Below are 144,179 nucleotides of genomic sequence, written 5' to 3'. Positions count from 1 at the left end.
GCATGAGCGGGGGGTGGGGGGAACAGGAGGGAGACACGGGGCATGAGCAGGGGGTGGGGGGAACAGGAGGAAGAAACGGGCCATCAGCGGGGGTTGGGGGGAACAGGAAAGAGACACGGAGCAAGAGCGGGGGGTGGGGGGAACAGGAAAGAGACACGGGGCATGACCGGGGGTGGGGAGAACAGGAGAGACACACAGGGCATGAGAGGGGGTTGGGGGAACAGGCGAGAGACACGGGGCATAAGCGGGGGTGGGGCGAACAGGAGAGAGACACAGGGCATGAACGGGGGTGGGGGGAACAGGAGGAAGACACGGGGCATCAGTGGGAGGTGGGGGGAACAGGAGGAAGACACGGGGCATGAGCTGGGCGTGGGTGGAACAGGAGGAAGACACGGGGCATGAGCGGAGGGTTGGGGGAACAGGAGAGAGACACGGGGCATGAGCGGGGGATGGGGGGAACAGGAGAGAGACACAGGGAAAGAGCGGGAGTGAGGGGAACAGAAGGAAGACACGGGCATGAGCGGGGGGTGGGGGAACAGGAGGAAGACATGGGCCATGAGCGGGGGGTGGGGGAACACGAGAGAGACACGGGGCATGAGCAGGTGGTGGGGGGAACATGAGGAAGACACAGGGCATGAGCGGGGTTGGGGGAACAGGAGGAAGACATGGGGCATAAGCAGGGGGTGGGGATAACAAGAGGTCAACAAAGGGCATCATAGGAGGGGGACAAGAGGAAGACACGGGGCATGAGCGGGGGGTGGGGGGAACAGGAGGGAGACACGGGGCATGTGGGGGGGTTGGGGGGAACAGGATAGAGACACGGGGCAAGAGTGGGGGGTGGGGGAACAGGAGGAAGACACTGGGCATGAGCGGGGGTGGGGGGAACAGGAGGAAGACATGGGGCATGAGTGGGGGTAGGGGGAACACGAGAGAGACACGGGGCATGAGCGGGGGTTGGGGGAACAGGAGGAAGTCACGGGGCATGAGCAGGGGGTGGGGAGGGGGGGAGGGAACAGGAGAGAGACATGGGGCATGAGTGGAGGGTGGGGGAACAGGAGGAATACACACGGCATGAGTGGGGGTGGGAGGAACAGGAGAGAGACACGGGGCATGAATGGGGGGTGGGTGGGAACAGGAGGGAGACACGGGGCATGAGCGGGGGGTGGGGGATCAGGAAAGAGACACGGAGCATGAGCGGGGGTGGGGGGAACAGGAAAGAGACACAGGGCATGAGTGGGGAGTGGGGGGAAAAGGAGAGGCACACAGGGCATGAGCGGGGGTTAGGGAAACAGGAGGAAAGCATGGGGCATGTGCGGGGGGTGGGGGGAACAGGAGGAAGACATGGGGCCTGAGCAGAGGGTGGGGGGAACAAAAGGTCAACAAGGAGCATCATAGGAGGGGGGACAAGAGGAAGATACGGGGCATGAGTGGGGGGTGGGTGGAACAAGAGTATGATAGGGGGTATGAGCCGGGTGTGGGGGGAACAGGAGGAAGACAGGGGGCATGAGCGGGGGTGGGGGGAACAGGAGGAAGACACAAGGCATGAGCGGGAGGTGGGGGGGAACAGGAAGTAGACACGGGGCATCAGCGGGGGTTTGGAGTACAGGAGGAAGACACATGGCATCAGCGGGGGGTGGGGGAAAAGGAGGAAGACATGGGGCATCAGCGGGGGTGGGGGGAACAGGAGAGAGAGACGGGGCATGAGTGGGGGTGGGTGGGAACAGGAGGGAGACACGGGGCATGAGTGGGGGTGGGGGAACAGGAAAGAGACATGGAGCATGAGCGGGGGTTGGGGGGAACAGGAAAGAGACACGGGGCATGAGCGGGGTGGGGGGAACAGGAGAGACACACAGGGCATGAGAGGGGATTGGGAGAACAGGAGGAAAGCACAGGGCATGTGCGGGGGGTGGGGGGAACAGGAGGAAGACACAGGGCATGAGCAGAGGGTGGGGGAACAAGAGATCAACAAGGAGCATCATAGGAGGGGGGACAAGAGGAAGATAGGGGGCATGAGTGGGGGGTAAGGGGAACACGAGAGAGACACGGGGCATGAGCGGGGGTTGGGGGAACAGGAGGAAGTCACGGGGCATGAGCAGGGAGTGGGGAGGGAACAGGAGAGAGACACGGGGCATGAGTGGAGGGTGGGGGAACAGGAGGAATACACAGGGCATGAGCGGGGGTGGGGGAATAGGAGAGAGACACGGGGCATGAGTGGGGGGTGGGAACAGGAGGGAGACACGGGGCATGCGCGGGGGGTGGGGGGAACAGGAAAAAGACACGGGGCATGAGCGGGGTGGGGGGAAAAGGAGAGGCACACAGGGCATGAGCAGGGGTTGGGGGAACAGGAAGAAGTCACGGGGCATGAGCAGGGGGTGGGGAGGGAACCGGAGAGAGACACGGGGCATGAGTGGAGGGTGGGGGAACAGGAGGATGACATGGGGCATGAGTGGGGGGTGGGAACAGGAGGGAGACACGGGGCATGAGCGTGGGGTTGGGGAACAGGAAAGAGACACGGAGCATGAGCGGGGGGTGGGGGGAACAGGAAAGTGACACTGGGCATGAGCAGGGGGTGGGTGGAAAAGGAGAGGCACACAGAGCATGAGCAGGGATTGGGGAAACAGGAGGAAAGCATGGGGCATGTGCGGGGGGTGGGGGAACAGGAGGAAGACATGGGCCATGAGCGGGGGGTGGGGGAACACGAGAGAGACACAGGGCATGAGCGGGTGGTGGGGGGAACATGAGGAAGACACAGGGCATGAGCGGGGTGGAGGGAACAGGAGGAAGACATGGGGCATAAGCAGGGGGTTGGGATAACACGAGGTCACCAAGGGGCATCATAGGAGGGGGGACAAGAGGAAGACACGGGGCATGAGCAGGGGTGGGGGGAACAGGAGAGAGACACGGGGCATGAGTGGGGGGTGGGTGGGAACAGGAGGGAGACACGGGGCATGAGCGGGGGGGTGGAGGATCAGGAAAGAGACCCGGAGCAGAAGCGGGGGTGGGGGGAACAGGAAAGAGACACAGGGCATGAGTGGGGAGTGGGGGGAAAAGGAGAGGCACACAGGGCATGAGCGGGGGTTGAGGAAACAGGAGGAAAGAATGGGGCATGTGCGGGGGGTGGGGGGAACAGGAGGAAGACATGGGGCCTGAGCGGAGGGTGGGGGGAACAAGAGGTCAACAAGGAGCATCATAGGAGGGGGGACAAGAGGAAGATACGGGGCATGAGTGGGGGGGACAAGAGTATGACAGGGGTTATGAGCCGGGTGTGGGGGGAACAGGAGGATGACAGGGGGCATGAGCGGGGGTGGGGGGAACAGGAGGAAGACACGTGGCATGAGCGGGAGGTGGGGGGGACAGGATGTAGACACGGGGCATCAGCAGGGGTTGGGAGTACAGGAGGAAGACACAGGGCATCAGCGGAGGGTGGGGGGAAAAGGAGGAAGACATGGGGCATCAGCGGGGAGTGGGGGGAACAGGAGAGAGATACGGGGCATGAGTGGGGGTGGGTGGGAACAGGAGGGAGACACGGGGCATGAGTGGGGGTGGGGGAACACGAAAGAGACACGGAGCATGAGCGGGGAATGGGGGGAACAGGAAAGAGACACGGGGCATGAGCGGGGTGGGGGAACAGGAGAGACACACAGGGCATGAGAGGGGGTTGGGAGAACAGGAGGAAAGCACGGGGCATGTGCGGGGGGTGGGGGGAAAAGGAGGAAGACACAGGGCATGAGCAGAGGGTGGGGGGAACAAGAGATCAACAAGGAGCATCATAGTAGGGGGGACAAGAGGAAGATAGGGGGCATGAGTGGGGGGTAGGGGGAACACGAGAGAGACACGGGGCATGAGCGGGGGTTGGGGGAACAGGAGGAAGTCACGGGGCATGAGCAGGGAGTTGGGAGGGAACAGGAGAGAGACACGGGGCATGAGTGGAGGGTGGGGGAACAGGAGGAATACACAGGGCATGAGCGGGGGTGGGGGAACAGGAGAGAGACACGGGGCATGAGCGGGGGTGGGGGAAAAGGAGAGGCACACAGGGCATGAGCAGGGGTTGGGGGAACAGGAGGAAGTCACGGGGCATGAGCAGGGGGTGGGGAGGGAACCGGAGAGAGACACGGGGCATGAGTGGAGGGTGGGGGAACAGGAGGAAGACACAGGGCATGAGCGGGGGTGGGGGGAACAGGAGAGAGACATGGGGCATGAGTGGGGGGGTGGGAACAGGAGGGAGACACGGGGCATGAGCGGGCGGTGGGGGAACAGGAAAGAGACACGGAGCATGAGCAGGGGGTGGGGGAACAGGAAAGAGACACTGGGCATGAGCAGGGGGTGGGGGGAAAAGGAGAGGCACACAGGGCATGAGCAGGGATTGGGGAAACAGGAGGAAAGCATGGGGCATGTGCGGGGGTGGGGGGAACAGGAGGAAGACATGGGGCATGAGCAGAGGGTGGGGGGAACAAGAGGTCAACAGGGAGCATCATAGGATGGGGGACAAGAGGAAGATACGGGGCATGAGTGGGGGGTGGGGGGAACAAGAGGATGACAGGGGGTGAGCGGGGTGTGTGGGGAACAGGAGGAAGACAGGGGGCATGAGCAGGGGTGGGGGGAACAAGAGGAAGACACGGGGCATAAGCAGGGGGTGGGGGGTACAGGAGGTAGACACAGGGCATCAGCGGGGGTTGGGGAAACAGGAGGAAGACACAGGGCATCAGCGGGGGGTGGGGGGAAAAGGAGGAAGACATGGGGCATGAGCGGTGGGTGGGGGGAACAGGAGAGAGACACGGGGTATAAGCGGGGGGTGGGTGGGAACAGGAGGGAGACACGGGGCATGAGCGGGGGTGGGGGAACAGGAAAGAGACAGGGAGCATAAGCGGGGGGTGGGGGGAACAGGAAAGAGACACGGGGCATGAGCGGGGGTGGGGGGAACAGGAGAGACACACAGGGCATGAGAGGGGGTTGGGAGAACAGGAGGAAAGCACGGGGCATGTGCGGGGCGTGGGGGGAACAGGAGGAAGACACCGGGCATGAGCAGAGGGTGGGGGGAACAAGAGATCAACAAGGAGCATCATAGGAGGGGGGACAAGAGGAGGATAGGGGGCATGAGTGGGGTCTGGGGGGAACAGGAGGAAGACAGGGGGCATGAGCGGGGGGTGGCGGGAACAAGAGGAAGACACGGGGCATGAGCAGAGGGTGGGGGGAACAGGAGGAAGACACAAGGAATGAGCGGGTGGTGTGTGGAACAGGAGAGAGACACGGGGCATGAGCGGAGTGTGGGGGCAACAGGCGGAAGACACGGGGCATGAGCAGGGGGTTGGGGGAACAGGAGAGAGACACGGGGCATGAGCGAGGTTGGGGGAAACAGGAGGTAGACATGGGGCATGAGTGGGGGGTGTGGGGAACAGGAGGAAGACACAAGGAATGAGCGGGTGGTGTGTGGAACAGGAGAGAGACATGGGGCATGAGCGGGGGGGTGGGGGGAAAAGGAGAGACACACAGGTCATGAGCGGGGGTTGGGAGAACAGGAGGAAAGCACGGGGCATGTGCCAGGGGTGGGGGGAACAGGAGGAAGACACGGGGCATGAGCAGAGGGTGGGGGAACAAGAGATCAACAAGGAGCATCATAGGAGGGGGGACAAGAGGAGTATAGGGGGCATGAGTGGGGTGTGGGGGGAACAGGAGGAAGACAGGGGGCATGAGCGGGGTGTGGGGGGAACAGGAGGAAGACACGGGGCATGAGCAGAGGGTGGGGGGAACAAGAGATCAACAAGGAGCATCATAGGAGGGGGAACAAGAGGATGACAGGGGGCATGAGCGGGGTGTGGGGGGAACAGGAGGAAGACAGGGGGCATGAGCATGGGGTGGGGGAACAGGAGGAAGACACGGAGCATGAGTGGGGGGTGGGGGAGAACAGGAGGAAGACACGGGGCATCAGCGTGGGTTGGGGGAACAGGAGGAAGACACGGGTCATCAGCGGGGGGTGCGGGGAAAAGGAGGAAGACATGGGGCATGAGCGGGGGTGGGGGAACAGGAAGAAGACACGGGGCATGAGCTGGGGTGGCGGGAACAGGAGAGAAATACGGGGCATGAGCAAGGGGTGGGGGAACAGGAGAGAGACACGGGGCATAAGCGGGTGGTGGGGGAACAGGAGAGAGACACAGGGCATGAACGGGGGGTGGGCGGAACAGGAGGAAGACATGGGGCATGAGTGGGGGGTGTGGGGAACAGGAGGAAGACACAAGGAATGAGCGGGTGGTGTGTGGAACAGGAGAGAGACACGGGGCATGAGCGGAGTGTGGGGGCAACAGGCGGAAGACACGGGGCATGAGCAGGGGGTTGGGGGAACAGGAGAGAGACACGGGGCATGAGCGGGGTTGGGGGAAACAGGAGGTAGACATGGGGCATGAGTGGGGGGTGTGGGGAACAGGAGGAAGACACAAGGAATGAGCGGGTGGTGTGTGGAACAGGAGAGAGACATGGGGCATGAGCGGGGGGTGGGGGGAAAAGGAGAGGCACACAGGGCATGAGCAGGGGTTGGGGAAACAGGAGGAAAGCATGGGGCATGTGCGGGGGTTGGGGGAACAGGAGGAAGACATGGGGCATGAGCGGAGGGTGGGAGGAACAAGAGGTCAACAAGGAGCATCATAGGATGGGGGACAAGAGGAAGATACGGGGCATGAGTGGGGGGTGGGGGGAACAAGAGGATGACAGGGGGCATGAGCGGGGTGTGGGGGGAACAGGAGGAAGACAGGGGGCATGAGCGGGGGTGGGGGGAACAAGAGGAAGACACGGGGTATAAGCGGGGGGTGGTGGGGTACAGGAGGTAGACACGGGGCATCAGCGGGGGTTGGGGGAACATGAGGAAGACACAGGGCATCAGCGGGGGGTGGGTGGAAAAGGGGGAAGACATGGGGCATGAGCGGTGGGTGGGGGGAACAGGAGAGCGACACGGGGCATGGGTGGGAACAGGAGGGAGACACGGGGCATGAGCGGTGTGGGGGAACAGGAAAGAGACAGGGAGCATGAGCAGGGGGTGGGGGGAACAGGAAAGAGACACGGGGCATGAGCGGGGGTGGGGGGAACAGGAGAGACACACAGGTCATGAGCGGGGGTTGGGAGAACAGGAGGAAAGCACGGGGCATGTGCCAGGGGTGGGGGGAACAGGAGGAAGACACGGGGCATGAGCAGAGGGTGGGGGAACAAGAGATCAACAAGGAGCATCATAGGAGGGGGGACAAGAGGAGTATAGGGGGCATGAGTGGGGTGTGGGGGGAACAGGAGGAAGACAGGGGGCATGAGCGGGGTGTGGGGGGAACAGGAGGAAGACACGGGGCATGAGCAGAGGGTGGGGGGAACAAGAGATCAACAAGGAGCATCATAGGAGGGGGAACAAGAGGATGACAGGGGGCATGAGCGGGGTGTGGGGGGAACAGGAGGAAGACAGGGGGCATGAGCATGGGGTGGGGGAACAGGAGGAAGACACGGAGCATGAGTGGGGGGTGGGGGAGAACAGGAGGAAGACACGGGGCATCAGCGTGGGTTGGGGGAACAGGAGGAAGACACGGGTCATCAGCAGGGGGTGGGGGGAAAAGGAGGAAGACATGCGGCATGAGCGGGGGTGGGGGGAACAGGAAGAAGACACGGGGCATGAGCTGGGGTGAGGGGAACAGGAGAGAAATACGGGGCATGAGCGGGGGGTGGGGAAACAGGAGAGAGACACGGGGCATAAGCGGGTGGTGGGGGGAACAGGAGAGAGACACAGGGCATGAACGGGGGGTGGGCGGAACAGGAGGAAGACATGGGGCATGAGTGGGGGGTGTGGGGAACAGGAGGAAGACACAAGGAATGAGCGGGTGGTGTGTGGAACAGGAGAGAGATACGGGACATGAGCGGAGCGTGGGGGCAACAGGCGGAAGACACAGGGCATGAGCAGGGGGTTGGGGGAACAGGAGAGAGACACAGGGCATGAGCGGGGGATGCGGGGTACAGGAGAGAAACACGGGGCATGAGCGGGGGTAGGGGAACAGGAGGGAGACATGGGGCATGAGCGGGGGGCAACATGAGAGAGACAAGGGGCATGAGCAGGGGTGGGGGGAACAGGTGGGAGACACGGGGCATGAGCGGGGTTGGGGGAAAAGGAGGGATAAACAGGGCATGAGCGGGGGGTGGGGGGGCAGGAGGAAGCCACGTGGCATGAGCGGGTGGTGGGGTGAACAGGAGAGAGACACGGGGCATGAGCAGGGGGTGGGGGGAACAGGAGGAAGACACGGGCCATCAGCAGGGGTTGGGGGGGAACAGGAGGAAGACACGGGGCATCAGTGGGGGATGGGGGAACAGGAGGAAGACACGGGGCATGAGCTGGGCGTGGGTGGAACAGGAGGAAGACACGGGGCATGAGCGGGGGGTCAGGAGAACAGGAGAGAGACACAGGGAAAAAGCAGGGAGTGGGGGAACAGAAGGAAGACACGGGCATGAGCGGGGGTTTGTGGGGGAATAGGAGGAAGACATGGGGAATGAGCGGGGGGTGGGGGAACACGAGAGAGACACGGGGCATGAGCGGGGGGTGGAGGGAACAGGATGAAGACACGGCGCTTGAGAGGGGGTGGGGGGAACAGGAGGAAGGCACGGGGCATGAGTAGGGAGTGGGTGGAACAGGAGAGAGACACGGCACATGAGCGGGGGGTGGGGGGAACAGGAGAGAGACACGGGGCATAGGCGGGGGGTGGGGGTACAAGAGAGAGACACGGGGCATGAGTGGGGCGTGGGGGTGGTCAGGAGGAAGAAACGGGGCATGAGCGGGGGTGGGGAAAAAGGAGAGAGACACGGGGCATTAGCGGCGGGTGGGGGGAACAGGAGGGAGAGACAGGGCATGAGCGGGGGGTGTGGGAACAGGAGAGAGACACGGGGCATGAGCAGGGGGTGGGGGGGAACCGGAGAGATACACTGGGCATGAGCCGAGGGTAGGGGGAACAGGAGGGAGACACAGGGCATGAGCGGGGGGTTGGGGAACAGGAGAGAGACACGGGACATGAGCGGGGATTGGGGGAACAGGAGGAAAACACGGGGCATGAGCGGGGGGTGGGGGAACAGGAGGAAGACACAGCGCTTGAGAGGGGTGTGTGGGGAACAGGAGAGAGACACAGGGCATGAGCGGGGGTGGGGGAACAGGAGGAAAACACAGGGCATGAGCGGGGGTGGGGGAACAGGAGGAAGATAGGGGGCATGACCGGGGCCTGTGTGGACAGGAGGGAGACACGGGGCATGAGTTGGGGGTGGGGGGAACAGGAAAGAGACACAAGGCAGGAGCGGGGGGATCAAGAGGTAGACACGGGGCATTAGTGGGGGCTAGGGGGAACAGGATGAAGACACAGTGCATGAGAGGGGGCTGGGGGGAACAGGAGGAAGACTCGGGGCATGAGCAGGGGGTGGGTGGAACAGGAGAGAGTCACGGCGCATGAGCAGAGGTGGGGGAACAGGAGAGAGACACGGGGCATAGGCAGGGGTTGGGGTACAAGAGAGAGACACACGGGGCATGAGCGGGGGGTGGGGGTGGACAGGAGGAAGACATGGGGCATGAGCAGGGGGTGGAGGAACAGGAGAGAGACACAGGGCGTGAGCAGCGGGTGGGGGGAACAGAAGGGAGACACGGGGCATGAGCGGGGGGTGGGGGAACAGGAGAGAGACACAGGGCAGGGGGTGGGGGCAACCGGAGAGATACACTGGGCATGAGCAGGGGGTAGGGGGAACAGGAGGGAGACACGGGGCATGAGCGGGGAGTTGGGGAACAGGAGAGAGACACAGGCATGAGAGGGGGTGGGGGAACAGGATAGAGACACGGGGCATAAGCAGGGGATGGGGGAACAGGAGAGAGACAAGGTGCATGAGGGGGGTAGGGGGAACAGGAGGGAGACACGGGGCATGAGCAGGAGGTGGGAGGATCAGGAAACAGACACAGGGCATGAGCGGGGAACAGGAAAGAGACACAGGGCATGAGCAGGGGGTTGGGGAACAGGAGAGACACACGGGCCATGAGTGGGGGGTGGAGGAAACAGATGGGAGACACAGGGCAAGAGCCTGGGTGGGGGGAAAAGGAGAGAGACACTGGGCATGAGCGGGCAGTGGGGGGAACAGGAGAGAGACACGGGGCATGAGCGGGGGGTGGGGGGAACAGGAGGGCGACACAGGGCATGAGTGGGGGCTAGGGGGAACAGAAGAGAGACACGTGGCATGAGTGGGGGGTGGGGGGAACAGGAGGAAAACACGGGGCATGAGCCTGGGGTGTGGGGAACAGGAGGAAGACACAGGGCATGAGTGGGGGGTGGGGGGAACAGGAGAGAGACATGGGGCATGAGCGGGGAGTGGAGGAACAGGAGGAAAACACAGGGCATGAGCTGGGGGCTGGGGGAACAGTAGGAAGACACGGGGCATGACCGGGGGTGTGGGGACAGGAGGGAGACACGGGGCATGAGTGGGGGGTGAGGGGAACAGGAGAGAGACACAGGGCATGAGCGAAGGGGTGTGGGGGAACAGGAGGAAAACACAGGGCATGAGCGGGGGTGTGGGGAACAGGATGAAGACACGGCGCATGAGAGGGGGCTGGGGGAACAGGAGGAAGACACGGGGCATGAGCAGGGGGTGTATGGATCAGGAGAAAGACACAGCGCATGAGCGGGGGGTGGGGGGAACAGGAGAGAGACACGGGGCATAGGCGGGGATTGGGGGGACAGGGTGAAAACATGGGCATGAGCGGGGGTGGGGGAAAAGGAGGAAGACACAGCGCTTGAGCGGGGGGTGGTGGGAACAGGAGAGAGACACGGGGCATGAGCGGAGGGTGGGGGGAACAGGAGAGAGACACTAGGCATAAGCGGGGGTAGGGGGAACAGGAGGGAGACATGGGGCATGAGCGGGGGGTGGCGGAACAGGAGAGAGACACGGGGCATGAGCGGGGATTGGGGGGACAGGAGGAAAACATGGCCATGAGCGGGGGGTGGGGGAAAAGGAGGAAGACACAGCGCTTGAGCAGGGGATGGTGGGAACATGAGTGAGACACGGGGCATGAGCGGAGGGTGGGGGGAACAGGAGAGAGACACTGGGCATAAGCAGGGGGTGGGTGGAACAGGAGGGAGACACGGCATGAGTGGGGGTTGGGGGAACAGGAGGGAGACACGGGGCATGAGCGGAGGGTGGGGGGAACAAGAGGTCAACAAGGAGCATCATAGGATGGGGGACAAGAGGAAGATAAGGGGCATGAGTGGGGGGTGGGGGGAACAAGAGGATGACAGGGGGCATGAGCGGGGTGTGGGGGGAACAGGAGGAAGACAGGGGGCATGAGCGGGGGTGGGGGGAACAAGAGGAAGACACGGGGCATGAGCGGGGGTGGGGGAGGTACAGGAGGTAGACACATAGCATCAACAGGGGATGGGGGAAAAGGAGGAAGACATGGGGCATGAGCGGTGGGTGGGGGGAACAGGAGAGAGACACGGGGCATGAGTGGGGGGTGGGTGGGAACAGGTGGGAGACACGGGGCATGAGCGGGGGTGGGGGAACAGGAAAGAGACAGGGAGCATGAGCAGGGGGTGGGGGGAACAGGAAAGAGACACGGGGCATGAGCGGGGGTGGGGGGAACAGGATGAAGACACGGGCGCATGAGAGGGGGCTGGGGGGAACAGGAGGAAGACACGGGGCATGAGCAGGGGGTCGATGGATCAGGAGAGAGACACAGCGCATGAGCGGGGGGTGGGGGGAACAGGAGAGAGAAACGGGGCATAGGCGGGGATTGGGGGACAGGGTGAAAACATGGGCATGAGCGGGGGGTGGGGGAAAAGGAGGAAGACACAGCGCTTGAGCGGGGGGGGTGGGAACAGGAGAGAGACACGGGGCATGAGCGGAGGGTGGGGGGAACAGGAGAGAGACACTGGGCATAAGCGGGGGGTAGGGTGAACAGGAGGGAGACATGGGGCATGAGCAGGGGGTGGCGGAACAGGAGAGAGACACGGGGCATGAGCGGGGATTGGGGGGACAGGAATAAAACATGGCCATGAGCGGGGGGTGGGGGAAAAGGAGGAAGACAGAGCGCTTGAGCAGGGGATGGTGGGAACATGAGAGAGACACGGGGCATGAGCGGAGGGTGGGGGGAACAGTAGAGAGACACTGGGCATAAGCAGGGGGTGGGTGGAACAGGAGGGGGACACGGCATGAGTGGGGGTTGGGGGAACAGGAGGGAGACACGGGGCATGAGCGGAGGGTGGGGGGAACAAGAGGTCAACAAGGAGCATCATAGGATGGGGGACAAGAGGAAGATATGGGGCATGAGTGGGGGGTGGGGGGAACAAGAGGATGACAGGGGGCATGAGCGGGGTGTGGGGGGAACAGGAGGAAGACAGGGGGCATGAGCGGGGTGGGGGGAACAAGAGGAAGACATGGGGCATGAGCGGGGGTGGGGGGGTACAGGAGGTAGACACAGGGCATCAGCGGGGGATGGGGGGAAAAGGAGGAAGACATGGGGCATGAGCGGTGGGTGGGGGGAACATGAGATAGACAAGGGGCATGAGTGGGGGGTGGGTGGGAACAGGTGGGAGACACGGGGCATGAGCGGGGGTGGGGGAACAGGAAAGAGACAGGGAGCATGAGCAGGGGGTGGGGGGAACAGGAAAGAGACACGGGGCTTGAGCGGGGGTGGGGGGATCAGGAGAGACACACAGGGCATGAGAGGGGGTTGGGAGAACAGGAGGGAAGCACGGGCATATGCGGGGGGTGGGGGGAATAGGAGGAAGACACGGGGCATGAGCAGAGGGTGGGGCGAACAAGAGATCAACAAGGAGCATCATAGGAGGGGGGACAAGAGGAGGATAGGGGGCATGAGTGGGGTGTGGGGGGAACAGGAGGAAGACAGGGGGCATGAGCGGGGGGTGGGAGGAACAGGAGGAAGACACGGGGCATGAGCAGAGGGTGGGGGGAACAAGAGATCAACAAGGAGCATCATAGGAGGAACAGGAGGAAGACACGGGGCATGAGCGGGGGGTGGGGGAACAGGAGGAAGACACGGGTCATCAGCGGGGGGTGGGGGGAAAAGGAGGAAGACATGGGGCATGAGCGGGGGTGGGGGGAACAGGAAGAAGACACTGGGCATGAGCTGGGGTGGGGGGAACAGGAGAGAAACACAGGGCATGAGCGGGGGGTGGGGGAACAGGAGAGAGGGCAGACAGAGACCCTTGTATTTGCGCTTCCGAAGGGGACCCAATACCACTATCTTTTTATGTTTCCGGGGAGGGTGTGTACTATCAGCACGATCTGAAGGCTCCTCACCCCTACAAACATGTAGACTTGGTAATATGAGACCCCAGGCAGACAAGACTAATGTCCTCTGATCTGCCCATATCCTAGCATGACACTCTAGTTTGCATGCAGATTTTTGATATATAATTGTCACCCTTCATTTACCCTTAGAACTTTGCATAACACTACTAGAGTTTATTTCTCTTTTTCCACCTAACTGGTTCTCCCCCTTTTTTTCACAATTACAGGGTCCTGCTACTTATTGCCCTGATGAAGGCGGAGTGTTCTTTTCAGATACGAAGATCATTATTCTTTGGAGTCTGTACCGCCGAAACGCAGTGCTAACCAGAGGGGACACAAGGTTCATCACCTCACAGTGCAACATTTAGGATCCCTTCCTTTCTGAAACAATTAATCAAAGGACAAGGACACCTTACCAATTAGCTTTCTCCCCTTTTTTTGCATTGTCTCCTTTACTTTGTCCCCCTGATGCGTAGGCAGACCCAATCCCAATACATAATAATTTTCGATTTTGGGATACGAAAAATAATTAACTTATTTGTTTCTTCACAATTGCCCCACAACAAGGGGCACGTGTTTTCCTCAATAAGGTTACAGCTTACGATGAATATTACTGTTTCTTTATTTCATTTTCTTCAATTTCATACTTTCACTTGTTAAGAGTTCATTTGTCAACCAACTGTGACTGTTAACTAACTTATGTTAAAAAAGTTTTTTTCATTACGTATTCTCAATTTTTTTAATGATTCTACACCTAATTCGTGTATGTACCATTTAAACCATTGTTTTTACATGCTGTTACATGTTAGACCTTACTTTTGTATATCATTTTCTGTTTCTTTGATATAAAGCTTTTAATTTGCAATTTCCATAATGTTTATGTCTCATTTTGAAGGAATGACTTTAATTTCTGACTGCATGCAATATCTATGAATTATACTAGATATAAAGGTTTTGGGACCGGATGAATAACTTTAATTTATTCACACCCCATACGGGCCAACCTTAGATACACCAGGACTTTGCTTTGTGGGAACATGAGATAGACAAGGGGCATGAGTGGGGGGTGGGTGGGAACAGGTGGGAGACACGGGGCATGAGCGGGGGTGGGGGAACAGGAAAGAGACAGGGAGCATGAGCAGGGGGTGGGGGGAACAGGAAAGAGACACGGGGCATGAGCGGGGGTGGGGGGATCAGGAGAGACACACAGGGCATGAGAGGGGGTTGGGAGAACAGGAGGGAAGCACGGGCATATGCGGGGGGTGGGGGGAATAGGAGGAAGACACGGGGCATGAGCAGAGGGTGGGGCGAACAAGAGATCAACAAGGAGCATCATAGGAGGGGGGACAAGAGGAGGATAGGGGGCATGAGTGGGGTGTGGGGGGAACAGGAGGAAGACAGGGGGCATGAGCGGGGGGTGGGAGGAACAGGAGGAAGACACGGGGCATGAGCAGAGGGTGGGGGGAACAAGAGATCAACAAGGAGCATCATAGGAGGAACAGGAGGAAGACACGGGGAATGAGCGGGGGGTGGGGGAACAGGAGGAAGACACGGGTCATCAGCGGGGGGTGGGGGGAAAAGGAGGAAGACATGGGGCATGAGCGGGGGTGGGGGGAACAGGAAGAAGACACTGGGCATGAGCTGGGGTGGGAGGAACAGGAGAGAAACACAGGGCATGAGCGGGGGGTGGGGGAACAGGAGAGAGACACGGGGCATAAGCGGGTGGTGGGGGGAACAGGAGAGAGACACAGGGCATGAACGGCGGGTGGGCGGAACAGGAGGAAGACATGGGGCATGAGTGGGGGGTGTGGGGAACAGGAGGAAGACACAAGGAATGAGCGGGTGGTGTGTGGAACAGGAGAGAGACAGGGGGCATGAGCGGAGCGTGGGAGCAACAGGCGGAAGACACGGGGCATGAGCAGGGGGTTGGGGGAACAGGAGAGAGACACGGGGCATGAGCGGGGGTTGGGGGGAACAGGAGGGAGAAACAGGGCATGAGCGGGGGATGCAGGGTACAGGAGAGAAACACGGGGCATGAGCAGGGGTGGGGGAACAGGAGGGAGACATGGGGCATGAGCGGGGGGCAACATGAGAGAGACACGGGGCATGAGCGGGGGTGGGGGGAGCAGGAGGGAGACACGGGGCATGAGCGGGGATGGGGGAAAAGGAGGGAGACACAGGGCATGAGGAGGGGGTGCGGGGGACAGGAGGAAGACACGGGGCATGAGCGGGGGGTGGGGGGAACAGGAGAGAGACATGGGGCATGAGCAGGGGGTGGGGGGAACAGGAGGAAGACATGGGCCATCAGCAGGGGTTGGGGGAAACAGGAGGAAGACCCGGGGCATCAGTGGGGGTTGGGGGAACAGGAGGAAGACACGGGGCATGAGCTGGACGTGGGTGGAACAGGAGGAAGACACGGGGCATGAGCGGGGGGTCGGGGGAACAGGAGAGAGACACGGGGCATGAGTGGGGGATGGCGGAACAGGAGAGAGACACAGGGAAAGAGCGGGGAGTGGGGGGAACAGAAGGAAGACACGGGCATGAGCGGCGGTGTGGGGGAATAGGAGGAAGACATGGGGAATGAGCGGGGGTGGGGGAACACGAGAGAGACACGGGGCATGAGCAGGGGGTCGAGGGAACAGGAGAGAGAAACGGGGCATGAGTGGAGGGTTAGGGGAACAGGAGGAAGACACAGGGCATGAGCAGGGTTTGGGGGGAAAAGGAGAGATACATGGGGCATGAGCGTTTGGTGGGGGGAACAGGAGAGAGACACGGGGCATGAGTGGGGGGCAGGGGGGAACAGGATGGAGACACGGGGCATGAGCGGGGGGTGAGGGAACAGGAAAGAGACATGGGGCATGTGCGGGGGGTGGGGGAACAGGAGAGACACACGGGGCATGAGCGGGGCTGGGGGAACAGGAGGGAGACATGGGGCATGAGCGGGTGGTTGGGGGAACAGGATGGTGACACGGGGCATGAGCGGGGGCTGGGGGAACAGAAGAGAGACACGTGGCATGAGCGGGGGGTCGGGGGAACAGGAGGAAAACAGGGGGCATGAGCAGGGGGGTGTGAGGAACAGGAGGAAGACACAGGGCATGAGTGGGGGGTGGGGGGAACAGGAGAGAGACACGGGGCATGAACAGAAGTGGGGGAACAGGAGGAAAACACAGGGCATGAGCTGGGGGGTGGGGGAACGGGAGGAAGACACGTGGCATGACAGGGGTTGGAGGGACAGGAGGGAGACACGGGGCATGAGTGGGGGGTGAGGGGAACAGGAGAGAGACACAGGGCATGAGCGGTGGGTGGGGGGAACAGGATGAAGACACGGCACATGAGAGGGGGGTGGGGGGAACAGGAGGAAGACACGGGGCATGAGCAGGGGGTGGGTGGAACAGGAGAGAGACACAGCACATGAGTGGGGGTGGGGGGAACAGGAGAGAGACACGGGGCATAGGCGGGGGGTGGGGGTACAAGAGAGAGACACGGGGCATGAGTGGGGGGTGGGGGTAGACAGGAGGAAGACACGGGGCATGAGCAGGGGGTGGGGGAACAGGAGAGAGACACGGGGCATTAGCGGCGGGTGGGGGGAACAGGAGGGAGACACGGGGCATGAGCGGGGGGTGTGGGAACAGCAGAGAGACACGGGGCATGAGCAGGGGGTGGGGGAGAACCGGAGAGATACACTGGGCATGAGCGGGGGTTGGGGGAACAGGAGGGAGACACGGGGCATGAGCGGGGGGTTGGGGAACAGGAGAGAGACACCGGACATGAGCGGGGATTGGGGGAACAGGAGGAAAACACGGGGAATGAGCGGGGGGTGGGGGAACAGGAGGAAGACACGGCGCTTGAGAGGGGTGTGGGGGGAACAGGAGAGAGACACGGGGCATGAGCAGGGGGTGGGGGAACAGGAGAGAGACACTGGGCATGAGCAGGGGGTGGGGGGAACTGGAGGGAGACATGGGGCATGAGCGGGGGATTGGGGGAACAGGAGGGTGACACGGGGCATTAGCGAGGGGTGGGGGGAACAGAAGAGAGACACGTGGCATGAGCGGGGGGTGGGGGAATAGGAGGAAAACATGGTGCATGAGCGGGGGGGTGTGGGGAACAGGAGGAAGACATGGGGCATGAGTGGGGGATGGGGGGAACAGGAGAGAGACACAGGGCATGAGCGGGGGTGGGGGAACAGGAGGAAAACACAGGGCATGAGCGGGGGGTGGGGGAACAGGAGGAAGACAGGGGGCATGAGTCGGGGGTGGGGGAACAGGAGAGAGACACAGGGCAGGAGCGGGGGATCAAGATGTAGACACGTGGCATTAGCGTGGGGTGGGGGGAACAGGATGAAGACACGGCGCATGAGAGGGGGGCGGGGGAACAGGAGGAAGACACGGGGCATGAGCAGGGGGTGGGTGGAACAGGAGAGAGTCACGGCGCATGAGCGGAGGTGGGGGGAACAGGAGAGAGACACGGGGCATAGGCGGGGACTGGGATACAAGAGAGAGACACAGGGCAGGTGGTGGGGGCAACCGGAGAGATACACTGGGCATGAGCGGGGGGTAGGGGGAACAGGAGGGAGACACGGGGCATGAACGGGGAGTTGGGGAACAGGAGAGAGACACGGAATGAGCGGGGGGTGGGGGGAACAGGATAGAGACACGGGGCATGAGCAGGGTATGGGGGAACAGGAGAGAGACAAGGGGCATGAGGGGGGTAGGGTGAACAGGAGGGAGACACGGGGCATGAGCAGGAGGTGGGGGGATCAGGAAAGAGACACAGGGCATGAGCGGGGAACAGGAAAGAGACACGGGGCATGAGCAGGGGGTTGGGGAACAGGAGAGACACACAGGCCATGAGTGGGGGGTGGGGGAAACTGATGGGAGACACAGGGCAAGAGCGGGGGGTGGGGGAAAAGGAGAGAGACACAGGGCATGAGCAGGGGGTGGGGGGAACAGGTGAGAGACATGGGGCATGAGCGAGGTTGGGGGGAACAGGAGGGAGACACGAGGGCATGAGCTGGGGGTGGGGGAAACAGGAGGAAAACACGGGGCATGAGCGGGGGCTGTGGGAAACAGGAGGAAGACACAGGGCATGACTGGGGGTTGGGGGCACAGGAAAGAGGCATGGGGCATGAGCGGGGAGTGGGGGGAACAGGCGAGAGACACTGGGCATAAGCGGGGGGTGGGTGGAACAGGAGGGAGATACGGCATGAGTGGGGGTTGGGGGAACAGGAGGCAGACACAGGGCATGAGCGGGGGTTGGGGGTACAAGAGAGAGACACCAGGCATGAGCAGGGGGTGGGGTGGACAATAGGAAGACACCGGGCATGAGCGGTGGGTGGGGGAACAGGAGAGAGACACAGAGCGTGAGCGGCGGGTGGGGGAACAGGAGGGAGACACGGGGCATGAGTGGGGGGTTGGGGAACAGGAGAGAGACACGGGCATGAGCGGGGGTGGGGGAACAGGACAGAGACACGGGGCGTGAGCGGGGGATGGGGATCAGGAGAGAGACACGGGGCATGAGCGGTGGGGTAGGGGGAACAGGAGGGAGACATGGGGCATAAGTGGGGGCTAGGGGGAACAGAAGAAAGACACATGGCAGGAGCAGGAGTGGGGGAACCGGAGGAAAACACGGGGCATGAGCGGGGGGTGTGGGGAACAGGAGGAAGACACGGGGCATGAGTGGGGGGTGGGGGGAACAGGAGAGAGACACAGGGCATGAGCGGGGAGTGGGGGAACAGGAGGAAAACACAGGGCATGAGCTGGGGGGTGGGGGAACAGGAGGAAGACACGGGGCATGACCAGGGGTGGGCGGACAGGAGGGAGACATGGGGCATGAGTGGGGGGTGAGGGGAACAGGAGAGAGACACAGGGCATGAACGAAGGGGTGTGGGGGGAACAGGAGGAAAACACGGGGCATGAGCGGGGGGTGTGGGGAACAGGATGAAGACACAGCGCATGAGAGGGGGCTGGGGGGAACAGGAGGAAGACATGGGGCATGAGCAGGGGGTGGATGGATCAGGAGAGAGACACGGCGCATGAGCGGAGGGTGGGGGGAACAGGAGAGAGACACGGGGCATAGGCGGGGGGTGGGGATACAAGAGAGAGACACGGGGCATGAGTGGGGCGTGGCGGTGGACAGGAGGAAGACACGGGGCATGAGCGGGGGGTGGGGGAACAGGAGAGAGACACGGCATGAGCGGCGGGTGGGGGGAACAGGAGGGAGACACGAGGCATGAGCAGGGGGTGGGGGAACAGTAGAGAGACACGGGGCATGAGCAGGGGGTGGGGGAGAACCGGAGAGATACACTGGGCATGAGCGGTGGGTAGGGGGAACAGGAGCGAGACACAGGGCATGAGCGGAGGTTGGGGGAACAGGAGGGAGACACGGGACATGAGCGGGGGTTGGGGGGAACAGAAGAGAGATACGTGCCATGAGTGGGGAGTGGGGGGTGGGGGGAACAGGAGGAAAACATGGGGCATGAGCGGGGGGTGAGGTGAACAGGAGGAAGACACGGGGCGTGAGCGGGGGGTGGGGAAGCAGGAGGAAAACACAGGGCATGAGCGGGGGGTGGGGGAACAGGAGGAAGACACGGGGCATGACCGGTGGGGTGGGGGACAGGAGGGAGACACAGGGCATGAGCGGGGGGTGGGGAAGCAGGAGGAAAACACAGGGCATGAGCGGGGGGTGGGGGAACAGGAGGAAGACACGGGGCATGACCGGTGGGGTGGGGGACAGGAGGGAGACACGGGGCATGAGTGGGGGGTGGGGGGAACAGGAGAGAGACACGGGGCATGAGCGGGGGGTGGGGGTGGACAGGAGGAAGACACGGGACATGAACGGGGGTTGGGGGAACAGGAGAGAGACATGGGGCATGAGCGGCGGGTGGGGGGAACATGCAGGAGACACGGGGCATAAGCGGGGGGTGGGGGAACAGTAGAGAGACACGGGGCATGAGCAGGGGGTGGGGGGGAACCGGAGAGATACACTGGGCATGAGCGGGGGGAACAGGAGGGAGACACGGGGCATGAGCGGGGGGTTGTGGAACAGTAGAGAGACACGGGGCATGAGCAGGGGGTGGGGGGGCAACAGGAGAGAGACACGGGGCATGAGCGGGGGATGGGGGTAATAGGGAGAGACACAGGGCATGAGTGCGGGGTGGGGGAACAGGAGGGAGACGGGGCATGAGCGGGTGGTGGGGGGATCAGGAAAGAGACACGGGGCATGAGCGGGGAGTGGGGGAAACAGGGGGGAGATACAGGGCAAGAGCGGGGGGTGGGGGGAAAAGGAGAGAGACACATGGCATGAGCGGGGGGTGGGGGAACAGGAGGAAGACACAGCGCTTGAGAGGGGTGTGGGGGGAACATGAGAGAGACACGGGGCATGAGTGGGGGTGGGGGAACAGGAGAGAGACACTGGGCATGAGCAGGGGGGGTGGGGGAACAGGAGAGAGACACGGGGCATGAGGGGGGGTGGGTGGAACAGGAGGGAGACACGGGGCATGAGCCGAGGGTGGGGGGAACCGGAGAGATACACTGGGCATGAGCGGGGGGTAGGGGGAACAGGAGGGAGACACGGGGCATGAGCAGGGGGTTGGGGAACAGGAGAGAGACATAGGACATGAGCGGGAATTGGAGGAACAGGAGGAAAACACGGGGAATGAGCGGGGGGTGGGGGAACAGGAGGAAGACACAGCGCTTGAGAGGGGTGTGGGGGGAACATGAGAGAGACACGGGGCATGAGCGGGGGTGGGGGAACAGGAAAGAGACACTGGGCATGAGCGGGGGTGGGGGGAAACGGGGGGATACATGGGGCATGAGCGGGGGGTTGGAGGAACTGGAGGGAGACACGGGGCATTAGCGAGGGGTGGGGGGAACAGAAGAGAGACACGTGGCATGAGCGTGGGGTGGGGGGAATAGGAGGAAAACATGGTGCATGAGCGGGGGTGTGGGGAACAGGATGAAGACACGGGGCATGAGTGGGGAACAGGAGAGAGACACAGGGCATGAGCGGGGGTGGGGGAACAGGAGGAAAACACAGGGGATGAGTGGGGGGTGGGGGAACAGGAGGAAGACAGAGGGCATGACCGGGGCGTGTGTGGACAGAAGGGAGACACGGGGCATGAGTCTGGGGTGGGGGGAACAGGAGAGAGACACAGGGCAGGAGCGGGGGGTGGGGGGATCAAGAGGTAGACACGGGGCATTAGCGGGGGGTGGGGGAACAGGAGGAAGACACGGGGCATGAGCAGGCGGTGGGTGGAACAGGAGAGAGTCACGGCGCATGAGCGGAGGTGGGGGGAACAGGAGAGAGACAAGGGGCATAGGCGGGGGTTGGGGGTACAAGAGAGAGACACACGGGGCATGCGCAGGGGGTGGGGGTGGACAGGAGGAAGACACGAGGCATGAGCGGGGGGTGGGGGAACAGGAGAGAGACACGGGGCGTGAGCGGCGGGTGGGGGGAACAGGAGGGAGACACGGGGCATGAGCGGGGGGTGGGGGAACAGGTTAGAGACACGGGGCAGGGGGTGAGGGCAACGGGAGAGATACACTGGGCATCAGCAGGGGGTAGGGGGAACAGGAGGGAGACACGGGGCATGAGTGGGGAGTTGGGGAACAGGAGAGAGACACGGGCATGAGCGGGGGGTGGGGGGAACAGGATAGAGACACTGGGCATGAGCAGGGGATGGGGAACAGGAGAGAGACAAGGGGCATGAGCGGGGGTAGGGGGAACAGGAGGGAGACACGCGGCATGAGCAGAGGGTGGCGGGATCAGGAAATAGACACAGGGCATGAGCAGGGAACAGGAAAGAGACACGGGGCATGAGCAGGGGGTTGGGGAACAGGAGAGACACACAGGCCATGAGTGGGGGTTGGGGGAAACAGATGGGAGACACAGGGCAAGAGCAGGGGGTGGGGGGAAAAAGGAGAGAGACACAGGGAATGAGCGGGGGGTGGGGGGAACAGGAGAGAGACATGGGGCATGAGCGGGGGGTGGGCGGAACAGGAGGGAGACACGGGGCATGAGCTGGGGTTGGGGGGAACAGGAGGGCGACACAGGTCATGAGTGGGGGCTAGGGGGAACAGAAGAGAGACACGTGGCATGAGCGGGGGGTGGGGGGAACAGGAGGAAAACACGGGGCATGAGCGGGGGTGTGGGGAACAGGAGGAAGACACAGGGCATGAGTGGGGGGTGGGGGGAACAGGAGAGAGACATGGGGCATGAGCGGGGAGTGGAGGAACAGGAGGAAAACACAGGGCATGAGCTGGGAGGTGGGGGAACAGTAGGAAGACACGGGGCATGACCGGGGGTGGGGGGACAGGAGGGAGACACGGGGCATGAGTGGGGGGTGAGGGAAACAGGAGAGAGACACAGGGCATGAGCGGAGGGGTGTGGGGGAACAAGTGAAAAAACGGGGTATGAGCGAGGGGTGTGGGGAACAGGATGAAGACACGGAGCATGAGAGGGGGCTGGGGGGAACAGGAGGAAGACACGGGGCATGAGCAGGGGGTGGATGGATCAGGAGAGAGACACAGCGCATGAGCGAGGGGTGGGGGGAACAGGATGAAGACACGGAGCATGAGAGGGGGCTGGGGGGAACAGGAGGAAGACACGGGGCATGAGCAGGGGGTGGATGGATCAGGAGAGAGACACAGCGCATGAGCGGGGGGTGTGGGGAACAGGAGGAAGACACCGGGTATGAGTGGGGAACAGGAGAGAGACACAGGGCATGAGCGGGGGTGGGGGAACAGGAGGAAAACACAGGGCATGAGCGGGGGGTGGGGGGAACAGGAGGAAGACAGAGGGCATGACCGGGGCGTGTGTGGACAGGAGGGAGACACGGGGCATGAGTCGGGGTGGGGGGAACAGGAGAGAGACACAGGGCAGGAGCGGGGGGTGGGGGGATCAAGAGGTAGACACGGGGCATTAGCAGGGGGTGGGGGGAACAGGAGGAAGACACGGGGCATGAGCAGGGGGTGGGTGGAACAGGAGAGAGTCACGGCGCATGAGCGGAGGTGGGGTGAACAGGAGATAGACAAGGGGCATAGGCGGGGGTTGGGGGTACAAGAGAGAGACACACGGGGCATGAGCAGGGGGTGGGGTGGACAGGAGGAAGACACGAGGCATGAGCGGGGGGTGGGGGAACAGGAGAGAGACACGGGGCGTGAGCGGCGGGTGGGGGGAACAGGAGGGAGACACGGGGCATGAGCGGGGGGTGGGGGAACAGGAGAGAGACACGGGGCAGGGGGTGGGGGCAACGGGAGAGATACACTGGGCATCAGCGGGGGGTAGGGGGAACGGGAGGGAGACACGGGGCATGAGTGGGGAGTTGGGGAACAGGAGAGAGACACGGGCATGAGCGGGGGGTGGGGGGAACAGGATAGAGACACTGGGCATGAGCAGGGGATGGGGAACAGGAGAGAGACAAGGGGCATGAGCGGGGGGTAGGGGGAACAGGAGGGAGACACGCGGCATGAGCAGGGGGTGGGGGGATCAGGAAAGAGACACAGGGCATGAGCGGGGAACAGGAAAGAGACATGGGGCATGAGCAGGGGGTTGGGGAACAGGAGAGACACACAGGCCATGAGCGGGGGGTGGGGGAAACAGATGGGAGTCACACGGCAAGAGCGGGGAGTGGGGGGAAAAGGAGAGAGACACAGGGAATGAGCGGGGGGTGGGGGGAACAGGAGAGAGACATGGGGCATGAGAGGGGGGTGGGGGAACAGGAGGGAGACACGGGGCATGAGCTGGGGTTGGAGGGAACAGGAGGGCGACACAGGGCATGAGTGGGGGCTAGGGGGAACAGAACAGAGACACGTGGCATGAGCGGGGGGTGGGGGGAACAGGAGGAAAACACGGGGCATGAGCGGGGGGTGTGGGGAACAGGAGGAAGACACAGGGCATGAGTGGGGGGTGGGGGGAACAGGAGAGAGACATGGGGCATGAGCGGGGAGTGGAGGAACAGGAGGAAAACACAGGGCATGAGCTGGGGGGTGGGGGAACAGTAGGAAGACACGGGGCATGACCGGGGGTGGGGGGACAGGAGGGAGACATGGGGCATGAGTGGGGGGTGAGGGGAACAGGAGAGAGACACAGGGCATGAGCGGAGGGGTGTGGGGGAACAAGTGAAAAAACGGGGCATGAGCGGGGGGTGTGGGGAACAGGATGAAGACACGGAGCATGAGAGGGGGCTGGGGGGAACAGGAGGAAGACACGGGGCATGACAGGGAGTGGATGGATCAGGAGAGAGACACAGCGCATGAGCGGGGGGTGGGGGGAACAGGAGAGAGACACGGGGCATGAGCGGGGGTGGGGGAACAGGAAAGAGACACTGGGCATGAGCGGGGGGTGGGGGGAAACGGGGGGAGACATGGGGCATGAGCGGGGGGTTGGGGGAACAGGAGGGAGACACGGGGCATTAGCGAGGGGTGGGGGGAACAGAAGAGAGACACGTGGCATGAGCGGGGGGTGGGGGGAATAGGAGGGAAAACATTGTGCATGAGCGGGGGTGTGGGGAACAGGAGGAAGACACGGGGCATGAGTGGGGAACAGGAGAGAGACACAGGGCATGAGCGGGGGTGGGGGAACAGGAGGAAAACACAGGGATGAGTGGGGGGTGGGGGAACAGGAGGAAGACAGAGGGCATGACCGGGGCGTGTGTGGACAGAAGGGAGACACGGGGCATGAGTCTGGGGTGGTGGGAACAGGAGAGAGACACAGGGCAGGAGCGGGGGTGGGGGGATCAAGAGGTAGACACGGGGCATTAGCGGGGGGTGGGGGGAACAGGAGGAAGACACGGGGCATGAGCAGGGGGTGGGTGGAACAGGAGAGAGTCACGGCGCATGAGCGGAGGTGGGGGGAACAGGAGAGAGACAAGGGGCATAGGCGGGGGTTGGGGGTACAAGAGAGAGACACACGGGGCATGAGCAGGGGGTGGGGGTGGACAGGAGGAAGACACGAGGCATGAGCGGGGGGTGGGGGAACAGGTTACAGTCACGGGGCAGGGGTGAGGGCAACGGGAGAGATACACTGGGCATCAGCAGGGGGTAGGGGGAACAGGAGGGAGACACGGGGCATGAGTGGGGAGTGGGGAACAGGAGAGAGACACTGGGCATGAGCAGGGGATGGGGGAACAGGAGAGAGACAAGGGGCATGAGCGGGGGGTAGGGGGAACAGGAGGTAAACACGCGGCATGAGCAGAGGGTGGGGGGATCAGGAAATAGACACAGGGCATGAGCGGGGAACAGGAAAGAGACACGGGGCATGAGCAGGGGGTTGGGGAACAGGAGAGACACACAGGCCATGAGCGGGGGGTGGGGGAAACAGATGGGAGACACAGGGCAAGAGCGGGGGTGGGGGGAAAAGGAGAGAGACACAGGGAATGAGCGGGGGTGGGGGGAACAGGAGAGAGACATGGGGCATGAGCGGGGGGTGGGCGGAACCGGAGGGAGACACGGGGCATGAGCGGGGGTTGGGGGGAACAGGAGGGCGACACAGGGCATGAGTGGGGGCTAGGGGGAACAGGAGAGAGACACGTGGCATGAGCGGGGGGTGGGGGGAACAGGAGGAAAACACGGGGCATGAGCGGGGGGTGTGGGGAACAGGAGGAAGACACAGGGCATGAGTGGGGGGTGGGGGGAACAGGAGAGAGACATGGGGCATGAGCGGGGAGTGGAGGAACAGGAGGAAAACACAGGGCAAGAGCTGGGGGGTGGGGGAACAGTAGGAAGACACAGGGCATGACCGGGGGTGGGGGACAGGAGGGAGACACGGGGCATGAGTGGGGGGTGAGGGGAACAGGAGAGAGACACAGGGCATGAGCGGAGGGGTGTGGGGGAACAAGTGAAAAAACGGGGTATGAGCGAGGGGTGTGGGGAACAGGATGAAGACACGGAGCATGAGAGGGGGCTGGGGGGAACAGGAGGAAGACAAGGGGCATGATCAGGGAGTGGATGGATCAGGAGAGAGACACAGCGCATGAGCGGGGGGTGGGGGGAACAGGATGAAGACACGGAGCATGAGAGGGGGCTGGGGGAACAGGAGGAAGACACGGGTCATGAGCAGGGGGTGGATGGATCAGGAGAGAGACACAGCGCATGAGCGGGGGGTGTGGGGAACAGGAGGAAGACACGGGGTATGAGTGGGGAACAGGAGAGAGACACAGGGCATGAGCGGGGGTGGGGGAACAGGAGGAAAACACAGGGCATGAGCGGGGGGTGGGGGAACAGGAGGAAGACAGAGGGCATGACCGGGGCGTGTGTGGACAGGAGGGAGACACGGGGCATGAGTCGGGGGTGGGGGGAACAGGAGAGAGACACAGGGCAGGAGCGGGGGGTGGGGGGATCAAGAGGTAGACACGGGGCATTAGCGGGGGGTGGGGGGAACAGGGAGGAAGACACGGGGCATGAGCAGGGGGTGGGTGGAACAGGAGAGAGTCACGGCGCATGAGCGGAGGTGGGGGTAACAGGAGAGAGACAAGGGGCATAGGCGGGGGTTGGGGGTACAAGAGAGAGACACACGGGGCATGAGCAGGGGGTGGGGGTGGACAGGAGGAAGACACGAGGCATGAGCAGGGGGTGGGGGAACAGGAGAGAGACACGGGGCGTGAGCGGCGGGTGGGGGAACAGGAGAGAGACACAGCGCATGAGCGGGGGGTGGGGGGAACAGGATGAAGACACGGAGCATGAGAGGGGGCTGGGGGGAACAGGAGGAAGACACGGGGCATGAGCAGGGGGTGGATGGATCAGGAGAGAGACACAGCGCATGAGCAGGGGGTGTGGGGAACAGGAGGAAGACACGGGGTATGAGTGGGGAACAGGAGAGAGACACAGGGTATGAGCGGGGGTGGGGGAACAGGAGGAAAACACAGGGCATGAGCGGGGGTGGGGGAACAGGAGGAAGACAGAGGGCATGACCGGGGCGTGTGTGGACAGGAGGGAGACACGGGGCATGAGTCGGGGGTGGGGGGAACAGGAGAGAGACACAGGGCAGGAGCGGGGGGTGGGGGGATCAAGAGGTAGACACGGGGCATTAGCGGGGGGTGGGGGGAACAGGAGGAAGACACGGGGCATGAGCAGGGGGTGGGTGGAACAGGAGAGAGTCACGGCGCATGAGCGGAGGTGGGGGGAACAGGAGAGAGACAAGGGGCATAGGCGGGGGTTGGGGGTACAAGAGAGAGACACACGGGGCATGAGCAGGGGGTGGGGGTGGACAGGAGGAAGACACGAGGCATGAGCGGGGGGGTGGGGGAACAGGAGAGAGACACGGGGCATGAGCGGCGGGTGGGGAACAGGAGGGAGACACGGGGCATGAGCGGGGGGTGGGAGAACAGGAGAGAGACACGGGGCAGGGGTGGGGGCAACGGGAGAGATACACTGGGCATCAGCGGGGGGTAGGGGGAACGGGAGGGAGACACGGGGCATGAGTGGAGAGTTGGGGAACAGGAGAGAGACACGGGCATGAGCGGGGGGTGGGGGGAACAGGATAGGAGACACTGGGCATGAGCAGGGGATAGGGGAACAGGAGAGAGACAAGGGGCATGAGCGGGGGGTAGGGGGAACAGGAGGGAGACACGCGGCATGAGCAGGGGGTGGGGGGATCAGGAAAGAGACACAGGGCATGAGCGGGGAACAGGAATGAGACACGGGGCATGAGCAGGGGGTTGGGGAACAGGAGAGACACACAGGCCATGAGCGGGGGGTGGGGGAAACAGATGGGAGACACACGGCAAGAGCGGGGAGTGGGGGGAAAAGGAGAGAGACACAGGGAATGAGCGGGGGGTGGGGGGAACAGGAGAGAGACATGGGGCATGAGCGGGGGGTGGGGGGAACAGGAGGGAGACACGGGGCATGAGCGGGGGTGGGGGAACAGGAGGGCAACACAGGGCATGAGTGGGGGTTAGGGGGAACAGAAGAGAGACACGTGGCATGAGCGGGGGGTGGGGGGAACAGGAGGAAAACACGGGGCATGAGCGGGGGGTGTGGGGAACAGGAGGAAGACACAGGGCATGAGTGGGGGGTGGGGGGAACAGGAGAGAGACATGGGGCATGAGCGGGGAGTGGAGGAACAGGAGGAAAACACAGGGCATGAGCTGGGGGGTGGGGGAACAGTAGGAAGACACGGGGCATGACCGGGGGTGGGGGGACAGGAGGGAGACACGGGGCATGAGTGGGGGGTGAGGGGAACAGGAGAGAGACACAGGGCATGAGCGGAGGGGGGTGGGGGAACAAGTGAAAAAACGGGGCATGAGCGGGGGGTGTGGGGAACAGGATATAGACACGGAGCATGAGAGGGGGCTGGGGGGAACAGAAGGAAGACACGGGGCATGAGCAGGGGGTGGATGGATCAGGAGAGAGACACAGCGTATGAGCGGGGGGTGGGGGGAACAGGAGAGAGACACGGGGCATAGGCAGGGATTGGGGGGACAGGAGGAAAACATGGGCATGAGCGGGGGGTGGGGGAAAAGGAGGAAGACACAGCGCTTGAGCGGGGGTGGTGGGAACAGGAGAGAGACACGGGGCATGAGCGGAGGGTGGGGGGAACAGGAGAGAGACACGTGGCATGAGCGGGGGGTGGGGGGAACAGGAGGAAAACACGGGGCATGAGCGGGGGGTGTGGGGAACGGGAGGAAGACACAGGACATGAGTGGGGGGTGGGGGGAACAGGAGAGAGACATGGGCCATGAGCGGGGAGTGGAGGAATAGGAGGAAAACACAGGACATGAGCTGGGGGATGGGGGAACAGTAGGAAGACACGGGGCATGACCGGGGGTGGGGGGACAGGAGGGAGACACGGGGCATGAGTGGGGGGTGAGGGGAACAGGAGAGAGACACAGGGCATGAGCGGAGGGGTGTGGGGGAACAGGAGGAAAACACAGGGCATGAGCGGGGGGTGTGGGGAACAGGATGAAGACACGGAGCATGAGAGGGGGCTGGGGGAACAGGAGGAAGACACGGTGCATAAGCAGGGGGTGGATGGATCAGGAGAGAGACACAGCGCATGAGCGGGGGGTGGGGGGAACAGGAGAGAGACACGGGGCATAAGCGGGGATTGGGGGGACAGATGGAAAACATGGGCATGAGCGGGGGGTGGGGGAAAAGGAGGAAGACACAGCGCTTGAACGGGGGTGGTGGGAACAGGAGAGAGACACGGGGCATGAGCGGAGGGTGGGGGGAACAGGAGAGAGACACTGGGCATAAGCGGGGGGTAGGGGGAACAGGAGGGAGACATGGGGCATGAGTGGGGGGTGGTGGAACAGGAGAGAGACACGGGGCATGAGCAGGGATTGGGGGGACAGGAGGAAAACATGGGCATTAGCGGGGGGTGGGGGAAAAGGAGGTAGACTCAGCGCTTGAGCAGGGGGTGGTGGGAACAGGAGAGAGACACGGGGCATGATCGGAGGGTGGGGGGAACAGGAGAGAGACACTGGGCATGAGTGGGGGGTTGGGGAACAGGAGAGAGACACGGGCATGAGCGGGGTGGGGGGAACAGGACAGAGACACGGGGCATGAGTGGGGGATGGGGGAACAGGAGAGAGACACGGGGCATGAGCGGGGGTTGGGGGTACAAGAGAGAGACACCAGGCATGAGCAGGGGGTGGCGGTGGACAATAGGAAGACACCGGGCATGAGCGGAGGGTGGGGGAACAGGAGAGAGACACAGAGCATGAGCGGAGGGTGGGGGGAACAGGAGGGAGACACGGGGCATGAGTGGGGGGTTGGGGAACAGGAGAGAGACACGGGCATGAGCGGGGTGGGGGGAACAGGACAGAGACACGGGGCATGAGTGGGGGATGGGGGAACAGGAGAGAGACACGGTGCATGAGCGGTGGGGTAGGGGGAACAGGAGGGAGACACGGGGCATGAGCGGGGGATGGGGGATCAGGAAAGAGACACGGGGCATGATCGGGTTACAGGAAAGAGACACGGGGCATGAGCAGGGGGTTGGGGAACAGGAGAGACACACGGGGCATGAGCGGGGGCTGGGCGAAACAGGAGGGAGACACAGGGCAAGAGCGGGGGTGGGGGGAAAAGGAGAGAGACACAGGGCATGAGCGGGGGGTGGGGGGAACAGGAGAGAGACATGGGGCATGAGCGGGGAGTGGAGGAACAGGAGGAAAACACGGGGCATGAGCGTGGGGTGTGGGGAAAAGGATGAAGACACGGCGCATGAGAGGGGGCTTGGGGGAACAGGAGGAAGACACGGGGCATGAGCAGGGGGTGGATGGATCAGGAGAGAGACACAGCGCATGAGCGGGGGTGGGGGGAACAGGAGAGAGACACGGGGCATAGGCGGGGATTGGGGGGACAGGAGGAAAACATGGGCATGAGCGGGGGGTGGGGGAAAAGGAGGAAGACACAGCGCTTGAGCGGGGGGTGGTGGGAACAGGAGAGAGACATGGGGCATGAGCGGAGGGTGGGGGGAACAGGAGAGAGACACTGGGCATGTGCGGGGGTAGGGGGATCAGGAGGGAGACATGGGGCATGAGCGGGTGGTGGCGGAACAGGAGAGAGACACGGGGCATGAGCAGGGATTGGGGGGACAGGAGGAAAACATGGGCATGAGCGGGGGGTGGGGGAAAAGGAGGAAGACACAGCGCTTGAGCAGGGGGTGGTGGGAACAGGAGAGAGACACGGGGCATGAGCGGAGGGTGAGGGGAACAGGAGAGAGACACTGGGCATAAGCGGGGGGTGGGTGGAACAGGAGGGAGACAGGGCATGAGTGGGGGTTGGGGGAACAGGAGGGAGACACGGGGCATGAGCGGGGGTTGGGGGTTCAAGAGAGGGACACCAGGCATGAGCAGGGGGTGGGGGTGGACAATAGGAAGACAAGGGGCATGAGCGGGGGGTGGGGGAACAGGAGAGAGACACAGAGCGTGAGCGGCGGGTGGGGAGAACAGGAGGGAGACACAGGGCATGAGTGGGGGGTTGGGGAACAGGAGAGAGACACAGGCATGAGCGGGGGTGGGGGGAACAGGACAGAGACACGGGGCGTGAGCGGGGGATGGGGGAACAGGAGAGAGACATGGGGCATGAGCGGTGGGGTAGTGGGAACAGGAGGGAGACACGGGGCATGAGCGGGGGTGGGGGGATCAGGAAAGAGACACGGGGCATGAGCGGGGAACAGGAAAGAGACACGGGGCATGAGCAGGGGGTTGGGGAACAGGAGAGACACACGGGGCATGAGCGGGGGCTGGGGGAAACAGGAGGGAGACACAGGGCAAGAGCGGGGGTGGGGGGAAAAGGAGAGAGACATGGGGCATGAGCGGGGGTTAGGGGAACAGGAGGGAGACACGGGGCATGAGCGGGGGGTGGGGGAACAGGAGGGAGACATGGGGCATGAGTGGGGGATAGGGGGAACAGAAGAGAGACACATGGCAGGAGCGAGGGGTGGGGGAACCGGAGGAAAACACAGGACATGAGCGGAGGGGTGGGGGAACAGGAGAGAGACAAAGGGCATAAGCGGGGGGTGGGTGGAACAGGAGGGAGACACGGCATGAGTGGGGGTTGGGGGAACAGGAGAGACACACGGGACATGAGCGGGCGCTGGGGGAAACAGGAGGGAGACACAGGGCAAGAGCGTGGGTGGGGGGAAAAGGAGAGAGACACAGGGCATGAGCAGGGGGTGGGGGGAACAGGAGAGAGACGTGGGGCATAAGCGGGGAGTGGAGGAACAGGAGGAAAACACCTGGCATGAGCGGGCGGTGGGGGGAACAGGAGGAAGACACGGGGCATGAGCGGGTGGTGGGGGGAACAGGAGAGAGACACGGGGCATGAGCGGGGGTGGGTGGGGGGAAACAGGAGGGAGACACAAGGGCAAGAGCGGAGGAGTGGGGGGAAAAGGAGAATGACACGGAGCATGAGCAGGGGTTGGGGGGAACATGAGAGAGCCACGGGGGCATGTGCGGGGGCAGGGGGAACAAGAGGGAGACACGGGGGCATGAGCGGGGGGTGGGGGAAACAGAGGGGAGACACAGGGCAAGAGCGGGTGGTGGGGGAAAAGGAGAGAGACACGGGGCATGAGCGGGGGTGGGGGAACAGGGGAGAGACACGGGGCATGAGCTGGGGCAGGGGGAACAGGAGGGAGACACGGGGCATGAGCGGGGTGTGGGGGAACAGGAGGGAGACACAGGGCATGAGCGGGGTGTGGGGGAACATGAGGAAGACACGGGGCATGAGCGGGGGTGGGGGGAACAGGAGGAAAACACGGGCATGAGGGGGGGTAGGGCAAACATGAGGAAGACACGGGGCATAAGCAGGGAGTAGGGGGAACAGGAAAGAGACACGGGGCATGAGCAGGGGGTGGGAGGAACAGGAGGAAGACACGGGGCATGAGCGGTGAGGTTGGGGGAACAGGAGGGAGACACGGGCATTAGCGGGGGGTGGGGGGAACAGGAGAGAGACATGGGGCATGAGCGGGGGGTGGGGAAACCAGGAGAGATACACGGGGCATGAGCAGGGGTGGGGAGAACAGGAGAGAGACATGGGGCATGAGCGGGGGGTGGGAGCGAAAGGAGGGAGACACGGGGCATGAGCGGGGGGTAGGGGAACAGGAAAGAGACACAGGGCATGAGCGGTTGTGGGGGAACAGGAAAGAGACACCGGGCATGAGCAGGGGTTGGGGGGAACAGGAGAGACACACGGGGCATGAGCAGTGGGTGGGGGAAACAGGAGAGAGACACGGGACATGAGCGGGGGTGGCGGGAACAGGAGGAAAACACGGGGCATGAGGGGGGGGGTAGGGCAAACATGAGGAAGACACGGGGCATAAGCAGGGAGTAGGGGGAACAGGAAAGAGACACGGGGCATGAGCAGGGGGTGGGAGAACAGGAGGAAGACACGGGGCATGAGCGGTGAGGTTGGGGGAACAGGAGGGATACACGGGCATTAGCGGGGGTGGGGGGAACAGGAGAGAGACATGGGGCATGAGCGGGGGTGGGGAAACAGGAGAGATACACGGGCATGAGCAGGGGTGGGGAGAACAGGAGAGAGACATGGGGCATGAGCGGGGGGTGGGAGCGAAAAGGAGGGAGACACGGGGCATGAGCGGGGGGTTAGGGGAACAGGAAAGAGACACAGGGCATGAGCGGTTGTGGGGGAACAGGAAAGAGACACCGGGCATGAGCAGGGGTTGGGGGGAACAGGAGAGACACACGGGGCATGAGCAGTGGGTGGGGGAAACAGGAGAGAGACACGGGACATGAGCGGGGGTGGCGGGAACAGAAGAGAGACAGGGGGCATGATCGGGGGATGGGGGGAACAGGAGGAAGACACGGGCATGATCGGGGGTAGGGGAACAGGAGAGAGACACGGTGCATGAGCGGGGGGTGGGGGGGAACAGGAGAGACACGGGGCATGAGCGGGGGGTTGGGGAACAGGAGGGAGACACGGGGCATGAGCGGGGGGTGGGTCATACGCAAGGCTGCTGGTGTCTTACTGTGCAGGTGGCAGATCCCGCTCCTCGGCGCTCCGCACACCACTGTGTGGTGATGGCGTCTCTCCTGGCAGTCTGCAGCAGCCCTGGACTGGTTGTATGCAGGGTCTCTGTTGACAAAGCCTCTTGATGCGAACGATAAACAAAGATGGCAGGCTTCTCTGAAAATATGACACACTGCACGCTTCACCGCAGCCAATGGGAGAGCGCGTAAAATGTACGCGGACATCATGCAAACCGCTTGCCCAATCACTGTCCTGTCCGCGGAGCGAACAGGGAAGTGTGTCCACGAAGCGGACATAGATATCACTAATCTTTTTCACTTATATTTTTGTCATTTTAAAAAAAACTACTGTACGGATTTACACTAAATAATTTCGGGACCAAGCCGCCGCTCCTGCCGCAAATTTGGTGTAAATCCATCCAGCGGTTTGGGCTGTAGGTATGACCAAAGTTTTTTCCCATTATGTCTATGGGAAAAAAAGAAGTTTTGGGACCCCCCTATAACTTTGCCCCCCCTGGACCAAACCTCACCAAACTTTGGAAAACAAATTCAGAGTAGGCCATATACTTTCTTTGCAAAGTTTGGTGAGGATTCATCCAGGGGGAGCGAAGTTATAAGCCGCCCAAAAAGGGCTCTTCCTATGGAAACAGCAACTTAACCATAACTACATGGCCACTGTCTTGGCCATGTAATATATATAATTTACATGACAGACTGTGGGTGCCCCTCTACTGAGGACAAACCTGGTTTAAATGACCTGTTCAATGGAATTTCTTCCACTCAGGAAGGTCTACAGCCATGTTCTAGGTCACTCTACCCTTCACAGAGGAGAAATAACCATTTGCATATGGGAGGATAGCTCAGGGGCAATGTTCTCGCCTTGGAAGAAAGACGACATGGAGCACCACAGGTTTGATCCCCGGGTATTAAGTGTGTTATATATAAACTATCATATCATATATCATATCATTTCAGTCTTTGTCCCACCCACAAGGGCAGTCTAGTTCCGAAATGCAAGACAACTTTCCTCTGTACAATAGTACCATCAGCAACTCCAGACACGAGTTTCAGACCTTTTGGGCCTCTTCAGTGAGGTGAAGCTGAGCCTCTCGAAAACACAGTGAGCAACGGGTAAATATAATGTTTGCCTTACACACAGCCTGCACATTGATTATGTGGAAACCTTAGGATTCAGAAGCATGTGTTCATCTGCCTTGGGGATATGAAGGCAACATGTGTTCCCTTTATTACATCTACAACATTGGGGAGGCCATCCACATCTTATTTCAGTGTTAATAGTGTTGATGATATGCTCCGCCACAAGTAAGATGGTGTCATCCAGCACCTGTGTGAGAATACCACTGAATGCTGGCTTCCCTGTACGGGGGGAGGGGGGTGGAATCAGGCACCACTGCCTGCCTCGACTATACTAAGAATATTGTTTTAAAGAGGGCCTGTGTGGCATTCATGTACGAGGCATGCTTTTCCGTTCTTCGAGTGATACACCAGTGTCACCCCCTGTGTCTCCCTACTTGCAAATACCACCCTCCAAGTGGCCCATCAGAGGTTGCAGGCCTCAAAATTCCTGCTTATCACTATTTCCTCGAGCAGAGTTTTTTAAACAATGAGCAATAATTTTGGCAAGACGTTTGTAACATTTCTGTGTTACGAAATGTAAATGAGCATTTTCATTCCACAAGCACACAAAGCACCAGTTACCTGCCTAATTAGATTCGCTCTTACAAAAAACTATTTTAAACTAGCAACATTATTTTCAGATGCTCATATTTAACACACCAAAAAGCATTTATTTTTGGTAGAATGTAATATTTTCATCACATCATATATCAACCCTGCATTTGACAAATACTAAAACACAAACAGGAATCCTTTTCAACATTACATTTTGTAATAAGTCTTGAAAGTACATCTTCAAACCATAAATGCAATTTTTTGGACTTTTGCTGAATTGCATTCTGGTATGTGGAGTCTGTCAATCAAGATGTGGGGGTAGGAGTGGTGGTGGATAATGCCACAATTGTACATTGCTTGCCTAACATATTTCTATAAGGATGTATATATTTGTGTGAGTACCTTACTATAGTTTGTGTTCTTTTCAAGTCACCTTTATAAAAATTGATTATTTTCGAAAGCCAAACAGGGTGTGGGGAGGGGATATGATGAAAGGGCAAGTGAATCATGAATATTTGCTGAGGATGTGGCAAGAGAGGTTGCAATGCTATATCCTGGAAAAGTTATTTTCACCTTAGTTTTGTCATGTGCTGCTTTTTAGGGTACAAGAAATGGATACATGAGGGCAGACACCGCCACTTTTTTTCAGAGGGTGGATGTAACACCTCTTAAGTATTTTTGAGGCCGCCAAGCTTGCTCAAGTGTTTGGCTACCAGGATTTCAGCCAGGTTTTCACGTTCCAAGGGGAGATGCTTACCCACAAGACCACATCAAATTTTCATCAAAGCACATGTCTCGTATTGGGATTTTGAGGAATATTTCACTATAGATTTCTGTGTTTAAAAGGTGAGCACCCTTTATACTTTTCCACCGTAGTTATTGGAAAATTACATCTCTCTTGTTATTTGTCTGCTGTTGATCACTTTTTTTGAAATGCTCTATTGTCTTGGGTACTTTCTTCTGAAAGATCAATTGAACAAAATGTGTATATTTGACTTTAAGGTATGTTTACTTACTGTGCGTATTCATGGGTGTTAGCTTTTGATTTTTGCTATGTGTGCAAAAGATATCACACCCAGTGAATTGAGACTTCAGTACCCATCCTCATGTCATAACAAGATATTGTATAGCACATATTCTAGCAGAATTATAATTTGTCTGAAGGTATATACATATAACATCTCAGCAACAGTCTCCTAACCTGCTGAGTTTCCTTTGCAATATTTTGCTATGTGATCCCTTGCTATTCCCATGTCGAGCAAACAGTTTTGTCCTACACACAACTTTTTGCAATATTCTGCCATGTGATCCCTTGCTATTCCCATGTCGAGCAAACAGTTTTGCCCTACACAGGACTTCCAATCAAGCCTCAGGGGGCACCATAATGAGGCCCTCTTCTCACTTTGTAATGAGCAGCACATAGTTATCTGCTTGGAGGTTATTTCTTTGACAGTCACAATAATCCTTATCTGTAGCTACTAAAATAAAAGCATATTGCTAATTTGGACTATATGACCAGATATACACGCCAAACATCTGCAAAAATAGCAGTTCGTTTTTTAGCAAAACAAATTCAGCATATGTTTGCAATGCCTTCCACAGTCAGATGGTGTTTTCAAACCAGAGTTTCAAAAAGACCTTTTGCAAATAATATTTCTACCAATTACATCTGGGAATAGATGTTCGAAATTGCCTGAATTGCAGACTGGTCTCAAATCCCGGATTTGCCACTTAAACTAAGTGAGTGCTCCGGAGCAAATTATTTTATCTGACTGTTAGGGAGAATTCTCTGTTTAGGCTGAATTTCCTAACCTAGTGAGTCCCCCAGCAGCTTTGCTGGATTTCTGGAGTTTGTTTTTTTCCATCCTGCCAAGAGTGTGACTCTTTTTCTCCCACTCTTGGACATGTATGTGTGTAATTCCTTTGACTGTCAATGTGTTCTATGGGCTCTTTTACTCCATAGGGTCTCATATGTTTTTCTATGTGTGTTACACCGCACCCTACGTGCCGTAACACTGGGGCGTCCTAGCAGACCCCCGTCCTAGACTCCATACCCGGGGACTGACTACTGTCTCCCCGAGCATGTAAAGTCACCATTGGCTTTACTAGACCTAAATTTACTAACAGAACTAGTACAAACCATCCTATTGTGGGCGTACTAGTAGGGGCAATTCGATTACTCCTGGATCTGTTATTCGAGGGGGCACTGTCCCGTCCCCCCTCGTCGAGTTTTGGCTGGTGGCAGTGGAAACTACTTGTTATGTTCGACCCCGAATATAACTCTATGGGATTCTTCCCATTGTTGGAGATTGATACCTTTTTCCTGTTAATCTCTAACGTACCACCAGTTTACTTTTCTTAAATAAGTCTATCGGATGGTATTTTCTGCCAGAACTCTGTTTTTAAAATGGCGTCTGTGTTCGTCTCTGTGACTCCTAAACCAAAGGTTGAGCCCTTTGTTACACTTTTGGCGGGCCTCTGTACAGAGACCCTCCAAAGTGGTGCCATTCTGTCTGGGTTACCACAAGGGTGTGGGAGGGGGTTTAGGCACCCTGGACCGAGTTGCCTTGCCAACTCCGGTCGCACTCTGATGTGATTGGCCCAAGTGGTGAGCCTCCCCGCTCACCACTTAGCGTGTGTTGATTGACAGCTAGGCTGAATGAATGGGGGTTTTCTGCATAAAAGCAGGGCTTTTGGCACTGGATCTTCAGAAGTCGCCAGAGGACCTAAGAATCCGACGAGGGTAAAGCTGAGCCGACCTGCAATGACGACACCTCCGGTGGAGCCCTGCTGAACCGACTCACCACTTCCCAACGACAGAGGAGATCTCCCTGCCGGAGAGTCTCTTCCCCTGACTGGTGGGAACAACCAGTCCCCTTTGCTTTTTCTTCGCCTCAGGACGCAGTGGTTGAATTGCCCGTGCAGAGCACCTCGGCAACCAGATAGCCACTACCCCTGTACCGCGACCAAAAGGTGGTGCCTTGTGACGGAGCTCTCCGCGGCTGGTCTCTTCCTTGGTGGTGCACCGGACTTCACTTTTCTTCGACAACGAGATCATCTCTACTCTTAGCAAAGACCCGACGTGCATCCACCACCAGGAACAACTGCCCCCGCCGGAGCTGCCCTCCACAATCAAGGTACTGTGTCCGCCTGGCTTCCCTTGTTGCCGGATAGAGTGAGGTGTCTTAATCCTCGCCTCTCCATAGGGTCGCCTCCAAGCTTTCTCTAGCGTGTTGTTCTGAACTGGTTCAATCTTCCAATAACAATTTGCCACACAGACTCGAACGCATCTCCACAAAGAGACTTTTTGGGACATATCGCCTTGCCTCTCTCCGAGTGGGCCTGGCCTCTGAACTTTATGATCTATTGTGGTTCTTGGCTTCTTGCCTTGCATTTTTCCCGTGAAGTATTGAACTGTGTTGATTTCGTAACCTACTTATTTTTCTCTCCCGTCCTAACGAATACTAGAGTGCCATCTAGGTGGCAGCATACACCTCTGTCTGCAAATAAGTGATGCTGGTAAAACCTAGACTTGTCGAACTATTGTTAGGGGGATTGATCTTTTGCTTCGTAGAGTAATTGTAATTGAATTGTTTGCCGTGATAGTACCAGAGTGTTTTTCGATAGATGTTCCGTTATAAATAAATACCTCTATATCTTTACACTGAAGCCTTGTTGCGTGTTTGCTTGTGTTACTGTGAAGAATTGCCCTAAATTGTATACTCCACATACTGCTTAACTCTTCTTGAGGGAAGTCTGACTGCTCAGCCACAGCTACCAAGTGAATCTGTGTGGTACAGATTGCTACCAAGTGGGTTTACTGCCAAACACCTGTAGTCCTAAATCTGTTGCAGTGGTCCCAGAGGGAACTGCACAGGTTTCCGCCTACCACTGGCTATGCCTTATCTGGCAAAATTAGAAGTCTCTACAAGTTATTCAGCTCACACTATCTGCTACTTTGACAAATCCTCACTCCTGATATTACCACATAGCTAAATATTAACAGTGACATTTCATATCTCCTGCCTTATTCGTGGCAGTGTGTTTTTTATTTACCTTCCCATGAAACCTTTGCATACTAAAGAAGCATTCTGTGCTATCATTGATTTATGCCACTATTTTTGCAAATTAGGGCGCCCACGCATCTTTTGACGGCCAGCTCCCCGCAAATCCTAGGGTGGGCCCCGTTCATATGGTTAGGGGCAGGAGACAGCTCAGCAGATAAAGCATTGCCAAAACCTTGATACACTACTGCTTTAATCACCCCTCTTCTTCGCATATACTCACAGCTATGAAAGTAACTCTCCAACCCAATATGGATTCTAATTTTACAATCCAGTCCACATAACCTGAATAATAGTATTGAGAATGTCCATGTGTGACGCAGTTGAACTTGTAGAAGTGGGGGTGATGGGAGTCAGTGGGGCCTGTAGGGTATTTTGTATAGACTTGGGGCCTAGCGGTATTTTCTTACCGCCAAAATGAAAATAATTCAGTAATAATCACTCTTTGCATTCAGATTAGATTTGGTATATAGTACTACAGTATACATACATTATTTCAGCACACTGATACATTTAGTGGTATACATTATGAGGCCGATTCATGGAATAATTAGCGCGGCGCAAGTGGGCAAAAACGTGCGAATCGCAGTGGAATAGCGAAAATCGCAGTGCAAGTGCGAAAATCGCACCAAAAGCAGCGCACATCGATTCATGGAAGGCCGTGCGCGAGAAAACCAGCGGATGTGCGATAAAACAGTGCGCGGCGCACGTTGGCGCACAGGCCATCTAACAGCGTGCGCCAGGTCACAGCGAAAATCGCACAGGCCACAGCGAAATTCGCACATAGCGCGGCGCACGCAACAAAAGTAGGCGGAACAGGGGCGTAACACTCGGAATGGGGAACAACTTGCCAAAACGTGGGCGTCACGGGGGAAGTACAGGGCACAAGTGCGCGGAACGCCCACACGCTCGCCTACAACACGTATTCATGGAATAGAATAGGTGAAAAAAGCGCACGCTCAAACCAGCGCACAGGCACAAACACGACCGCCACAAGAAAGCAGGCGGTAGCGTCTCTGCGGCTGTAAGAAATGTGCGCCAAAAGGTGCGCCAACAAATAGCACCTATATACTGCCATGATGAATGTCCTATACTGTGGCCCTGCAGGACAAATGACGTGCAAAGGGGTACCCACAAACACGGACACCCGCTGACAAAAAATACGTGTGCGTGTATACCGGGGTGCGCGGGAAGTCTCACACGCGATTTCAGCAGGGTACGTGTATTTCAGGGGTGCGCGGGAAGTTACACAGGCGATTCCAGCAAGGTATGTGTATTTCAGGGGTGCGCGGGAAGTTACACACGCGATTCCAGCAGGGTACGTGTATTTCAGGGGTGCGCGGGAAGTTCCACTCACGATTGGCCCAGTGCGAGCAGGGAACGTGCATTTCAGGGGTGCGCGGGAAGTTACACACGCGATTCCAGCAAGGTATGTGTATTTCAGAGGTGCGCGGGAAGTTCCACACACGATTGGCCCAGTGCGAGCAGGGTACGTGTATTTCAGGGTTGCGCGGGAAGTTCCACACACAATTGGCCCAGTGCGAGCAGGGTACGTGTATTTCAGGGGTGCGCGGGAAGTTCCACACACGATTGGCCCAGTGCGAGCAGGGTACGTGTATTTCAGGGGTGCGCGGGAAGTTACACACGCGATTTCAGCAGGGTACGTGTATTTCAGGGGTGCGCGGGCAGTTCCACACACGATTGGCCCAGTGCGAGCAGGGTACGTGTATTTCAGGGGTGCGCGGGAAGTTACACACGCGATTCCAGCAAGGTATGTGTATTTCAGGGGTGCCCGGGAAGTTACACACGCGATTTCAGCAGGGTACGTGTATTTCAGAGGTTCTGGGGAGTACCACACGTGAATTGGCCGTGTGGGCCCTCCCAGGTGTACGCTCCACAACCTCCACGGACCCTGCAGCCAGCCCACACCACGGGGGACTACCCTGCACCCCTGCCCATGTCCCGCAGGCAGCCCATTCACCATGGGCATGCCCCCCAGCCAACCCACATGTCACCTTGTACTACTGATCAACAATGCATGTCTACCACCACCCCCACCCCCCAGCAGTGCAGGGACAGCCTCCACCAGGCCCCCACTCATGTCCCCCTGCACCCCCACCCCCCAGCATCCAGGGTCACCCTACACCAGGCCCCCACTCATGTCTCCCACCACTCCCACCCCCCTGCCACCATAAGCAGCCTCCACCAGGCCCCCACTCATATCCCCCTGCACCCCCACCCCTCAGCAGTGCAGGGGCATCCTCCACCAGGCCCCCACTCATGTCCCCCTGCACCCCCACCCCCCTGCCACCATGGGCAGCCTCCACCAGACCCCCACTCATGACCCCCTGCACCCCCATCCCCCAGCAGTGCAGGGGCATCCTCCACCAGGCCCCCACTCATGTCCCCCTGCACCCCCACCCCCCAGCAGTGCAGGGGCAGCCTCCACCAGGCCCCCACTCATGTCCCCCTGCACCCCCACCCCCCAGCAGTGGAGGGGCAGCCTCCACCAGGCCCCCACTCATGTCCCCCTGCACCCCCACCCCCCAGCAGTGCAGGGGCAGCCTCCACCAGGCCCCCACTCATGTCTCCCACCACCCCCACCCCCCAGCCACCAGGGACAGCCTCCAGCAGGCCCCCCCTCATGTCCCCCTGCACCCCCACCCCCCAGCAGTGCAGGGCAGCCTCCACCAGGCCCCCACTCATGTCCCCCTGCACCCCCACCCCCCAGCAGTGCAGGGGCAGCCTCCACCAGGCCCCCACTCATGTCTCCCACCACCCCCACCCCCCAGCCACCAGGGGCAGCCTCCAGCAGGCCCCCACTCATGTCTCCCACCACCCCCACCCCCCTGCCACCATGGGCAGCCTCCACCAGGCCCCCACTCATATCCCCCTGCACCCCCACCCCTCAGCAGTGCAGGGGCATCCTCCACCAGGCCCCCACTCATGTCCCCCTGCACCCCCATCCCCCTGCCACCATGGGCAGCCTCCACCAGACCCCCACTCATGTCCCCCTGCACCCCCACCCCCCAGCAGTGCAGGGGCATCCTCCACCAGGCCCCCACTCATGTCCCCCTGCACCCCCACCCCCCAGCAGTGCAGGGGCAGCCTCCACCAGGCCCCCACTCATGTCCCCCTGCACCCCCACCCCCCAGCAGTGGAGGGGCAGCCTCCACCAGGCCCCCACTCATGTCCCCCTGCACCCCCACCCCCCAGCAGTGCAGGGGCAGCCTCCACCAGGCCCCCACTCATGTCTCCCACCACCCCCACCCCCCAGCCACCAGGGGCAGCCTCCAGCAGGCCCCCACTCATGTCCCCTGCACCCCCACCCCCCAGCAGTGCAGGGCAGCCTCCACCAGGCCCCCACTCATGTCCCCCTGCACCCCCACCCCCCAGCAGTGCAGGGGCAGCCTCCACCAGGCCCCCACTCATGTCTCCCACCACCCCCACCCCCCAGCCACCAGGGCAGCCTCCAGCAGGCCCCCACTCATGTCTCCCACCACCCCCACCCCCCTGCCACCATGGGCAGCCTCCACCAGGCCCCCACTTATGTCCCCCTGCACCCCCACCCCCCAGCAGTGCAGGGGCAGCCTCCACCAGGCCCCCACTCATGTCTCCCACCACCCCCACCCCCGGCAGTGCAGGGGCAGCCTCCACCAGGCCCCCACTCATGTCCCCCTGCACCCCCACCCCCCAGCAGTGCAGGGGCAGCCTCCACCAGGCCTCCACTCATGTCCCCCTGAACCCAACCCCCCAGCAGTGCAGGGGCAGCCTCCACCAGGCCCCCACTCATGTCCCCCTGCACCCCCACCCCCCTGCCACCATGGGCAGCCTCCACCAGGCCCCCACTCATGTCCCCCTGCACCCCCACCCCCCAGCAGTGCAGGGGCAGCCTCCACCAGGCCCCCACTCATGTCCCCCTGCACCCCCACCCCCCAGCAGTGCAGGGGCAGCCTCCACCAGGCCCCCACTCATGTCCCCCTGCACCCCCACCTCCCAGCAGTGCAGGGGCAGCCTCCACCAGGCCCCCACTCATGTCTCCCACCACCCCCACCCCCCAGCCACCAGGGGCAGCCTCCAGCAGGCCGCCACTCATGTCCCCCTGCACCCCCACCCCCCAGCAGTGCAGGGGCAGGCTCCACCAGGCCCCCACTCATGTCCCCCTGCACCCCCACCCCCCAGCAGTGCAGGGGCAGCCTCCACCAGGCCCCCACTCATGTCTCCCACCACCCCCACCCCCCAGCCACCAGGGGCAGCCTCCAGCAGGCCACCACTCATGTCTCCCACCACCCCCACCCCCCTGCCACCATGGGCAGCCTCCACCAGGCCCCCACTCATGTCCCCCTGCACCCCCACCCCCCAGCAGTGCAGGGGCAGCCTCCACCAGGCCCCCACTTATGTCTCCCACCACCCCCACCCCCCGGCAGTGCAGGGGCAGCCTCCACCAGGCCCCCACTCATGTCCCCCTGCACCCCCACCCCCCAGCAGTGCAGGGGCAGCCTCCACCAGGCGCCCACTCATGTCCCCCTGCACCCCCACCCCCCAGCAGTGCAGGGGCAGCCTCCACCAGGTGCTCACAATCCCCAATCATGTGCGTAATGGACAGCCTCCACAGCCAAAAAGCCCTACCAAGTAACCTATTCACCCACATGGAAATGGAAATCACATGTTACACCCCCAATGTTCATGAAGCTAATGAACCCATGTCCGTCACACACAATGGTTGCAATTGAATGGGAAAACACACAACATGACATGCATGAAACCAATGAGATGATACCACACAGTGAAGTATGCAAACAAAATTGTATTGAAAAAAACAAAGAATGCTAAAGAAAGAAAACAAACTACAATGTGAAAGAGAAAAAAAAACATGCATGTCCGTATAAAAAACTACCAAGGCTCCATGAGCCCAACTGAACAAAAGAAACCTACTAAAAAACATATCTAAAAATCAACTATATACAAAAAGTGGAGCAGTGTCCGTCGACTCCAAATCATAATAATAAAGAAAGGAAACCTAAAACTAAAGAACTATATACAAAGGCGGCGGGCTAGTCCAGCGGCTCACTCCGTGGTGTCCCGGGCCAGGGCATCATCGAACTCCTGTTCGATGTCCCGGAGGCGGTCCAGTTCCATGGCCCCGAGGGTCCGCAGGGACGACGCTGTGTCCTCCTCCAACCCCCTGCGGATTGCCTCGAGGCACTCGGCCCGCCTCAGGGCCCTGGAGTTCTCCGCCCTGACCATTGTGAGCCGCGCCTCTTTCGCCCGCCGCCGCTCCCCACCTATGGCGTGGCCCAACCACTGCCACACGGAAGACACTCTCTGTCCTGGGTCCCCCTGCCCTCCGGCCGATGCCTGCCCCTCCGATGTCGAAAGCCCCGAGCCTGCATGTCTCCCACCATGTTGCTGCTGCTGCTCTGCCTCTGCCCGTGCACTGCCTCCTGCTGCCTGCACATCCTCCGCCGGCTGGGGTGCACTTGTTGATGTGGCCACCCCTGCTGGACCTCCGACTCCCGACTGTGGCAGGGATGCCTCCTCCACCAGCCTGGCCGCACCGTCAGAGGCAGCTCCACAGGGCACCCAGGTGACTGATGGGTGGGAAGATGGCACAGAGGACGACTGGCGCGTAGGGGGTCCAGTTGAGGAGGGGGTCGGAGCAAGCCCCATCAGACGGAGGAATCCGGCCTGGGTGACCTGTCCCAGCAGGCTGACGTGGTCAACAAGCCATTCCAGATGACGTGCAGTCTCTCCATGAAAAGACTGCAGGTCAACTCGCATGGCCCGTTGACGCAACGCCACACCAGCCAGTACAGGCTCAACCCGGACCTGGATGGCCACGTCCGCAGGCAGAGGAAGGCCAGTTGACGTCAGCTCATCCCCTGCCTGAAAACGGGTCTGGACGTAGGCATCCCTGCTGGTGCAAGATGATGCAGGGACAGGATCGGGGACAGGTTTGCACACAGGCACCTCCGCGGCCGCCTGTGCTGTCTCCTGTCCCTGGTCCTGCACTGCACCACTAGCACCAGTGGGATCCCCACCTCCAGACCCCGTCTCTGGTGCTTGCGCGGCCCCCTCCTCCACCAAACCCCCCACCAACCTGGATGACTCAGTGCCATCTTCCCCCGTTGGGCCCTGTGGGGTCCCAGCTGCCCCTTCTGCTGCCGAGGAGTCCAACTGCAACCTCCGCCTCTTGGACCTCCCCCCGGCAGCTACAGCCTGGGACGCGGCACCGGACTCCTCACTCCCTGACGAGATCACAACCTGGGAGGGGAGCCGGGCCTTGCGTCTCCGGCTGGCGATCGGATCCCCGCCGATGTGCTCCACAGCACCTTCTCCGCCCTCTTCATCAGTTGACGCTGCAGACAGGGAGAAACAAAACACAGGCATCAGGGCACTGTACAATGACAGTTGCACAGGAGTGGCATTGGCAAACCTCAGACATGTCATCACAATCCCCAACACACATGTCATTGCAACTGGCACACATGAGCCATACCACAGCCATATCGCAAATGTCACCACCATCCCTACACATACAACAGCATCAGCAGCCAAAGGGGAGCCAGACATCACATGCAACACAGGAAGTGCACCACACATGTACACACACCACCACACTTGCATGCATGTCTACACCTCTGCCAAGTGTCGCACTGTTCAGACGGGCATCCATGTCACATCTGCCAATCAGGCTTCCACATACCGCTGTCACATGCATCCATGTTGCATCACTTTTGCACCCTTGTCAAATACACACACATGCACATGTACACAGTGCTCATACATGCAGCCGAAAACAACATACATGCCTGACATCACGGACATGTCTACTAACATACACATTCATCCAAACATGTGTGCACGCACAACTGCATTTGCCATGCAAGCCCACACACACAAGCACCATCCATGTCTCACGCATTACAGCCCTCGCATGTGTCAGCCCCACGGCCCCGTACACCCCCACCCATACTCGACCCCATACAAACAGATGTGCAACCGGCACAATGGCGAATGATCACCACATGCACTGCTCACAATCAGGATGCATGTACACTCACCGCTCGACTCCAAATGGGTCTGCTTCTCTAGGACCTGGACGTGGAGCGCTGGGGATATGCGTTCCAGGACCCCCATCTGTTCTCCCGACAAGTGGCCGCGGCGCCCCTTGGCATCCGCTGCCTTCAAGAGGCACCGGGCCTTGTTCAGGGTCCTGGACCTGAAGTCCTCCCAGCGCTTCCTGACATGTTGTAAGTCCCGGACTGCCACCCCCCTCCGCGTTGATGGCAGTCACGATGTCAGTCCAGATCCGAGTCTGTCCTTCCTTGTCGGCGCGGAACTTCCGAAGAGGGCATCATACTGCCCCAGGACTTGCTCCACCAGGACACCAACTTCGGTGGCACTGAAGCTGGTGCCCCTCTGCCTCTCTGGCCGGGGGTTGTCAGTGGTCACAGATGGTGTTTGCCCCGACATGACAACCCCAGAGGCAGGAGTGGGTGGGCAACTGGGTCCTGGGGCTGGGCTGTGGAGCGATGGAATTCCAGTCGGGAGTCTTCGGTTCCAGCAGGGGTGGTCACAGCAACAGCACCCCTGGCTGATGTGCAGGCAGCAAATGGCAGTGCACGTGGGCAGCAGGCAGTCAGGCAGCAGCAGATGGCAGGTGGGAGCGTGCTCGGGGCTCTGGGGGGCAGTAGTTCGGCCTTCTGGGCAGGAGCGTGGTCTTCCGTGTGCTTACGCGTGGCCAGCTTGGTACGGAGTGATTTGGCACGTGAAAATCCTGCACGTCAGCGTGAAAACCGAGGAAAGGCCCTTAGCGCGTAAGCGCGTCAGCACGCATACGCGAATCTATTGGACCAAAGGCCCTCAGCGCGTAAGCGCATCTGTGACGTGACCCGCACGGGTGTTTCCCACACAGCACGTGATGACAGAGCACACGTGGAAAGACTGCACGTCAGAGTCTCATCGCGTGTAATTGGACAGCACGTCAGAGTCTCATCGCATGTAATTGGACAGCACGTCAGAGTCTCATCGCGTGTAATTGGACAAAAGTGCGCGTACACGCGATTGGCCTATGTACGTGTATATCAGGTGTGCGCGGACACTTACACACGCAAGTACGTCAGCGCACCTGTATCCTAGTGTGCGGGCAATTTCCACACGCTATTGGACTGTGCACTGGATTTCAGGGGTGCGCGGGTCACACGCTCGCCTACAACACGCGCAACGCATTAATTTGCGCGCTAACAAAATAACTAGCTCAGACCCAGGATGAACATACCGTTCCTAGCAGCAGTGGCCGTGGCCTACCAAAGGAGGAGGAGGAGGATAGTCAGGGCCAGAATATTCACACCCAGAACCAGCCTTTTCGGGATGCCTGATGACCAGGTGCATGGGAGGTACAGGTTTCCACCACACATCATACTGGACCTGGTGAGTGAGTGGGAGGACGACCTCACATCACCCACCCTGTGCTCCCAAGCACTCAGCCCCCTGGAGAAGGTCCTCAATGTACTGCACTTCTTAGCCACTGGATCATTTCAGCGGTCAAGTGCCATTGTGGGTGGTGTATCACAGGCCACCCAGTCACGCTGCCTACACCAGGTCTTGAACATCATCACTGCACGCCCATCAGTCCACAGGCACATATACCTGCCCAGAACCCCTGCAGAAAGGCATACTGCCGCCCTGGATTTTTACGCTGTGGCACGATTCCCCAAAGTGCTAGGTGCCATCGACTGCACCCATGTGGCTCTACGTCCCCCCAGGGCATCTGTGCACATCTATAGGAACCGCAAGCACTGGCATTCCATCAACGTGCAGGTAGTATGTAATGCCAAGGGAATCATCACCTCAGTATATGCCAACTATCCCGGGTCAACCCACGACAGCTTCATTTACCGAATGTCCACCCTAAGCCGGGACCTAGAAGCTGGCCGGCATGGCGATACATGGCTGCTTGGTGAGTATGAATGCCACTGCACATGCATGCATGTCAGATACTGAGCAAGGTCACAACCCCACCAATGATACCAATCACAACTTCCACAGGGGACAGTGCCTACCCTCTCAGCCCCCACATGATGACGCCAATTCGGAACCCCACCACGCCACCCCAGGTAAGATATAACGCTGCCCACATTACAACCCGGGGCATACTGGAGCGCACATTCGGAGTGCTGAAGTCACGCTTTCGCTCCCTTGACCGTTCTGGCGGGCAGCTGTTGTACGCTCCCCCAGCATTGTGCAGGATCATAGTGGCAGCATGTGTCCTGCACAACGTTGCAACACGCCGGGGCCTGGCCGTGGACATGGTGGTGCCCCCCCATCCCCAACCACATGCGCAGCCGCTGCGCATGGGAGGGGAAAGGGCACGGGGGGAGGCAGCCCGTACACAGCTAGTGGCTAATTACTTCACATAGAAATCACACCCCTGTGGAGTGCACACTGCCCTGGCACATTCCATCTGACAATCAATGATGACTCAACCTGACACTGATCCTGAATGTCTGGAGAAAGAACCGTGAAAACCATATCAGCCTGAGATTGTTCACCTGGAAGTGTCACAATGTGTGCATCCCTACCCACACTGACACCACCAATGCAGTTTTGTGAAGTTACACATTCAAGCAGCTCAAATTAATACCCACTTGCAAAATGCAACAAGAGGACAGTGCCATGTCAGCCAACCCAACCCCAGCACCGCCACACGACACACCGTGCCATGTCATGCTATTTGCAGGTAAACAAAGTAATCCCCACAACATGACACTACTGTCACAATGTACAGTGTCCCTATTAGAAACTTGCAACATGTGAAATGCTCACAGTAATGGCGGACCAACAACAAACTTGAGCACGTACTACCATTAACTTGACATCACTAATGTTTAATATTAGTAGTCTCACCACCTGGAAATGCCTGCACTCCCACCACTACCAACTGTGCAGTGTTGGCGCCTGTAGAGTTGTAGGTGCACTGCTGCCAACATGGACCACATCTCCAGACTAGAGGTCCTTGTGTAGACATGAGGAAGGGACCTGCAAATTGGGAGGTAGACACAGAAGATGAGTTACACATCAATGCAACATGCAGTGTACAACACAACAGCAATATGCACTAGGAATGTATACACAGTATTGACTACAGACTGCCCACATAGCTCATGGGAGTCCAACGTCACTGTGTAATTCACTGTCACTTGGGCACACCCTTTGCAAGCCCATGGAAACGGGAAGCAGGAGGGGTGTGTGTGACTCAAACCCAAGCATCTGAACCAAATACATTACAAGCCTGCATGTGCCCAGCCACAATGCAGCGTATGCCCACAGGAACCACGGAAGCCAACAAATCGTCCCAAAAAAATTGGGAATAAAAGAAATAAAAATAAAAACAAAAATAAAAATAAAAAATAAAAAAAATAAAAAAATGGCCATTGAAGGGCCCGTGGGGGTTGGGGAGGCCACCCAGGAGGTCCGAGGACAGGATGCACACCAGAACCCACCTGCGTGGATCTTGGGAAAAAAAAAACACCTCCATGGGTTCATGGCCCAAACGGCTACCCTATTGTGGGAGTATCACTGCTGTCGCTATTATCACCCTGTGCAGCTGCATCGGGAGGTGGTTGCACTATGGGAGGCAGCCCAAGCAAGGCCCTAGTCTGCTCCTCCATGGCTGCAAGCATGCGGGTGTGGTAGGTCTGGTTCTGGAGGATGAGTGTGCGGAGGTCCCCATGCAACAACTCACGGGATGCCCGGACCTCCGCCCTCGTTGCCTGCATCTCAGCTGAGAGCGTACGGGTGAGACGCTCCAGCTGCTGTTCTGTCCTTTGGTGTGTAGAAGCCTCAAGCTCAACAAGAGTCGTCCTGAGGTGAAGGAGCTCCTGCCTTAGGGCTTCCCTGTGGCCCTGGGACTCAATGGAGATGGCCTCCTGCAGAGTCGCCAGTGCCGCCCGCCTGTCCCTGTTGGACCCCAACATGTCCTCCCTGTGTGACTGGCAGATGGAGTCGGTTGCCTGCTCTAGTCGCTCCATCAGCCTTTCAGGGGGGACAATGGAAGTGGCCACCCTATCCATGGCCTGAGCCATCATCTCGGATGATGCTGCCTGTTGGGTTGCCATACCGTAAATGGATTGCTCCCATGCAGTATTGCCAGGTGGCGTACGGCCACCACGTCGGCGGGCACCACACCTGTCTGGGGCAAGGCGAACTGCGCCTTGCTGTGCCGGCACTGCCTGAGGCTGCAGGACTGCATTCCCCCTCTGATCTGCTGGCCCAGGAACAGGATCAGATGTCACGGAGTGTGACCCTGAATCCGTAACCACCAAAGGCGTAGCTGCCAACACTGACATCCCCATTGAGGGTTCTGACCCTGGTGCAGGTGGGTGAGACAGAACAGAATCCCTCCCTGGAACACTCACCTGCGACGGCACCTAGGCCTCATCCGAATCAACACCTGAGTACAGCTCGGGGGAGGTGCAGCCAGAGACACCCCTTGAGAGCACGACCTGCAGCACTTGTGGGTTCTCACCCACCACCACACCACGTCCCTCACTGGTGGTTGGTCGGCCCTCGGACCCCTCCTGGGTCTGCACCATCTCCACAACCCCAGCAGTATCAGGTGCGTCTTCCCCTGCAAAGACATAAAAACAAAGAAATGGAAACAGGCATTAGCACCATGGCACACAATGAGGGCTGAGAAGCAAGAGAACCAGTACTTGATTGACACATGTCCCACATGACTAAAACCCTCCCATGCATGCACCCTCACTGCGTATGAAGGGCAGGCAAATGGCACACACTGATGACACCAAGATTGAAGATGAACAAATTTTCTGCATGCTGCCTGGCAGTGGCATCACACATTGGCCTGTGATTGGCAGGTGAAAAACACATGCCATCACACAGATGGCATGTACCATTGCTATTGAGTGAAGATGGAGAGGAGGGCAGCACCTATTCATTCTGTCCAGTTCCCGCATGTAATAGCTTTTCTAATTCAAACAGGTCAGATTCTTCACCTGGAGCTGCCAATCCGAAATGGTCCAATTGCACAGGGACATGTTTGAACAAATGATATCCAGGTAACAAAGTCACTCCACTTTACCATAGCCATGTCAGACATGTGACTAGAGGACTGCGACATGCCTAGTAAAAGTGGTGGAATGTAAAAAATCTGACTAAATGAACAGTGGAAAATTTTGCAACAATGTTGTGGCAAAGTGACACTTCAAGGGCAACTGGCGTGCAGTTGGGCTAGATGTCTACTGTTGGCAGAAGGGATACAGCTATGGGCAAATGCAGCTGCGCAGGATGTATTGCATGAAGCACATGGCTGACCCATATGACTCAGGCGCACACACTCTCACATGGCACACAAACAGAAGCCCTCACACACACCATGCACATGGATGACACACACATGCATGTGCACTCACCGGACAATGCCTCGTAATCAGCCAAATCTCCCACGCCTTGGATCTGTTCCTCCGTGACGTAGGTCCCAGCGACTGACTCATGTGGAGTGAGTTCCATGTCTACTACTGGAGACCCACCTCCAGTCACTAGAGTTGCGGCATGACTTGAGGCCAGCTTACTCTTTGCCCTGCGCTTTAGGTCATTCCAGCGCTTATAGCAATCATTGGCTGTGCGCCTCACGATTCCAAGGGCACTTACGATGTCCGCAACGTTCTGCCAGTGTGCCTGGCGTTGTGCAGGTGTGGTCTTGGATCCTGCAACAATGACCATCTCGTTGTCATGTGCGGACACATACTCGACAAGTGCATTCAGTTCGTCATCCGTGAAGCTGGGCTTCCTGGACGGGCCGGACTGTGTAGCCATGTCTGGGGCATCAGCCTGTGCCGGACGAGCACTCTTCCTCTTCCGCTTGGAAGGTGGTGGTGATCCTGAGTGTCCTGCGCCGCTCTGGACACTAGGGGCAGGAGCCCTGGTGGACTCTGTATCAGGAGTGTGGGATTGCACACTCAGCATGGGAGTTGGTGCAGGCATTGGCTCTAGTGTGATGGTGTCAGGGGGTATATCAGCAGCATGGACTAGGACCGACACTGTCCGGGCTGGGTGTGTGAGGGCTGGGGTGGATGGAGCCGCAGCTGCCCCTGCAGCCTCTCCGCCCTGCCTACTTGGTGCAGCAGATGACCTTGCTGCCCCAGATGCACGTGGCATGGTGACATCAACGTGCACCAGCGCACGTGCCATAGGCCTGCTGACCTGGAAGTCAGCCATGGAGTCAGCCAGGTCTGGTGCCACAATGGGCTGGTCCAACAAGGGCTGAGCATGGATCGTGTCAGCCACATCAGCCTCAACGGGAGCGGGGGGGGGATTATGGGTGCCCTTGACTGGTCCTCCACACATGGGGGGACAGGCTCACCCTGCAAGTAACGACCACGTCCCCTACCGGATCCACCACGGCCACCACTTGTGGCTCTTCCACCTTTGCCACCCTTACGGAATCCTCGCCTCCCAGCCATGGCACTGATGTAAATGTGCGTATGGGAGTGGCAGTAAAATATAGTCCTGGGCAATTGGGGGTCAAAGGGGTTGGGTACCAGATGGTAATTGTACCCTAGTGCTCTTGCAAGGCTGATTGTAACCCCTGGGGAAAGATGACGGGTCACGCTACGCACAGGAGCCCCAAAAAAGGGAGATGACGTGCACGCAACCCCTCCTAGACCACGTGTGCAGAAAGAAAAACCTGCACTACGCTGTGGCACCCAGTAACACAAGAATGAACGTATGCGTGTCACACGCAGCCTAGAATGACCTCTGAAGGGGTAGGCTACACACGGGGCAAGCACAGATGTTAGATACGTGCGTGACTCACCGTCTGCCAGGTAAAAGAGCGTGAAAAAGGAGCGCGTTTGGTTGGCAACACCCCCGCCAAAAGAAGATTTGTACGCTGTCTGAGGAGACAGGACAACAGTAGAAGGGAACACTGTTTGAGGGAACAGGCCCAGGTAAACCAGTAAAAGAGTAAAAGGAGAAAAATCTGTCAGAGGTAACAGGGAATACGAACTTGAAACGCCGTGAAGTAAATCACATGTGAACCGACAAGAAGTACAGAATTCACCCACTCGCTCTCCACGAAAAGCACGTACAAAGAAATGGTGTTCTATGCGTACCTTTTATACAGGCCCACACGTCCAGCGTCACTTACGCGGCGTCTACGCGCTAGGGCCATTTCCACCAATTACACGCTTTGTGACTTCTGCGTGTACGGCCATTTCCACCAATTACACGCTTTGTCACTTCTGCGTGTACGGCCATTTCCACCAATCACACGCGATGACACTCTGACATGCAGTCTTTCCACGTGTGCTCTGTCATCACGTGCTGTGTGGGAAACACCCGTGCGGCTCACGTCACAGACGCGCTTACGCGCTGATGGCCTTTGGTCCAATAGAATCGCGTATGCGTGCTGACGCGCTTACGCGCTAAGGGCCTTTCCTCGGTTTTCACGCTGACGTGCAGGATTTTCACGTGCCAAATCACTCCGTACCAAGCTGGCCACGCGTAAGCACACGGAAGACCACGCTCCTGCCCAGAAGGCCGAACTACTGCCCCCCAGAGCCCCGAGCACGCTCCCACCTGCCATCTGCTGCTGCCTGACTGCCTGCTGCCCACGTGCACTGCCATTTGCTGCCTGCACATCAGCCAGGGGTGCTGTTGCTGTGACCACCCCTGCTGGAACCGAAGACTCCCGACTGGAATTCCATCGCTCCACAGCCCAGCCCCAGGACCCAGTTGCCCACCCACTCCTGCCTCTGGGGTTGTCATGTCGGGGCAAACACCATCTGTGACCACTGATAACCCCCGGCCAGAGAGGCAGAGGGGCACCAGCTTCAGTGCCACCGAAGTTGGTGTCCTGGTGGAGCAAGCCCTGGGGCAGTATGATGCCCTCTTCGGAAGTTCCCGCGCCGACAAGGTAGGACGGACTCGGATCTGGACTGACATCGTGACTGCCATCAACGCGGAGGGGGTGGCAGTCCGGGACTTACAACATGTCAGGAAGCGCTGGGAGGACTTCCCTGAACAAGGCCCGGCGCCTCTTGAAGGCAGCGGATGCCAAGGGGCGCCGGGGCCACTTGTCGGAAGAACAGATGGGGGTTGTGGAACGCATATCCCCAGCGCTCCACGTCCAGGTCCTAGAGAAGCAGACCCGTCTGGAGTCGAGCAGTGAGTGTACATGCATCCTGATTGTGAGCAGTGCGTGTGGTGATCATTCGCCATTGTGCCGGTTGCACATCTGTTTGTATGGGGTCGAGTATGGGTGGGGGTGTACAGGGCCGTGGGCCTGACACATGCAAGGGCTGTAATGTGTGAGACATGGATGGTGCTTGTGTGTGTGGGCTTGCATGGCAAATGCAGTTGTGCGTGCACACATGTTTGGATGAATGTGTATGTAAGTAGACATGTCCGTGATGTCAGGCATGTATGTTGTTTTCGGCTGCATGTATGAGCACTGTGTACATGTGCATGTGTGTGTATTTGACAAGGGCGCAAAAGTGATGCAACATGGATGCATGTGACAGCGGTATGTGGAAGCCTGATTGGCAGATGTGACATGGATGCCCGTCTGAACAGTGCGACACTTGGCAGAGGTGTAGACATGCATGCAAGTGTGGTGGTGTGTGTACATGTGTGGTGCACTTCCTGTGTTGCATGTGATGTTTGGCTGCTGGTGCTGTTGTGTGTGTAGGGATGGTGGTGGCAGTTGCGATATGGCTGTGGTATGGCTCATGTGTGCCAGTTGCAATGACATGTGTGTTGGGGATTGTGATGACATGTCTGAGGTTTGCCAATGCCACTCCTGTGCAACTGTCATGCGTGTATGTGTCCATTGTACAGTGCCGATGCCTGTGTTTTGTTTCTCCCTGTCTGCAGCGTCAACTGATGAAGAGGGCGGAGAAGGTGCTGTGGAGCATAGCGGCGGGGATCCGACCGCCAGCCGGAGACGCAAGGCCCGGCTCCCCTCCCGTGTTGTCATCTCGTCGGGGAGTGAGGAGTCCGGTGCCGCGTCCCAGGCCGCAGCTGCCGGGGGGAGGTCCAAGAGGCGGAGGTTGCAGTTGGACTCCTTGGCAGCAGAAGGGGCAGCTGGGACCCCACAGGGCCCAACGGGGGAAGATGGCACGGAGTCATCCAGGTTGGTGGGGGGTTTGGTGGAGGAGGGGGCCGCGCAAGCACCAGAGACGGGGTCTGGAGGTGGGGATCCCACTGGTGCTAGTGGTGCAGTGTAGGACCAGGGACAGGAGGCAGCACAGGCGGCCGCGGAGGTGCCTGTGTGCAATCCTGTCCCCGATCCTGTCCCTGCATCATCTTGCACCAGCAGGGATGCCTACGTCCAGACCCGTTTTCAGGCAGGGGATGAGCTGACGTCAACTGGCCTTCCTCTGCCTGCGGACGTGGCCATCCAGGTCTGGGTTGAGCCTGTCCTGGCTGGTGTGGCGTTGCGTCAACGGGCCATGCGAGGTGACCTGCAGTCTTTTCATAGAGAGACTGCACGTCATCTCGAATGGCTCGTTCACCACGTCAGCCTGCTGGGACAGGTCACCCAGGCCGGATTCCGCTGTCTGATTGGGCTTGCTCCGACCCCCTCCTCAACTGGACCCCCTACGCGCCAGTCGTCCTCTGTGCCATCTTCCCACCCATCAGTCACTTGGGTGCCCTATGGAGCTGCCTCTGACGGTGCGGCCAGGCTGGTGGAGGAGGCATCCCTGCCACAGTCGGGAGTCGGAGGTCCAGCAGGGGTGGCCACATCAACAAGTGCACCCCAGCCAGCGGAGGATGTGCAGGCAGCAGGAGGCAGTGCACGGGCAGAGGCAGAGCAGCAGCAGCAGCAACATGGTGGGAGACATGAAGGCTCGGTGCTTTCGACATCGGAGGGGCAGGCATCGGCCGGAGGGCAGGGGGACCCAGGACAGAGAGTGTCTTCCGTGTGGCAGCGGTTGGGCCACGCCATAGGTGCGAAGCGGCGGCGGGTGGAAGAGGCGCGGCTCACAATGGTCAGGGCGGAGAACTCCATGCGGAGGGCCCTGAGGCGGGCCGAGTGCCTCGAGGCAATCCGCAGGGGGTTGGAGGAGGACACAGCGTCATCCCTGCGGACCCTCAGGGCCATGGAACTGGACCGCCTCCGGGACATCGAAGAGGAGTTCGATGATGCCCTGGCCCGGGACACCACAGAGTGAGCCGCTGGACTTGCCCGCCGCCTTTGTATATAGATCTTTAGTTTTAGGTTTCCTTTCTTTCGTATTATGATTTGGAGTCAACGGATACTGCTCCACTTTTTGTATATAGTTGATTTTTAGGTAGGTTTTTTAGTAGGTTTCCTTTGTTCAGTTGGGCTCATGGACCCTTGTTATTTTTGTACATAGTTCTTTATTGCATGGAGATTTTTTTACATTTGACTTTGGACAAAAATTTTTTCTATTTGGATTTCAAGTTTTTTTTTTTCATACGGACATGCAGCTTATTTTTTCTCATTCACATTGCAGTTTGTTTTCTTTCTTTAGCATTCTTTAATTTTTTCAATACAATTTTGTTTGCATACTTCACTGTGTGGTATCATCTCATTAGTTTCATGCATGTCATGTTGTGTGTTTTCCCATTCAATTGCAACAATTGTGTGTGACGGACATGGCTTCATTAGCTTCATGAACATTGGGGGTGTAACATGTGATTTCCATTTCCATGTGGGTGAATGGGTTACTTGGTAGGGCTTTTTGGCTGTGGAGGCTGACCATTACGCACATGATTGGGGATTGTGAGGACCTGGTGGGGGCTGCCCATGGGGGCAGGGGGGTGGGGGGTGGTGGGAGACATGAGTGGGGGCCTGGTGGAGGCTGCCCCTGCACTGCTGGGGGGTGGGGGTGCAGGGGGACATGAGTGGGGGCCTGGTGGAGGCTGCCCATGGTGGCAGGGGGTGGGGGTGGTGGGAGACATGAGTGGGGGCCTGGTGGAGGCTGCCCCTGCACTGCTGGGGGGTGGGGTGGTGGGAGACATGAGTGGGGGCCTGATGGAGGATGCCCATGGTGGCAGGGGGGGTGGGGGTGGTGGGAGACATGTGTGGGGGCCTGGTGGAGGGTGACCCTGGATGCTGGGGGGTGGGGGTGGTGGGAGACATGAGTGGGGGCCTGGTGGAGGATGCCCATGGTGGCAGGGGGGTGGGGGTGGTGGGAGACATGAGTGGGGGCCTGGTGGAGGGTGACCCTGGTGGCTGGGGGGTGGGGGCGGTGGGAGACATGAGTGGGGGCCTGGTGGAGGATGCCCCTGCACTGCTGGGGGGTGGGGGTGCAGGGGGACATGAGTGGGGGCCTGGTGGAGGCTGCCCATGGTGGCAGGGGGGTGGGGGTGGTGGGAGACATGAGTGGGGGCCTGGTGGAGGCTGCCCCTGGTGGCTGGGGGGTGGGGGTGGTGGGAGACATGAGTGGGGGCCTGGTGGAGGATGCCCCTGCACTGCTGGGGGTTGGGGGTGCAGGTGGACATGAGTGGGGGCCTGGTGGAGGCTGCCCCTGCACTGCTGGGGGTTGGGGGTGCAGGGGGACATGAGTGGGGGCCTGGTGGAGGCTGCCCCTGCACTGCTGGGGGGTGGGGGTGCAGGGGGACATGAGTGGGGGGCCTGGTGGAGGCTGCCCCTGGTGGCTGGGGGGTGGGGGTGGTGGGAGACATGAGTGGGGGCCTGGTGGAGGATGCCCCTGCACTGCTGGGGGGTGGGGGTGCAGGGGGACATGAGTGGGGGCCTGGTGGAGGCTGCCCCTGCACTGCTGGGGGGTGGGGGTGCAGGGGGACATGAGTGGGGGCCTGGTGGAGGATACCCCTGCACTGCTGGGGGGTGGGGATGCAGGGGGACATGAGTGGGGGCCTGGTGGAGGCTGCCCATGGTGGCAGGGGGGTGGGGGTGGTGGGAGACATGAATGGGGGCCTGGTGGAGGCTGCCCCTGCACTGCTGGGGGGTGGGGGTGCAGGGGGAAATGAGTGGGGGCCTGGTGGAGGCTGCCCCTGCACTGCCGGGGGGTGGGGGTGGTGGGAGACATGAGTGGGGGCCTGGTGTAGGGTGACCCTGGATGCTGGGGGGGTGGGGGTGCAGGGGACATGAGTGGGGGCCTGGTGGAGGCTGCCCCTCCACTGCTGGGGGGTGGGGGTGGTGGTAGACATGCATTGTTGATCAGTAGTGCAAGGTGACATGTGGGTTGGCTGGGGGGCATGCCCATGGTGAATGGGCTGCCTGCGGGACATGGGCAGGGGTGCAGGGTAGTCCCCCGTGGTGTGGGCTGCCTGCAGGGGCCGTGGAGGTTGTGGAGCGTACACCTGGGAGGACCCACGCGGCCAATTCACGTGTAGTACTCCCCAGAACCCCTGAAATACACATTCCCTGCTGGTATCGCGTGTGCAACTTCCCACGCACCCCTGAAATACATGTACCCTGCTCGCACTGGCCCAATCGCGTGTGTAACTTCCCGCGCACCCCTGAAATACACGTATCCTGCTCGCACTGGGACAATCGCGTGTGCAACTTCCCGCGCACCCCTGAAATACACGTACCCTGCTCGCACTGGGACAATCGCGTGTGCAACTTCCCGCGCACCCCTGAAATACACGTACCCTTCTCGCACTGGGACTATCGCGTGTGCAACTTCCCGCGCACCCCTGAAATACACGTACCCTGCTCGCACTGGGCCAATCGCGTGTGTAACTTCCCGCGCACCCCTGAAATACACGTACCCTGCTCGCACTGGGCCAATCGCGTGTGGAACTTCCCACGCACCCCTGAAATACACGTGCCCTGCTTGCACTGGGACAATCACGTGTGCAACTTCCCACGCACCCCTGAAATACACGTACCCTGCTCGCACTGGGCCAATCGCGTGTGTAACTTCCCGCGCACCCCTGAAATACACGTACCCTGCTCGCACTGGGCCAATCGCGTGTGGAACTTCCCGCGCACCCCTGAAATACACGTACCCTGCTCGCACTGGGACAATCGCGTGTGCAACTTCCCGCGCACCCCTGAAATACACGTACCCTGCTCGCACTGGGACTATCGCGTGTGGAACTTCCCATGCACCCCTGAAATACACGTACCCTGCTCGCACTGGGACAATCGCGTGTGCAACTTCCCGCACACCCCTGAAATACACGTACCCTGCTCGCACTGGGCCAATCGCGTGTGTAACTTCCCGCGCACCCCTGAAATACACGTACCCTGCTCGCACTGGGACAATCGCGTGTGGAACTTCCCGCGCACCCCTGAAATACACGTACCCTTCTCGCACTGGGCCAATCGCGTGTGTAACTTCCCACACACCCCTGAAATACACGTACCCTGCTCACACTGGGACAATCGCGTGTGCAACTTCCCGCGCACCCCTGAAATACACGTACCCTGCTCGCACTGGGACTATCGCGTGTGCAACTTCCCGCGCACCCCTGAAATACACGTACCCTGCTCGCACTGGGACAATCGCGTGTGCAACTTCCCGCGCACCCCTGAAATACACATACCTTGCTGAAATCGCGTGTGGAACTTGCCGCGCACCCCTGAAATACACATACGTTGCTGAAATCGCGTGTGGAACTTGCCGCGCACCCCTGAAATACACATAGCCTGCTGCAATCGCGTATGCAACTTCCCGCGCACCCCTGAAATACACGTACCCTGCTCGCACTAGGACAATCGCGTGTGCAACTTCCCGCGCACCCCTGAAATACACATACCTTGCTGAAATCGCGTGTGGAACTTGCCGCGCACCCCTGAAATACACATACCTTGCTGAAATCGCGTGTGCAACTTCCCGCGCACCCCTGAAATACACATACCTTGCTGAAATCGCGTGTGGAACTTGCCGCGCACCCCTGAAATACACGTACCCTGCTGCAATCGCGTATGCAACTTCCCGCGCACCCCTGAAATACACGTTCCCCGCTTGGCGTTTGCTGTTTGGCAGCCCGGTGAACTGGTCCAGGGTTCGCGCAGCCCTTTGCGATGATTTAGCGATTTTGATGGCTTTTCCTTGCGCGAGGGCGTTCTTGGGGGCGTTACTGGCGCTGCTGCAGGGTCGCTGCGATTCTCTGCGCCACGGCTGGTTTGGAAGCCTGAAATCCATGAATACGCTGTGCGCGGAAATTGGTTTTAGCGCACGTGCCTGGCGCAGTCAATCGCACGCGGACACTCTGCGCCAGCCGCTTGCGACACTTTTCTGCGAAATTCTATGAATTACCCTGTATGTTGGTATGCGTTATTGGTGGTATTTCTGATGAGCATAATTCCTTTGTTTTGTATGTGGCCCAATATCCAGAACCCCTTATTTTTGCTTAGTTTGTTCATGTGATCACTAGAGAGGCCTCAGGCTTACATTTCAGGAACACCACATTTTCAATTGGAGTGCCACAATGGGCTGTCCTCACTGTCTTATCTACGGCAGCGAGCTAACATGCGGTATTTATCACCAATTTATCTACAACGGTGAACTATGTCCAGGGCCTCTCTTTCTGCTGACTCATGTACCTCCAGCAGTAGTCTATTTCATTATATTATTATTATGTTCCGTTTAGAAAACATACACTTATATACTGAATGGAACCATGCACACAGCTACCGCTAAGTCTTATTTTTAGCTAGCTTAAAAATGACAATTGCACTGTCTAAACCTCTCCCCATATTATCAGTACTGTAATGGTAGATGCACAAATAAAAATGAAAAATAAAACACACTATCCATCTGCTTTCAGATATTGCTTGTGTATTATAAAAAATTGCATTTCAACACGATCTTACTCTTTTTACAGAAATAAATGGAAATTGCACAGTAACAACCTTATCTGTAACAAAATGAAAAGAGAGCGGCAAGAACATTTTCAATTCGCAACATTAAACCTGTTGATAAAACACTGGAGTTCCCTCTTCCACGAAGACTGAATAGTTTTGCACACATACAAACTGTCCCCACACTCTGTAATATAATTACCAGGCCTGTCCAGCATGTGAAGTTCGTCGGCTGGTCGCCTGCTGGAAGTGGTTCAATGAATTCTTCTTAAATCACCCCAGCAAGGACGAGCATCTGCCATCACTCAAACCGGGGCTTATTGACTGGAATTCACAGTGACTGGAGCAGTGCACTGGGATCTGCTTTTTAAATCAGGAAAATACCCAGCCACCAGCCAGGTCTTTCTCCCAGCTGTGTAAAAAGTCTTCTCCTCTCCTTTTTCCCCGAGATTCATTAGCAAAGCTCTGTTACAGCCTGCCAAACGAGTTCAACCAATGAAACTCTATCATGTCCTACCCTCCTTCTCATTAACAATGGCTTGGCTTATACAGTTGCAACTGTAACCAAACTGATTTCCTGCTTATTCGAGTCTTTGCTTCCTGCAAATACTGTGGACAAAGTGCAGATAGAAGCAAAGAAAAAAAAATCTGGATGCGCATTTAAAATGACTTTCAGAGCCTGTCATTTTCCATTTCATTTTGCACTGGAGAACACATTATATTATTAATGAGTTAGAATCATTAGTATTGTTAATAAGGTTAGTTCATTAATCCTCAAATGTGTCTCCTGCAACAGATGAATTTCAGGTGGAGAAAAAAAATATATGCTTTTAACTGTGAAAAAAAATGTTTTGCATTTTAAATGAAGAAATTGTTTTTGACTGAATAGCCTGTTTTTCATTTACATGTCCATGTCACACTGGCAACACATGCCTTTCTGTACCGCATTATAGCAATGCACCAAACCCATGCAGTGGTGCTGCATAAAAAATAATGCTAAATACTCTTACAGGCCTCAGCCAGTCAACGTCAGCAGATGACATGGAGCGGGTTTGAAGGTAAACAATGATCAGCTCACTGGTGTGTACCTTTAGGTCTGATAACTCAAATCAGAACATAATGTTTTATGTTTTAGTATATTTCTGTGATCATTTGTAACTCTGAACTAATATTGCACTGTAAACAGTCATTCCTTTATGTCTGTTTGAATTGACTAAGGGTCTGTGCACATCTCGGCACAGATACATACCATGCGTAGAGTACGCTTATGTTATAATGCACATAGCAAGTGCCTTAAGTGGCACTACAAAATGAGCCCGGGCTCATCAAGGGGGCGTGGCCTAACCATGGGGGTCACCTGCTGGCTCATTAGGCTACACTCCTTCATGCGCCCCGGCTCAATGGGCTACTGGCACCCCTGCCAGGCAGCCTTTTGTAGAGATCAGCACCCTCTCCCAACGTGGAGAGGGTGCTGATCTCTGCATTTATATTCTATAGGCTTGCCTGAAAGGGGACAGTGCCTCGCCTATCCAGCCTTAATGGTGGCACTGCCCCTCGCCAGCTGGGGGGGGGGGGGCAGCATCACCAATAAGGCTGAAAGGATGAGGCCACTGGAAATGGAGGCCGTTTTCCTGAAGACTGAAACTCCCGCGAATGAGCGGGAGCTTCAGTATTTACAAAACAAGGTCTCTGCTTCAAGCGGCCTCATGTTTTCTCCGTAATGGTGGCGCTGGCCCACAGGCATCTCTTGCTTAAAGGGATGCCTCGCAGGTGTGGCGCCACCATTATGGCTGAAAGGCATTTCTTTACATAGCCTGAAGCTCTCGCACATGAGCGAGAGCTTCAGGCTTTAGAAAAAAAGCCTTTTCTTGTAGGGGCTGCAGCTGCCAGGGCAGATTAGAGGGCCCTGGCAGGGCCCCGCATCAAAACGAGATTTCGGAGCCTGCCAGGGCCAAGCCCTGGCAAGCCCCGGTCCACTAAAAGCCCTGCACATAGCACACTCAAATTTTTCAGTTCAACACATCAGCTGCCACATTTACATCCAAATTCTAAATATTTGCACGTAGATCTTGATCATGATAACAGATAATCGCATGGGGGACTTTGTCTGGTCAAGAGCGAGAAGCCAGAAGCATGAGTGTAGGATATGAGGGTAAGGGGGGACCAATCCCCCCACAATTTTAAGTGGGGGGATACAATGGCATTTATCCCCCCCCGTTTGTGTCTCTCTCTGCAGCGTGTAAAATACGGTCTGCAGCGGCAGCCTGTCTGTGCAGTGATGGGTGCAAACTTCATACTGACTGCAGGCTGCAGCAGCGGTTTAAACAAGAACCCTGCTCGCTCATATGTGCCCCCTACCCCCACGCCTGCGTATTTGGAGCGTGCCCAGGCCGAGGAACAACATACTGCACGTGCCCTGAGTGCGCAGAGCACTGCTGCGCAGCCTCAGGCAGCTTCCAGAACTAAGGAGATTCGATAAGCAATCCAGGCAGCATAGCCTGCTCCTGAGAGACTGACAGCATGTGCATCGAGGCGGGAGAGAGACATAGTGAGACTCTCCGACTGCTGCGACTCGACCTACTGAGAGACATTACAGGCTCAGCACAGCTACTACCGTACTTTTAAGTTAAGTCAAAGTGGCCCCTAAGCCATCCCTGCCCAGGTGCAGTACCCCAAGGCTGTGAGTGCAGGGGGTGGATGAGAGGGGCACAGCCTCTTCTCCATTTGCACACTGTTAAGTATAAAAATGTTGCAGGCTGGTTACAATGCAGGGGGTTAAGGTGCTGCATACACATAGTCCCCATTTGTCTGGGTCTCTGTTTATCAGCAACCCCTGCCTCATTCCTGCACCCCGTTGTGCAAAAATACACATAGCAATAAAGGTGCATGAAGCAAGCAATAGGAGTTAAAGATGTCTGAAACAAGGGGGATGTGAGAGGTGGTAGGGCCGGGCTGGGTTGGGAGACCAGGTGTGATCTCTAGATGTTCTGCATTAGGGGGAGAATTGGTAGACCAGCCTAGCCTGGTTTAGTGGTATTCTACCAGGTTACGGTGCAGAGTGTGTCTCATTCTTGCCTTGGGGGCCTCACAGTGGATTTAATATTCCATAGCCATTTGGTGTATGTGGGGGCTCTATGCTGATACTGATAGCAACAATACACTATTAAAGATTACACATCTCTCTTAAGAAAACATGGCACGGCCCATTTAAGTACAGCAGCAGCCCAGCTCACAAGGGCTAGCACTGCCCTGTTAAAATTATGGTTGCAGCAGTTCTGCCGAGATGTTAGACTGTTACCCCATTAAATATGCAGAACTGTCTCGGAAAAACTAGAGGGATTCTGCTCACAAGTGCCGCTACTGTGCCTTTAAAAGTATATCCCTGCTCTGGACATCCCATTCAGCTCATGGGTTGGAAGAGGCGCATGCTGGGCATACCACCGTATTTGTTTAAATTTTGACTCTTTGCACAGCCCACCCACCAAAACTGCACAGAATGTACAAAACAACCCAGGTGTTTCCTCCAATCTAAATGGCTAACATGTGCTATAAGATAAACACAGTGGTTGTAAATCTGATTGGCCAAAGCATCTAAGGCTGGGTGACATCAAAAGGAACAGAATCTGATGCATTCCATGTTGGTAGGTGGAGCATAATGTGATGAATTCCATCTTAGCGGGTGGAATAGAATGTGATGCATTCCATGTTGGTAGGTGGAGCAGAATGTGATGCTTTCCATGTTGGTAGGTGGAGCAGGTTGTGTTGCGGTTTCACCTCCTCTACCAGCAGAAGGTGCCACATACGGTTGTAGGTCAAAGGATCGACAACCAAAGGGTCGAATGGCCAAAGGATCGACACCAAAGGACCGAAAACCAAAGGATCGAATTTTTTTTATTTTTTTTAAACTTTTTTTTAATTTTTTTTTTTTGGGGGGGGGCAACCCCCATTTTTTTGCCATAAACCATTTTTTTTACCTATACGAAAACCTAAAAAATATATATAATTAAAAAAAAAATTCGATCCTTTGTCCTGTCGACCCTTTGGTGTCGATCCTTTTTCCTGTCAACCCTTTTTTTCCGATCCTTTGACTAGACACCGCCACATACACTTACTCTCCTTGAATGTGGTAATGTTGCTGTGACGTGTTGCTTTTGTCCCGGTACATGTACTTAGGCTCAGATGATTACTAACATATAATCCTTTTAAAGAGATAGCAGTATCAGCATTAATATGCCATTGAATTCCATGAAAGGACTGCTGGATAACTGGCAGGCACCTCAGCTCGGCTGGGTTTCTACTTGTAGCCTGCATACATAAATCTGTGCAGAGACACACAAAATGTGTATCCCCCAGCCTTGGAACCTAGGACTTACAGGTTAAATGTAGATCTCTGCAGCAGGTGGAGTTACCACCTAAGCTGTAGGTACAAACCGGCTTGCGCGGCTGGAAGGCCCCTAAGATTGAAGCAATGCCAGTAGTAAGCCAAGATTCCCTGACTTTTGCATGGCTGTGCGTCAGCTTTACTAGTGACTTAAAAGAATATCCCATACAGGAATCAGGAGATCAATAAACCAGTCGTACCTCTGAAGGACTGGTAGGCCTAAGGTCTGACACAGTAATGCAGGCTACACACACTGCCCACCATTGTTCAACACACATGCCCACACAGGGGGACAAATATATTCAAACACTTTTTCTGTTTAGTTTTTGGTCTCTTCTTGGCAGCAAATGTTGGTTTTGCGCCATTATAAGCATAGGATCTCTTCTGAGAAGTGCAGGTACTGTTCCTATGATTTTGTACATCTGTCCTGCTGGAAAGTGCTGGTACTTGAGCAGCATTCCTTATAAAGCATTGGCAATGCCAATCCTTTTTGCGTTCATATGTTAGGGAGGATGCGATAAGGGGTGCTGGATGAGAAGGGGAATAGAGCAAAGGAGGAAGCCATTGATAGAGGGTGCCACTGATGATGAGCAAGAGGAAATATGAGCGAGAAAGGGTGCAAGTGAGAGGGTAAGAAATAACGCGAGAGTGTGAGGGGAAGATGAGAGAGAAGGTAAGGTACGTGGGTGGGGGAATAGAGGGTATAGGTTGGGTGGGGCTAGAGAACTAGAAGTGGTAGGTGTGCATGGGTGGGGGTAGCTATGCCAGAAAAATGCACCAAAACCAAAACATCAAGAAGTAAAGCATCACTGAAAAGCTACCTTCAAAGTGCACAGAGCTCTGCTTCGAGCCTAATCTGACCGTGTACCAGCATCGCCAGCTGGCTCTGTACCTCCCAGGAACTGGGAAAAACAAGTATTGGCAAAGCCAACAGTTTGGGCAATTGTAGAGGCATGGGAAATGCACTTGCCAGGCACTGCCGCAGTGGTATAAGTTGGCCATTGATAGTAGCCATTGTGAGTACTTAGGCATCTAATAGCAGTGCCTTGCAAATGCCTACTACTAATAGCAAAGTCCCAAGGTGTCCCCTGCCCCCCTCCCCCCCAGAGTTAATGGGTCTCTAACGCCCCTGGCCAGAAGTGGTCAAACTACTGGCCGTGAAAGTGTTAAACAATGCGTTCCCCATCCCAGTCCTACACCCTAATAAAAAACTCGCCAGTTTATGTGTGGAATTTCAGCTTTAACGTTATTTTAATTGCAACCGTCAAAAGTACATTACTATTTTACAAGGGGTGAAATGTGCTACTTCTGCAGTTTAAACACTGGTCTTGATTAATGCTTTTGGCCCAAGGCAACTATACCTCACGCTCCGCGCTGAAACGTCGATGAGGTCACCCCACGTCTAAATCTTAACCACAACAGATAGTTAGACGTGAGGCACCGAGGATTAAACGCATTCCTCGAAGGTGGGGTAATGCTAGAAGCCTACGGCGCAGAGATGACACACAGCCAAGTCAGAGGCTTGCAGTGCGGTTTTCTTGTGAACCAGCTGAACACAGTGCAAAGCTGCATTTAAAGATTCGTGTAAATGTGATAATTATGAAATTATAGTCCTTTCTTACATATGACGACTCAGCGTTTCTATAAAGACATATAATAATGGCCATGGGGTTGACAGCACTACTGAAATGAATGCGGAGGAGCATGAGGCGAGAACGTCCACGTTTATAGGGCTGCGGCGTGAGCATGAGTTGACATGTGGATCTGATATTTCTTTTAGAAAGGTCTTCATCTATGTGCCAGGAAGTATCCCTATTCTCCTTCCGGGCGCAGACTAAGCACGTGTGTTATGAGACGGCCGAGTAAATATGCACTTACACGTTTTAGTGTTACATCTGTATTTTACTGCTACCACAGGGTTAGCCATACTGCATGCATCTTTTTTAAGCATGTGTTATTGTGAAGCTATCGATGTAAATGTGTGTAATCCTTATCGCCGTCTTATTCTTCTGTACCTAGCATTCGCATGGCTAGAGTCCAAAGGCCGTCTATGTGCGTCCTGAATTCCATAAATATATATTTTTTTGCTAAATAAACATACTATACCGCATTAATCCCAGATTGAAATTGCAAAGGTCGAATTTAATTAAACTATTCTGTTTGATTATTAAGATTATTATTTTTTAAACGATTGCAAGCCGCTATCAAAAAGGAGAAGAAAGCCTCCAGTTCCCACCTGTTAGCATAATGATCTTATCCTCACATACCTGAAATTAAGTGCATGCATCATGCATACAATAATCAATGATATATTCTGAAATTAAAAACAGGGACAATCGCTCTCAAGCCTTTAGGAATAATACATTTCTTTGTAATCTCTAGTCTCTACCATTGACGTGTTTTACCAATTGCCTCTAGTTTATATCATGGCAAATTATGCCTATTCAATGCTGCCTTCCAAGCAGACAACTGTTCCCTCCAGGAGGACCTCATGTGCAGCATGCTTTACCCACTCATCCTTCTTTCTTATCCCTGGCCCTCATTACGAGGTAGGCGGTAGCCATGGTGCTATTAGCACCATGGCTACCCCCTTACCGCATTCTGGGTCCTCGAAATAGGGACTTATCGGGTCATTCCAACCTTGGAGGACCCGGTAAGTCCCCATTCTGAGAACCATTCCCCATTCCCATTCGAGCCCCCATAGGGCTCTATGGGAATGGGGATGGAGCTAATAACAGTCGCGTTATTAGCTCCCTGGTCCCTTAGCGGCTCCCGCTAAGGGCGCCTGCTAAAACCAGGCGCCCATAGCGGGACCCGCTAAGGGACCTCGGAATAGGGCGCTAAGGGTTTACCGGCACCGCTCTCCTTACCGGTGCCCGTTAACCCTTACCGCCCACCTCGTAATGAGGCCCCCTGTCCTAACACACGTGAGGCGCGCCTGCCTCCAGAGACAAATGCCTGTAAGCCAATAACTTTCCAATGCAATTTGATTGAAGGTTACTTAAGTGGTATACATAAGCCTGCTCTACATTCCATTATTCCAGTGCAAGCTGGTTGTGGGGGTTTGGGGGAGATGGAAATGTTTCTTTCGAATATGAGGGAACCCAAGCCAATCAAGGTTAAGGGAGTTAAGGGAGTTCTCCCTCAAAAAAAAAGTAATGGTTTAAAATTGTCTACTGTAATCAAAAAGTGTCTATATAGTCCACTCTGTAAGTAGAATAATTCATCATGCAGTATGTAGTTATTTTAATAGAATGCATGTATCAGCTGTGATATCACCTTTGGTATCCAAAAACACAGTGCACACAGTCACGTGACATCCAGACTAGAGTAATAGTTTTGAAGTAGTCTATTTTATTCAAACAGGTTAAAAAACCTTACCTTTTGAAAAGTGTATGGGCCTCATTACACAGTAGGCGGTGAGCCTTGGCGGAAAGGGGATTTACCGCCCCATTCCAAGGTTGGAGGGGCGGTAAATCCCCCTTCCACCATTGCCCTTCCCCATTCCCATTTCTGCCCCATAGGGCTCTATGGGAATGGGGAAGGCGCTAATTACGGCACCGCAATTTTGCGGTGCCGTAATTAGCTCCGAGGTCCCTTAGCGGGTTGGATTTTAACGCCTGCAAAAAGCAGGCGTTAAATCCCCCAACTCGCAAAGGGACCTCGTAGTAAGGCCGTAAGGATTTACCGGTACCGGTATTTTACCGGTACCGGTAAATCCTTACCGCCATCCGTGTAATGAGGCCCTGTGTGTGTGGGGCGGGGGTGTGTGCTGAGTTTGAAAGGTAGAGGGCCTCATTACGAGGTGGGTATAATGGGTTTACCAGCACCGGTAAACCCATTCCGCCCTATTACGAGGTTCCCTTGCGGGACCCGCTCAGAACGTCTGGTCAAACCAGACGTCCTTTGCGGGTCCAGCAAGGGGTCCAGGGAGCTAATAACGGGCCCGTTATTAACGGGCCCGTTATTAGCTCCATCCCCATTCCCATTGATCCCTATGGGGGCTCAAATGGGAATGGGGATGGGTTTTTTGATGAGGAATAACCGGGTCTTCCAAGGTTGGAATGACCCGGTAATTTCTCATTCAAGGAACCCGGACACGATTTTGGAGGCAGCCATGGCGCTAATAGCACCATGGCTACCTCCAAACTCATAATGAGGCCCCGAGTCTTCAGAACAGGAGGCGCAACATAATGGGGGCCCAGCCTGCCGATCGATTTTGAGTTTTCTGTTAGATGAAAGAATAGAAAGTGTTCTTGAGTGGATATATGTACTAGGTCCTCAGTGTCCACTAATTAGGTAGAAACTTGCTAGTAGGGCTGCTAGTGGTTCAATAGCATGGTATTAGCCAAGTATCGCCAGTGAAGAATTCTGGAATAAAGTTGTTACGGTTGGGCAAAGTACCTGGTTCATATGGTGAAAATCCATTTTCTCCTTAATGTTGTGTACAGATCCAGTTGCTGATTAACAGGATAAACTGAATAGAAACCTGTAGAGGGAGAGCATGCAACAGCTGGAGTAATGGCACCATAGATGGTATACTATCGATGAAGCGTTTGATCAACCTGTTACATGGGCAATGGAAAAAGGCAAGGAGGCGTACCTTGATGCTGGAAAACTTATCATGAAGTTTGTTCGCTTGTTTAGTTTCGAAAAAATGGGAGGGACCTTGTGGCACCTTTCAAGTATTAGATCATTGGTTCCCCTTAAGGTGCTGTAAACAAAATGGAGAAGAAAAAAGAAATTACAAAGGCCTTAATTGCCTGGCTTCTGTAAAGAATGGTCCCGTTTTGTGTTGAGATGGCGCTTACCCACCTTTATTTCATTGATGCGGCTAGAGTGCTTGTGTGTGCTCCTCGGCTTTGGCAATATTGGAATGGTGATGCTATATTTGCTGTGAGGAAGTAGCCAGTTCCATGTTGATTGGTTTCGTCGCAGCAGATCCTGCGTGCGGCTTGAAAAGACTGCAGTAAAAAAGTGGTGCAGCGTGGGGGCCTCATTGGTTTGTCTGCTGCCGGGTTGTTCTCCAGTAGTTATTGTAACTCCTTGCTATAAGTGGACTTCTGGCAAGTGGTGTTAAAGATGCCTCACTGGCATCTAAAGTAAAAGTGACAAATCCTGCGAGCGACTTGAAGAAAGTGTCTCAGTTTGTTGTAATGGTAACAGGTGTTAGGGAGAATTCTCCAGAATGGCTAATTTCCCTTGCCTAGTGAGTCCCTCAGCAGCTTTGCTGGATTTCTAGGATTTATTTTCTTCACCTGGTAAGAGTGTAAGCCTTTTTGGCCACTCTTACATGTGTTTTGCTGTGTATGTTTAACCTTTTTGTGTTCATAGAGTGTGGAGCTTCACCTACTCCATAGGCATCATCTTTTTTCTATGTGTTACACAGCACCCTTAGTGCAGTGACACAGGGTTCTCTTTTTCAGACTTCCCACTTTAAACTTCATATCCTGGGACTGACTACTTTCTCTCAGATCATGTAAAGTTGCCATTGACTTTATAAGTCTTTTTAAATTCACAGAACCAGTACAAACTATCTTACAAAGAGTGCTGGAAAGGGTTAATAGTGATCCCTTTTTGTCTGTCTCTCATGGAACATTATTTCATTCCACTTTCTTTACGATTTTGCTGGTGGCAGTGGTAACTACCATATTTTTCCTACCGTGGTCTGTGTAAATAGTCTTGGTACTGTTTTAGGCTATCTTAGTAGCCTCAAACTTAAACCCGCTGGACCCAATTTACTTTTATTTGGTTCCGGCTGGGTTTATTCGCCATTTCTTTTTGTAAAGGACTTTCTCGTGTTTTACTCTGCATGCCAAACTAGGTTTGGGTCCTTTGTTCGCATCCTTTGGCGGGCTGTCAGTCCAGAAAAACAGACACCCCTTGATCGGAAGGCAATGTACTTTGTAGGCCGAAGGCCAACCGCCTCATGTGTTTAGTATTAGAAAAATGTAGCCATAAACTTGACTGAAGTGCGGCCATTTTGAGGTGACTGAAATTACCATTTTGTTTTCTCTAACGTTTGCCTGTTGCTTCAGGTCAAAACTGCTTTGCTGAAAGAGCATTCTGCTACACTGGTGCATAACGCAAAGCCGCGAGAGACATGTTGAAACAAAACGCAGTAACCCAGACAGAAATGCCCACTCTCCTCCCTCACATATCCTTGGGAAGTAAGCAGCAAGGCATTCTAATCAGTACAGCAGGTGCCAGCTAGTCTCGGAAACACAGTAAAAATGGTAGAAGTGAACATTAAATGATTTGAATTGTGCTCTTCTTTGCTCTTCTTTGCGGCACCCCTTTCCTGAGCCCTGTAGAACTCTGGGGAGCAAGTTGACCGCCAGCACACAAATAGAAACCAGGAGATAGCAAGGCCTGGAATGTGTCTCTCCCCTACGCACAGCTTGCGTGTAGAAACAGAAGCATTGTGTTCTTTAAACAAAGACTTATGTCTGTAGGTTCGCGAAATTGCAAACTGTTGCTAAATGAATGTTTGAAGATGTCATACTCGTCACCATTGTCAATCATCGTGCCCAATTCAAAGGAAATGTATTAGGGGCGGTATTGGATGTGTCACTACTGATTGTAAGATGCTTGCTTTGTATATATGTAACTATTGTACGATTCTCATCTCTCTTGCATCCCCCGAGGTCTGATAGACACATGTCACAGGGCGCGGGACCCAGTTGGCCAACTGAGACTATTTGCTTTGCAATAAACCCTAGATTTTGGGAATACAACCTCGTGTCTGGCGTATCAGTTCGTGTGTGGTGATTGTGCCTTGTTTCCACATCCGAGTGTCCTCTAGGGGCCCCTTCAAAATGGCGCCCGAATAGGGACCCTCCCCCACTTGTTCCATCGTGTACGTTGTAAGAAAAGGAAGGCGGAGTGAATGGCGAGGAAGGGACGATCGAGCCGGGATCAAGAGGTGTTCGGGGCGCCCCTGCGAAAGCGATGAGAGACTCCTTTGCAGATCTGCACACAACTGATCCCTGATCGACGTGCCCGGTCAGAGAACAAGGAGGCAAGGGTCCCGAAACGAGGCAGAGTGAGCCAAGATACGCATACACGACATCATCGGTTGCGTTAGTATACGGACGAATTGTGTCTTGAAAAAGACAACTTGATTGATCAGGTGAGTCGTGCACCGATTCAAAGTAATCCTGATATTGGTTGAGAGTTGATCTTGCAAAATCAAACACCCAGTGTAAAGTTGATTAGCCAAAGGTAAGGTTAAAACATGCCTGGGGTATTGTCCACCCTAGTGGGATTTTTCCGCTGCGGTTGACAATCTATGGAAACTGGCCAGGTTGCACCACCCATGGGAACGCCGGCGTATGATATGTATGTGAAATATGGTGTGTGAGCGATAATGTTTTGTGAGATTTGGCATAAGCGAATCAGAAAACAGGAAGATCTCCAGTGGCCGAATCATGGGAGTTTTGAACTGACGAGAAAAGATAATTTGGAAAAGGTGTTGATGAAAAAGAAAACACGCCCTGCAGCATTTCATATTCTTAGGGACTGGAGAAGGGAAGCAATGCTTCGCTGGAGAAGTAGGGAGAAATATGCACACAGGCATAAATCGAAAGCAGAGAGAGTGAGAGAAAAGGAGGAGGAGGAGTGGAATGATAGTTTTAGGAAATCAAATAGATGCGACCATTTGAGTATAGAAAAGATATACCCACAACAAGAGTTGCATTCATCAGACAAATTAATAAATAAAATATTTACTGACACAAAGTGAGGCCCGAGGTGAGAGACTAAAAAGACTGCATCAGTACCTATCGCTCAGCCCCCTCCAGCTGCTCCACCCCTCCCAATTGACCAAATGCCAGCATTGCAACAGACCGCACAATCAGCGCCTCCCATTAGCCAGTCAGCACCGCAACAGTCATTTCACATTCCTGTTGTCCCATCTGCACCTCACTCCCCAGAGATCGTTTCTGTCCATTTTTCTTTCCTGTGATGGAACTTGAACTCGTTGAAACAGAAGAAGGGGCCGTACAAAGTGGATGTGCGAGAGTGACCCGTAGTGCGATCAGCAAGGAGAGAATGCGAGAGTTGCAAGAACAGGCCGAAATGTATATAAATGGGAATGATGCAACGTCAGCGCCAGCTTCGATGTATGACTTCAGAAGGAGCAATGAAAGACAGGTAGTGTTGGAATGCATCGGGGAATATTTAGTGGCGAGATGGAAACAGTTAATTGGAAAGCTACCGCCGCAACGATTGTTGGATTTGAATGCATTAGCGCGCTGTAGAGGGAGAGAGGAAGAGATAAGGGAACATGTAGACCGACTTTTTGAACTTAAGAATGAACTTGATGATGAATATGCTGAAATGTTTGCCACACCAGGATTAAAGATATTAGGAGAGATAGGATGGAAGCGGTAGAGCCCCATATACATCGGCGATATTTGCCGTCGACAAGACAGACAGGCGATAAACTAAAAGTATGTGTAAGAGAGGCGTTAAAATGGATTTCAGATCCTAGCATCCCCACAATAGAAATACATGAAATGTTTGATGAGTACCCCTTGCCAATGAGAATAGAAGCACTACGAACAATGGTTGAAGTGCTACTCCAGCAAGTGGCGGGACACAATAGAGGAAGAGGAAGTGCACAAGGCAGAAGTAATTTAAACATTCATGGAGGGCCTCTGGGATTGAATCAGTGTGTATACTGCAGAGCTGAAGGTCACTGGCGAGTGCAATGTCCACATCTGCAGAATAGAAATGGGTATGGCCAAAGAAGACAGCATAGGGGCATCCAGGAACTAATGGGCAAAATAGAAATAGTGTGCAGCAGCACCAGAATGGACAAGGGAATGGTACCCAAAATCAGAACCTAGCACAGAATCAAACTTCAACTCCAAAATAGGAGCCATAAAAACATGCAAAATGAAAATAGAGGTAGGGGCGGGAACATTTTTGATACCCGATCGAGTGCGTAGCAATAGTAGCGATTACACATCAGATGATGTGTGGTTTCCCCAATAGGAAAGCCCAGGACAGGGGTCGGAACCAGTGTCTATTCCCGTGAATCAGAAAGGACCCTACGTAGAAATGAAAGTTGGGAATGGAGAGCATAGATTTCTCGTAGATACGGGGGCACAAAAATGCTCAATAGATCATCACTTGGTTCCAGAAATACCACTGTCAGGGCAAAGAAACTTCTCAGTAGGGTTCGCAGGCACCACAGTGATAAATCCCGTGTCCCAACCAGTAGCAGTGACATTACGCCCATTCACTGAATAGTGTCCATTTCTTTTAACAGAGAATTGTGGGGAGATCCTTTTGGGGTTAAACCTATTGAAAAAACTGAGTGCAGTTATCCACTGTACACCACTGTACACCAGATGGAGTATTTTTGACTATATCACCACAAAATGTACCGGTATCTGAATTTGTGTCCAAACCTTTGCCAGGAGAATTGAGTGAAGTGCCAACTTGTATATGGGCGGTGAATGACAATGATGTGGGATGCTTGAAGATAGAGCCAGTGAAAATAGCCCTGAAAGAAGGAGTGGTGTTACCGCGTATACCACAGTACAAAATCTCAGCAGAAGGAGAGAAAGGATTGAAAAGTATTGTTTCTGATTTGGTAAGGTTGGGAGTAATTGAAGAGATTACAGGCAGTACTTGTAACAGTCCCATTCTTCTGGTGTATAAGAAAGGAGGTAATGAGGTACCGTATCGTTTCATAATTGATCTGTGTGCACTGAACAAGGTGGTAGATCCTCAGTTCCCATTGGGTCCAGCTGTTACCACAATTTTGACAATGATACATGCCTCGGCTGAGTACTTTAGTGTTATTGACTTAAAGAATGCGTTCTTCAGCATTCCAGTACACATGGAAAGAAGATATTTGTTCACCTTCACACTAGGAGGACGATCATTCACATTCACACGCATTTCACAAGGCTACACAGAGAGCCCGAGTATTTACATCAGAGTATTGAAAGAACAACCAGATATGCTAGAATTACCGGCAGGTTGCGTATTGTTACAGTATATAGATGATTTATTGATTGCAGCAGACACAGAGGAGATTTGTAAAACAAGTACAGTGTTGTTATTGATCCATTTAGCAGCACATGGCCATAAAGCAAGCTTAAAGAAATTCCAATATTGTCGAAAGGAGGTGACTTATTTGAGTTACCTACTTTTGAGAGAAGGGAGAAGACTGACGCCAGAAAGAATAGAGAGCATTTCTGGTATGCCTATTCCAAAGACACAGAAAGGAGTCAGAGCCATAATAGGCATGGCTTCTTATTGTCGGCAGTGGATTGTAAACTTTGCATTGATTGTGAAGCCAATGGTGGCGTTGACAAAGAAGGATGTTGTAGTGCCTTTGCAGTGGAATGAAGAATGTCAGAGAGCATTTGATCTGCTCAAAACTGCAATGTGTTCTGCTCCAGTTTTGGGTACACCAAATTATGAAAATATTTTCAGATTGTTTGTTCACGAGAGTGAAGGTTGTGCGTTGTCCATTTTGACACAGGAACAAGGTGGAAGAAATAGGCCATGCGGCTATTTTTCTTCCGCGCTGGACCCTGTAGTGCGCGCACTACCAGATGTTTGCGAGCTGTTGCAGCGGCTGCTGCGTCAGTGAAACAAACCGAAGGAATGGTATTGGGGCACACCTTCATTTTGATGGTGCCACATGCCATAGACGTTCAACTAAATAGAAGGCAGACACAACACCTCACCTCTGCTAGATTGACTAGATATGAAATTATCCTTTTTGCACCACACATCCAAATTATGAGGTGTAGCGCTTTGAATCCTGCAGAATTAATGTCACTTCCTACGAAGGAACTCGGTGAGAATGAAACACCTCCCCATGATTGCTTAATGGTTACTGATGAAGAAATGAAGGGGAGAATTGATTTAAGAAATACCCCACAAAAAGAGCCCGACGGAGAATTGTTTTGTTACGGCTCCTGTTTTAAACTACCTGATGGCACATCAACTGCTGCCTATGCTATCACCACGTTAAAGAGCATTGTAGAGAGTAAAAGAATCCCCTACAACTCTGCACAAGCGGCAGAGATAATAGCCTTGACCAGAGCCTGTGAGATTTCTGAGAATCTGAGTGTAAACATATATACTGACAGCCAATACGCCTTTGGGGTGGTTCATAACTTTGGCCGACTCTGGGCTGAGAGAGGTTTCCTGACATCACAAGGGGCCAGGATCCAACATGGCCCTTTGATTTTAAGGTTGCTGTCTGCACTAACGTGTCCGAAGCACCTAGAAATAGTGAAATGCGAGGTGCATATTAAAGTAACATGTAAAGTGGGAGAGGGAAACGCATTTGCAGACAGAATTGCGAAGCAAACGACCACTGACTTGAATACCAAAATGTTAACAGTACAGGCAGAGGAAGTGCCTTGCATGATAGAAAATGGAATTGCTACTGTCAAAGAAATGCAGGCAGAAGCCACTGCAGATGAAATACAAGGGTGGGCTGAGGGCTCTGCTGAATTAGATATAGAGGGTTGTTGGGTAGACAAGAAGAGAAGAAACTGGATGTTGCCCAATTCCTATGTAACTGCAATGGTCATGTTGGCCCACAGCCCTACTCATATATGTGCCAAAAAGATAGTCCAGCATCTAGCCACAGTATGGGAGAACACGCACATAAAAAAGAATGCCGAAAGGGTGGTTCAGAGCTGTATCACGTGCCTACAACACAATGTGGGAAGGGAACGGTGACTCCAACAGGCAGTTTTGGCCCTCCCACTATGCCTTTTGAGGTAATCCATTTTGATTTCATAGAGATGGAGAGATGCCAAAACTTGAAGTATGTCCTAGTAGTTATATGTGCATTCAGTAAATGTGTGGATGCATATCCACTAAAAGACTGTACCGCCATGAGCACTGCAAAAGTAATGTTGAAGGAGTACTTCTCCCGTTTTGGACTGCCCCGTGTCATATGGTCAGACAACGGTCCGCATTTTGTGGGCGCAGTAATATTACAAATTTGCGCAGGTCTCCAGATTGAGAAGCAATTTCATTGTTCTAGACACCCCATGAGTGCCGGTCTTATTGAATGCCACAACAGCATCTTGAAGTCCAAAATAAGCAAAATATGCGCAAGGAAACAGGTTAAGCTAGGTAGACGCATTGCCAATAGCGTTACTGTGCATGCGTACATCTGTGCAGGCAAGAACTGGGCTCTACCCTTATGAAATCGTGATGGGGAGACCGGCGAACGTTTGGTGTGCACCGCAGCCGAAACGGTTGAGGGAACTCGAATACCCTGTGCTCAGCATTTATTGTAATCTGTTAATACAAAAAATTGCGTTTGATTCATCAGCAGGTGCAGGAGGCATTACCAATAAGATATACTGGTCTGGGACACACACTGGAACCCGGAGATTGGGTTCTCATCAAGAAGTTTGAGAGGAAAACATCACTTGCACCCAGGTGGCGTGGACCCTATTTGATCCTCCTAACAACGCAAACGGCAATTTGTGTGGATGGGAGGAAAGCGTGGATTCACGCGATGCACGCTAAGAAGGTCCCGTCACCATCTGAAAAATTGCCTGATCGAGACGACTAGAAAGAGACAGCGGTCCCAGAAATGAAAGAGACGGTTGCCAGTTCTTTGCCACAAAATTTGCCTGATCATGAAACAAAGCCTGAAAAGATTGCTGTAAAAGAGGAAGGGCAAAGAATGCCCCAACATTGTCCAACAGAATTTGCATCACAGCTGACTGACACAAATAGTGTACCGCTTTGGCGCCCACCGTCTATTGTTGCGCCACAGCCTGAAACAAAATTTGCATCATCACTTGGGCGCCCGCCATCATCTGTCATTGCGCCACAAGCTGACTCCGAGCTTGAGTCTGGAAGTGTATCTGCACTATTCATCGATCACACGATACCAGGAGGAAGGCGGTATATATCTGCGGAACCGGAAGAAGGAGTGATCAAATCATCATTTCGTTTGATCTTTTTGTTGCCTCTGTTTCCTATCACGGATGAAGTAGGAACCGGAGGCCTAGAGGAGATCGGTGTGAGGGTTGTGCAAATCGGACAGGCCAAGAACAAGGCTCTTCAGTGTTAACATAAAATCCATGTGTCCTGAACCCGTGCGAATGAACGGGGCGCACATGGTACGAAGGCATTTGATAACTGCTCTGGAATTCTTTGAGCAATGTGCAAGTGCACAGAGATCTTGCCCAAGGTATAAGCAATCCAGGCTGCTAAGAACTGGCTGAATAGACTGAGGACAATTAGCAAACTTATTGATATTCGAACGAGTGCAGCGAGAAGAGATACTCATGATGAATATTGCTGAAGAAGAAGGATCGAGAGAGAAGAATGCCGGAACCAGTTTTTGCCTCCTCTTGCACCACTGCTGATAACGAGTTAAACAAAGTGCACGAAAAGTTACAAATAGGAAATTGTCGGAAAAATTGCATGCTGATCTTAACAATAATAATGTGCATAATGAGTATATTAGCCCCAATTATGACAGTATTAGTATTATGGTACTTGGAAGAAATACACCCATTAGTAGTGATTTTGCCTGTTAGAAACATTTCCATTACTGAAAGCCCGGTTCATGTGATCACTTACACCTTGTCCCCAATGGAAGAAAGACACAGGGAAGGTTATGGAAATAACACATTACTGCTAATAATGAATATGACACACTCGATATTAAGAAAAAATAACTGTTGGGTCTGTGCCCACTTGCCGCAGCATGGTGGTAAAGGAATTGAATGGTATGTGCAGCCCCTGCCATTGAGTTCTGCATGTTACGCTTCTTTGAGTGCATTATATTATGGGAAATGGAACGAAAGCCAATCTGGTCAACTAGACCAAACAAATATGAATGAATTTGAAGAAATCATTATGAAACCGGTAGGTTGCTCCATATTCCACAAAGCACAATTGATTACACCAGTAATGATGCCACAAGATAGATTGTCTGTGCCCTATAAATCATCTGTGATCACGTTTCATATGAACCCAGAAGGAAATAAAGATGCAGTGCCCCCCTCTTATACAGTAAATTATAGTCCACGTTCTGTCCCCTTTTGTTTGAGAAGGAAGGGTTCTTATTTGGTGGGAACATTTACTAGATGCATGAACATAGCATTCCTTGATAAGGAGGTAGAGTCAATTTATGTAGGAGATCCTGTTTATTTTATATGTGGTGAAAAAGCGTATCCCTGGTTACCTAGAAACTGGGGAGGTACTTGTTACTTAGGATTCCTATTCCCTGGGGTATTCCTCTCAAGAGCAGCAGACATAGCCAAATTGGCCAGGTCAAGACCCAGACGAAATAAGGAAGGAGGTTTGATCTTAGAGGATATAGCAAAATCATTCATACCTTTTTGGGGTCAAGCAATAAACCTCTTATAATATAAGACGACTGTCCAGAATATTAGAGGAGACAATAAATGGAAAAACAGATATATTGTATAATATGACATTGGAGGAAAAAGGAATCAGATTAATGTCACTTCAAAATAGAATGGCTCTTGATGTAATTCTGGTTGATCGTGGTGGTGTTTGCGAAATTGTGGGATCAGCATGCTGCCTAATTGTAAGCGACTCCTCCCCTACGATTTTCGAAGCGATAAGAAAATTGCGCCTTTTAAGCTCTGACATCCACCCTCCCGAAGGCAGTTGGGAATTAAACATAACTTTCTGCTTCTGGGAAGTGTTACGATCATGGGAATGGAAATTATTTGCAATCCTAGTAGCGGTGCTAGGAATATTTATGACATGTTGCTGCTGCATACACTGCTTACCTATAATATGCACTGAAATAAGTGAGGGATGTGTACAGATGATGGAAAGGAAAGACACTGCTAAAACAAACGCTCATGGTAATGATGAATTGAAGACAGTAAAAGAATTCATGTCAATCGATATTGATGACAATTGAAAAGAGACCAGAATTGTGCAAGATTCCGAATCTGATTCAGATACTTGGTCAGAGGAGGATGCAATGTATTGATGAGGCGTTTGGCATATGGCCAAAAGGAGGGTTTGTCAGTCCAGAAAAACAGACACCCCTCGATCGGAAGGCAATGTACTTTGTTGGCCGAAGGCCAACCGCCTCATATGTTTAGTATTAGAGAAATGTAGCCATAAGCTTGACTGAAGTGCGGCCATTTTGAGGTGACTGAAATCGCCATTTTGTTTTCTCTAACGTTTACCTTTTGCTTCATGTCAAAACTGCTTCGCTGAAATAGTATTCTGCTCCACTGGTGCATAACGCAAGGCCGCGAGAGACATGTTGAAACATAACGCAGTAACCCAGACAGAAATGCCCGGTCTCCTCCCTCACATATCCTTGGGAAGTAAGCAGCAAGGCATTCTAATCAGAACAGCAGGTGCCAGCTAGTCTCGGAAACACAGTAGAAATGGAAGAAGCGAACATTAAATGATTTGAATTGTGCTCTTTTTTGCTCTGCTTTGCGGCCCCCCTTTCTGGAGCCCTGTAGAACTCTGGGGAGCAAGTTGACAGCCAGCACACAAAGAGAAACCAGGAGATATCAAGGCCTGGAATGTGTCCCTCCCCTACGCACAGCTTGCTTGTAGAAACAGAAGTATTGTGTTCTTTAAACAAAGACTTATGTCTGTAGGTTTGCGAAATTGTAAACTGTTGCTAAATGAATGTTTGAAGATGTCATACTCGTCACCATTGTCAATCATCGTGCCCAATTCAAAGGAAATGTATTAGGGGTGGTATTGGATGTGTCACTACTGATTGGAAGATGCTTGCTTTGTATATATGTAACTGATGTACGATTCTCGTCTCTCTTGTGTCCCCCGAGGTCTGGTAGACACACGTCGCGGGGCGTGGGACCCAGTTGGCAAACTGAGACTATTTGCTTTGTAATAAACCCTAGATTTTGGGAATACAACCTCGTGTCTGGCGTATCAGTTCGTGTGTGGTGATTGTGCCTTGTTTCCACATGTGAGGGTCCCCTAGGGGCCCCTTCAGGGCTTCTGCACAGAAGCCCTCCTTAGGTGCCTGAATGTCTGAGTGGGAAAGGATGTGAGGGAGGGGTTTGAGACTCCCTGCACAGGGTCTCCTTGGAGACCCATGTCACACTTTGTGTGATTGGCTGTGGTGACTGTCCGCCAGGACAGCCACCCTGCTGTGTGATTGACAGCCAGGCTGTGTGAATGGGGGAAAACTGCATAGAAAAGCAGGTCTCTGGGACTAGGAAGGCAGAGTTGCCACTGGATCCAGAGAACCGAAGAGAATCTGAAAGAAGAGGGCCACTACCACGACTGAACCTCCCAGTGAAGCCCTGCTGTGGGTCCGAATCGGCAGACTTCGATGACAGAGAAGATCTGCAAGGAATCTTCTTCCCTTGAGCTGGTGGGACCAACCAGTTTGCAAAACACCAAGCAAGGCCTTCCTCCCCTGGTTGAATTTGATGTGCATCGATGCAGTGAACCCGATAGCCAGGAGGCTTGGACCCGTTTTGGGTTTTAAGGAATGCACCTTTTATTTGTTGCTGTGCTCTGCTGCTGGTTTCTTCCCTGGTCAGTGTAGGACCCTCTAGTCTTCCTACTTCATGTCAGTCGGACAGTCGCTTCAGGAACCGTGAGCCTGCAGGACCTGCCAGGAACTTCTGCCTCAGCTACAGTCTCCTTCTTCATTTAAGGTACTGTCCTAACCCGGTTGTTCGTTCCATCCAACCGCGGTCAAAGTGTTTGAAATCTTTTGCCAATCCGAGGGCTTGTCCATCTCTACTCTTTTAAATAACATTTCCTTCAACCAACTTCGTTTCGAACCCTTGGCAAAGACTTTACTGCAAACTACTCTGAACTGTGTGATCCTCTGCAAAGACTCTGTACCATTAACATTGGCCCAGGTCTATTGATTTGAATCCTCATTGTAGCAAGCCTTTTCTAGATTGCCCTGCCTAATTACTTGTTGGTGCTGCTTAATGTTGTATAACCTTGTCTTTCCTTCCCTTTTAAATTGCTGGAGTGCCATTTTGCTCACATTTCATTTTGACCTTAACCTGTACAGAATTCATTTGGTGTTGTGTAGTATATTAAGAGTGTGATTTTTCTGCTGCTTTACTTAGTGAATTGTTTTACAGTGATGGGTAAATAAATGTATATTCTTTTACTCAGAAACCTTGAGTCAGTGTTTGTTTGAACCATAGTAATTGCTGTCCTTTGTGTAACTATTGATACTGCTCACTTTACTCTTGAGATAAGTCTGGCTGCTCAGCCATCGCTACCACTTTACTGTGTAGTACAGGCTTGTACCAAAGGTGAATTTGTACTTGCACTTGTAGTCTTAATTGTGTGTGGTATTCCCAAAGGTTACTCCATATGATTCTGCCCAACAACAGGCTTTACGGAAAGATGCCATGCTGCGTGGGGGACGCTGCATTGGTTGGTCTGATGACGGGTTGTTGGCCCATAGTCATGGAAACTCCTCAATATGTGTGGACCTCTGGCGTATGGTGTAAAGGAAGCCCCACTGGCATCCAAAGTAAATGTGACATACTGACCCTCCTGGGTATATTGCTCTTTAAGTGCAAAATATTGGTGAAGTTGTTTACTCTGTACAGAATTATTTAAAAATGTCTATTGTTACCAGAAGTCCAAACACTTGATTAGTGAGCTACTATGCATGTCTCATATAACATGAATTGGCAAGCACTCTGTTTTGTAAAGCTCATATATTCTGTTGGAACCAGAGAGTGAGCATGAAGACTTTTATAATGGTGCAATCCCATTGAAAAATCAGGCCTGTAATGTCAACTAAGGTAAATGTCAGGTATCTTGATGGGGGCGGCCAGGAGGATTAAACACACCCGGAGATATGTGTGCCAGATCTGAAGACTTAGAATAATAACTGGTGATGGCTGGATGCCTGGAGGGGCTGTAACAGAGGTAGACATTCTTCATTCAACCCTCGTTGGTGGGTGTCCAATCTGTGGATCCAGTGAACTTCTTTATGTAAGAGGCTTCTCATTACATTCAAAGATTATTTTACTACATCTAATACCCACCAAAGTATGTAATTTGCTATGTGCTGGTATTCAATGTAGTGGTTGACTATAGGGGCTAAGAGATTTTTTCACTGTATTTTGGAACTATGTCCAGAGATCCTTATATGTACTGGCGTGGTGGTTTGGCACACATATCTCAGGCTGCAATGGCAATCAATACAGTAAATCAATTGCTTCGTTTTGCAGTTGGTTAAGTTAGATAGTGTCCATGTGCGGTCTCCAATATAAAAGTATTTCATTTTCTTGGTAAACTTGCATGCTACGCAGTTCCCACATGGGTAATGTCCATCGGTAGCTCTCAGATCCAATGATCCTGTATTTGGTGTAGGTTTCGAGAAATTTGAATGTACCAGTTTGTCGAGCAAATTATTTGCACGGTTCAATGCGAACCTTGGCATAAGTTTGTCAGGTAAACTCAGTCTTGCTAGTGGCCAATATTTTGAAATGTGTTTCTTGACCTGAAAGTGTGTAGGCCATGAGTGATGACATGACACATGTCATCCTCCGCTTGCCCCCCTTCGTGTTGTCAATTGTTTTTGGGGTTTTTCCCCCTTCAACTAATCCAGAATAGGACTGCAAGATTTATCCTAGCCCTAGAATCTCCCCACTGGCTCCAGCTGGCTGTGAGGATCAAGTTCAAGACCCTCTGCATCATCCATAAGGCTTTCTAGGGCCTGGGGCACCACTACATACAACTCTTTCTTCCTACATACCACCATGCTAGAGCCATTCGATCTTCAAGATCTAACTCTATGCAGATCATACAGTTTTCTAAGCAAAGAAGAGGTGGGTAGATCTCTCTCCTCCGCAGGAGTCTCCCTCTGGAATGGCCTCCCTGCCCCCCTCAGCCGTGTCAAGAGCCTGATCTCCTGAAGTTTTGCACAATGGGGGTCTTGCACAATTGGACCCCAAATGGCCCTGATCACTTGTGATACAACAATGATACAATCCTTACCTCGATGAGCCTGAACTATGCTGTTGGTGGGTCTGCTTTCTCTCACCAGTAGTGGGTGGCAGTGAGTAGTACTAGTCGTAGTTTGTCATTTCCATAGTGCCTTTATCCCGTTAGTATGGCCTCAATGTGCTTTCTCATGGGAACACTGCTGAGGGACCAAAGTCCAATATATGGGAGTATTGTCAGAAGGATTAGCATGTGTGTGTGCATTTGGCCAAGATAAGGAGTTAGGTGTGCTGTTTGAGCTCCATTTATAGCAACCCATGATGCTAAGGCATCTTAAAGGGTGCTTAGGTGGTCAGGAGACAGAAAATCAAATTATGTGTCTTGTAAAACCAGATTTATTGAAGTAGGTTGTCGCTGCATTCTGATGGCAGAGGTGTTGTGCATTATCTGGTGTATGGAAAGTAAGGGCCTGCGTGTGGATAGCCGTGCCTGGAGCTGGTGTCCACTCAAGTAATACATGAATAGGTACCTTGAAACTCTGAAGGGGCCTTCTGCTTGCTGTAGCTGTTTAGTTGTTAGACAGATATTCTGTATAACAGCCAGATTCCCCTAGAAATCTATTAGTGTAATAGAAGGCCCATCCACAGAAACTTCATGAGCAATAGAGAGGATATCCTGCATAGCTGCTGTATGCCCTGCAGTGGCTACTTCATGAACCCTCTTGGTGCAATGAGATAAACTGTCCATGTGGGTTCTCCACATACAATTAGACAGGCTGCCATTATAAACCTTTAGGCATGCTATGCAAGCTGCCAAACAAATACATTCTCTGTACAGAATATGCCACCGTAACAGAGATGTCCTTTCGGCTCTGAGATTGGAACTTACCTAGCTCTTTAGTGTTTGAGTGTGGCATGGATTGGTTGATGTGCATGGCTGTGCCCAGGCTAGGGTTGAACGGAGGTGGGTGAGCGAAAGAGGGTGAAATTCAGGATTCTGGAGGGAATAACCAGGTTTTGAGAGCCTTTCTGAACGAGAGGTAGTCCTCATTGCATCTGATGTTCAGAAGTGGGAAGTTGCTGAGGGAAGGAGCTTGGGCAGAGAAGGAGGATTCTCCATTTCTAGTGGAATTGTTTGGGGGATCACAAGGAGTGTGCAAAGCCAGATCTGAGGTTGCTGGTGGGTTGGTGGTAGTGTATAGGTTTCTGCTGGTGTAATTCTGGGCCTTTCTTGTGGAGGGCACTGTGTGTGATGCACAAGGCTTTGAAGCTTGCTCAATGACCGATAGGAAGCTAATGGAGCACTCTAAGGGCAGGCGTGATGTGTTCTCTGGGTGATTGCTCTGGGGTTTTCTGAGCTGATTTGCAGGTGCACCCAGGTAGAGTGAATTGACCTAGTCTAGCCGGAAGAGGATGATGGCAATGATTGTTGAGACTCTGTCTGTATAGGAGAGATAGGGAAACATTTGCCTAAGGTTGCGGAAGCGGAAGTGGAAGTGGCACGTTCTGTTGTTGATGAGGAAAGAGAGAGTTAGTTCAAGAGTCCAAGGTGCAGCCCAGGTTCTTGACTGAGACAGATTCTGTGGGAGGGGCTCCTAGGAAGATTGGCCAGGAGGTGGGTTGGGGTAAGAGGGTGGTTTTGCCACAGATTAGTATTTCAGTTTTTACCAGTATTGAGGATGAGGTGGTTGGTCGTCATCCAATGATCTATTTCAGAGAGGCAGGAGGCCAGGGCAGGCTGGGGAGAAGACTGCGTCTTGCGAATCTTGAAAATGATTTGAGGATCATCTGCATAGTTGTAGCAGGTAAGGTTGTGAGCGTGGATGATTGCAGGGAGGGCGTTCAGGTCGAGATTGAATGGGAGTGGGAGAAGGAAGCTTGTTGTGGGACACCTTTCGTGACAGACCGGGGAGGGAGTAAGGCGTGAGGAGCATGATTTGTGTGTGATTGGGGAGGCAGTGTCCCTGATGGCTAAGCAGTAGAGTCTATCCGTTAGGATAATGTGGTCGATAGTATCAAAGTCAGCAGAGAGGTCAAGGAGGAACAGTGTAGGGCATCCTTCTGAGTCTGACATTCTTATTATGTCATACAAATGAAGAGGAGGGACGATTCCATTCCTTGGAGGGGTTGGAAACCAGACTGGGCAGGCTCCAGAGGGCAGGTGGATTCTGTGTAGATACAAAGCTGAGAATAAGCGGTGTGGTCTAAGAGTTTGGAAATGAAGCAATTGCAGAGATGGGGCAGTCGGTTGATGCAACGAGAGGGATTAGGAAGGGCTTTTGTATGAGGGTCGTGACATGGGAGGTTTTGAATTCCTCTGGGAAAGTTCCAGTAATAAGAGATGGTTGATGATGGATCTAGCGATGCTACAAGCACAGATTGAGGAGAGGATGTTCTTAAGGAGTGAGGGATGACAAGGATCTGCAGGGGAGCCGGAATAGTGATTTTAGGGCAGCATTATTTTGGAAAACTGGGTGGGAAATGGCCGTGAAGGATAGGGGATAGAATGGGAGGGCAGAGGAGAGGATATGAATGGAGGTGGAGGAGAGAGGAAGGAGGAAGGAGGCTTGTTTCGAGTTGATGGAATTGTATATGTCAATGGTAATATTTTAAAAATGATGTGACACAGCATCACAGAGGGCTTGGGTGTTGGGGGAAGGGAGCAGAACAGCTAGGTGCTTTGAATTATGCAATGATCCTGTGGATTACTGGAGTTGGTTATTCTGTTTCCACAGAAGAATCTTTTGGCTTTTATGGTTTCAATCATGTATGCTTTGGTCAGTCTAGAATAGGCAGCTTCATTTCAGGATGTTGGTCCGACAGGGATTTGAGGGACGGTGTGTACCACTTAGATTCTGGGCCTGCTCTTTGGGAAGCTGATCTCATAGGTGTGAGAGGAGTGAGTGCATTAGAGAGCCATTGGCTAAAAAGGTCAATTGAAGGACGCCCTTGTTGGAGGGAAAGGGCTGGGAGGGAGTGTGAGGGGGAGTTGGCCAAATTGAGATATCGAACAGCCTTGTTCCAGAGAGGAATAGTGGTAGGCCGAGGGGACCTGGGCTGAAAGGGGGGGAGGTGAGAGGTCAAGGGAGAGAAGATGGCAGAGTGCTCAGTCCAGATTAAGGGACTGGCAGAGGGAGAGATTGAGTCGGTAGAGCTGACTAGGGCATCTAGTGTGTGTCCTGCCAAGTGGCTGCTGTGGGAAAATAGTTGTGTACGGTTCAGAGCTTGCAAGTTATCAATGAAAGAACGAGTCATAGGGTGTGAGGGAACATCACACCAGATACTGAAATCTCCTAGTAAGGTGAGGTATGTGTGAGGGATCAGAATAGCTGATATGGAGTCGCTAAGAGTATCTGCAAAGTTTCTGTTGTAGCCCGGGGATCTGTAAAGGAGTATGAAAGAGTGGGAAAGGAGGGATAGGCTTGGAATTTCAATAGTAGTGATTTGCAGTCAATTTTGCATGGCTGTTCTTTGGATTGTAGGCCTGAGAGGTGTTGTTTGTTTAGGATGGCTAGTCCTCCAGCTCTGCTGGCCCGGTTGTGGTTGATTAGGGAGTAGCTGGGAGGGAAGGCCTCATGTGCGACAGGTTTGAAATTGTCAGGGAAACAAGTTTCAGTGATGAAGAGAATGTCTGGGTATTTGTCAGAGATGAAGTCAAAGATTAGGTGTTCGTTTTCGGAAACAGGTCTGGCATTGACGAGGATGCAAGAAGGGTAGTAGAAATCGGGATGCAGAGTACTTCCTGGAGTGATGGCCGAAGAGGTGTGTTTAGGAGAGTGGGAAGGTGAGGGAGTGCAGGGGGAAGGCAGATGGTTTTGGGAATGCAGAATTGGTATCCCTGGCATCCCTGAGTGGCAGACGGGGAGTGTAAATGTGAGCAGGGTGGAGGGAGGAAGAGCGATGGTAGGCAGAGGGGATTTATGTATTTATTTATTGGACATATGTATGTCGCCTATACACGAGTGTTTCCAGGTGCCACAAGACAAGAAGGGGCGGGGGGGGCAGGGAACAACACAAAAATGAAATAGGAAGGCCTGAAGCTGATGGTGAAGAGTGCTTGTGCCAGAGGAAATCTTGAGGGTGGGGGAAGGGAGACTGGGGGGAGTAGGGAGGTCTATTTGAGTGGGGCAGGAGGGAAGCGTTGGTGTATGAAATGAGGATTGGAAGGTCAGGGTGCACTTGGGAGGAAGGGAGGAATGGAGTTCGGGGCAGGAGAAAGAGGGGGAGGAGGCTCAAAGTGGGGTTGTGTGAGTATCTGTCAAGATGGTATGTTGGATATTGTAGGGGATGTAAAGAGGTTTGGGTGGGAGGGGAAGACTTGACGGTATGCATCAGGGATTTGTGGAGGGATCTAAGTATGAGCCGGGGAGAGCATAGACTGCATTTTCTTGTTATGGCAGAATTCTTTCAATTTTTGGAGGCATCTGCGAGCAAAGGGTGAATGTGTGAGTGTTGGTGGGGCAGATGACTGCAACTTGATTGCTAAGGCAGCCCAGGCTACACTTAGCGAGGCAAAATGTACATTATGGAAGGTGAGGAGATGGTGTGAAGTGGGGCGAGGTGGAGTGGGAGGGCTGGAGGGGCCGGACCAATGTATGTGAATGGGCGGTTGAGGAGTAGGTGGAAAGGTTGAGAGACGGGGAGGGCCAGCACCTGGTTTCTTGAGCATTAGTGTGCTTCTCTGTTCTGTAATGTGTGTGGCTTGGCGGAGCGTACACTGTAGGGGACATGATGGTAGAGAGCACCTGGTGGCCATGGTGAAGTGTGTGATAGGGGCTGATAGATTCACATGTGGTCAGGAAAAAGTGCAGAGTCTGAGAATATAGCTGAGAATAAATATAGGACAGAGTATCTAAAGTGGGTCCAACAATAAGTAAGAGCTCCTGAAGGGAACGACAGAATAGAGGAGCAAACAGTACCTACAATGCAGCTAGATTCAAGATATGTACAGAACCTTAAAGTGTACCTAGATTTAGAATGTAAAACAGTATATAAAAATGCATCTGATTTCCAAACGAGTACAGAACCTACAAGCCAGCTAGATTCAAATAGTGAAATGGTACTTGCTAGATTGAACAAGTCAAACAGTACCTACAATGAAGCTGGATTCAAAAAGTGAAAAGGTACCTAAAATGCAGCTAGATTCAAAATAATACAGAATCCTAATATGCAGCATGATTCAGAATGTTAAACAGTGCTTAAAATGCAGCTAGATTCAAAAAGTGAAACAGTACCTAAAATGTAGTTAGATTAAAAAATGAAACAGTACCTAAAATGTAGCTAGATTCTAAAGAGTACAGAAACATAATATGCAGTTAGATTCGGAATGTAAAACAATACATACAATGCAGCCAGATTCAAAATGACACAGATTTCCTTTCAAATTATGGTAGCACTCGCATATGCATAGTCCCACGTGATTAGCAGAAATCACATGATCGGGACAATGGGCCTCATTACACGTTAGGCGGTAAGGGTTTACCGGTACCGGTAAGGGCATCGGTACCGGTAAACCCTTACCGCCTTACTACGAGTTCCCTTTGCGGGACCCGACCTTAACGGCTGGTTTTACCAGCCGTTAAAGTAGGGTGCCGCAAAGGGACCTTGGAGCTAATTACGGTACTGCAATTTGCGGTACCGTAATTAGCGCCTTCCACATTCCCATTATGCCCTATGGGGGCAAAAATGGGAATGGGGAAGTGCCTTGGTGAATGGGGAATTACCGCCCCCGCTCACCTTGGAGTAGAGCGGTAATTCCGCCATCCACCAAGGCGGACACAGTAAAATACCGGCAGCAACCATGGCGCTAATAGCGCCATGGTTACCGCCTACCGTGTAATGAGGCCCAATGTCACAAGCGTGTTTTTGCTGGAATGTGCAGTGATTACTGGGCATCTTTGCAATCTGGGGGCGCATGAATACCTAAATAAACTGTTTGTAAGATTTCCATATTATCTTAAGAAGAGCCTAAGGATGTTGTGTTCGAATGAGAGATTGCATCTACATAAGGTGGGTAGAAACGCTTCTAATCAGACCAACGGGCACTAGTTGTATCAGGTAACTTAATGGTAGCGTCTTAATGCTCTTCACGGGTATTTCATTTATATTTGCTGCACACACACAAATAGGACCTTTCTTATGGAGGTCATCCTATTTTGTATTCAAGGTTACTCCCAATGTGGGTACTACTTGACCTGGTATAGCATATCAGAATTACCCAGTAGAGGTTTTTGTGAACATTCCAAGGATTGATGCTTCTGAATAACAAATCAGGTAATCAAAATTAAGTGTACACATACCAAGCTCACGGGGACCCAGGAACGCATCTATTTTACGCAGGGTTATCTCTGTTTCTTTTACTTTTAGAATACCTTCGGATGAGCCAATGAGCCAGCAATATATTGGGACTGCTGCTACCTAGCCAATCAATGCTCTACTACTCGTTAGTCTTGCATACACACACAGTATTTGTTTTGGACAGTTTGTTCCATTTACCTTTTTTCTTTCTTTTCTCTTTTTTCTGCCCTTGTGGGAATACATTGTTATTCTCATTTTTCTGATGATAGGTGTCTCTCGCAAATCTCCATGTAGCACAATGTTGCATTCTTGTTAACCTATGGTTGTGCTGTTTCTCCCAGGTCCTCACTTACACATTATGTTTGACTGATCTTTTCATTCATCCTCTTTACCAGGAACTCTGGCCACTTTGGGTCTGGTGTTAGCTGTTACTAATTTTTAGGACACCACTTTGGTGTGAAAATTCTTTGCAGATAACCACTATTCCTTTTGTATTATTCTGCAACAACTTTGAGCATCGCTTCTATTCAACCACACGCACTACCATGATGTATCATATTGGTGTTGAACAAGCTTATTCCATTAATGATCTAATTGGAAACCTTTTGTGCTTTTTGTCTCCAACCGCTTGTCCCCTTGATTCACGCCATTCAATTACATCTATCTGATGCGGTAATATATACCTATTGAATGTATCACTGTTTGCTATGGGGGTTTACTTTTGATACCTTGCCCTTGATCCTCTGTTTTCTGATTGTGATTTGGTTTCTCATGAATTGCATTGCTTTATGTTCAATTATATACATGTATGTCTAATTTTGTTTCATGTATTTCCATGTATATATTTTTTTCCTTTTGTTGTTTCTGTTTTGTTTCATGTAATATTTTCATTCAGTTTTGCCTTGATAAAGACCGTTGAAGGGTCGAAACACGTGTTGGCAGTCGATAAAGCTTATTAAGTTTCTTGTTGTAATTTTGAAGGAGAGATGACTAAGCTTATTACATTTTCTGTTGTAATTTTAAGTCATTGAAATCAATCATATTGATTTTGTATCATTCTACTCAATCTGAAATCTAGTTGACTGAATCAGGCTAGCAGGGCATTACCGGGGACACGCAATTTTTGTTCTGTAGATTTAAAATGAGTTCAGAGTCTAGGTGTACAAAAACCTGAAATTCAGAGGTTGTACAATAAGAAGGTTGTCCCTAAAATGCAGCTAGAATCAGAGCATGAAACACATCGACAACACCAGATCATAGAGTTAATGGAAATGGATTGAATAGCAACTATGATTGAGAAAGACTGCAGCTTTAATGAACAAAATAAGTGGGTTCTTTCCTTTTATGTTGCAGATGGATTTCTGGCTATGGCACCCCCGGGCGAAGAGGGACAAACAGGGAATTGTGAGTTGTCCTTTTCTGTAGCCCTTCTCTGGCTGCCTGGGCAAGAGGCTGCCCTGGGGAATCCCTTGAAAAGGGAAATTCCGGTCACGAGAGCCGGTAGAGAGCCAATGGGAACACACGGGAGGGTGAGCAAAAAAAAACAAAAACAAGAGGAGAGGCTTTGCCTACTTACCCTTCTGAGCTGTGTTAGGAAATGTCACATAGTATAGTTATGAAAAATATGCTGTTTATACAGCTTTGGCAAAACTGGTTAGACAAAACATTACAGGTAACTATCAGACAGCGTCCTGAGTGCTAAATTCTAACTTGAGAATAAGGGACAGCAAGTCATCATCATTCCGACATATTGGGCTGCTCCCATTCGATGGTTTGAAGAAGGGAAGAAGTCTGATGCCACACTCTGGAACAATAGAAGCATTGTATGTGGCACTGGAGAAAGCATGTGGACATCCACCAGGGGCCGAATTTAGGGCAGTAAGCGTCATTAAACTTATTGATATGACCAACAATGCCTCACCCCTAAACAACCTGACTTGCACTGTGTGGTGCAGACGAGAATACACGGCAGGGACCATGTTGGAGTGGGAATTACTTGAACACTGAGAGCAGTGTTCTGATTATTACCAGAAGCAATCCAGTACAATGTGTGCCCATACTGATTACCTGTTGCAAGGACCCTCTTCGGCGCTGTTAACGAAAGGTAACAACATAGTGAAATTCCTGTCTCAAGCTGTATTGTCTTTGTCCAATATGGCTACTGACAAGACTCATATTTTAATTTTCTATTTTTTATTGCAAGTATACTGGTCTTAAATATATCATGAGTTTCCAATTCCATACATTCTTTACTATTAATACAATGTTAAAACAGATTTACAGTAAACAAAAAGAAATAGAAAAAAAGTAACAGAACCATACGCCTTACGTCACCCAATCAATTTAAAATAGGAAGCCACAATAGAATTTCAATGCTCATAATGAACTAAGTGCCTAACGCACTTATATACATTCCAACTTATATCAATTGTGTGTCTTTGTTTAATTTTGGACACAATATCTGCACTATTGATGATCTGCATTTGAAGCAACAAATATACATGGTAATTCATAGAATTTCGCACAAAAGTGGTGCACGCGGCTGGCGCACAGTGTGCGCGTGCGAATGTCTGCGCCAGCCGCGTGCGCTAAAACCGATTTCTGCGCACAGCGTATTCATGGATTTTAGCCTCCAAAACCAGCCATGGCGCAGAGTGGCGCAGCGACCCTGCAACAGCGCCAGTTAAGCCCCCAAGAACGCCCTCGCGCAAGGAAAAGCCATCAAAATTCCCAATTCAGCGCAAAGGGCTGCGCTAGCCCTGGACCAGTTTACAGGGCTGCGAAAACAGCAAACGCCAAGCGGGGAACGTGGATTACTGGGGTTCGCGTGAAGTTTCACACGCGAAAGGGCCTGTGCGAGTGGAGTACGTGTATAACTGGGGTTTGCGGGAAGTTTTACACGCGATTTCAGCAGGGTACATGTATTTCGGGGTTTCGCGTGAAGTTTCACACGCGAAAGGGCCTGTGCGAGTGGCGTACGTATATAACTGGGGTTCGCGTGAAGTTCCACATGCAAAAGGGCCTGTGTGAGTGGGCTACGTGTATAACTGGGGTTCGCGTGAAGTTTCACATGCAAAAGGGCCTGTGCGAGTGGGGTACGTGCATAACTGGTGTTTGTGGGAAGTTTCACATGCAATTTCAGCAGGGTACGTGTATTACGGGGGTTCGAGGGAAGTTTCTCACGCGAAAGGGCCTGTGCGAGTGGGGTACGTGTATAACTGGGGTTTGCAGGAAGTTTCACACGCGATTTCAGCAGGGTACATGTATTACGGGGGTTCGCGGTAAGTTTCACACGCGAAAGGGCCTGTGCGAGTGGGGTACGTGTATAATTGGGGTTCGCGGCAAGTTTCACACGCGAAAGGGCCTGTGCGAGTGGGGTACGTGTATAACTGGGGTTCGCGGGAAGTTTCACATGCGATTGGAGCAGGGTACGTGTATTACGGGGGTTCGCGGGAAGTTTCACCCATGAAAGGGCCTGTGCGAGTGGGGTACGTGTATAACTGGGGTTCGCAGGAAGTTTCACACGCGATTTCAGCAGGGTAAGTGTATTACCGGGGTTCGCGGGAAGTTTCACACGCGAAAGGACCTGTGCAAGTGGGGTACGTGTATAACTGGGGTTCGCGGGAAGTTTCATACGCGAAAGGGCCTGTGCGAGTGGAGTACGTGTATAACTGGGGTTCGCGGGAAGTTTCACATGTGATTTCAGCAGGGTAAATGGATTTCGGGGGTTCGCGTGAAGTTTCACACGCGAAAGGGCCTGTGCGTGTGGGGTACGTGTATAACTGGGGTTCGCGGGAAGTTTCACACGCGAAAGGGCCTGTGCGAGTGGGGTACATGAATAACTGGGGTTCGCGGGAAGTTTCACACACAATTTCAGCAGGGTGCGTGTATTTTGGGGTTTCGCGTGAAATTTCACATGCGAAAGGGCCTGTGCGAGTGGGGTACGTGTATAACTGGGGTTCACATGAAGTTTCACACGCAAAAGGGCCTGTGCGAGTAGGGTACGTGTATAACTGGAGTTTGCGGGAAGTTTCACATGCAATTGGAGCAGGGTACGTGTATTTCTGGGGTTCGTGGGAAGTTTCACACGCGATTTTGCTGTCAGAGCGGGGTACGTGAATTTCAGGGGTGCGCAGTGAGTCCTACATGTGAATTGGCAGTGTGGGCCCTCCCAAGTGTTCCCTCTACACCCCCCATGGCACCTGCAGGCAGCCCACACCACAGGGGACTACCCCCCACACCTGGTCATGTCGCGCAGGCAGCCCATCCACCATGGGCATGCCCCCCAGCCAAGCCACATGTCAGCTTGCACCCCCACCACCCAGCAGTCAGGGGCACCTGCCAGCAGGCCCCCACACATGTCCCCCTGCACACCCACCCCCCAGCAGTCAGGGGCACCTGCCAGCAGGCCCCCACACATGTCTCCCTGTACCCCCACCCCCAGCAGTCAGGGGCACCAGCCAGCAGGCCACCACACATGTCCCCCTGCGCCCCCACCCCCAAGCAGTCAGGGGCACCTGCCAGCAGGCCCCCACACATGTCCCCCTGCATCCCCACCCCACAGCAGTCAGGGACACCTGCCGCAGGCCCTCACACATGTCCCCCTGCACCCCCACCCCCCAGCCATCAGGGGCACCTGCCAGCAGGCCCCCACTCATGCCCCCCCGACAGGTCATCACACTCCAGACCCATGCACCTCAGGGACACACAAATCCCACCCCAGTCCAAATACCCCACATTGAATTCCCAAAGTCATGATAGAAAATACATAACCAGCATGGCCAAGAATCAATGTCCCTCAGAACCACATAATGGTGACACATGACTGTGAAAAGATCAACATTGTGACATGCACAAAACAAATGATATAAGACCACATCAGTAAAGTATCTAATAAATGTGTATTCAATAATTAACCAAATGAATAAAACAAAATCACACAATAGTGGAAATAATGAAGAAAAAGCTGCATGTCCAAAATCAAAGCAGAATCCAAATCAATCCAAAAGCAAATGGGTCCAAAGAGTCTGTCCGTCCAACCAAATCCAAAGTGTAAAAATAAGACACATCCATTGATGCATGGTAAAAAAGAAACTTAAATGAAGTGAAATCCAGTGTTGAACTATGTACAAAGTACAAATCCAGGGTCCATGAACCATTGAAAGGAAACCTACAAAAACCCTACCTAATGAACAACTATATACAAAAAGTTGGGGCATTTTCCAAACGCCCCAAATGAAATGAAAACGAAAATGAAACCTAACACTAATTAACTATATACAATGGCAGCAGGCTAGTCCGACGGCTCACTTCCTGATTTCCCGGGCCACGGCATCATCGAACTCCTGCTCGATGTCCCGGAGGCGGTCCTCTTCATTGGCCCTGAGGGTTCGCAGGGACGATGACATCCGGACCTACAGGTCCCTGCGAATTGCCTCGAGGCACTGGGCCTGCCTCAGAGCCATTTGCATGGAGTTCTCCGCCCTGACCATCGTGAGCCGTGCCTCTTCCGCCCGCTGCCGCTCCGCATCTATAGCATGGCCTAACCACTGTCACATGGAAGACACTTCCCGTCCTGGGTCCTCCTTCCCTCCAGCCGATGCCTGTGTAACGCCCATCTGGTTCCCACGGGGGCGCTGATCTAGTCTGGATTACTGCGGCCTCTTCTAGCATGATGCGCAGGACCCGGAACACCGATTGGACAGGACCTCCAAATCGTGCTTCCTTGGCCAGTAGGAATATCCTTCTGCAGATGAGAAAGGGGATTAACAGTCTGCAGAATGGTGTGCTAGCTCCCCCCTCCCCCCCTCCGTTCCTCTCTATTCCTCCAAACCCGGTTTAAGCTCACCTTATGGTTTGGAAGGTTGAACTCTCCATCCTGCTTCTGGTGCAGGGGCGCGCGTTCGTCCAGTTACTTCACTGGTTTTCAGAATGGCGCTGGCAAAATCCACTTGACTTTTCTGAGCGATGCGCCGTAAGTATGAAAGTTCAAAGTTCAAGTGAGGCCCCCTTTATGCTGTCTTTCTCACCTGTGATCTGTCCTTTATTTCAGGTGCAGAATGAAGGCGATGCGTCGAGGGGTTAACCTGCCGAGGTGAGTAGTAATGAGGGCGATCCCTCTAGATGTCCTTATCATTCCTCTGAAATGTCTCTAGTCCTTTCCCCATAGGGGCCGGGGTACGGTACCTGCCAACGGGGCGGCGCCGACCCGAAATGTGGAAGAAAAGCAGGTAAGTATTATGGCTGTTAATCAGGCTTTCCTTCTGTGTGTCCTTCTGCTCACCTTTTGTTTCTTCCTCTCTCCCATAGGTGCAGAGATGTGGCATCCGATGCTGACAGCCGCGATGGAGCCGGGAGATGTCTCGAGGACAGGACAGGTGAGTGAAGCGTGGCGCTGCAGCGAGCAACGCGATGCTTTTAAATTGAAGTCTTCCTTCAGGGATGCTGGCGAGAAGATTCCGGATGCAGGTAAGAAGCTTGAAATAATCCTTGGTTTTCACCTTTCTCTTCTCTTCCTTCCTTGCAGGTCTTCCAGGTTCAAGACGGGCGTGGCTGTAGTCCAGGAGCAGGAGCAGAAACGGTGAGCGTTAAGCTGCAGGAAGCAGAACAACGCTAAGCAAGAGCTGCTGTCTGGGCGTGGCTTAAATAGCCTTCAAAGAAGTCCCAGGTATGTATCCTTCCCCAACTAGGTATGTATCCTTCCCTGGCCACGCCCGATTGAAAAAATAGTCCCTATGAAAAAATAGTCCCTTTCAGGTCTCAGGGAGGCCTGAAGCGTGCAGCATGGTCTGCATCAGGTAAGTGCACAAAACACCTCCCTTTATGAGCCTGGCGCCTATGGCGCCAGGACTGATGTCCAACATGAGCCTGGCGCCAAAGACGCCAGGACTGAGTCCAAAGAGTCCCTATAAGGGGCCGCTGGGCTTTTACCCGAGGGCATGATGCCTGCTTCCGGGGGTGCTGGGCCTGGCCTGATGCTCCGGGGGTAGGCATCATGACAGCACTCCCCCCCAAGGCCCCTCCCAAGGTCGTTCCTTCTGGAGGTTTTGGTTTGTTTGGGAAATTCCGATGGAACCTTTTTATCAGCCGAGGTGCATGTACGTGATCACTGGGTTCCCAAGACCTTTCCTGAGGCCCGTACCCTTTCCAATCAATTAGATAGAAAAGCTTTGATTTTAAGATTTTGGAATCCAAAATGTTCTTTACTTCGAATTCTGGCTCTCCATCTACCAAGATTGGATCTGGTGGCTTTATTAATCTGGTTCCTGGTTGTACTGGTTTCAAAAGTGACACATGAAAAACAGGGTGAATCCGCATGTTGGCTGGTAGATCGAGCTTGACTGCTACTGGGTTAATTATAGCTTTGATTGAGTAAGGGCCTAAATACCTTGGATTAAAAGTTCGAGGTCCCTTGAGCGATAAGTGTTTGGTAGCCAACCATACTTGATCCCCAATTTGGTACGGAGGCGCCTCCTTTCGATGTAGATCTGCATTCTTTTTGTATTTCTCTTTCGCATGTTGCAAATGTGCAGTTGCATCCTTGAAGGCTTGAGTTATCGTTGAATGCAAATGATCCACTGCGGGCATTTCAAGGCTCGAAGGTGAGTCCAAGTTTGAAGTACGAGGGTGATGTCCATATAGGGTAAAAAAGGGGCTTTGACCCGTTCCAGAGTGTATCGAGTTATTATAAGCATATTCAGCCACCCACAGAATATCCTTACAATTACCCTCCGATTGGTGCAAAATACATCGTAGAAATTGTTGAAGGGTCTGGTTCGTTCTCTCCGTCTGACCATCGGTCTGTGGGTGGTGGCTGGTCGAGAGTCTTACGTCGATTTGTGCCAGCTGACAACACTTTTTCCAAAAATGAGAAATAAACTGGCTTTCCCAATCGGAGACTAGTATGGACGGGAATCCATGCAAACGGATGATATTCTCGAGGAATTCCTTGGCAAGAACAAAGGCTGAAGGTAATCCTTTCAACGGAATAAAGTGGGCCATTTTGGAAAATAAATCCACCACGACCAGAATAGTATTGTAACCATTACAAGAGGGCAGGTCCGTGATAAAATCTAGTGACAGGGTGTGCCAAGGTGCTGGTGGAATGTCTAAGGGCTGAAGAAGACTGGCGGGTCTTGTCTTTTGACCTTTGTTTTGGGCACAAACTCCACAGGACATCACGAAAGATTTAATATCCTTTCGCCAGGAAGGCCACCAGAATTGTCGTCTAACCTTTTCCTCAGTTTTGGCAATGCCAGGATGTCCTTCCATCAGGGTGTCATGATGACGGGAAATAACCAGTTCTTGCAATTCCTTTTCTGGCAAAAATAAGCGTCCTTGGAAGTAAGGTAAGCCATCCTTGACTGAAAAGTTAGACCCCTTTTTGATCCAATCCTGCAAGGCTGAAGAGTCCAGGACTTGTTTTACTCGTGCTTGAATGTCTTCAAGGGTTTGTAAAGTGGTTATTCCCAAAATTCTTTGTTCGGGAATTATCGGCACAGGTTCTGAGTTTGTGTCTATTTCTTCCATTCCAATTCGGGATAGAGCGTCCACCTTACCATTCTTAGAACCGGGGTGGTAGGTGATTACAAAATCGAACTCAGCAAAGAACAAAGCCCATCGGAGCTGTCGAGACGATTGGGCCTTGGCAGTTTTTAAATATTGTAAATTTCGGTGGTCAGTGATCACGGTGATGGTATGCCGGGCGCCGAGGAGATAAAGTCGCCAAGCCTTAAAGGCGGACTTAATGGCTAATAGTTCCTTATCGGTAATCGCATAATTTATCTCCGGCGGTGAGAACTTTCTGGACCAAAATGCTACGGGGTGCAGTTGGTTGGTTTCAGGGTCTCTCTGAAACAGGACAGCTCCCATGGCTAAGCTGGACGCGTCGGTTTCGAATATATATGGGAGATCAGGACGCGGGTGCTTCAAAATAGGTGCGGACGTGAACTTAGCTTTCAACTCCTGAAAGGCCTGTTCGGCTTCCTCGGTCCATTCAACACATTTATTTTTTCGCAAGAGTGCAGTGATGGGTTGCACCACACGTGAAAACTCCGGGATAAACCTGCGATAAAAGTTGGCAAAACCAAGCATGCTTTGGACACCTTTCACTGAACTAGGTGATGGCCATATGAGGATGGCATCCACTTTCCGTGAATCCATTCGGACCCCTTTTGGTGTCAGGATGAATCCGAGAAACTCAACCTCGGTGGTATGGAAAACACATTTTTCCAGCTTGGGAAACAATTTGTGCTGGCGCAGTTTCTCTAGGACGGCCCTAACATGTTTTCTGTGATCAGATTCCGAAGAGGAGTACACAAGAATGTCATCGATATACACGATAACACAGACATCGATGAGTTCCCGAAGGACATCATTCATGAAGAATTGGAAGGCAGCAGGCGCGTTGCACAACCCGAAAGGCATCACCTGGTATTCGAATAGTCCATATTTTGTACGGAATGCCGTTTTCCATTCGTCGCCTTCTTTTACTCGTACCAGATGATAAGCCCCCCGGAGATCTAACTTGGTGTATACGCAAGCGTCCTTCACCTGGTCAAGGAGTTCAGGGATCAGAGGCAGAGGGTAACGATTTTTAACAGTTATCTGGTTCAATGCGCGGTAATCGATACAAGTCCTAAGGTCGCCCTCTTTTTTAGGCATGAAGAACAAAGCTGAAGATGCCGGGGACTTTGACGGGCGAATGAAACCATTGGCGAGGTATTGATCTAAATATTGTCTCAAATGCAGATTCTCAGGTTCAGTAAGGGCATAAATCCTGCTACAAGGGGGTTGTGCACCGGGCACCAGATCGATTTGGCAATCGTACGATCTGTGGGGAGGTAACGTGTTGGCCTGTTCCTTTTGGAAGACGTCCTGAAAGTCTTGGTACTCTGGAGGTAGTTGCACGGGGAGAGAGGTTACTGATGCTAGATTAATCTTTGGATTTTCTGGGTAGCAGGTTTGTGCACAATCCGGGAAGGTTATTCTCTTCGCTCGCCAATCAATTCGAGGATTATGTGTCTCTAACCAAGGGACTCCGAGAATAAGCTGAAACTGTGGAGCCTTGATTACATCAAACACAACTGCCTCTGGGTGGCCATCCGGACCTACAAGTGTCACCTCAGCTGCGGAATGTGTTACCGGTCCAGAGGCAATTTCGGTTCCATCTACTGTGGTGATGACATCTTTGCTGGTTTTAGGACGCAGAGGGAGGTTTATCCTAGAGACCAATTCTCGATCCACATAGTTTCCTATAGCCCCGCTATCAATGTATGCCTTTATAGCATGCAACCGTTTTGGCTGTTCCGGATCTATGAGGACCATTGGCACAATGAAATGCGAGGTCTGAGAGTTAGTTTTCAAGCTCGGCAAGCGGACCCCTACGCTTGCCGGGCGTGGTCGTTTCCCGATACAGAGTTTCCATGGATTTTATCAGCGGCTCCTACCACCTTCTTGGGCGGCTTAACCGGGCAATCTCGTAGAAAGTGTCCTGAGGACCCACAATAAAGGCATAATTGCATCTGTCGTCTTCTTTCCCGTTCTTTTTGAGTTAGGGGTCCTTTAACTCCTCCGATTTGCATAGGTTCCGAGGCATCAGCCCCCTTGGGGTTAGCGTGGGTTTTGGCCCACACCCGGGTTTCAAACTTGGACCGATCTGCTTTTCTGTTTTGCAGCCTGTGATCCAACTGGACCACTAAGTCTATATATTCAGTGCATTCTTGGGGCGGATTTACAACTTGTGCCAGGACATCTTTAAGTTCTCCGCGTAGACCTCGATAGAATAACGTGATTCTTTTATCCTCTGGCCAACCAGTTTCCACAATTAGTCTATTGAAGGTTGCAATGTAGGATAGAAGGTCTTGATTGCCCTGTCGCAGAGATAGAAGTTCGTCATCCAGAGCCTGTCCCTGGGAATGTCGAGCAAATAACCTTTCCATGCTTGTTTGAAATCCTTGAAAATCACGAAGAATCGGGTCATCTTGAGTTACCAGTGGGACTGACCAATCGGCAGCACAGCCGCTGAGATATGACAACACAAAGGCTACCTTGGTCTGATCATTAGGGAAGGCCCCGGGTCTGCATAGGAAGTGCAAACAACACTGATTCATGAATACGGCGAATCGTTTGGGGTCCCCAGAAAAGCGTTCGGGTGGGGCCAGTGGCATGTTTGCAGGTAGATTAATCAGCACAGGGTTACTGGAAACCACAGGAGTGGGGTTCCACCCCGGAACCGGGTAAAAGAGTTTGTCCAGCTTGACCTTGCAAAAGCTGTCTAGCCAGGTCATCAGTCCTTTCCCTTGTTACAATCACTTCTCTTCAGAGTGCATTAGTCTCTTGACGAGCGGCGTGTACCTCGGCCCGTAATTCCCCCAGTAGTTGGGCCAGTTGGTCAGTCTCAGAAGTTTCCATAGCACCTGGGTGGGAATTTGTAGGGAGGCTTCGCGTTCTGTAATGCCCACCTGGTTCCCATGGGGGCGCTGATCTAGTCTGGATTACTGCGGCCTCTTCTAGCGTGATGCGCAGGACCCGGAACACCGATTGGACAGACCTCCAAATCGTGCTTCCTTGGCCCGTAGGAATATCCTTCTGCAGATGAGAAAGGGGATTAACAGTCTGCAGAATGGTGTGCTAGCTCCCCCCTTCCCCCCTCCGTTCCTCTCTATTCCTCCAAACCCGGTTTAAGCTCACCTTATGGTTTGGAAGGTTGAACTCTCCATCCTGCTTCTGGTGCAGGGGCGCGCGTTCGTCCAGTTACTTCACTGGTTTTCAGAATGGCGCTGGCAAAATCCACTTGACTTTTCTGAGCGATGCGCCGTAAGTATGAAAGTTCAAAGTTCAAGTGAGGCCCCCTTTATGCTGTCTTTCTCACCTGTGATCTGTCCTTTATTTCAGGTGCAGAATGAAGGCGATGCGTCGAGGGGTTAACCTGCCGAGGTGAGTAGTAATGAGGGCGATCCCTCTAGATGTCCTTGTCATTCCTCTGAAATGTCTCTAGTCCTTTCCCCATAGGGGCCGGGGTACGGTACCTGCCAACGGGGCGGCGCCGACCCGAAATGTGGAAGAAAAGCCGGTAAGTATTATGGCTGTTAATCAGGCTTTCCTTCTGTGTGTCCTTCTGCTCACCTTTTGTTTCTTCCTCTCTCCCCTAGGTGCAGAGATGTGGCGTCCGATGCTGACAGCCGCGATGGAGCCGGGAGATGTCTCGAGGACAGGACAGGTGAGTGAAGCGTGGCGCTTCAGCGAGCAACGCGATGCTTTTAAATTGAAGTCTTCTTTCAGGGATGCTGGCGAGAAGATTCCGGATGCAGGTAAGAAGCTTGAAATAATCCTTGGTTTTCACCTTTCTCTTCTCTTCCTTCCTTGCAGGTCTTCCAGGTTCAAGACGGGCGTGGCTGTAGTCCAGGAGCAGGAGCAGACACGGTGAGCGTTAAGCTGCAGGAAGCAGAACAACGCGAAGCATGAGCTGCTGTCTGGGCGTGGTTTAAATAGCCTCCAAAGAAGTCCCAGGTATGTATCCTTCCCCAACTAGGTATGTATCCTTGCCTTGCCACGCCTGAGTGAAAAAATAGTCCCTATGAAAAAATAGTCCCTTTCAGGTCTCAGGGAGGCCTGAAGCGTGCAGCATGGTCTGCATCAGGTAAGTGCACAAAACACCTCCCTTTATGAGCCTGGCGCCTATGGCGCCAGGACTGATGTCCAACATGAGCCTGGCGCCAAAGGCGCCAGGACTGAGTCCAAAGAGTCCCTATAAGGGGCCGCTGGGCTTTTACCCGATGGCATGATGCCTGCTTCCGGGGGTGCTGGGCCTGGCCTGATGCTCCGGGGGTAGGCATCATGACAGCCTGCCCCTCCGATGTCGAAGGCCAAGAGCCATCATGGCTCCCACCTTGTTGCTGCTGCTGCTGTGCCTGTGCCCGGCCCTGGCTCCTGCTGCCTGCACATCCTCCTCCGGCTCGGGTGCAGTTGTTGAGGTGGCCACCCCCGCTGGACGTCCGACTCCCGACTGTGGCAGGGATGTGTCCTCCACCAGCCTGGCTGCACGGTCAGAGGCAGATCCACAGAGTACCCAGGTGATACATGGGTGGGAAGATGGCACAGAGGACGACTGGAGCATAGGGGGTTCAGGTGAGGAGGGGGTGGAAGAAAGGTTCAGAAAACGGAGGAATCTGGCCTGGGTGACCTGTCCCAGTAGGCTGACGTGGTCAACGAGCCATTCGAGATGACGTGCAGTTTCCCCATGAAAAGACTGCAGGTCACCTCGCATGGCCCGTTGACGCAACGCCACCCCACCCAGGACAGGCTCAACCCGGTCCCAGATAGCCACGTCCGCAGGGAGAGGAAGGCCAATTGTTGTAAGCGGATCCCCTCCCTGAAAACGGGTCTGGACGTAGGCATCCCTGCTGCTGCGGAATGATGCAGTCACAGGATCGGGGACAGGATTACACACAGGCACCTCCGCGGCGGTCTGTGCTGCCTCCTGTCCCTGCCCCTGCACTGCACCACTGGCACCAGTGGAATCCCCACCTCCAGACTCCGTCTCTGTCCCTTGCGCGGCCTCCTCCTCCACCAAACCCCCCACCAACCTGGATGACTCCGTGCCATCTTCCTTCGTCGGACCCTGTGGGGTCTCAGCTGCCCCTTCTGCTGCCGAGGAGTACAACTCTGACCTCTGCCTCTTGGACCTACCCTCGGCAGCTACAGCCTGGGACGCGGCACCGGACTCCTCACTCCCTGACGAGATCACAACCTGGGAGGGGAGCCGGGCCTTGCGTCTCCGGCTGGTGGTGTGATCCCCGCCGCTGTGCTCCACAGCACCCTCTCCGCCCTCTTCATCAGTTGACGCTGCAGACAGGGAGAGATAGGAGACAGGCATCAGGACACTGTACAATGGACTGATACACACATGCCAGTTGCACATGAGTGGCAGTGTCAAACTTCAGACATGGCATCACAATCCCCAACACACATGGCATGTCAACTCACACAAATGAGCAATTCCACAGCCATATGGCAACAGCCAGCACCATCCATACACATACAACAGCATGAGCAGCCAAAGGTGAGCCAGACATCACATGAAACACAGGGAGTGCACTAGACATGCACACACGCCACCACACTTACATGCATGTGTACACCTCCACCAACTGTCGCAGTGATGAGATCGGCATCCATGTCACATCTGGCAATCAGTCTTCTACATATCAGTGTCCCAAGCATCCATGTTGCATCACTGTTGCAACCTTGTGAAATACACACACATGCACATGTACACGGTGCAGATACATGCAGCTGGAAACGACATCCATGTGTGACACCACAACCATGCCAACTTACATACACAGTCATTCAAACATGTGTGCTCACACATCTGCCTTTGACATGCAAGCTTACACACACATGCACCCTCCATGTGTCTCAGACATGAGAGGACTTGCATGTGTTAGCCTCACGGCCCTGTACATACACATACATACATGGCCCTACAAAACCACATGTGCAACCTGCACACCACCACACGCACATCTTACAATCAGTATGCATGTACACTTACCGCTCAACTCCAGACGGGTCCGCCTCTCAAGGACCTGGACGTGGAGCGCTGGGGATATGCGTTCCAGGACCCTCATTGATGTTCCGATAGGTGGCCCCGGCGCCCCTTAGCATCCACTGCCTTCAAGAGGCGCCGGGCCTTGTTGAGAGTCCTGGACCTGAAGTCCTCCCAGCGCTTCTTGACATGTTTGAATTTGCGGACTGCCACCCCCTCCACGTTGATGGCAGTCACGATGTCCGTCCAGATCCTGGTCCGTCCTTCCTTGTCGGTGCGCGAACTTCCGAAGACGGCATCATACTGCCCCAGGACTTGCTCCATCAGGACACCAACTTCGGTGGCAGCGAAGCTGGTGGCCCTCTGCCTCTCTGGCTGGGGGTTGCCAGTGGTGCCAGATGGTGGTGTGCCCGACATGGCAACCCCAGAGGCAGGTGTGGGTGGGCAACTGGGTCCTGGGGCTGGGCTTTGGAGCGATGGTATCCCAGTCGGGAGTCTTCAGTTCCAGCAGGGGTAGTCACAGCAACTGCACCCCTGGCTGATGTGCAGGCAGCAAATAGCAGGGCACGTGGGAAGCAGGCAGGCAGGCAGGCAGCTGAAGATGGCAGGTGGGAGCATGCTCGGGGCTCTTGGGGGCAGGAAAATGGCCTTCAGGGCAGGAGCGTGGTCTTCCGTGTGTTTTCGCGTGGCCAGCTTGATATGGAGTGATTTGGCACGTGATAAAATTGCACGTCAGCGTGTAATTCGGGGAAAGGCCCTTAGCGCGTGAGCGCCTCAGCACACGCACGTGATTCCATTGGACCAAAGGCCCTTAGCGCGTAAGCGCGTCTGTGACGTATCGCGCACGGGCGTTGCCCTGGCAGGGCTTGAAGATCCCACGTGGATTTCCATTGCTCTGTACGTGCTTTTCGTGGGGTGCGTTGCGTGTGTTTTCCAGGCGTTGGGGTTCACACGCTATTACTTCACAGTGAGTGGGTGTTGGCTACGCCTTCTTCTACGTGCAAGGCAGACGGTGAGTGGTAGCCCGTTCGCCCAGGAACAATCGACTGTAAAACTTCCCGCGCACCCCAGAAATACACGTACCCCGCTCGCCCAAGGCCTATCGCGTGTGAACCGACAAGAAGTACAGATTTCACCCACTCGCTCTCAACGAAAAGCATGTACAAGAAAATGGCATCCTACACATACCTTTTAAACCCGGCCCACACGTACACTTCACTTACGCGTGTACGCGCCCTTTCATCCAATTACACATGATGCCTCTCGGACGTGCAGTTTTTCCACGTGTGCTCTGTCATCACGTGCTATGAGGGAAACGCCCGCACGCGTTATGTAAGTTAAACGCTTACGCGCTAAGGGCCTTTGGTCCAATGGAATCGCGTGCGTGTGCTGACGCACTTACGCGCTAAGGCCCTTTCCTCGAATTACATGCTGACGTGCAAGATTTTCACATGCCAAATCACTCCGTATCAAGCTGGCCACGTGAAAACACATGGAAGACCACGCTCCTGCCCTGAAGGCCATTTTCCTGCCCCCCAGAGCCCCGAGCATGCTCCCACCTGCCATCTGCTGCTGCCTGACTGCCTGCTGCCCACGTGCCCTGCTATTTGGTGCCTGCACATCAGCCATCTGCAGGGGTCCAGTTGCTGTGTCCACCCCTGCTGGAACAGAAGACTCCCGACTGGGATACCATTGATCCACAGCCCAACCCCAGGACACAGTTGCCCACCCACGCCTGCCTCGGGGGTCGCCATGTCGGGGCAAACACCATCTGAGACCACTGGCGACCCCCAGCCAGAGGGGCAGAGGGCCACCAGCTTCAGTCAGAAGGAAGTTGGTGTCCCGGTAGAGCATGTACTGGGGCATTATGATGCCCCCTTCAGAACATCATGCGCCAACAAGGAAGGACGGGATAGGATCTGGGACGACTTTGTGGTTGCCATCAACGCGGACGGGGTGGCAACCCGCAACATCAAGCAAGTCAAGAAGCGCTGGGAGGACTTGAGGTCCAGGACCCTCATAAAGGCCCGGCGCCTCGTGGAGGGGGGCCGGGGCAGCATGAGTACCATCCAGATGAGGGTCCTGGAACGCGTAGGTCCAGTGCTCCATGCCCAGATCCTTCAGAGGCAGACCCGTCTGGAGTTGAGCGGTAAGTGGTCAAGCATTGCTGTGTGAGACAGGGCATGTTGCAGGGTGCTGGTTGTCTGATACTTGCCTGTATGTGTGACATAGGCCATGTACGTATGTGTGTGTGCAGGGACATCATGGCCATGCATGTGAGACCAGTAATCTGTGAAACACATGGTTTGTGCATGTGTTACAATGCAACATGCGGAGCAGCATGCGGAATGCACACATTAATGCATGCCTGTCTCTGTTATTGGACATGGATGGGGTGTGAGAGATGGGTGCTGCTGTCATGGACATGTCTGGTGTCCAGGTCTGTGTGTCTGACTTGCGTGTCTGTGACTTGTAAATGCCATTGATACATGACACATGTCTGTGACAATGTTCAGATTCACTGATGCAGCCTACTCTTCCTTGTATCCACTGTGTCTGGGGTGTACGAGGCCAGATGGATGAAACTACGGTGAAGTGTTTGCATGTGATAGGCATGACCCATGATGCATGTGAGTTTCAAACCAGCATTGTATGTTTCAAGAGTCCCTTGGACATGTATGCTAATGTTCATAGCATGCGCCATGCCTGTTACTGCATGTGTTTTGCCTGCACTGACCCATGTGTTGTGGAGGGACATGATGGAAGTGATGTTTGACAGTGCCACTCATCTGCTATTGCTTCCTGTCTAGGGGACCATTGTACAGTACCCTGATGCTTGTGTTCTATGTCTCCCTCTACACAGCGGCAAGTGATGAAGAGGGCGGAGACGGCGCTGTGGAGCAAAGCGGCGGGGATGCCCACACTGGCCGGCGACGAAAGACCCAGTCAACCGCCCAGAAATTACCATCGTCCGGGAGTGAGGGGAATGGTGCTGCGTCTGCTACTACGGCTGCAGCGGAAGGGGTGGGTGAGCCCCCACAGGGGCTTGCAATGGCAGAAGATGGTGTGGAGCCATCCAGGTTGGTGGTTTCCACAGAGGAGTAGGAGGCCACTACTGAGCCGCACATGGGGCCTGGTGGGGGTGGTACCACTGGTGCAAGTGGTGCTGTCCTGGGGCAGGAAGCAGCACAGGTCGCAGTGGAGGGGCCTGTGCATGTCACTGTCCCTGACACTGTGACTGCACCACCATGCACCAGCAGGGATGCCCCATCCCAGGCCCGTCCGCAGGTAGGGGGGATGTCCATGTCATCTGACACCCTCTACCTGCGGGCGAGGGGACCCCTGGCCATGTGGAGAAGGTCCTGATTGGTGTCGTGTTGCGCACGCGTGACATTCGTGATGACGTGCGTGCTCCCCCCGGGAAGCACGCACGTCATCACGAAGAGCAGCGTGCCAACGTGGTCCAGTTGGGAGTGTCCATGGTCGGGGGTTTTGTACATGTGTCGGCCACTCTGGCTGCCCTCTCCTCCTCTGTGGAGACTATGCGCCAGTCGTTCTCCATGCCGTCTTCCGGCCCAGATGTCACCAGGGCCCCCTGTGGACCTGCCCTGACCAACGCAGCCAGCTCGGTGGGGATCCCATCCCTGCCACAGTCGGGAGTCAGAGGTCCAGCAGGGGTGGACACCCCAGCAACTGGACCCCAGCAGATGGAAGATGTGCCAGCATCATCGGGCAGGGCACGCCTGGATGCCGTCATGCTGGCGGAGGCAGTTGCGTCGGAGGCAGCGGCGGGCTCAACGTGGGAGGCATCATGGCTCGGGGCCATCTACATCAGAGGGGCAGGCATCGGCCGGAGGGCAGATGGGCCCTGGAATGGGAGTGTCTACCGTGTGGCAGCGGTTGGGCCAACAGATAGGTGCGGAGCGGCGGCGGGCGGAGGAGGCACGGCTCACAATGGTCAGGGCGGAAAACTCCATGCGTAGGGCGCTGAGGCGGGCTGAGTGCCTCGAGGGAATTCGCAGGGAGTTGGAGGTGGACATGAGGTTATCCCTGCGAGACCTCGGGGCCAGAGAACAGGCCCGCCTCCAAGATATTGAACAGGAGTTCGATGATGCCCTGGCCCATGACATCAACAAGTGAGCCGCTGGACTTGCCCGCCGCCATTGTATATAGTTCATTAGTGTTAAGTTTCATTTCTTTTTTCTTTCATTTGGGGCGGATGGACTATGCCCCACATTTTTGTATATAGTTAGTAATTAGGTAGGTTTCATTGTAGGTTTCATTTATGTCGTTGGGCTCATGGACCCTGGATTTGCTATTTGTACATAGTTTTACAGTGGATTTTTCTCCTTCATCTTTTTTTTTTTCACCATGGAGCAATGGATATTACGCTTTTCTTTCCCTTTGGATTTGCTTTGTTGGACGGTGACTTTGGACACATTTTCATTTGGATTAATTTGGATTCTCATTTTATTTATTTATCATTTTTTGGGACATGCTGCATTTTGATTATTATTGGCATTATTGTGTGTTTTGTTTTCATTCCCTTCATTTTGACTTGAATACATTTTTGTTTCTTACTTCAATGTGTGGTCTTCTCTCATTGGTTTCATGCATGTCACAATGTGGGTTTTCTCAGTCATGTGTTGCCATTGTGTGGGTCTGACAGACTTGTACTCATGCGCATACTGCTTATTTGTGATCTATCATGTAATGGGGATTTCAATTTGGAGTGGATGTAAAGCTTGGTTGGGTGTCTGGACTGGGGTGGCGTGGGGTGGGATTTGGGTGGCCATAAGAGCCAGGGATCTGGATTGTGATGACGTGTTGGCAGGGGGATATGTGTTGGGGCCTGCTGGCAGGTGCCTGTCAATGATGGGGGGTGGGGCTACTGGGGGACATGTGTGGGGGCCTGCTGGCAGGTGCCCTGCACTGCTGGGGGTGCTGGGGGACATGAGTGGGACATGAGCTGGGGCCTGCTGGCAGGTGCCCTGCACTTCTGGGGGGTGGGGTTACTGGGGGACATGTGTGGGGGTGCTGGGGGACATGAGTGGGACATGAGTGGGGGCCTGCTGGCAGGTGCCCTGCACTGCTGGGGGGTGGGGTGCTGGGGGACATGTGTGGGGGCCTGCTGGCAGGTGCCCTGCACTGCTGGGGGGTGGGGGTGCTGGGGGACATGTGTGGGGGCCTGCTGGCAGGTGCCCTCATGTGTGGGGGCCTGCTGGCAGGTGCCCTGCACTGCTGGGGGGTGGGGGTGCTGGGGGACATGTGTGGGGGCCTGCTGGCAGGTGCCCTGCACTGCTGGGGGGTGGGGGGGCTGGGGGACATGAGTGGGACATGAGTGGGGGCCTGCTGGCAGGTGCCCCGCACTGCTGGGGGGTGGGGTTGCCAGGGGACATGAGTGGGGGCCTGCTGGCAGGTGCCCTGCACTGCTGGGGGGTGGGGGTGCTAGGGGCCATGTGTGGGGGCCTGCTGGCAGGTGCCCTGCACTGCTGGGGGGTGGGGGTGCTGGGGCACATGTGTCGGGGCCTGCTGGCAGGTGCCTGTCAATGCTGGGGGGGTGGGGGGCTGGGGGACATGAGTGGGGGCCTGCTGGCAGGTGCCCCTGACTGCTGGGGGGTGGGGGTGTTGGGGGACATGTGTGGGACATGAGTGGGGGCCTGCTGGCAGGTGCCCTGCACTGCTGGGGGGTGGGGGTTCTGGGGGACATGTGTGGGGGCCTGCTGGCAGGTGCCCTGCACTGCCGGGGGGTGGAGGTGCTGGGGGACATGAGTGGGACATGAGTGGGGGCCTGCTGGCAGGTGCCCTGCACTGCTGGGGGTGGGGGTGCTGGGGGACATGTGTGGGGGCCTGCTGGCAGGTGCCCTGCACTGCTGGGGGTTGGGGGGTATGGGGGACATGAGTGGGGGCCTGCTGGCAGGTGCCCCTGACTGCTGGGGTTGGGGGTGCTGGGGGATATGAGTGGGACATGAGTGGGGGCCTGCTGGCAGGTGCCCCTGACTGCTGGGGGGTGGGGGTGCTGGGGGACATGAGTGGGGGCCTGCTGGCAGGTGCCCTGCACTGCTAGGGGGTGCTGGTGCTGGGGTACATGTGTCGGGGCCTGCTGGCAGGTGCCTGTCAATGCAGGGGGAGTGGGGGTGCTGGGGGAAATGTGTGGGGGCCTGATGGCAGGTGCCCCTGACTGCTGGGGGGTGGGGGTGTTGGGGGACATGTGTGGGACATGAGTGGGGGCCTGCTGGCAGGTGCCCTGCACTGCTGGGGGGTGGGGGTTCTGGGGGACATGTGTGGGGGCCTGCTGGCAGGTGCCCTGCACTGCTGGGGGTGGGGGTGCTGGGGGACATGTGTGGGGGCCTGCTGGCAGGTGCCCTGCACTGCTGGGGGTTGGGGGGTATGGGGGACATGAGTGGGGGCCTGCTGGCAGGTGCCCCTGACTGCTGGGGTTGGGGGTGCTGGGGGATATGAGTGGGACATGAGTGGGGGCCTGCTGGCAGGTGCCCCTGACTGCTGGGGGGTGGGGGTGCTGGGGGACATGAGTGGGGGCCTGCTGGCAGGTGCCCTGCACTGCTAGGGGGTGCTGGTGCTGGGGTACATGTGTCGGGGCCTGCTGGCAGGTGCCTGTCAATGCAGGGGGAGTGGGGGTGCTGGGGGAAATGTGTGGGGGCCTGATGGCAGGTGCCCCTGACTGCTGGGGGGTGGGGGTGTTGGGGGACATGTGTGGGACATGAGTGGGGGCCTGCTGGCAGGTGCCCTGCACTGCTGGGGGGTGGGGGTTCTGGGGGACATGTGTGGGGGCCTGCTGGCAGGTGCCCTGCACTGCTGGGGGGTGGGGGGTATGGGGGACATGAGTGGGGGCCTGCTGGCAGGTGCCCCTGACTGCTGGGGTTGGGGGTGCTGGGGGATATGAGTGGGACATGAGTGGGGGCCTGCTGGCAGGTGCCCCTGACTGGTGGGGGGTGGGGGTGCTGGGGGACATGAGTGGGGGCCTGCTGGCAGGTGCCCTGCACTGCTAGGGGGTGGTGGTGCTGGGGTACATGTGTCGGGGCCTGCTGGCAGGTGCCTGTCAATGCAGGGGGAGTGGGGGTGCTGGGGGAAATGTGTGGGGGCCTGATGGCAGGTGCCCCTGACTGCTGGGGCGTAGGGGTGCTAGGGGACATGAGTGGGACATGAGTGGGGGCCTGCTGGCAGGTGCCCTGCACTGCTGGGGGGTGGGGGTGCTGGGGGACATGTGTGGGGGCCTGCTGGCAGGTGCCCTGCACTGCTGGGCGGTGGGGGTTCTGGGGGACATGTGTGGGGGCCTGCTGGCAGGTGCCCCTGATTGCTGGGGGGTGGGGGTGCTGGGGGACATGTGTGGGACATGAGTGGGGGCCTGCTGGCGAGTGCCCTTCACTGCTGGGGGGTGGGGGTTCAGGGGACATGTGTGGGGGCCTGCTGGCAGGTGCCCTGCACTGCTGGGGGGTGGAGGTGCTGGGGGACATGAGTGGGACATGAGTGGGGGCCTGCTGGCAGGTGCCCTGCACTGCTGGGGGATGGGGTGCTGGGGGACATGTGTGGGGGCCTACTGGCAGGTGCCCTGCACTGTTGGGGGGTGGGGTGTATGGGGGACATATGTGGGTGCCTGCTGGCAGGTGCCCCTGACTGCTGGGGGTGGGGGTGCTGGGGGACATGAGTGGGACATGAGTGGGGGCCTGCTGGCAGGTGCCCCTGACTGCTGGGGGGTGGGGGTGCTGGGGGACATGAGTGCGGGCCTGCTGGCAGGTGCCCTGCACTGCTAGGGGGTGGGGGTGCTGGGGTACATGGGTCGGGGCCTGCTGGCAGGTGCCTGTCAATGCTGGGGCAGTGGGGGGGCTGGGGGACATGAGTGGGGGCCTGCTGGCAGGTGCCCCTGACTGCTGGGGGGTGAAGGTGCTGGGGGACATGTGTGGGGGCCTGATGGCAGGTGCCCCTGACTGCTGGGGGGTGGGGGTGCTGGGGGACATGAGTGGGACATGAGTGGGGGCCTGCTGGCAGGTGCCCTGCACTGCTGGGGGGTGGGGGTGCTGGAGGACATATGTGGGGGCCTGCTGGCAGGTGTCCTGCACTGCTGGGCGGTGGGGGTGCTGGGGGACATGAGTGGGACATGAGTGGGGGCCTGCTGGCAGGTGCCCTGCACTGCTGGGTGGTGGGGGTGCAGGGGGTCATGCATTGGTGATCAGTAGTGCAAGGTGACATGTGGCTTGGCTGGGCGGCATGCCCATGGTGGATGGGCTGCCTGCGGGACATGACCAGGGGTGCAGGATAGTCCCATGTGGTGTGGGCTGCCTGCAGGGGCCGTGGAGGGTGTAGAGGGAACACCTGGGAGGTCCCACACTGCCAATTCACGTGTAGGACTCCCCAGCACCCCCGAAATACACGTACCCTGCTGAAATCGCGCGTGAGACTTCCCGCGAACCCCAGGAATACATGTACCCCACTCGCACAGGGCCAATCGCGTATGAAACTCCACGCGAACCCCAGTTATACACGTACCCCACTCGCACAGGGCCTATCGCATGTGAAACTCCACACGTACCCCAGAAATACAGGTACCCCACTCACACAGGCCCTTTCGCGTGTGAAACTACCCGCGCACCCCAGAAATACACGTACCCAGATCCATTCGCGTGTGAGACTTCACGCGAACCCCAGTTATACAAGTACCCCGCTCGCCCAAGGCCTATCGCGTGTGAAACTTCACCCGAACCCCAGAAATATACGTTCTCCACTCACACAGGGCCAATCGCATGTGAAACTTCACAGGAACCCCAGAAATATATGTACCCGGATCTTTTCGCGTGTGACACTTCACGCGAACCCCCGAAATACACGCACATGCTATTTTTCACACAGCGGGTGTCCGTGTTTGTCGCGTACCCCTTTGCACGTCATTTGTCCTAGAGGGACACAGTATGGGACATTCATCATAGCTGTATGTACGTGCTTTTTGTTAGTGCACATTTTTTTCATGCGCAGAGACGCTACCGCCTGCCTTCGTGTGGCGGACGTGTTTAGGCCTGTGCGGGTCTTTGCCGGTCGCTGGTTTGCCCAATTCGATTCCATGAATACGTGTTGTAGGCGAGCGTGTGGGCATTCCACGCACTTGCCTCCTGTACTTCTCCCATGATGCCCACATTTTGACGCGTTGTTCCCCATTCCGCGTGTCATGCCCCGTACGCCTACTTTTGTTGTGTACGCCACGCTATGTGCGCTTTCGCTGTGCGCTTAGCGCACGCTGTTTGAAGGCGTGTGCGCCAGCGTGCGCCGAACAGGATTTCAGCGCACATCCATGGATTTCCACACGCACGGACTTCCATGAATCGCTGTGCACGGGTTTCGTTGCGATTTTCGCACTGGCACTGCGATTTGCACGCTTGCGCTGAAAATTTCAGCGCACATTAATTCCATGAATCGGCCTGATAATAATTTCAATGCAGCTGCCCTGTTTAATATTAATTCTCTAGGAGTAAAAAAATAAGCTTTTGATCTGTACAGCACATTTGATATGTAACAGTGTAGACTTTCCTATACAGCAGGTGAACCCAATCTTTGTTTCTTAATGAGGGATCTGTGTTACCGCGAACACCGTAGCACGATACACTTTAGTCACATGAGGAGCACTTCCAACATATCTGCGTCTATAATGAGACCCAAGAGATTAATCCTCAGTTGGATCAATAACACCTGCCTGGCATTTAGCAAGAACTTACCATCCAGGTCATAACAGTCAGCTGTAATAATCGAGTGACTTCCCTCTGTGCCTGCCTTGCTCACCATATTGAGAAAGAAGACAAGTATCACATGGGTTATAAACTACAGAAGCCTGATAGATAACTAACTCCCCGTCCTGATGAAGGCTAACTAACTCCCCGTCCTGATGAAGGCCTGGCACTACTAAAGGAGAAGACCACGGATGGATGCAGTCTATCTCATGCCACAGGGGCCGAAATGCACAGTGTTCACATGATAATTTTGCAGCTTCATCCACTGCCCAGTAACACCCCTGAGAGGAGATAGGTTAAGAAAAAACCTAAGAAAAACATTCATTCTGAAAGTTGTCAGAAACTTTAGTGATATAGAAAGAATGACATGTGATTTTGATGGTATTTCACCTACCCAATGTTGTGATACATTTTAAAAATGTATACATATAGGTATATGTTTTGACTAGATGGTATACGTTACACTTGTTTTGTGTGTGAATTGGTGTCTCAAATAGTGAGTCACTTTTTACATTATGATAAATAGGAACTAATGAAGACAGGTTAATAAAATATTGTACCCTGTTGGCTCCTATGAATCACACTATTTCTTCTTTGAAAAAGGCCTGGTTTTGTTTAAAGAAGTTGTCCCTGCCCGCAATGCCTATCGGTTTCAGCTTGGTTTAGAGATTGAGTAAGGCATGTCTCTCCTCACACAACGCAGGAGTAGGAGGCTGTCTATGTTCCCCTATTTTCCCTTACAGTGTAGACTTTGACAGTGAGTCAAAGAAGCCCCAAGGGGCTTACTGATAGTGGATGCATTAATTACAGACTTTTCTATGTTTGTTTTATAAATACGAGCGCGATTCATGGAATTAATTGCACCGAAAAATGTGAACACAATGGAACACAATGCGTAGGGCTTACCCGAGGATTGCGCTGAAACCCCGTGGTCCAACACATCACTGCAACACCACAAACGCCTTGCACGAGACTCCCAGGGAATGGGCGAACTGTCTTGCGCAGTCACCTAAAAAGGGGGCGGAACACGTGGAATGGAGAACAACAAGCGAAAAAGTGGCCGTAACGTGGGAAGTACCACAGTAAAATCCTCACAACGACCATATGCGCGCTAACAACATGCATTCATGGAATCGAACAGGGCTCTCCGGCGCATGGAATACGACATGCAAATCCGGAAACACATCCGCCATACGAAAGCAGGCGTAAGAATCACCGCGCACGAAAACCAAGGCATAAAAATGCAGAGCGAACAACCAATACACGTATACAGCTGCGATGAATGTACCATTTCTTGCAACAATGATCGTGGGACACCGCAGGAGGGGGAGGATGGCCAGGGTCTGCATTTTCCTACCCAGGACCAGTCTTTTTGGGATGCCTGATGACCAGGTTTATGGCAGGTATAGGTTTCCACCTCATGTCATATTAGGCCTCGTCAGGGAGTGGGAAGATGGCCTCACATCACCAACCCTATGCTCCCAAGCACTGAGCCCCTTGGAAAAGGTGCTCAATGTAATGCATTATTTGGCCACTGGGTCATTTCAGTGGACAACAGCCATAGTCGGGGGCATTTCACAGCCTACGCAGTCACGCTGCCTACACCAGGTGTTGGCAATCATGACTGCACACCCCTCAGTCCGCGGCACATATACATGCCCAGAACACCAGCAGAAAGGCAGGCTGTGGTCCAGAACTGTTACGGGGTGGCGCACTTCCCTAATGTGCTTGGTGTCATTGATTGCACCCATGTGGCCCTACATCCACCTAGGGCCACAGAGCACATCTATTGCAATCGCAAGCACTGGCATTCTATCAATGTGCAGGTTGTATGTGATAGCAAGGAATCATTACCTCTGTATATGCAAATTATCCAGGGTCCACCCATGATAGTTTCATATTCAGAATGTCACCCCTACACCGGGCCCTGGAAGCTGAGAGGCATGGCAACACATGGCTCATTGGTGAGTACAAATGGCCCTGCAAATGAATGCATGTCAAACACAGACAAAACCACACCACTGACAAACCATGTCACCTCTACAGGGGACACTGCCTACCCTCTGAGCACCTACATGATGACCCCAATACGGAACCCCATCACAACACCCCAGGTAAGATACAGCGCAGCCCATATTGAAACTCGGGCCATAGTGGCCCGCACATACAGAGTGCTCAAAGTCATGCTTCCGCTCCCTTGACCACTCTGGTGGTGAGCTACTATATGCACTACCAGTAGTGTACAGGATCATGTGGCAACATGTGTCCTGCACAATGTGCAACACGGCATGGCATACCAGTGGACATGGTGATGCCCCTACATCCTCAACCACATGCACAGCGGCTGCGCATGGGAGGGGAAAGGGCACATGGGGAGGCTGCTAGTACCCAGCTTGTGGCAGAATGTTTAACCTAAAATCCAACCCCTGCGGAGTGCACACAGACCTGGCACATTCCAGATGACATTCGATGATGACAAAGGGACAATCATCTGTACCAACCTTACGACCCTGAGAATGTGTCCTTGGAAGTGCTACATTGTGTGCATCCCTCAGAACTTAAACTAATTCAATCAGTTGTGCACAAAAGGAACACATGGGAGATGGAGTATGCCATTAGCACCATGCCAAAGTACACATCTAAATGCTGCTATGTCACCTAAACCCTCCCACACTTCATGTAACCTGGTTGCCACACCATGCCATGGCATGCAATGTCAAAAGAGATAAAGAAATGGGAAACGCATAACACTACTGTCACAAAGCGCTCAATGATCAATGGAACAAATTCATAAATAACACAGTCTCACACATCAAAATAATAATGTACACAGGAACATCAATTGCCCAGTACAACATACCAGAAACACAGGACCCAAGAGAATCTGTCTGACATTGACTCATCATATTTGCATAAGTGCCTCAATATGACGTAGCTTGCACAGGGCACCCTTGTATTTTTGTGTGGCTCTGCTAACTAAAGGGATCAGGTAAGCACATACAGCAGGAAAGCAAACATTACTGGAGATAGGCAAGGTAATACATGAAGATGGAACAGGAACAAAGGATAGATCTCAATGTCCAACAAAAAGGATGGTAACCATGCACTAGGCAAACAATGATGAATCCCACTAGGGGTGTCTACACAGGCTGGGCGTGAGACTGCCAACAGATAGAATGGAAGCCCAATGACTCTGTGTAAGTTACATTTGCACTCTGCACTCCTTGCAAGCCCAGGAGTGACATATGTGTCTGGACCCTAAGGCACAAACAAGGAGTCTACCAATACGAGACAAGCCAGTATGGGTCCAGCTGGAAACTACAGTGGATGCCCTCGGATGCCACACAAGCAACACACTGTCATATAAATTCACAATAGACCACAGGCAAGACAAGATAAGGGAGGGTGCAGAGATTGCCTGCTGGGAACCCCAGCAGTCTAATTCGCAACTAAGGACCAACATATGCACAAGTGAGGACACAAGAATGGCAACTAAAATAAACAGGGTGAAATGCAGCACCCTGTACAGTAGCAGTAAAGTCACCACGGTTCATAATGGGAAAATCAAGTAAACAAAAATCAAAAATGCCCATGGTTGAACGGGGGGGTCCACCCAGGAGGGTGGAGGTACAGTGTGCACGTCAACACCCACATGTGTGGATGTTGAGAAGGAAAAAAAAATCTCCATGGGTTCATGGGCCTCACGGCTATCATGGATCGGGAGAGCTGTTGCTGCTGTCACCAACTTCAGTGTAGATGTAGAAGATTTTAGTGGTAAGGGAGGCACACCACGCATAGCCCTGGCCTGGTCCTCCATGGCAGCGGCCATGCGGGACTGAGATGAATGCATCTGCATCATGATGCCTTGGAGTTCCGCATTGTACACCTTACGAGATGCACAGAATTCCTCTGAGATAGTACTAGTCAACAGTTGCATCTGCTGTTCAAACTGTCTACTGTGGGCTGCCTCTAGCACTTCCTGTGTAGCTCTGAGGGCCCGAAACCTTTGCCTCAGGGTGTCCCTGTGGGCCTGACCTTCTGCAACTAGGGATGCCTGCAGAGCCCTCAGTTCCGACTGTCGGTTTCTGTTGCTGGCCTCCATTTGCAACCTGTGTGAGCGGCATGTGGACCGCAATGCCTGAAGCTGGTGCTCCACCTGTCTTTCTGGAGGGATCATGGAATTGGCCCCCCTATCCATGCCCTAGGACAACATCTCATAAGAAGTATACATAGACTGCTCCCACACTGTATCACCAGCTGCTAAATATCCACTGTGTTGGTGGACCCCACGCCTGCCTGACCCAAAGGAACATGGCCCTTGTTGTGATGCGGATGTCTGTGGCTGCAGGACTCCATCCCTCCTTGGCTCAGTTGTCCCAGGACTATGAGCCAATAGTGTGGAGTGTGAACCTGTAGCCGTAACCACCACAGACTGACGTGACAACACTGACTGGCCCCATGAGGGGATGTGACCCCCTGCAGATGTTTCAGCTACAACAGCTACAACACTTGATGCACTCACCGGCAACAGCACAGAGGAATCCAAATTCGGTTCACCACCAGATCCACAGGTTTCATCAGAGGTGGAATCATACTGAGTCAGGGCCGGGATGGGCTGTAGCACCAGTGGATCATCATGGGCTGCCACACCACGTCCTCCACTGATGCTCTGTGGCGGCTCAGTATCCTGGTCCTCCTCAACCTCCTCCTCTGCATCCAGTGCCTCATCACCTTCACATGGACAGAAAAAAAACATGAAGAGCCACGTAAATAGCATAGCCCACACACATAGGTGTCACAATGTAGTCCTACAACACATTAACATGCTGTGTTACTCACAGCACCTGCTTCACACACAAGCACCTCACTGGCATAGTTCAGTCACTAACATCACTGATGCAAAGACACAGATGCCACGTAGCGTAGCCATGCCTGAACTGTCAAATAGCATGAGATGGTACTTGATGACTACTGTCCCAGAGCCATGTACAATGTATGTGACATGACATGTAATTCGCAAAGTCCGAACACACAAGTCTCGCATGGTGCAACGATGCAAGGGTGGTGGAATACAGTTAAGCTAGACACACCGATCCCATGGGGCTGGGTCACATTGACATAACGCAAGTGAAGAGGCACAGTGAAAGGGAAACCTGGGGTTGGAAGTGGGAGGGGGCAGTGCAGTACATGGGAACAGCATCAAATAAAAAAATAACAACATAATCAGTAATGAAAATGTGGCAGGCTGGTGGCAGTGGCAGGGTAAGTGGAGACTCAGGTGTCGAGTGCTGGTAGTGGGTTGTAGGGATAAAGTAAACAGCCCCAAGTGTGGGGGGTGCATGGTAGGCAGTGCATGGGTTCAACCGGTGGCTCAGAGGCCCGTGTTGGAGATCAGAGTGTGGGCAGGTGTCTAGTGCATTCTCACAGTCATCCAGGACTCCAGCAGGGGAGAGGAGGAGAAAAAGCACAACACACGAGGAAGCATCAGATGTGCCTCCAGACCCAGTTCCATTGTAACAGAGGGAGGCCCCAGCCATAGTTAGACATCAACCACCAACTCTTTGCTAGGAGAAGCAACTGGCCCGGAGGGAGTAGGAGAGGGATGATTTAAGACCATGAGAAGGCAGCTAATTTGGAAGATATAGTTGAAGGAATTGCGTCCCCAGGACCCATAAGGCCTTGTGGACAATGCACAGGGTTTTGAACTGAACAGTCATAGCCACTGGGAGATAGTGCCATGATCACAGTTCTGGGGAGATACAATGCCTGGCCCCAAGACAAAAGGACCATTCTCACAGTCTTGTTCTGGATGAGTTGCAGAGGGAAAGGAGTGGAAGCACTCAAATCATGGAAGAGTCTGTTGCAGTGGCCCTGCATAGGCATGACCAGTCCTCTGGAGACAGTGAGCTGCTGGGGTAAGAAGAGGAAAGGAAGAATGCCTCTGAGGAGGTGCAGCTGGTAGGGTGACCTCTCTGAGATGGCACAGATATGAGGAGAGAAGGCGATTGGGGAGTGGAAGATTATCACAGGCTATCTGGCATCACAGGTTGTAGCAGGAAGAGGGCCAAGAGAGGTTGGCCAGAGAGTGACAGGAAAGGAGGGAGCAGGTGTGGTGATGATGATTGTCATGGTGTGCAGCACAAGGTTTGTATGCAGTCTGCAGGACAACAAGCATGTGCCAGTCCACCATGACATGTTTCACCCATGGCAGTTATGCAAATGCAGGCATAAGTGTCAGACAATCGTAACAATCGCCTTGGATCTGCTCCACAACAATCATCTCACTAATGACCTCTTCATGTGGAGTGAGGTCATCGGCCTTTCGTGCTGACGCACCTCCTGTAAACAGAGTAGAGGTGAAGTTGGCACCCAGCTTCTCTTTGGCTCGGCCCCAGAGGTCATTCCAATGCCTCACTACCTCAGGAGTGGTGCGTCTCTCATTGCCCAAGGTGTTGATTCTATCTGTGACTCGCTGCCAGTGGGCCATACGCTGAGCAGTTGTATGTGTGCTCCATGCCTGCACAAGCATGTCATGGTAGTGTTCCCGCACGTAGTACACGAGGATCTCGAGTTCTTCATCATTGAACCTCCTCTTCCTCAACGTGGGAGTCTCCTGTGCCGTGCCTTGGGTTTGAGCCTGTTCCGCTACTGCACGCTTTGCCTTCTTGCAAGGTTGTACAGACCCTTTGTGGCTGGGACCACTTGCGTCAGTAGGGGCTGGAGCACTGGTGGACTGGGCTATGGCATCACCCACTGATGTTGGGACAGTAGGTTGCCTTGCAGGTAGCCATGCCCGGATGCTGAGGTCAGGACCTTTCACTGCATGTCCCTTCCCCTTGGACACAACGACATCTGACCCAGCGTCTCTGTGGACCATAGACATGACTACTACAGGCTTGGCTGGGGGACGCTGAGCCTGGGTGGTGGGGGCTGCAGCTACCCCTGCGGCTTCCTGACCTTGGCTGGTGTGGACAGCAGATGACCCTGCTGCTCTTGGACCCCAGGTGCTGGTGCCAGGACCTTTCACTGCATGTCCCTTCCCCTTGGACACAACATCATCTGCCCCTGCGCCTCTGTGGACCATAGCCGTGACTACTACAGGCCTGGCTGGAGGACCCTGAGCCTGGGTGGTGGGGGCTGCAGCTGCCCCCGCAGCTTCCTGACTCTGGCTGGTATGGACAGCAGATGACCCAGCTGCTCCTGGACCCTGGGTGCTGGGGACGTCAGCATCTGCTGCATCTCCCCGACCCCGATGTGTGGGGGGTACAGCTCTTGCTGCCAGGCCCCGGACACCTCGAACACCTCAGAAACCTCGGACACCTCAGACACCTCCACCACCTCAGCCACATCTGCCTCCCTTGCCACGTGTTGCTCTCCCACTTCGGGCAGTGAAGGATTAGTGCAATGGGAAGCGCAGCTATCAATTTTCCCGGGCCATTTGAGTGAGGGCCAGTGTACGTGATGTAAAACATACCAGTGTGCTCCAGCAAGTCTCAATGTAACCCTTGAGGAAAAGAAAACAAAACACATAATGCACAGGCACCCTAAAAATTAAAAATACGTGTACGCGACCCCTCGGTAGCTCACATGAAAAGAATAAACAGTACGCTGTGGCACCCAGCAACACAGAAAATGTGTATGCGAAGGACTCGTAAGGTACTGTGATGTTAAGAATAAGGTTACGCGACACACAGGGGAACGCACAGTATGCAAAATGCGTATGCCACTCACCGTTAGCTTCAGAAAATAGGGAAAAAGTACACGCGTGTGTGCGCAGAGGCAAATCCCCCACCAAAACAAAAAGATTGTGTGGAAACGCAAATATCTATGAAGTCCACATGTCCGTCTGCTCTAACTCACACAAGTGTGTGATGTTCTCCTATGCACTCTTTTTTCCCGATTCTGAATGCAAACACCCAACGTTCAGCGCATGTCACCTAACTTACGCGCTTAGGCCCTTTCCTCTGATTTCATGCTAACATGCTGTTTCTGCATGTGCATAGTAGCCATCGCTCTGTTTCTGGCTGCCCACGCGAGTAACACAGAGGACCCACGCTCCTGCCTACCAGGCAATTTACCTGCCTCCTACTGCACTGAGCTGCATCCTACGAGCCTGCTGCCCAGAAATTTGAGTGCCTGTTGTACAGCCATTGCCAGAGCTCCTGTTGACTCCCAATGTGCCAGACCACTGCTCCACAGCCAAGCCCCAGGACCACCTTGCCCATCCACAACTGCCTCGGGAGTTGCCATGTCTGGACTAACATCTTTTGAGGCAAGTGGCAACCCCAAGGCAGCGAGGCAGAGGGTTGTTAGCTTCACTGCCAGAGAAGTTGACATACTGGTGGAGAATGTCCTGGGGCATTATGATGCCTCTTACACTGACCAACGCAAGTCGGCAAGGAAGAACAGAAGATTATCTGAGACCAGATTGTGGGTGCCATTAACACAGAGGCGGTGGCACCCCGGGACTACATCCATGTGCACAAGCGCTGGGAGGACCTCAAATCCAGGACCCACAACAAGGCCCAATGCTTCCTCCAGGCTGATGACAACCAAGGGGGCGCTGGGGCCAGTTGAACACCACCGACATGCGGGTCCTAGAGTACACAGGCATGGTGTACATGTGTATGTGTCTGAGATGTGACTGTGTGACTGGCCAACACTTCTGGATGGGTGTAACTGGTGCATTTGAATGTGTGTACTACTCTTGCTGCCTGATTGATGTTGACAGGACTCTGATGTGATAGCTCAGTGTACTGCTTCAGGACTGTCAGGTGATGTGTGTGAATGACATGTGTATGTCCCATGATGCATGTGAGGAGCATGCACAATTTGTAGGTGCTGGCAGTGCCATGTCCAAGGATGTGATTGTCTTTTGTGAAGGACAGACATGCATGTGCATGCATGTATATATTTCATGTGTGTTGTGGAGGGTGATGATGGTTGGGACCTTTGTCAGTGTACTTCATGTGCATATATTTTGTGCCAAACACACATAGGTACAGTACCCTGATGTATGTGTTCTATGTCTCCTTATCCACAGCGGCGTTGGAAGAAGAGGGCAGAGAAGGTGCTGTGGAGCAAGGCAGCAGGGATGCCTCCACCAGGCAGAGGCTCAGGGCCCAGTCACGCCCCCTGGCATAAACATCATCGGGGAGCGAGGAGACTGGTGCCATGTCTGAAACATTGGCCACAGCTGCTTAGGGGAGGTCCAAGAGGGAGAAGGTGGACATGGACTCCTCTGCAGCGGGGGGGGGGCAGGTGGGCTCACACAGGGGCTATCCACTGCAGAAGAAGCTGGGGAGGCATCCAGGTTGGTGGGGGAGGAGGAGGAGGCCACATCAGCCCAGTCCATGGGGCCCGGCGGGGGTGATGAGGTGGGTGTGACTGGAGCAGTCCAGACTTAGGGGCAGAAGACAGTGCAGGTCACTGTGGAGTTGCCTGTGCCTAATCGTGCCCCTGGGCCTGCACCAGTACCAGTATGCATCTGCTGGCATGCCCCAGGCCGGACCCATCCGCAAGTGTCGGATGTTTCCACCCAAACCGAAACACCAATGCCTGAAGATCTCACCATTTGGGACAGGATGGAACCGCTGCTAGCCGGTATCATGAGGCGTACAGGGGTCATTTCTGATGATGTGCAGGCTCACAATCGTATGCTTGTACATCATTACAATGAGGTCTGACATCTCCTGAACTGCCAAGCTACATTCCTGGTCTCGAATTGGGTGCGTGGGCTGGCCACTTATGCGACCCCCTCCTCGTCTTGCTCCTCTGTGTGCCAGTTGTCCTCCCTGGTACCTTCTGGCCCAGATACCACTAGGGCCCCCTTTGTACCTGTCCCACCCACGGCAGCCCCTCTGTTGGAGATCACATCCCTGCCTGAGTCGGGAGTTGACGTTGGATCAGGCGAGGTGGTCACCACGCCGAACCAGGATACGACAGGAGCTGTGGAAATGGAGGGAGAGCATGCACCCAGGAGCAGGGCACAGGCCCGACGGCCCCAGGTGATGTCACCGGGCAATTAGGCAGCAGCAGGCTTGAAGTAGGAGGCAACAATACTCAGGGCATACCATCTCATGGAGGCAGATATCGGGCATCAGGCAGGATGCTAATGTGGACCTTCGGCAAAGGATGTCTTCTGTGTTGGAGCATTATGGGCAGCAAATCGGGGCAGAGAGGCAGCAGGCATGGGAGGCAAGACTCACCATGGTCAGGGCGGAGATAGCACTGCGTCGGGCAGAGAGGCAGGCTGAAGTCCTCGAGAATACTTGCAGGGAGTGGGAGGGGATGGAGAGGACCATTCTAGAGTCCCTGCAAGCCCACAAGGAGAGAGCAGGGGCCCGCCTATGGGAATTGGATACAGTATACGATGATGCCTTGGCCGGAACATTGAGGGAGGATGGTGAGGAGAAGGACTAGCCCGCTGCCTTTGTAAATAGTTATTTAGATATATGTTTCTGTTGGTTTTGTTTATTATTTGGAGATTTTGGACTTTACTCAATTTTTTGTACATAATTGTTTACGTGAGGTTTTGCTTTTATTTTTTGGAGTGCACTTTGGACTTTGCTCCATGTTTTTTTTGTACATAGTTTACTTGGGTTTTCAATTTTTTTTCCACCATGCGGTAATGGTTTTATTTTCTCATTTTGCTGCCATTGGAGATAACTTTTACAGACATGGACATTTTCTCTTTCTTTCATTTCTTCATGCACATATTTTGCAATTTTATTAGGCCATATTTTCATTATTTTGATTTCTTCATGTACATATTTTGCAATTTTATTTACAGTGTGTATGACCATATTACGACTCTACAATATAATTTATTTTGGTTACTCACAGTCATTGTTTCTCTGAATTTGTTTTTCAGTATGCCGCTTTGGTAGTCGGTTTGGTGTCCCTGGTACTGACCATCGTTTGTCATGTGTGTGCTTACTTGCATGCATGTATCATGTTTGCCATCCATTTGCTTGGTGAATATACACATCTGGCTGAACAGTGGATGAGTGTGAAGGGGGAGTTTGGGTGTGCATGGTCAAGTGGCATTTGCTTTCACATGTGCAGCATCACTGTGTATTGGCCCTCACTGTGTTTCTGAGGGTGGTGGGTGGGGTGACTGTGGGAGTGTAACATGTCCACAATATTTGCCCAGGATTTGCTTGATGCTGTGTAACGCACATGTCATGCTTTGCCCTTCACAAGCATGTGTTTGTGCAGTTATCATTGTCTCTGGTGTTCTTCTGCATCTTGCACTGGCATGCAATTTTGCCATTGCTTTGTTGTTACACATCGGCAGACCAATGCAGCAATCTTGGTGCCATGTACTCAATCAGAACTGAAATCATTCCTCTTTGCTTGTGCTTTCGGTCCTCCTCTGCCCTGCTGAACTCCTGTTTGAATCTGCACTGGTCACCTGGCTACCCTCTAAACTTGGGCCAAGTTCCCCTTGCCAGGCACTTGCACACCCGCAATGCCTCATTGGCATCCCCTGCATTTGTACTATTTTTATGTATGCCAACAGCCCCCTACCTGCACTTCACACCTGATGTCTGCACTTAGGCTTGCACATGCAACCAGTTGGCCGCAGTTTGATTGTTTTCTTAATTGTTGTATTTGTTATGATGTCCTTCCCATGTACTGCGCAGCCACCTCCCCCGTCCCCTCACACTTTTCTCCTTCCCCACTTCACATGCACTGGCGCCACCTCAATGTCACCTGCCCTACCAAGTTTGTTGTCTCTGTATTCACTGTGTTCCCCATCCCTGGACTCTTTGCGCCTTCAGAAACTTGTGTATAGGCGCATTATGAATGACATGTCATTTGATATGATTCCATGTCATGTCATTCACACATGGGAGGAACAGTGATGTGTTTATTAGGTTATCTGTTCTGGTAATGGTAGCTCAATGTGGCTCAGGCCATGACACACCTGGCCAGTGTCTTCATGTGGCAATCATTGAGGCTGCTTTTAATTCTGTCACTGTGTGACTATTTCTCCATGGGGATTATTGACATGACTTTGTCACATGGGCAGCAAGGCCTCACTGTTCCATTAACTTGTCTATTGTGTATGTTGGGAGATGGTTGCAGACAGCAATTGTGTTTTAGCAGCTGCCACACTCAAGGATGTGGCCCAGGTGTATGCATTTGTTTGTGTTTGCAGGATACATTTTGACCTGGATGTTCAGGGTGGTGTCACTACACGGCAGTCAAGGTGCACGACACGGCATTGATGGAGTAATCATGTGTCACTATGTCAGCATCCAGCATGCATGTGATGTTCGGTCTGGAGGGGGCTGGCATTAGCGTGGCATTATCGGTGATGGGGCTTGGGTTGTCTCATGTGGAGGGGGCTGCCTGCATGGTGGGGTGAGGGGGGCTGGCGTGTACCATGTGGAGGAGGTTGCCTGCAGGCTGGGGTCATGTGTGATGAGGGCTGGAGTGTCCCATGTGGTGAGGGCTGCCTGCAGGGTGGCGTCATGGGTGATGGGGGCTCAGATGTCTTATGCAGAGGGGGCTGCAATGTAGGCTGCAGTGATGGGGGTAGGGTGTCCCATGTGGAGGGCGCTGCCTGCAGGCTGGGGTCACAGGTGATAGGTGCTGGTGTGTCCCATGTGGTGGGGGCTGCCTGCAGGGTGAGCTGATGGGGGCTGAGGTGTCCCATGTGGAGGGGGATGCCTGCAGGCTGGGGTCATGGGTGATGGGGATTGCGGTGTCCCCCCATGAAGTGGGGGCTGCCTGCAGGCTGGGTTGATGGGCAATGGGGACTGGGGTGTACCATGTGGTGAGGGCTGCCTGCAGGGTGGCATCATGGGTGGTGGGGGCTGGGGTGTCCCATGTGGTGGTGACTGCCCGCAGGCTGGGGTGATGGTGGCTGGGGAATCCCATGTGGAGGGGGCTGCCTGCAGGCTGGGGTCACGGGTGATGGGGGCTGGGGTGTCCTATGTGGTGGGGGCTGCCTGCAGGGTGGGGTGATGGGGCTGGGGTGTCCCATGCAGAGGGGACTTCCTGCATTGTGGTGTCATGGGTGATGGGGGCTGGGGAGTCCCATGTGGTGGGGGCTTCCTGCATTGTGGTGTCACGGGTGATGGGGGCTGGGGAGTCCCATGTGGAGGGGGCTGCTTACAGGCTGGGGTGATGGGTGATGGGGCTGGGGTGTCCCATGTGGTGGGGGCTGGCTGCAGGGTGGGTTGATGGGGGGATGGGGTGTCCCATGTGCAGGGGGCTGCTTGCAGGGTGGGGTGATGGGGGCTGGGGCTTCCCATGCGATGGGGGCTGCCTGCAGGGTGGGGTGATGGGGGCTGGGGTGTTCCATGTGGTGGGGGCTACCTGCAGGGTGGGGTGATGGGGGCTGGGGTTTCCCATGGGGTACGTGCTGAGTTTTCATGCTATTACGCTAGGATGCAGCCGGGATGCGCACTGAGTTTTCATGCGATTTAGCTGGGGTGCGGCTGAGGTACGCGATGAGTTTTCACACAATTACTCTGCTTTGTTGCTGGGATTCGTACTGACTTTTCACGCGACTTGACTGGCGTGCGGCGGGGATATGTGCTGAGTTTTCACACGATTTGACTGGGGTGTAGCTGGGGTACATGCTGAGTTTTCACGTGATTTGGATGGGTTGTGGCTGGGGTATGCACTTAGTTTTCATGCAATTACGCTGGTGTGCGGCTGGGATACATGCTAATTTTTCACACGATTTGGCTGAGGTGCAGCCGGGCTTTGCAAAGTGTTTTTGCGCGATTACTCTGGAGTGCGGGAGGGGATCGCGCATGGTTTTCATGCAATTTCATTAGGGGGGCTCTATGCTGGACCAGGGATGGTACGGGGGCTTGCGCTGTGGTAGGCATTTCGTTTGCTTTTTACTGTGCATGGGGACATGTTGGGGGCGTTACTGGTGCAGCTTGATGTTCCTTGCGCGACGGCTACTGATGCCTCGCGAAATCCGTGAATATGCGTGTCGCGCAATTGTTTCTCTGCGCCACGGTTGGTGCACGCTTCTTCTTGCCGTGCGGCGCTGGCGCCTTTTCTGCGCAGGATTCTATGAATCAGGGTCTTAGTGTTTCTTCTTTATGATGACTACTATTCGTGACTATTTCCTTACTTTCACTCATCCCTCCATTATTCCTCATTATAGTATCTGTGGTAGCACCACCAGTCACACAGTGGCCCTCTTCTTCGTTATCACCAGAGGGAACAACAGCACTAGCTCTGACTAGTTTATCTGATTCAGCCACAACAACTGTTATACAACTTCTAATATCTTTAATTTGTATGCCAGAAGCTGATTTCTTGCAAGCTTTTGTACATCTTTTCTGTCTGCAACTAAATTCAGTTGGTCACTTTGTATCTTGGTTATCTGAGTTCTCAGTAATTATGACCTTGCGCTTGGTACTTTTGGATTTGTTGATCGGCCATGTAGCCTGAATATTCCTGTTTTTTACTTTATTTTCCCTTTTTAGCTTGCCTCTTGGACTGATTGTTAATATGACAGTTATGTCTTTCCTTTACGCAGTTGTAGTCATGTTTACTAATAAGTTTGTTATGCTTCTCAATAATGGTTTTCTGTTGTAGTTCTGTGATTATCTTGAGTGAGATGTCATGGGTATCCACAACCACATCAGTGTTCGTACATGTTGCCCTGTTTACATCTCCACCTCCTTCATTTAACATGTTTCCATTTTAAATACGGGTGCTATGCCTCATTCCGTGTACGATCTTAGCATATCATTGTTGATATGGTTTTCTAGACGTTTTAAGAAATGGGTGTGCTGTACATGTATCGCATCACATAGATTCACATGGGGCCAGATAATCTAACACTTGCGCTTGGGCTAAAAAGTGAGCAAATTCTTTGAAAATGCAAAATGGAGCAACCCAGATTTTGTCACTGTCCATATTTGAAAAAGTTTTCACTGGTGCACAAACATATCCGGCTGTTTCTTTGCCCTATATTTGCTCCATAATATACAACATAAGCCGTCTACTACATTTCTTTTCAAGTTACGCAGCAAACATAGCAAATAAGACAGCCTGCTCCAATGTTCCCCCTGTGAAAACATTTTGAAATAATACTGAGCAGCAAAATTGGTGCTAAATTAATTTTCTTCCATTTTTTGCACATGTGCAAATCTTTGATGGTCTGGCCACAGATCGGTAAGGAGATAGTTCAGTGCCTGCATTTGTCTGGCACCCATTACCCCCTTCTCTATCTCTATCAAAGCCAACTATAGAGCAGTGGATCTAGGAAATAGATAAGGCATAGTATGTGCATCATCAAAAAGTCATCTTTCGTGGTAGCATTAATAGTACAATTAATTACCCGTCGCGCCGGAATACACATCAGGCTCTTGCCTGGACATCAAATTTAATAATAGTTTTGCCTAATTTCTTGTTATTAAGGTTATCATGAGTGAAATCAAAGAACAATCGAGGAATGAAGGTATCTGTTAGGACACTTACCTGGCCTTCTCGTCGCATCCGTCCCCGGACGTGGCAGTTGTACCCATATTACCGGCTTGGGAAGCGTGGCTGTGGGCAGCGGGCCGGCGCTCGACACCTTCGCTTGCATGCGCGAACCTCGCGGGTAACCAGGAACGGGCAGAGAAGCTTGTGTTCCAAGCCTCGTTCTGGTGCCCGCTCGGCCGCTACGCATGCGCAGCCCCGCTAGCGTTCCAAGCCTCGCTTTCGTGCCGGACGCTGTAAATAGCGTCCGGCCCTCTACAGATCGCGTCTTAACGCGGTTTGTTCCCCACTTACCGTCGCTTGGTGCCTTGCATCAGGTTCCTGCTCCTTGGCTCCTGCTTCCTTGTCCGGTTCTCTGGCCTCTCGGGCTGCCTTAGTTCCTGTTGGGTCCCTTCCTTGTGGTTCCTGCCTTCCCATTTCCCCTCTCCTCCTGGGTTCATTTCTGTTGGGATTAGTTTCCCTTGGCTCTGTGGCCCTTAGGAGGTTGTGGGTCCCTCCTCCTGGCTTTCTCCCCTCTCCTTGGGCCTTCCTGTTCCCTGGGTTCCGCTCTCTTCCTGATCTCCTTGTTTGCCTGGATCTTCCTTGTCTGTTTGGCTCTGGGTGCCAGCCCTCCTGATTATCAACTGCCTTGGAGGATCGTGCCTGGACATCTTTGAAGACCTTCTCAATCCTCCAGTTTGTGAACCTCTACCGGACCATACCAGCTGAACACCTCATCACCTCCCTGTCAGTGCTTGCACTGTCCCGGCGTCACTTTAATCCGCAGGGAGGTGAGCCAGTGGCGTCGGGAGGTGATTCCAATCCATCCCTGTTCCATTAGGGTTGGGTCGGGGTCGCTTCCTAGCGTTACAACTTCTGCATTCTATTTGACGGTCTACCAGTCTGGCGTCACCGGTGAGACCAGCAACTGAAACTTCATGTACGCAGCGCTCCAGAGACGCACAGCTTAACAGATTAAGACGCCTAACAACCAGTTCCGATTCTGAAATGGAGGATTCTGAGGAATTGAGGAATGAGATCAGGGCCCTACGTGCCGAGATGACAGTATTGCATCAGGAGAATTTGGCCTCACGTCAGCTGGTAGCTCAAGGGGCTACCCCCAGTACCTCTGCAGAGTCTGGGATGGCTCAGACCACCCCAATAAAATTTGACGGAGATCCTAGACGGGTGGCAGAATTTTGCAATCATTGTAGAATACATTTTTTGTGCCGCCCTACGCATTTCAACCAGGATAAGGCCAAGATTGGGTACATTTTGGGAAATCTAACCGGAAACGCATTGGCATGGGCCACTCCTTTGGTAGCTGCCAAGAGTCCAGTTCTGGAGGATTTTGTGGCCTTTGAGAAGGCTTTTCTGGAGGTATTCCAGTCTCCCAACCTCGCCGCTGCTGCGCAAAATCAGTTCATGGACCTGAAGCAAGGATCCAGTGATATAATCACCTACATCAGCCGTTTTCGTCAGCTGGCCACCGATTCACAATGGCCTGAGATTACTCAGAAAACCCTTTTTCGTAGGGGGTTGAGAGACGAATATAAGGATGAACTTCTCCATATTCCAGAACCTGAAACCCTGCAAGCATTGCAAGAACAAGTGATGCGGATCGATCACAGGTTGTCTGAGAGAAGGGGTGAGAGGCGCCGTTTGGAAAGGTCAATTCCAAGATTCATTCCAGTGCCAGCCAAAGCATCTACCTCGTCTGAACCAACTCCTGAACCTATGCAACTGGGAGCGGTCAGAGGTCCCCTATCTGATGCCGAGAAGAAACGTAGACGTGACCTAGGGTTGTGCCTGTATTGCGGGGCCTCCGGCCATTATCTCAGTACTTGTCCATTAAGACCACTTCGGAAGTCGGAAAACTGAATGGCCTATCTTTTAGGGGAACGGCGACGATGGGCCTCTCTTCTTCTACAGTCCTTCCCGATTCAGTACAGGTCCGACAACCCATGCAACCAGTCGTGCTTATGGTCTTAACACTCAAGGTCTCTTGGTCAGGAAAAGAACCCATAAAGGTACTGGGATTATTGGATTGTGGAGCCTCTGGAAATTATATGGACTCTGATTTTGCCATCAGGAATGGTATTGCCTTGATTGAAAAGAATTGTGCTTCAGTGGTGGAAGTTATTGACGGTACCCCGTTGTCTTCGGGTCCGGTCCATCAACATTCCGAGACACTGAGTTTGTGGATTGAAGAACATCACAAACAGATCTCTCTGGATGTCATCAAGACTCCCTCTTATCCGATCATATTGCCTTGGTTGTTACATCATAACCCCAACATCAACTGGCAGACTTGGACCTTGGTTTTCAGCTCTGATCGTTGTGTGCAGGACTGTTGCCATATCGGTTCTTCTTCAACGCAATCTTCGATCGCCACCCAGACTGAAGGGGTTGGTGTGCCACGCTTACTCTCTGTTTCTTCAGTTCCCTCAGAATATGCTGAATTTCATGAGGTTTTCTCTGAACCTAAGGACATTCCCTTACCTCCTCACAGATCTTTTGATTGTGCCATCGACCTGTTGCCCGACGCTGTGATTCCACATGGCAAGGTGTACTCCCTGACTGCTCAAGAAAAGGAGGTTTTGCAGGAGTATCTTGAAGAATGTCTTCAGAAAGGGTATGTTGCTCCTTCTAATTCACCGGCAGGATTCCCACTGTTTTTTGTAAAGAAGGAGGAGGGTACCCTGCGCCCGTGTGTTGATTATCGCCAACTAAACGACATCACTAGAAAGGATAGATACCCACTTCCCTTGATTCGATCCATTTTGGAATCTTTACGTGAGTCAAGAATATTTTCCAAGTTTGATCTCCGTGGAGCCTACCATTTGGTACGGATAAAGGCCGGAGATGAATGGAAGACGGCCTTCAAGACTCCAAGCGGGCACTATGAATGCAGAGTTATGCCTTTTGGGCTATGTAATGCCCCAGCTGTCTTTCAGCGTCTAATGGATCATATATTTTCTGATTTAATCGGGACCTCAGTCTGGGTTTATTTGGATGACATATTGGTGTTTTCAAGAAATCTCGAAGAGCACATAGTACATGTAAAAGAGGTACTTCGGCGGCTACATGTGAATAACCTTTACGCTAAGCTTGAGAAATGTCTTTTTCACCAAGACCACATTGAATTTCTTGGGTATGTTCTCAGTGCGTCGGGTATACACATGGATCCAGCCAAGGTTCGTGCAATCCTAGAATGGAAAGTTCCCAGCGACAGAAATTCTCTTCAACGTTTTCTTGGATTCATTAATTTCTACCGGAGATTCATTCCATCTTTTTCACAATTATCTGCACCCTTAACCTGTTTGACCAGCAGTAAGAGAATCTTTGTTTGGGGGCATGATGCTGCCGCCTCTTTTGAGCAATTAAAGAAGGCCTTTAGTTCCACGCCTATTTTACATCATCCCCAAGACGACCAGCCGTTTATCGTGGAAGCCGACTCTTCGGATTTTGCTGTGGGCGCCGTTCTACTTCAGATGGATCCGAGCATTGGAATGGAGTTCCCTGTAGCCTACTACTCCAGAAAACTTACGGCTAGTGAACGGAACTATCCCATTATCGAAAAGGAACTACTGGCCATCAAGACCGCCTTTGAAGAATGGCGCCATCACCTTCTCGGAGGACGCTTTCCGGTGGAGGTACGCACTGACCATCGAAACTTGCAATTTCTACGCTCTCTGCAGTGTCGGACCTCCCGCCAAGCTCGATGGGCTTTTTTTTTTCACAGTATGATTTCCATGTCACCTATGTACCCAGTAGCAGTAATGTGAAGGCGGATGCTCTTTCCCGTTCTTTGGCTGATGATGTGCAACATGAAGGACAAGACCAGCTGTGATTGCTCCCAAGCATTTTCTACTGGCTTTGCCATCGTTCTTGCATAGGGTGGTACAAGCTACCTTGTCTGATTCTTCTCGGGATACGTTGATGAGACGTCACCAGTTGAGGGAGTAGGACGGATTGCTTTTTTTCCAGAATAGGTTATACCTACCCACGGATGAGCTTCGCAAGACAATCCTACAAAGCTTCCACGACTCCAAGATAGGGGGTCACCGTGGTATTCGGTCTATGCAAGAACTCATTTCTCGACATTTTTGGTGGCCTAAATGAACTTTTCAAGTCAGACGTTATGTGGAATGCTGTCCCATCTGTGCCCAGGTCAAGGTTCCACGCATGAAGTCTGTAGGTCTTTTACATCCCATAGAAACACCGTCTTTTCCTTGGCATACAATCGCCACTGATTTCATTGTCGACCTTCCGCCCTCCGAAGGTCATACTTGTATCATGGTTATCGTCGACTGTTTCACCAAGATGGCCCACTTCATTCCCTTCCCAGGAATTCCCACGGCTCCTCTAGTAGCACGTGCCTTTTTGCACAATGTATATCGTCTGCATGGATTACCTGTCAAGATAATATCTGACTGTGGTTCTCAGTTCATCTCTTCCTTTTGGAGTCAATTGTGCCAGCATTTAGGCATCCATAGGGCACTCAGTTCTGGCTATCATCCACAAACCAACGGACAGACAGAAAGGACAAACCAAACGTTAGAACAGTACCTCCGTTGTTTTGCCAATGCCTCCCAAACAAATTGGATGTCGCATCTCGATTTGGCCGAAGTTGCGTATAACAATTCAGTTCATTCTGCAATCGGACTAAGTCCCTTTTTCTGTACCTTTGGCCTTCATCCAAGATTGCTGCCTTTTACGCCAGTACAGTCAAGTAATGTTCCTTCGGCGGATCGCTTTGTCACCGATATTCAGAATCTGCAGCGTCGAGCGGCTGGTACCCTGGCCAAGGCACGTGAGACCATGAAGAGACAGGCCGATAAACATCGGAGCCCTGAGCCACCATTCCGGGTGGGTGATCTTGTGTGGTTATCTTCCAGATATTTGCCTGCATGGAACGTACCCTTGAAATTAGCTCCCAAGTTTTTAGGCCCCTTTCCGATTGTCAAGAGGGTATCTTCAGTAGCTTTTGAACTTAGGTTGCCAGAATCCTGGAGGGTCCACCCTGTTTTTCATGTATCTCTTTTAAAGGCTTATTATTCAGATCCCTTCCATCGTGCCTGCCCCCGACCCGCTGCTATTGACGTTGAAGGTTTCCCTGAATTTGAGGTGCAGGAAATATGTGATTCCCGTCTCTTTAGGGGTAAATTGCAGTATTTGATTGACTGGAAGGGCTATCCTGCCTGTGATCGCACTTGGGAACCTGTTGAGAACGTTCATGCCCCTCGTTTGGTTAGGGAATTTTATGCCCGTTTTCCTTGGAAGCCGGGTTCTTCCGGTCTTTCCGGAGGGGGGTATGGTGTTAGGACACTTACCTGGCCTTCTCGTCGCATCCGTCCCCGGACGTGGCAGTTGTACCCATATTACCGGTTTGGGAAGCGTGGCTGTGGGCAGCGGGCCGGCGCTCGACACCTTCGCTTGCATGCGCGAACCTCGCGGGTAACCAGGAACGGGCAGACAAGCTTGTGTTCCAAGCCTCGTTCTGGTGCCCGCTCGGCCGCTACGCATGCGCAGCCCCGCTAGCGTTCCAAGCCTCGCTTTCGTGCCGGACGCTGTAAATAGCGTCCGGCCCTCTACAGATCGCGTCTTAACGCGGTTTGTTCCCCACTTACCGTTGCTTGGTGCCTTGCATCAGGTTCCTGCTCCTTGGCTCCTGCTTCCTTGTCCGGTTCTCTGGCCTCTCGGGTTGCCTTAGCTCCTGTTGGGTCCCTTCCTTGTGGTTCCTGCCTTCCCGTTTCCCCTCTCCTCCTGGGTTCATTTCTGTTGGGATTAGTTTCCCTTGGCTCTGTGGCCCTTAGGAGGTTGTGGGTCCCCCCTCCTGGCTTTCTCCCCTCTCCTTGGGCCTTCCTGTTCCCTGGGTTCCGCTCTCTTCCTGATCTCCTTGTTTGCCTGGATCTTCCTTGTCTGTTTGGCTCTGGGTGCCAGCCCTCCTGATTATCAACTGCCTTGGAGGATCGTGCCTGGACATCTTTGAAGACCTTCTCAATCCTCCAGTTTGTGAACATCTACCGGACCATACCAGCTGAACACCTCATCACCTCCCTGTCAGTGCTTGCACTGTCCCGGCGTCACTTTAATCCGCAGGGAGGTGAGCCAGTGGCGTCGGGAGGTGATTCCAATCCATCCCTGTTCCATTAGGGTTGGGTCGGGGTCGCTTCCTAGCGTTACAACTTCTGCATTCTATTTGACGGTCTACCAGTCTGGCGTCACCGGCGAGACCAGCAACTGAAACTTCAGGTACGCAGCGCTCCAGAGACGCACAGCTTAACAGTATCAATAACAATACAAATATTCCATTTATTTAAACATATTACATTTTCAAGCCGCCTCAGCTGGCATTTGAATTCGCAGTAAATTATTATAGACATAATACACATATAAAAACCAACGCAGTATATTTATAAAGTGAAATGGGTTTAAAGTGCCATTGATATATCCCAAATAGTGCTCTTGGAACCTAATGTGCAAATAATGCAAAAATCCCCTGATCAATAAGAAAAATAAGGAAAAATACATTTCCAAATTGATTAACAAGCTAAAACATACAAATTGCTAAACTACCTAAGTGGTAAAAACATACAAACACGCATATTCAATTATGCTGCAGTCATATAGCATGTTCAATTGTGTCACAGTCAATAAACTATCGGCAGCGCCTGTGTACACAACAGGCTCATGCTTAGCAATTCTGCACTGGTATTATGGACATCAAATTCAGTTATAGTTTTGACTAATTTCTTTTATTAAAGTTATTATGAGTGGCCATTTCATTTATCGTCTTCATGAATTCCACCAGTTTGTCACTCCGGCCTCCATTTATATAATTGGCTTTAGTTATATCAGTATTTTCAGTCAGAATGCCAAGGACTGATTCAGTTATTTTGCTCCCAAAACAGTTAGTGTTCTTAAAAAACACATCCCTCAAAGATGCCATACCTTTGGTAACATCTTACGCCACACAAATCACAGATGAGTAGTAATCTGTGATTTGTGGCATTGTATGTAGAGGTTTACTGTGTTCATTTTTGGTGGTACAAGTATTCGTTGTTGATCTGTGGCGACTCACTTACATGGTTTCCAGTGGTGCTCATTTCAATAGTCTCAATCCCATATTTTTTCTGCATTGCGGAGGATGCTAAGCTCTGTTTTCTTTGGCTCCATAGCTCTGCTGTCCATTAGTCAGGCTGACAGCCTGAAAGTAATGTGCTTTCTTTGTTTTGCACACGTCACAGGCATGACACTGCAGTGCAGCAGGTGTGCTTATATGTTGGAACCAGGCGGGCTGGGCCAAGTAGCTTAAACGGCACACAAGCCCGAGAGAAATGCCAGCAAACTTGCATTCATGAGTGATCCAAACAACAATATGCACCGCCTCCGTGCGTCAGGCAAGAATATACATCAGGACCAGGAAGGTGGGGTCAACCAACTCAAAGGGACACACGCCAAAAGCCCATCACTATCACCTCTCTGAAAGCAAAGGTTTAAAATTGATGAAAAGCTTGAAACCCTCAAAATGCAAAGGTGACATATGCCCTGCATCCATCATCAAAGACTGTACCGACCTGCTAGCCCATTTTATCATGGCCTTCAAAAATGCATCCTTTGCCAAAAGCATCATTCCAGCTAGCTTCAAAGAAGCTTGAGTCCTCCCTCCCCTAAAATAATCTCCCCTTGAGCCAGCCATCCCATCTAACTACAGGCCAATCACCACCGGCCCCTTCCTACTAAAAATCCTGGACCGGGCAGCCTACCTGCAAGTTCAACAGTTCCTAGAGGACAACAACATCCTTGCGATGCGACATTGTGGCTTCCGCACAGTGCACAACACTAAATCCGCTCTTTTGGATTTAAAAAATCAGCTAGATGTAAACAGGGATGAAGGCAACTCTGCCTTGCTCCTCCTCATAGACTTATCTGCCAAATTTGATCTGGTCAACCACCAAATCCTCTGTAACCACCACACCACACTTGCCAATTTCTCCCCTCAAGCCACTATCTGGATCGCATCCTTCCTGGAAGGAAGGGTCATGAGGGTCTTGTCGGAGATTGCTAACGCCTCTCCCTCCCCCTTCACTTGTGTTGTGCACCAACGCTCTTGCATCACCCCAAACCTATAAAATATCTTTACAAGGCCACTATTCAATATCTTGGACACCCTCGGCGTAGTTTACACCAACTACGCTGATGACACCCACATCTTGATCCCACTCTCAGGCAACTATACAGATGACTCAAACACCCTCAACAATATCTATTCTACAATACAGGTATGGATAGCAGCAAACCATCTTTGTCTTAACAGCGACAAAACAGAAATCTTAATTGTCGGGACCCCCAATGCACTCAAGTTCCTCAACACTCACTACACTGCATTCCAGATAGACAGCTGCTCAATCCATGTCTCAACCACGGTTAAGACTCTAGGGCCCTCATTAGGATTCCGGCGCTAAACCATGGTGCTATTAGCACCATGGTCCATGCCGGAGTCCGCCATGGTGGAATGGGGAATTACCACCCCATTCCGAGGTTGGTGGGGCGGTAATTCCCCATGCCGCCATGGCCCTTCACCATTCCCATTTTAGCCCTATAGGGCTCAATGGGAATGGGGAAGGCGCTAATTACGGTACCACAAATTGCGGTACCGTAATTAGCACCAAGGTCCCTTTGCGGGTCCCTACTTTAACGGCTGGTAAAACCAGCCGTTAAGGTCGGGTCCCGCAAAGGGACCTCGTAATTAGGCGCTAGGTGTTTAACGGCGCCGCAGCCTTCTACGGCACCGTTAAACACTTAGCGCCTGGGTCATAACGAGGCCCTAGGAGTCTATCTTGATGGAGCTCTCACCATGACCAGACAAGTAAACACAATTGGCTCCTCAGCAGCTCATGCCACCAAGGTCCTAAATGCCGCCAGACCCTTCCTCACCAAAAACAACTGCCTTACCATTGACCAAGCTATCATTGGCTCTAAGATTGATTACTGCAATGCCTTATTCACAGGCACCTCCGAGGGAAACATCCATAAACTCCAAGTCATACAAACCAACGCCCTGCAAGCAGCCCTTAATATCCCAAAAAGAGAACACATCTCCAAAGCCAGGAGAGAAGTGCACTGGCTTCTCATCTGGGAGCATTTCACCTTTAAAACACTCTCCATTGCCCACAAGTGCCTATCGAACTCAGCGCCCCCCTACCTCACCCAAAGAATCACTAAACTTCCCTCCACAAGACCTATGAGTGCCCCGTACACTGATCAACTCATCATCCCCAAAGTAAAGAGATGCAAAGCCGGTGGCCCAAGTTTCCCCTATCTTGCAGCGAAACTCTGGAATGACCTCCCCCCTCCCTCCTTGAGGCTGAGAAATCTTATTGGATTTTTCGTAAAGCTCTTAAAACACAGCTTTACACCTAACAGCAACTCCAGATGAATAACCCCACAACACCACCATACTGTAGGTTATCATGTACGACATTGTACTCTATGTAATGCAATTGTGTTACTATTTTGTAAATGCACCTATTACATGCCTGTTACATGACTCAGATTGATTTTATGACAATGTAATGCAACCTTGTTACTATTTTGTAAATGATATGATAGGATAGTTTATTTATATAGCGCCTATACACAATGTGTTTCAAAGTGCTTCCAGGCAAGTGAGGGAACAAGGGAAAATACAATGACATTCTTACAGGCCATGAACAGTAAGGATGTGAAATATACTATCATACTCAGCCTGACGACATTTCAGATAGTGTAAGTGCTTAAGGGAGGGGGAGAGTGGGAAGGAAATGGAAACAGGGAGGCGACTACCGTACTAGGCTTAACAACATTCCTGGTAAAGCCAGAGAAAAACAAAAGGTGAGCGAGAGGGGTGCAGAAAGCGAGGGGGGGAACAAAACAAGTGACTATCATACTAGGCCTCACAACATTTCAGATAGTGCTATAGGGGGGGCGAACAAGTAAGGAGTGGCGTGAGACAGACAAGGTTGCTATCATACTAGGGACAATTCTGATAGAGTAAGTGCATAGAAGAAAGTAAGAGGAGGAGGGGAGGAGATAGGCAAAGGGAGAGGAGGAGAGAACTGAGAGTATGCAGTCAAAAAGAGTGGAGAAACAAGAGGGGAGCGCAAATACAATTGCAGATGTCAGTAGTAACACATCATGTTGCAAGCCTGGATACAAGATGAAGATGGGAACAGCATGATTCAGGGCCACCATGAGTACAAGATGCAAAGGATATCCAGCATGAGAATTGAGAAAGGGTGATGCACCGTGAAACAATGAAGTCCATAAAGGTCAAGTACAGCATTGGTCAAAAGACAGTGATGGTCAAACCCGGTATCAGGACAGACTCCTGCAAAAGTAGGCTGGAGGGGGAGTTGGGTAGAAGAATCAAGCAAAACAGGCAACAGCTGTGTGCGAGAAGGGTGGTAGGCACAAGGGAACATCACGGGGGGACTAGAGGGGGTGGGGATGGCCTGTGGGAACAGAGGGAGTAAACACATGTTGGTGCATGCTTACCTGTTGTCCGAGCAGGGGTTTGGGCCCTGGGTCCTCCTGGTCCAAACAGGTCCAAACAGGAATTGCCCTTTTCTTCATATGCCCTTCACTTCGGATGCCCAGGTGAGAGACGCCCTTGATCTAAGAATTAAAAGCAGGAAGGAAGAGGCAGGGCTGTGAAGGTGAATGGTGCTTATGCCAGGTGACCTAGATCCACTTGCACCTGTTCCCCATCTGCAATGGAAAAGAGGCTGGAGGTCTCCTTAAGTAGGAAAAACGAGTGGCAACCAGGAATGCACCAGGTGGGTGGGACTTGCTAAGTGGGGATAAAGAGTGGGAACCTGAAAGTGACCAGGTGGGCGGGGCTTAGACCAGGTGACCTAGATCCACTTGCACTTGCTCCCCATCTGCAAAGGAAACGAGGCTGAAGGGCTCCTTAAGTAGGTAAAAAGAGCAGCAACCAGGAAGGCACCAGGTGGGCGGGGCTTAGGCCAGGTGACCTATATCCACTTGCACCTGCTTCCCATCTGCAAAGGTAAAGAGGCTGGTGGGTTCCTTAAGTAGGGAAAAAGAGCGGCAACCAGGAAGGCACCAAGTGGGCAGGGCTTGCTAAGTGGGAAAAAAGAGCGGCAACCTGAAAGGCACCAGATGGGCGGGTTTTAGGCCAGGTGACCTAGATCCACTTGCACCTGCTCGCCATCTCTGCACGTATGCACCTATTACATGCCTGTTACATGACTCACATGGTTTGTATGACACAACTCCACTACTTGATTTATACCTGTAACAGCGCCTCAATGCCTCAGGGTTGTATGTGCATTATAGAAATTAAATAAACAAAATAAATAAATAAAGGTAAGAAATACCGGTAGCCTTAATCCATCAGTGAGCCAAACAACAATATGTAAGCCATTTGAAAAAAGGACTCTTCCCTAAGAATTAGTGAAACGCCAATGGATAAGACCCCTGCCCCGGAGTAGCTGGATCTTCAGTCCCTCACTGCATTTTTAATAAATGATATTAAGTGCATACTGACAGACCTCACAAGCATTAAGACACACACTTCCTCAGTGAATAAAGAACACAAGCTATGCAAGACGATATCATGGCAATACACACTGAAATGTAGACTACAATGGGAAGGATCTTAGATACCGAAAGGCAGATGACCTTGCTGGATAAAAGAGTTTAGGAAATAGAACACCCTCAGGTCAAAGTGAGAGAGCAGGGAATCAACTGCATAGACATAGGGCACAGAAGCGGGTGTAACAACATCCACTTATTTGGGGTGCAGGAGAAAATGGAGGGCTCAGACACCGTCAAATGAATGCAAACTGTAAAACATCACGTTTTCCTGCCACCGCTAGAACTTCAAAGTGCTCAGCTGGTCAGACACAGTGCTCCAGACAAACAACTAGGCCCTGGGATACTCAGAATCTGCCTGCTGAGTCACTGGCAAACATGGAAAATTCTAGTGGCTGCCATGAGGGCCTCTCCACCCATTTACAAAGGACCGAGATACATTTTACAGCTCACTTCTCGAGAGAAACCATTGCTAAGTAGAAAACATTTCTGCAACTGACACCTCAGCTCTGTTAGAGGCAACTGAGATATGGCCTAATTGAACCAGTATACATGATCATTACACACCTTCATAGAGAGGTCTGCAAATCTGTGAACGAAAGCATAACACAGAAGACATCAACAGCGGACATGGACACAACAGACCAAATGGATGAACATGAAGGAGCAGCATATCACTACACGCTCAACTCCCACACTACCCAAGGTGCATTGTCCAACTAAGGGTGATTGCTGGAGCAGATATCAATACTATAGAAGTTCACCCTTAATGTGGAGCAGTCAGATGTTACTGGGCAAGTCCAGATCCCTAATCAAAACTTCAGATGCATATAATCAGTTAGTTTGCTGATGGCCACTATCCTTCTTCTGTATATCGATGCCTATGGATGATCAATAAGTATGAGTCCAGCTGTACATCTTCCCACTTCTTTACCTCAAACAATGCTTTTACATCAAAGTATGACTTAATCCTAAATTTGCATGACTATTGATATACTTATTTGGCACTGGGGAAGTCATGCCATCATGTGGGATCACTGAGGAACAGATCTCAACATGCCAAAATCTGTTTTCTTCAAACGTTTGATGATCTGGTTTGCTCCTGATTTATTTAGGAAAGAACGTGCAAAAAGGTTTCAAGCTCCGGTGGAGCCACTTTGTTGTTGGTACCGATTTCATACATAAATGTGCATGTTATTTTAGTATCCATTGCTACAGACTATCTTATCCTATATGGGAGGCCTCTACCTTTATACTTCTCTCACTCTGCTTTTGACCCAGGGGAAATAATCATAAATCATGTATGCAAAGTCCATATTTCATAAGTAAGAAACATTTGATTTATTTTTGGGAACAGGGCTAAAATATAATGTAAACAGTCATGAATATTATATTAAACAGACAAATGTGCTAAATTACTTCAAATTACAAAATCCCAATGTTGCTCTGATCCAGGAGCTACACTTCAGTCCAGCGTAGGCCACCAAACCTCAGGTGTAATAGGGTGGCAAATGTTTAGCATAGCACACTAGAAAAAGGAAGGAAATATAGGAGGTGCAATATTAATCGAAAACATTTTCATTGTACTGTTGTGAAAATTAGGAGACGCAGAGGGTCGGGCCATACTAATTGAGAGGAAACCAAGTAGTAGAGAGGTGATAGTTAATGTATTCTTCCAATGGAAGACAGCATTCTTCTCCAATTTTGCCAGAACCCTCTCTGAAATCCAACAAACACCCATCATCACAGGAGGAGATTGGAATATAGTTATGGACCCGCTTCTAAACAAGACAAATAAACCTGACATAAAACACAATAGGGAATGAGGCATGCAGTAAGAAATCTTGAAGGGCAATATACTTGTTGACTCTTTGTGACTCTTTCACCCATCGGGTAGAGATTTCCCCTTTAGCCCCTGCTTAGATGGCTCTATCAAAAATAGATTACTCTACAGTCACACAATCTCTGTTATCTCAGGATACTCTAAATTATACCCTTG

Source organism: Ambystoma mexicanum, chromosome 11 (genome assembly GCF_040938575.1).
Source record: "Ambystoma mexicanum isolate Mex_15411 chromosome 11, UKY_AmexF1_1, whole genome shotgun sequence".
Classification (NCBI taxonomy): domain Eukaryota; kingdom Metazoa; phylum Chordata; class Amphibia; order Caudata; family Ambystomatidae; genus Ambystoma; species Ambystoma mexicanum.
The sequence above is the reverse complement of the archived record's forward strand: the minus strand, read 5'-3'. Positions refer to the sequence as shown.